Below are 140,522 nucleotides of genomic sequence, written 5' to 3'. Positions count from 1 at the left end.
TGACAAGAGGTTAAAAATGTTGGTAACAGGATGGATTTTTCATGCTGTGTCCTCAGATTTTGGGCGCAGATTGTGATTCCAAGAATCCAGATAGCTTAAATCACCTTTCCTGGACATCAGCGTAGAGAGTATTGAGTATTGCATAAACTCAAGCATATTCAGCATTAGAAGTATTTCTAGCAAGAGGAAAAGAAACTGGGGTGTTTCTGGAACCAGAAGAAAAATACAAAAAGTCCTTGTCCTTAGACTCTAATAAGACGTTTTAAAGAACAAAGAAACCTCTCTGTATTAATGAGCTATTCAAATTGCACTCACAAAAACTTAGAAGAAGGTGAACAGAAAGACATCAGATCTGAAAGGCTAATATTTATCTGGAAAAGCTACTGTTGACCAGAAATTGGGGTTACCAGGTGTTAATTTGCTGGCTACCTCACTTAATTGGAGAAACATTAGAAGGAACCAGATTGTGCTCAGACCTTTTTCTCAGTTCTTTAAAAAAAAATTCTAGTGCAAAATGATGGAAGGGAAATAAAAGTGGGGGGTGGGAGTGGGATGAAATGACATCTGTAGCATCCTGTATCATGTGCCAACACTATTCTCTTGACAGCTGTACTGATTTGGCGTTCAAGAGCTTACACCCCTCTCTGATTTCAGTATTTTATTAGTTAAGTTGCTGTCAAAGCTGCAATATTAATGTAGGAAGTAGCCCTACTTCCCTTGATTGTGACATGTAAGTAGTATTTTGGAAGGTGTGCAGAGACAGGTGTTTTTGTGACAAATGAATTTGGCTTGTGAATTAAAACATCACAGTCCCACATAATTGTTTTGTCACCAGACTAATTAAGCTAAGGGTTGTGCTTGTTGTGAAAGGGGACCGCTCACCTCTGCCATCTGTTGGGACTCTTCCTCTCCAGGTGACAACTGCCTGCTGGAAGAGGCTTTCTTTGCCTTCATCCCTGTTCTTGCCATGCTGCAGTTGGAGATGCCTGACCTTTTACAGCTCTGTTCCTGGATAAAGAGTAAAACTTCCCCGTTCCAGGCAGACACATATACAAGTATTGCAAATAGGGTTATGACTCAGCCTTTCCCCCGGGGACTCGGCGCTGGAGCGAAGGCGGAGCAGGGAACAACACAGAGCCACAGACCAAAAGTGCTTCGAATTTCCCATCCTTAAACCAACGTCCTTGTAATCTAACAGAGTTAAAAGATGAATCAACCCTGCAAAAATGCAGAGCTGCTCGTGATTTGTTGGAGGTACAGGGGAATGGCAGGAATAGTACAGGGACTGCGGTAATCTTTGGAGACATACCAGGCTCAGCATTAACAGACAGAGATCCGGTGCCAGAGACATCAAGCTTTCTAGAACAGAAGAGATGCCAAAGCTCTGTTTGGGTTAGAGGATACTGAAGGGAAAGCCTCAGGGGTAATGGATGCTTGCCCAGTGAGCATAACCCCTGTCCCCGCTGTAACCTTGTGCTGAAGAGAGACTTTGCATCTTCAGAAATATTTAAATGTCACATAAGCTTTTGGGGGTTTAAACTTTGCTCGCAGTAGATGGTGGATTTTGCTAATGGTCTTGGAGAAGGAATAGTATTTATCTCCTTGTTTAGTGTTAGAGAGATCAGACATACTTACCAGAAGACATATAAGGCAGGAAACAAATCTGAATGTGTGATAATGTCAGAGCTCTTTCCGTAGCTGATGTGAGGCTGGACTTAGTCAACTACTAATCAGCTGCAAGCTGGGAGAGTTACTGGAGGCTGGAAGATTCTTCTAGGAATCAATATGCTAAATATATCAAGGAAGATACATTACAGACAGGAACACTTCCCGTTGATTGCCTGTGTGCTGATGAGGCTTGCAGTGAGGTGGCCCCGTTCCCAGCTCAGTCATCTGTTGCCTGTGTAGTTCAGTCAGAGGTGATGCTGCCCTGGCTCCTGGCAAGCGGGTACACAAATGAGAGTGAAATGGCTTAAACTTGTTTCATGTCAGCCATCAAATAACCATTGGCATGGACCCCTAGATAAAGCCAGTCTGGAACAAAGCATTTTTGTGTAGAACACAAGAAAAAAAGGAATCCTGTGCTTTTTTAATGACCCAGTCTCCTGAACTTCATCCAGCTCCACCCTCAACAAAAAAAGAAAGACCAAGAGCTTTAATGCCTTCTGAGGACATGCATACGTCAGTTCAGGACAATTGAATAAACTCTTTTGAAGTCTGCATTCTTAACCTACCTCATGGCATCGTGTCAGAAACCAACACCATGGAGTTTGAATACTAAGCAAATATTCCAGAATAATTTAATCCTTAGGTGATATGCCTGGGAGGTTAACCTCCATGGAAGTACTACATTTAAAGTGTTGTACGTTGTGAAGGACACCAGGCAGTTCTGGCTTGACATCTTTGTGCTTTTGGTTTGAGACCATGCACAGGACCCATTGTTCCCCAGCCACCGTGGCCTTTGGGCCAGAATAGCTCCATGGAAGACCTTCCTGTTAGGAGTCCCTTGGTAGACAGCAAAGGAAAGCTGTCTGGCAACAAATCCTAGCAAGCAGAGCTAGTTTAACTGGTCAAGCTCTTTTTTTTTTTTTCCCCTTTTTTTAATTTCAGACAATTAAAGCAGTACCAGGCTTTAATTGTCTGAAAATACCAAATCATTGTAAGCAGAGCCAAGGGCTGAGGAAACAGATACCCAACTCCAGCAGTTCTAGGGTATATCCCTGGAACTGCTTTCCAAAAGTAAATAATAATTTCATCTGTAAAGCACAAGTCTGCTGCAAGTCAGTGATCAAGGTAAACTGTTCTGTTACCTGCTTTTCTTGGTGACAAGTCATTATGTGGCTGTTAGTTCTAAAGAGAATAGCACTGAGCACAGTCACACACGTTTTCCATTGATTGGTTGATAGGAAAAATTGATTGTATGTGTGCTGTACGGTGACTGTACATAGCTCTGTGTACAGCATCACGCTGGTTTCTCTCGCAATTTACCTATTCATCAAGTGTAAATAGCTGCTGTTTGCTGCAGCCGGGGCTGTGGGAATCAGTGAGTAAACCCTCTGTGGAATAAACCCCAGGCAGTTTGCAAACAGCCAGAGCTTCCAGCTCCTGGCTGAACTGAAGAATCACAAGTGTGAAACGCACTGCGAAAACATTTTTGCCGGTGAAATGTGTGTTGTCCTGGTGGGAAGAAGGGCTCAGAGAAATTGCTTCTCTGCAGTTCCGAGCGTGTGGGTGTCTGGTCCCCACGCAGTTTGCTAGAGATGCCTGCAGACTCTGCCTGCTGCGAAAGAGATTTTGCTCTTTAGGTACTCGAAAACTCTTGGGTGCTTTCTGCTGTAACACCAAATGTTCCACATAACCTGCCACGTGTATATCAAAATATGGAAAACTTAAGCCCTGCGATTTAAACATGTGCACTGTGCACACCAGAACACTGGGGAAACATTGCTGAGTTCAGGGGGATGGAGGAAAGGGGTTGGAGGCTCTTGAATGTCAGTTATTCCTGTGTTGGTTGATGTTGACTTTCTGCAGGTGTCTGAAAGCAAGCACTGAAGTTATGGAAAGCAATAGGTTAAAATCATGTTCTGTGGGTATGTTTCTTCTAAATCTGTTTGAATGTTTTGAGGTTTTAAGAGCTGGTGTCAGTTAAGGAGAAAAATGAATTTGTGGCGAAAGACTTGGAGTCAGGAGGATGAGGCTTGTTCCTGGCTCTGCAGTGCATTTCCCATGTGACTGTGAAAGTCACAAAATCCTTTTGTTGCAGTTTCCTATTCTTAGTGCAGGGATAGGAGTCTTTTTAGAGGCATGGTACCATTTTTACAATTAATGAAGCATTAATACCTTGCATCCAAGATCTCTGGTGGAAATTCTAGCACTGGTATCTGAAAAACAATTGCCAAAGTCAGCACAGATTTTAGGTTTCTTGAAGAGCCTGATTAATTTTGGTTACTTTGAGTAGCATGTTCAAAACAAAACCTGGGGGGAGTCTTTGGGTATTGCATATATTTCTCCCATTAGACTGATCTTCACTGTAAATGGCCTTTTGAGGTGGTTTTGAGGTGCTAGTTCAGCCTCATCTCCCTTTTAATATACTTGTAAAAAAATGCTTGTAAATGTGTTTATTTGCAATTCAACTGTGTTGCTCTTTTTCTCTGCTGAATTCATTTCCTTGGTGCTTTAAAGGACTTCATTGTACAGCACAGTTGTCACTGAGGATGGGAAATGTCACTCAGAGTAGAAGCTGATAGCAATAAAATTACTGTGTTCCTGTAGATTCACTTGAGTGCCAACTCCCATTTCTGACCTGTCACATAATTGGGACCCACCCTGACCTGTGTAGGTGGGTGACCACCAACACAGCTCATTACAGCTGTCAGGTTGCATTTTCTTGGTGGGGCTGTTATCGAAGGGAGGTAAATGTGTCCTGCAGTAGAGAAGCAGGAGGAGAGAATTCTTGCTCCTTTTCACCCTTTCTTTTCATTTTCTGCCATTACTCCCCATTTTCCTTGCTTTCTGCCTGTCATGTTATATACTGTTGGGGATAAGAATAAAATGGTTTTCATTCACAGCAGGGAGAAGGGAAGGATGCTTTGTCAAGATTAAATACTTGTGGAAGTAGAAGTATTAAATTTTGGGATTCAACAGGCCTGACACCTCAGCTTTGTACTTTGTTCCAATATCCTTTCTGTGTATTCAGAATGAATACTTGGAGGCATAGGAAGTCAGGCTGCCCATCTGCCAAATAAAGTTGAACATGCTATATCAAGAGGTACCTAGTTAATGGAAGGATTGCATTTCTTCAGGGTCTATAAAGCATTTAAAGGTCGTTGAACTAAAGACCATGGAAATGCAGCTGTTGCCAAGATGAATTGACTTGTGCTACAGGAACAATGAATCCGTTGAGGACCTCTGAAACCAAGGTTTTTGTTACAAATTTTGAATCACAGGAATACTAGGATGCGGTGGGGAAAAATGCAGAGGTTCACGAGGGAGGTGTGGAGTTTTCTCCCAATATAATTTCTTTTGTTTTGCCTCTCTGCTTACAGATTCTCACAAACACAAAGATAAACACAAAGACCGAGAACACCGGCACAAAGAGCACAAGAAGGACAAGGAAAAAGACCGGGAAAAGTCCAAGCACAGTAATAGGTGAGGAAAAAGTGGATGAAGTCTTCCTAGGCTAAAACACCATTGAATGTGCAGTCTTACAAGAATTACTCTGATAATAAATGAGTATGGAATTGCTACATTTTGAGTGTGGTTTTACAAGTGTAGGTGCTTTAAGCCCGATTTTTGTCATTGCTTGCATTTCCATGTGGGTGGCTGAAGCTCTGTATCTTGCAAATGTGAGCTGATACTAATGTATAAAAGATTATTGTAGGTTAGAGTTGTTAAAGGTGTAGAACACTACATCAGCCTCCCCTTCATGCAGATTGGTGGGTTTCGTTCGTAATCTTTTGTGTGCGGTTCCAGTGGTTTGTCAGAAATGTAGAGTTCTCTTCCCCCACTGCTTTAGCATAGTGAGACCCCCCCTGTGGCTACTAAGCCTTCTCCTAATTAGAAGTCTCTGGAAAGGTGTTTCCCCAGAATGATGGCGGTGTCCTTGCCTGCCACCACAGTGGCTGAATATCCCAGCTGTGTGAGGCAGCACTGGGAAGCTGCTGGGTGAGATGGATCCCAAAGGATTGTGTGCTGTTTTGTCCAGTGTGATTTATGCAACTACTGTGCCACTGGATGGGGAAGGTGTTTGATGCCAGTCACTTGCCAGGTTACCCACATTGATCTGATGGCCCTTGAGCTGCTGAATTCCTTGGTCCAGTTGCTCCCTAGCCTGAGCTGTGAGCTGCAGGAACCAGGATGTGGAGGTCTGTGTGATGATTTGGTGTGGTGGAGCAGGGGGCAAATACATCACAGCTAGGGTGTTACTCTGGGAAATTTTCCTTGTTGTAAGTCCTGACACACAAGTGTCATGGAGCCTAAATTGCCACCAAAACTTGGAAAAATGAGTCCCTGGAAGGAAAGATTCTGGTGTGACACTTGGTGAATGACAGATAGTGTTTATGCTGTGGGCAAGTGAGTGTACTAAGTAATTGCTGTGCAACTGTGATAGCACTGTCCAAAAAGGAACAAAAAAGTTTGTATTAACAATTATTTCTATTAAAAAGAAGCATGAAAAGGAGAGAGTCTGTGCAGAGAAGTGGGTTTGTTTTATTGGTCACACACTGATTTGAATTTTCTGTGATTTTATGAGAAGCTACACAAGCCTACTGTTCTATAATGTGTCTTCAATGTGGAGAAACCCCTAGGCCAAATAACTTGCATTTGCTGGCTCTCACAACAAGGATGAAATGCTTCAGACATGTTCTTTGCCTTTGTTCACACATCTATATTGCCTTGATTTCTATTTTTCATTTTCCTGATCATCATGCACCCTAAAACTGACTGCCTCACATGTCCAAATGTTCATTGCTTCGCTTGAAAAACCATTCTCCTGAAATCTTAGCAGAGCACATTCTTTTGTAAGGAGTAATGTGAGCACTGTCTTTAAACAACCAAATTCATTAATGCTTTGACTTCATTTGTGTAGGAGTTGGAAATGGTCAGCATGTTTTTAACTGGAGAAACTAATTATGGCTCATAACTTGTAGCTGACTTAGCAAACAATAAATACCAGAACAGTGGAAAGAAGGTAGAATGGCTGTGATGTTTTGAGGTGTAGCTCAGGAGGTGACATGCAATCATGCCTTATCTTGAAGTATTGCCTTCCTCCCTACCATGTTGTCTTGAAATCCCTCTGGGAAAGGTATCGTGTTTTCTAGGCACTGTGCCTAGTGCTCCCAGTTGTTTTCATGTCTCTGTCAAGTGCTTGTGTGTCCTGTGAGCACAGTATCTGCTGCATCCTGGGGTCCCAAAACAGGGTACCATGACTGAGTGCATGCATGTGCAGGGTGTTTGTTCAAGGCATTTTTGGGGAGAGATTACACAATAATGCTCTGCTCCTCAGGTTCCTTCACAAGGGAAGGCTTCACTCTCGCAGACTGAGTGCACCCTGCCTTTCTAAGCTGCCATCTTAAAAATGAATGTATTATAGTGCTGAATCTTGGGGTTGGGTTTTGGAGGTAGTTTTGTGGGAAGTTAACCTACATGAACATGACTGTGATCCTGTTGGGATCACTCCTTTAGGAGTGCTCCAGAATCTTCACTATCCCATTCATGCTCAGTCATGTACAGGGTACCTGGATACTTGCTGTGTAAAAACAGCAGACTTGTAGCAGAACTTCATAGGAATAGTTGAAATTTAAACATTTCTTCCCTAAATGCTTTGATTCAGCTGTCACCCTTGCAGTTCTGTAAATGTAAGTTGCTGTGAGAATGAGATTTTAGGTGACCATTGTTTGAAGGATAAAAAACCTGCCTGTTTGTACTGAAGTTTCTCCTTTGACAGTGAGAAACAAGTGAAAAAGAGCAATGAATCTAGTAGATATTAAAGAAAAATTCTCCAGGACACAAGAACAGAGTGGTTGGGTTTCAATGGTTTTTACCTGTATGAAGAATTTTTAAAGCACTCGATAAAAGCCTGTAAATTAATCCTTTGAAAAAGTTTATCTTAGATTTATCAAATTGCATGTAAATCTTCACAAAATCCATTCTGTATTTCAGAAAAGCTGCTGTGTTACTGCAAAAGCTGTGCTGTATCTTTGGTAGCTCTCAAAAGAGGTTGAATGGTACTTTAGCAGAAATCGAAGGCATTGTTTTCTGGGAGACTTGGATTGGTACGTCAGTGACATTTTATCTGTGGTGTGTGAAGAGCCCCTGATTGCATTCTGAGAAGCACAGTGCACACTGGGCACAGTTAAGAGCAGTGTGTGGTTGTATTTGAAGCAGATCGTTTTTATGTCTGTCTGTAATAGTTTGACAGTTTCATTTCCTGTCCTGTACTTAAAAAAGGCTTTTAAAATAAAACCTGCATCAAGAAGACAGAAAAACTCCAATGCAGGAGAATAAATGTTTCCTGTATCCAGACTTTGAAGGATCTAAACTGCCAAGATAAGTCTCTGAAATACCTAAAATAGACAATTTTGATTTCATATGACAGAAGTGTGTGGAATGGTATGTAGAACTTCTTAATTTTGGTTCTTGCTTTCTTCTTCTCCCACTCACAAGATGACACTTCTGTGTCTTAACCACTCATTTACAGCTGTAGTAAACTGAGAGAGAACATTTGTGTGCCTCAGACCTCCCCATCACCCCTCAAAGAAAGAAAATGCGAAGCCCAGTGAAGAACAGTCTGTATCAAGAAATAAATCCACATCACTATCCAACAAAGTGTGGTTTTTTTGCTCATTTTCTCAGACCCATACTTCCTGGTCTCCAAACAAGAATCTAATACACATCAATTAAATATAAATGTCAGTGGTTATAAAAATAAAATGAAACAAATCCCACGTGGCAATAGGTTTCTGATCTGTGGGAGTTGAGTGTTTCACACAAGTAGACCACATAAAATAATGGAATAACAGGTCCTTTGAAGCCAAGCCTTGTTAGAGAGCGGGTTGGAAGTGTTGGCAGTAACAGGTGTGCCTGTGCCAGCTGTCCTGGGCTCTCTGCAGGGAGAGCAGGCTGCCAGGAGCCTGAGGAGGGCAGGGCTGGCTGTGACAGGGGATGGGAGCAGAGAGGCTGCTCTGCAGCGCTGAGCCCTGCTGTCAGCTTGACGAGCACCGGAGCCGCAGGAAGAAAATCTTCTGTCAGATTGCATATTTCCTCCATTTACTAAATCTCTTGTGATCACAGCTTGGGATGAACCGAAGCTTGGAACACAGAAGGGATTCACGGACCTGATCTTCACTGGCATCTTCTAATTTTATGCTTTTGCTAGGAAAAACACAGATTCCGGGCATTTGCTAGCCATGGATGAAGATAAATTTCAGTTCCGATTTCTTGCACACCTCCTCTGGTTTATTATGTGATTCCGATCTGCTTTGAATGGTGTGTGTTGGGGGCAGGAAGAGGCAGGGATACCTGATGTAGGGGTAAAGAGAATTAAAAAAAAAAAACCATCACACTTGCTGTTTGCTAGGATGGGTGGGTTTGTTTTTCTACTCCATTTTAGTGCACAGTTCACCTTGAGCAGTTTTCTAATGTGACACTGCCTTGCAGTAGTGAAAATTTTTTGCTTTTTATTTAGTAGTCTACCTAATTCTCACATGTCCATGGAAAGCATGTGCTAAGCATGATCCTCATTTCAATGTGTGAATACCGTTCTCATTCCTTAAATTTTTATCAGCTGTTGATTAGTCCAGCTTTTTATCTTGTTCCTCTTGCTGAAGGCTTGATCTGTTATCTGTGAAAAGACTCCTTTCACCACTGGGAAGAATGGTTTCAGGTTGTTGTATTTCATTGCCAGAAACCCAGCAAAACCCTTGGGGCTCACGTGTTTATTCCCTGTAATTCTATATATGATAACCCTCTAACAGCATAATATCCTGCAAGCCAGCTGAAAACCTGTCCTTCCCTGGGGTGCTGTTGCTTTGGAAGTGCTCCCTGCACAGAAAGCTCTCCCTTGGTGTGCATTAGCCTGGATGTGATCACAGGTTTCCATTAATACTGTATTGCGTCAAACGAGACACGGGCTGTGTCACCTGTGCCCTGTCCCCATCGTGGTTTTAGGCTGCACTGAAATCACAACTCCCTGGTATTTTACGCTTCAGTTGTGCTGCAGCAGCTCCCGAGGAGGCACGGCTCCGATGGCAACCGGCGCTGGCACTCGCTAGTTGCAGATTCCCTGTCACGAGCTAATTACAGCAGAGAGAGGAAATAAGAGACACTTTAGAGAAAGCATCCTTCCCAGCTTGTGGTTTTGAAGCTGGAATGGAAAGGGCCTGGGAAGGGATTATTAACGTACATAAATGGCACCTGAAGAACGCAGTGTTAAATTACTGCGAAGCTGTTGCAGTTTGAAGGAGGAAGCTGTGATCTGCACATCTGCTGTTCTTTGGAAACACTTTCCACTTGTGACTTTCCCATGTGATCTCAGCCTGAGCAGCTGCTGCCAGGTGCCTGGGCTCCCTTCCTCTCCATCTCCTCCCTCCTGCAGGCATTCTCATCGGGAAATATATCCATGCTTACAAGGGAAATGGCTTCTTCTGATGTATTTTCTGCTTCATGTGCTTCAGCCTGAGCTCTCCACAGCCTTTGGCCACCCTTGTTTACACTAAAACTGTAAATGGAAGACAGTAAGCAAGCTGGCACAAAGGATGGAGTGCTTCAGGAGATGTGTGTACTCACCTGCCCTTTGTCTGAACTAAGCCAGTAGTATCATGATACACCTGTAGATGATGTAATCCCTTGTTCTGCCTGTGTTAATGTAATCTCCCACTGCACTTGGTTACCTTAGAAAAACACTAACACTGCAGGTTTGTCAGCATTAAACATCTTCAAGAGGCATAACTCTTGAGTTCTGTTGCAGTGATGCAACTGCAGTGGTTTTGCTGAGAAGGAAGACTTTACTTTGTCAGCAGGGCTAGATATGAGCAATTGTTATGATCCACTTGTCCTGTTTTCAGGCTAGCTTCCCCTGGAGCTTCCCTCTATCTTATGGGGGTTTTGCTGTCCTACTTCTGTGACTCCAAGCTGGCTTGTTGGCAGAGAGGTATGTGCAGGAAAGGTAACAAAGGATTCACAGAGCTCTGAACAATGAATTCAAGATAAAATTAGCAGTGTGCATGTGATCTTGAGACCATTTTGCTTGGTTTCTTTAAAGAAAAGTGAATTATTTTTCCAGTTTTGAATTGACCAGGAAGATAGGCTTCTGATCTTTAAATTGTTCCCAGTCCCACCTAATAATAGCTTTGGGATTGTCTGAAATAGCTTTCTGATAGAAGGCTGAAACTCCGTCTTCAGGGTAAGGATGGCATCCTGTTGCCTTCTCTTTTCTTTTGAGATTAGGGTGGTGGTTAAATTGTGTTCCCTGTAGGCTCACATGTGTATCTGAGCCAAGTGAAAGACCAAAGCAGCTCAGCTTGACTGCAGTTAATATGCGAGCTACTTGCTTTGCTTTGGGAGAAAAAAGAAGTTCCTTTTCTAAGGACTATTGCTTGAGGCCTTTGTTGTCAGCTCATTTCCAAGGGAGGTTTTCTGGGAGATGGAGATTTCCATTCCTCCAAGAGAAGAGGGGCATCAGCCTTCCTTGATGCACACGTCAGAAGTTCTGTGCTGACTGTAGAAGGGCTGGCAAGCAGGCTATTAAAAATAAGGGAAAGAAATTTATGCTCTCTTTTAACATTGGAGTGAAAAGTACACGATATCAGATTTTTATCTTGGGAATTCCTCCCAGTCACCAGGAGCAGCAGCAAGCAGGACCTCAGGGCCAAGCCACCAGTGCTGATCTTTGGAAAATGAAGCTGCAGAGTGAAACTGGAGACAGAGTTTCCTTAGGTTATCTGAGCCCACATTGCTTGGCTGAGAAATTTACTGCTTATTGCAGAGCAAAGGGGAAGGATAGTCTTATGATAAAAAAATTAAATTAAGACCAGCAACTAAGACTAAGTCAGGAAGTCAGACTTCTTGATTCTGGCTCTAATGCTGAAAAATCTGAGAAACTACACTGAAAAATTGAGATTAGATTTCATGACAGCTTTTCAATGCTGGCCACTTACTGTCATTCAAGAGGGATGTCATTTGAGCTTCTACTTGAACAAGCCTAAGTTTTTAGAGGTTTTAGCACTTTTTTTTATTCCAGCTGTAATCTGTAAGCATTCAGCACACACAAATATTGTCTCTGCCTCTCTAGACCAATGGGATTTTGTTTCTGTTTCAATCTTAGCTTTACTGATCTAGTTTGTCCTCCATTAGTTTGCTTTTAATCGTGCTTTGTGTGCATCCCAGGGCTCTTCCTGTCATGTACTGAAAGCTAGTTGCTTTTGGCTGGTAGTGAGATTGAGTATGGTGCTTTGGGAAACCAAATTGTTTCTCTTTTTTGGTATTTTGTGGGGTTTTTTCCTCACTGTTCCAAACTCCTAAGCAACAGCCACTGCCATGAACTTTACCTCAGTGCACTAACTCCAGTGGCTGCAGTGTGTACCATGTTTTAAAGATCCAAATTAATGTCTGAGTAAAACATGCTATTTCAGGTAGGATTTAAATATCAAATAAGAGCAAAAAAGAGTCAGAAAATAAATACAAGTAGACTTGCAAAGAACAAGATGGGTCTGAGCCTTGTGTGTTATGATTTTTTATATATATTTGAATTGTAGAATCACAGAATGGTTTGCGTTGAAAGGGACCTTAAGCCTCATCTCATTCCTTGAACACAGGGATGGGGCATCCACAACTTGAATTGATATAGGAAGGTTGAATATTGATTACTGATATTGAATGTTGTTGTTGTTATGAGTATTGGTTTAAATACATGCAGGTTGAGATACCTCTTAAATTGTCAACCTTCAATCTTTGGCAAATGGGATAGCTGGCATGCAGATACCAGAGCAAGATACCAAGTCAGACTTTCCAGACCTTCCTGAGTTTAAAAATTATTAGTAATGTGTGGGGTTTTTGCTTTCAGACAGTCAGTGAATCTGATTGGAGCAAAGGAAAATTAAATGGGTATCTTGAGCTTGGAATGCTGATGAATAAACAGAGTAAAGAAGCTGGGATGAGAGATCAGAGCAGGAGCAGCAGGCATGTTGTGGATTTCCAGGATCCAGTGTCAGGATGTTCCGTGTCTGTACTCACACGGCCTGAGCACACTGTGCATAACATGATCTGCTGGGTAAGAATAGTCTGCAGTTGTTGAGCCTGCTCACAGGCAACATGTGGTGCTGTGTGTCTAAGTACAAGCATTTCTAGAGTGCCTGTTGCCTTTTGATGTTCAGATAGGCCTTCATTGCTTTGTATGAAGAGGTTGCTAGAGAGTTAAAATGAAACTGGTTTCTCTGGCTGCTGATCTCTTGGTGTCACACAGCATGTGAATATACTGATTTCCTTCAGAGATGGATTTTCATGCTTTAGCTGCTTGAGCTTGGATGGCTGGTGTGTGTTTATTCAATTTATTCAATGTATACTTATTGGAGTGTTAACTATTCAAGCTACTCCGGGCTTGAATTATTTAGACCTTTCGCAGGTTCACATGCATTTGTCCATGCTGGTGTCTGCAGTTGTAAGCTGGGTGTGGGTTGGTGTATTTTGTGACTGTGATAGCCTTGCTCCTAATCACACACAGACTGTGGGAACTGGTTAATGTGCTGCTCGCTCTCTGTAGCCATCAACCTTTTTGCAGTCTGTTTCTGTGATAGAAAGAAATCTCAAAGAAACTGTAATTTTTAAAAATCATGTTCTTGTCCAGCGTTCCCAGCTTGTTTGTCAGGGCTGTGTTCACCCAGATTGGTTTGGGCTTGCACCTGAGTGTTGAAATAACTGAAATAAGGAAAGTGCCTTTTTCTAGTAAAGCTTTGTAGTGCATTTTGTAATCCCGAGGAGAAGCACAGTGTGTCCCAGAGAGCAGCAGTGATGGGAGTCAAGTGCTGAGAAGGGAGAGTGTGAGCAGCCAGCATGAGAAGGGCAGCTTGGTTAGTGCCTATCCTTGCTGATTTACACCATGCCTTTGACTTGCTAAAGCCCTGGGTGACCTCAGGGAGTCCACACAACCTTATAAGTGTGTATTGAAGGCCTGTAGAATTGCCAGGCTTGTTGCTTGGCTTCCACACCACTGCTGCTAATCCTTGTGGCCAGTTCTTGATGTTTCTATTCTGAGTCTCCTGAGAGTATTGCCTCACTTTTGGCTTCAAGGTTTGTCATTCCATGAGAAACCTCATTTTCATTTGAAAACAGCCATGTGTCTTTCTAGTTGATAAAAAGAACTTGAAAATGTGATACAAATTTATCCTGATGTCTCAGAAATCAGAAGTGGGTAGAAACAGAATAATAAAGGTTGATTTTCTTCTCCTTGTACACATTTTCTCCTGTGTTCTGACTAAAGATTCTAGGTATTTAAATTCTCAATACTGCTATTCATAACACCAGAGTAGTTACAGACCAGACTCTCACTTGGAAACACCTTTGTTGGGTTCTTGCCCCACAGGATGGGGCTGTTCCAGCAGAGCTGGGCTGGCTGTGGCGGCATCAACAGCTCCAGCTGAGGACTGCAGCATTATTCCTGCCTTTTCTGTTTGACTTTGCATAAACACAAGGACATCACATATCCTGTTTGCTCTGGTTTTCCCATCTGTTTGGGAATAATAGAGATCAGCGCTTTTCTCTTTAAGTTCCAGAGATGAGAGCTGCTACAATGACAAACTGTTGTCTGAGCAAAAGCTGACACGGGCATTGACGGGGCTGGCGGCTCTGTTCCAGTGACCTTGTATGTGGACTAGGAAAAAGAGGAAAAGCAGAGACAGTGGGAATTCATCCTAAAGTGATGAGCTTTAAGTGTAGCAGCTGTGGATTTCCTCAGCAATCCAGGCTGATGGGTTTCCTGAAGTGAAGGCTTGGCAACTGGGATTTTGTGGTATCCCTCCTGTTCTTCTTCCTCTCAAGGAGAATGGGTCATGCCTGACAGGAGGCTGTGGTGGATCTTCCTGTTAAAGTGATCCCTTATTTTTTAGGGTTTGTAATCATCAAAACCTGTGACTCTTTACCACTGGAAATTGTGTTAGTCAAATCTCCTTGTGTTCTCCTCTGCAAACACACTCTCTTGTCTTGCAGTGAGCACAAAGATTCCTCGGAAAAGAAACACAAAGACAAGGAGAAAACCAAACACAAAGATGGCAGCTCAGAGAAACACAAAGACAAACACAAAGATAAAGACAAGGAGAAGAGAAAGGAAGAGAAGGTGGGTGTCTCCTGTGGGAGAGACAAGAGGATGGTTCTGGCTTATAATACTGAATAGAACAAACTCAGTGGGTTAGATGTAGCTTGTACTTCTGAGTTTTTATCAACTTTGAGAGAATTATCCCAATGCTAACCGAGACACTTTTTTTTGTGGAGTGGTAGTTATGAACTCATAAGGGCTTTATCTGCAGGTATGTGAATAGAAACAGTTCCACCGTGGAGCTATGTCCACTGGCTCCACATTTTCTCCCCTTACATTTCACTTTGCCAAGCTTGAGTTCAGAGACAAGGGAGAAAAATCAGTCATCTCACATTCAGTCCATGCAAGAACAAACTATATACTTAATTCCAATTTGCTGAGGAAATTGGAGGGCCAAAAAGTACTGAATTGACTAAGAATTGCAGAAAATATTGCCTCTCTGTCATGTAGGTCACTAAGGACTACAGGAGATGGAGATAGTCACAGTTCCTTCTGCAAGTTAAATACTCTGGGTTGTATGTTGGAAAATGCTAATCAGCTCCTACTTTTTATGTTTTTCAGATGAAGTCATCTTCTGGTGACATAAAAATAAAGAAGGAAAAGGAAAATGGTTTCTCCAGGTAAGAAATCAGGTCTATGATTTGGAAAAAGCTGCAGTTTGACTTTTCATAGGTGCTCAGTGTTTGAATCCTCTCACTTGGTCTTGAGAAAAAATTGGGGCACTCTTAAGCCCTTCAGAAGATCTGTTCTTCTCAATTATGAGAATGGGTTGATCTGCTTACCCAGTAACTAGAGATGGGAGCTGTGGAATACCTGGTGTCTGCCTGCACATGCTGGGTTTGTCTAAGTACTCAGGAGCTGGATTCTGCTGAGGACAGACTGAACTATGGGAACACTGGTAGCTGGATTTGAAAGAGCCTGTGTTGTAAAATTGGAACTTGAACCCTGCAGACAGTCTGCTGGAGACAGGACCCAGCAAAGCCAGTCCAGATTGCCTCTGTGTCTCTCCTGTGTTGTGACTGCAGCCTGAAGCTTTGCAGAGGAGTGACAAGTGACGTGTAAAATTAGAAGTACCTTAGGAAATGCATAGATGTCCCACTCTAGTGCTAAATTCATGCTTATAATAGAACCTCCTGGACTTGAGTGTTGTATCACTCATTGCTAAGTAGTCTTATTAAAAATCTGAAGTAAGCAATTGATAGAAGAGTACTTTTTCTTAATAGTCAACCAAGATCTCTTGTGACTTGTTTACAATCCAGCCATTGGTTATTTTTAAGGTGCTAAATCGAGTCCACTGACTTACTGAAGGTGTGTGGTATGGTGGATGCATGCATCCATATCTGTTAGTCAGAATAGCACTTAGTTGATGAATTCTTTCAGTTTGTGAGCCCACTTAAAAATCAAAACAAACAAAATCTTTCCAGTCTCACCACGTTCTGTGGATACAGAGGAGATGGGAGAAGACACCTACCCATGCCTTTTAGGTATTCTTTGTTTGTTTTGAGTTTGCCCTTTTGACATGAGTTCTTCCATCTGTTTCATTTCCCTGCTCTTAGTTAAAAATGTAGAGGAAGGAGTGAGGCTTGGCGCAGGGCAGAGGCGCCATCTCCAGGCCCTTTGGGGAATACTCTGGAAGTGGAAGGCAGTGACATTCAGGTGTTTCATGGTGGAGCAGACAGTTCATAACTCTCTCTAGCCTCTGCTGTTCAGCAGAATGGCATGATGTGCTAATCTCACCAGGGATGTTGGATGCTCTCATATCAATATAACTGAATCCTCCTTAGGTCCAAGAGCATTTTTTCATGTGTTTGAGAAAAGACTGGAGGATCCATTGCATTTGTGCCTTCTTCAGGGCCAAGTGCTGGCTAAGAGTAAAGCAATTATTTTCTTTTTTTTTCCTGCAGAAATATTCTTTTACGAGTTCTGCAGAGAAAAATGTCCTCACTCACATGGTTTTGATTTTCTTCCTTAAGGCTTGGTACCATAAACAGCATTACAATGCAAGTCAAGGTTCAGCTTGGTCATACAGCTCCTTTCTTTTCACAGACTCATATTTTATTTCTTCCATTAAAAATCTTGTGCAATGTTTCAGTGTTAAAATAGTCAAAATTCCTAGTGACTTTACACACTGTAGTTCTGCATTTCTGCCTGAAAGGGAAAATATGTTAAGTGGGACAATTACCTTTTTTTCCATAGATGTTTTGCAACTGTCTCTGTGCTGCAGACTCGTGTCTTAGTCAATTCCAGGCAATGCAACAGAAATGGCTTCTAGAGGAGCTTGTTTGTATCTCCCCTGAGCTGCATCTTCCAGCACTGCAGTGGCTTTATAGCTGTGAAGGAGCAAACTGCTTGTTCTGCTTCATGGACACACTTGCAGCTCACATGAGACTCCCTAATGTCTCCTGCTGACTGTGGTCTACAAAGCTGAATGCTGCTTGTTTTAACTCCTACTTCATCTGATTGCAAAATCCCCATCTTGGCTTGGAAACTGAGTCAATTTGACATAGAAATTGTTGGTGGGACATGAATAAGGAAGGCCAAGATGGCCCAAGATGGCTTCAAAATGTAATTTTGGACTCTTTGAGACATCTTTTTCTTTATGAAGATCAGTGAAATGCTTCTCTGAAATATAGAAATAATGAGTTTGTCTGACAGAATAGTGTCTCTTGCACTCATGCTCTATTTTTTTTCTTTTTGCTAATGTGTTGGGACATTATGGCTGAAAACATTGAGCCTAACTTTGTGGTCTATTGAAAGGGACAGGATTGTTTGCTTCCTCCAGTTTGGACAGTGAAAAGAGACTGATCTGTTTAACTTTGCCAAATCTTTGTTTCCTTTTCTGGTTTTCACATGCCTCAATATTTAGTTGGCAAAATGTTCCAGGGAATAGCTTTCAAATCTTTGTTTAGTTGATAATCTTTTTCTATCTTAGAAGGCTCAGTAAGGATATTGAGTTGAAACTAAATAACATCCTGCATTTGAGTCCACACAGGCATTTCAGTTTTTAAGTATATTTGAAAGTGCTGGAAGCTACAGTTGTTTTTACTCAAAACAAAATGAACTTTGAGCCGTTGAAATTGAACTTGATGTTTCTTGAGAAATGGCAAATGTGTAGACATTGAATTACTCTCCTTACAGTCTGAGTATTCAGAAAATGACACATCTCAAGTCTTGCTGTCTTGTGATGGCAGCACATTTCATGGAAGACGTGCCCATTTTGCAGATGATTATTTCTGAACACTTAGCTGTTGCTGGTTTCCAAGAAACTTCATCTTTGAAAGTAGAACTGTGTTTCTTTGCTTCTTTTTGTAGTCCACCACGTATTAAAGATGAACCAGATGATGATGGGTTTTATGCATCTCCTAAAGAGGACTCCAAACCCCTGAAGAGACCTCGAGAGGATGATGAGTAAGTACCGTGGGTGCTGGTGACTTGGATGTTTGCCTTTAGTTTTAAAAGGAGAACATTGAGGGAGCAGGTGGAATTTCAAGTGATCAGCACAGACTTCTTGAGATGGGTACTGGAGGTCTGAGACCAGACTCTCTACGCTATTACAAGTTCTCTGAGCAGGGCAGGGATAGTATTTGTGCTGTGCAAGGCAAAATGCCACTACCTGCTTCTGCAGATGGTGCTGTGAGATGTTGCAGAACTAGTAAATAAAAAAAGAAAAACCCCAGAAGGCAGGTAGAGACTGATGAAGACTGTAAAACAGAAATGTGAGCACGTGAGGTATTAACATAGCTAAGTGGCTGCAGTGGTTTCTGTTGGGCAAGGAAATGACTGCACGAGAGGTAGAAAATGCACTGTCAGCCTGTTTGGAGGCAGGGGGAGGTTTCCCTGCACTGCCTGGCGTGGTTTGCCTGGAGTCTCAATGTGTCACAAGTTCTGCTGAGGGTTGTTGTCTCCAAGAGTAACACCAGTGGTGTTTTCCTGACACAAGAACCCACTGAATTAGAAGCTCAGTTTTATCTCACTGGGATCTGCCGCTGTGCCCATCCAGCTCTTCAGGGTCGTTTGTCCTTATTAGCAGTTAAAGGCTGGGAAGGGTTTCAGCATGGTGGCACTTCACCCCTACAGGTCTCATTTCCAAGAGACATGGGTGGAACATCTTTTGTGTAATCACTTGCTGCCTTCTGCTAGGTTTGTATGACTTCCCTCTCACATCTGCCATGGAAAGATTAAGAATTGGGGTGTTTCTGTACGTTAGGGAGTGTTTTGTCTGCATAGAGCTCATGAATAGTGACAGTAAGGTTGAGTGCCTATGGATGAGCGTCAAGGGGAGGGCTGGCAAGGCAGATAATCCTGCTGGGAGCCTTGTTCCAGACCACCCAACCAGGATGAAGAGGTGGATGAACTATGCTATGAGTGGCTGGCTGACGTTTCACCGCTGCCAGCTCTTGTTCTTGTGGGAGACTTTAACCTGCTGGACACCTACTGGAAATTCAACACAGCAGAGAGGAGGCAGGATGGGAGGTTCCTGGAGTGTGTGGAAAAGAACTTTCTGTCTCAGCTGGTAAGGACAGCTGTGGCCTTACAGGGGTAGTACCCTGCTGGACCTGCTGTCTACAAACAGAAGGGCAGGTGGGAGATGTTGTAGTTGGAGGCTGTTGTGGCATCAGTGGGCTGAGACCACCAGCATTGATGTTCAGCAAGACCAAGTGCCACTTTGACCACAACCCTCTGCAGTGCTCCAGGCTGGGGGCAGAGTTGCTGGAAAGTGCCCAGCAGAAAAGACCCTGGGGATGGTGGTCAGCAGCAGCTGAACATGAGGTGGTGAAGAAGGCCAATGGCACATGGCCTGTATCAGGAATAGTGCGGCCAGCAGGACCAGGGAGGTGATTCTGCCCCTTTACTGGGCACTGGTGAGGGCACCTCAAGTTCTGGGCCCCTCAATTCAGGAAGGACATGGAGGTGTGGGAGGAAGCCCAGAGGAAGGCTGCGGAGCTCAGGAAGGGTCTGGAGCACCAGTCCAATGAGGAGCAGCTGGGGGAGCTCAGCCTGGAGAAGAGAAAGCTCAGGGGTGACCTTATCACTCTCCAGAACTCCCTGACAGGAGGGTGCAGCCAGGTGGGGGTCAGGCTCTGCTCCCCTGCAACAAGGGGTGGGACAAGTGGAGATGGTCTAAATCTGCACCAGGGGAGGTTTAGGTTGGACATTAGGAGGAATTTCTTCACACAAAGGGTGATTAGACATTGAAATGGGCTGCCCAGGGAGGTGGTGGAGTCACTGTTCCTGGAGGTGTTTAAGGAAAGACTGGACATGGCACTCAGTGTCCTGGTCTGGTTGACAAGGTGGTGTTGAGTCATGGGTTGTCTGGATGATCTCAGAGGTCTTTTCCAACCTCACTGGAAATGAGGTTGTGTTTATGTAATTTGCCAGTACTCAATTTTGCTGTTGTTTGAACTAGTGGGGGGTGCAAAGAATGAGTCTTGTGGGCAAGATCCCAGACTGATGACTGGAAAGAGAGTTGGGATAGAACATGCCAATAAGGTTATACCCATTTATCCCATCCCGTGGAATCACTGAGTGGCTGCTAATGCTTTTGAAATGATTCTTCATTGAGGAAGATGTTTCAGCAGTGAAACTTGTGGAGAGGTATTGATAATAACATCTTGTAGGTTTTGTAGGCTGTTGTGCTGGATTGGGATTATTGAGTCTTCTGAAAGAGCAGGGTATAAGTTATATTCTTTAGAAATTAAGAATGCCATCTATGCTGCAAGCTTGTGCACATAAACTTTATATGTCTATGACTTCTTTTATTTCTACTGGAAAATGGATCAATTCCATCAGCAAGTGTTTTTGTTCTTAGTGCTGACTACAAACCCAAGAAAATCAAAACAGAAGACATCAAGAAAGCAAAGAAAAGGAAACAAGAGGAAGAAGAGGTAATGTGACAGACAAGTTTATTTTTATCATAAAGAAGAGCCAGGCTATTTGGTGTGGGATTATGCAGAGCAGGGTGAATCTGATTTTGTCTGGAACAGAGCTGTGTGTGGCAGATCCCCACTTAGGGTGCAGATATTAACTTATCTGAACTGTAATTTATAAAAAGTCAGGGAAACTTTTTTTCCAACCCTTAAAACAATGGGTGGAGAAGATGCCTCCAGGACATGAATTTCCAGGCTGTTCCAGGCAATTCACAGTCCTTCTGTTAAGGAGCTGACAGGGGGCAGGGGAGCCTTGCTCACAACATGTGGTAATTGCACAGATGATGTGGCAGGGTTCAGAGGCAGGGGAGATGAAAGAGATTAGATGCTAGAAGGAAGCTTAAAGCATTTAGATGGACCCTAGGTGGAAATTTCTTTGGAGAGGGACTTGGAAAAGGTTAGCCATAATTTGAGACTGACAAACTACACATCTAGCAAAGACACCCTTGTGATACACATGTTGCAGCACCTCTGGGCAATAGGGTTAATTCTTCCCTTCAAAGGAAGTGTCTCTATACTGAGCATGCAGCAGGATAATCCCAGAAGCCACCTGACTATGGTGGTTGTACTCTGCAGCATTTGCCAGACCAGACAGACCAGTGCAGGCCAGGGAGGAGGTTCTGTAGCACAGCAGTTCCCTTCCCATGGCCCAGACTTGCCCCTTATCAGGTGATAACTGGCTGTGTGCATTTAGCATGTCCCCAGTGTAAAGTAAAAGAACTTGGCTGAAAACTTGAGTATGACCATCAGCAGACTTTGACTTAATGGGATGATCTAAGAGCACATTTATGTGGTGAAGCCACAGGAATTCAGCTCTTATATACCCCAAGAGAGAGTCTTTTAACACATCTTTTCAGGGAAGGGGGGAAATACAGTAGCTTGTTCTAACAGGATCTTACTCATTTTGCAGGACAGCAAAGCAAAGAAAGTAAAGAGCAAAGATAAGAAAGTCCCTGAAGCTGACAAAAGAAAGAAGCCGAAAAAAGAAGAGGAGCAAAAATGGAAATGGTAACTATATATAGTCAGTGCTGTAGGCTCCCATCTGCACCTGGACTTGCCTGTACCTCCCATGCTGGCTGAATAAGCACATCTGGCTTTCTCTTCTGTTGATTCATGAGGATTTGTTCTGAATAATTGGCTTACTTTCTGGTAAGCTCTAAATAAATATCTCATTCACTGTGTTCATCCTCCGAAGTAGAAGTGATATCCCTAAAACAGGAAATAAGTGTTTTGTGGGGTTGTCTGGGTGGTTGGTTTTTTTTTTCCCTAGCTGTGTCATGTAGAAGCTGCCTGTAATGATCAGATACCAATATTCTTGTCCCCAGAAGCTGCTCTGTGCTGAAACTCTTCATAGCTGTATGAAAGCTTGTAGGCCTGGTGGTGTCAGCAGGAATATATTAATAGGTGCAGGTGGATTAAGGAATAAATTAATGTGTGCAGATGTGTTAAGCAGTATTCTAGTAGAACTTATCTGTGTTCCATGGAGGAACAGCATGAGTGAGTGTCAGCTGTGATTCTCAAAACTGCTCCTGCCTCTGGCACGGAAATGAAACTTGATCAACTTGATCAAGTGACCGGTTAGCTCAGCCTGTTTGACAAATGATTTCTGAAAATGAGTTTTAAATGAAAAACACTTTCTGTCTTGCCCAGGATCCTTAAGTAACATCACTGAAGTTGTACTTTCACCCACTCCTAAATTTTTTTAGAACCTTTTTTAAGTCTGACCTTTGTGGTTCATTTAGAAGACAGACCTGTGATGCATCAGTAGTGCTCTGTGTAAGAAACCTGCTGGATTTTTTTTTAACCCTCCACAGTAATTTAAGCTGTTATTTCTAGATTTGAGAGAGCTACCATTTTGTGTGTTTTGAAGTTTTGGCCTTAGTACTTCCCTCATTTTAGTGCATATGTACTTCTTGAAAGCATGTGTGTTTTCTGCCCACCTGTAATGTATTTTTATGACCTTTCAGGGATGTTTCCTTGATCTTTTCTCAGATCATTTGGCTGTTTTTAATAGATCTGTAGAATTGGGGAAAGTCTTTGCAGTCTTCTTCAATCCTTTCACGTTCAATCCTTTACTCCTTTATTGACACAATTACTGATTCATCCTTAAAAAGGAAAAAATCTCTTGTAGTGTTTATAGTTATTACATATTTCTCTTCAACTGTCACAACTTCCTCAGAACATCAGCACTTGCAAATCTTTTTCGTACTTGAATACTCCCTTTGAAACTTGGGTTTCCAGCTTCTCCCCAAAACTTCCCTTCTTCCTGAGCAATCCACTTTGTTCTCAAATCCTTTGACAGCATATTTAATGTGCTGTAACATTACCAAACTACAGGGACACAAAGCAATAGGAAGCTACAGAAGGTCTTTTTAAGCCTTAATGATCTGTTGTCATTTTGGCTTTGTCTCAGCTCCCCTTACTGGTTCTGTAACAATATTCTGTTACCCCAGCTCCCTTCTATTGTGGGTTGTATCCTTGAACAGCAGACCTTTACTGGAAAGCTGTGCTGTTCTCCCCTACTTACCTGGGCAGCACAGGCCCCTGTAGTGGTGTTAAACCCTGCAGTTTGTGCTTACTGCTGAGGAAAAGTGCCTTGGAAAGCATGTTGTGCAGAATTTGGCACGAGGTAGCTGCATCCTTCTGCTGATGTTCCTGTCATCCATCTGCAGCTTTGTATAGCCTGTCTCTGCTGGACAAGGTTTCATCTGCACTTCACTTGTTTCTCTTAAGGGCATTTTATGTTCCATCTGAGTCAATTTTCTGAGCGTCTGATACCTTTTTTTGGCTGCTTCCTCAAGTGCTTGCTGCCTTGAGCATTTTGATCCTCACTTGTGTGAATGCTTGATGCAGACATCCCCAAGGCACTGGCCTCATTCATCACCGTGTGCAGCTCTTGCAGAGGTCATTTTCACGCCCCAGCAGCGTGTGAAGAATGTGATCCAGAAGTGCACCTTAGGAGCACTTCTCCCACCTTGTGTTACAGCAAGTTCATTTCCTTGAAATAACATATCCCTGAGGTATGTTCTGGGTTTTATTCCCAATAATGTTCTCTCTTTTCATTCTACTTGAAAGATCTTCTCCAACTTTTCCTTTCTGAGCCACCCTGGCATATTTAGACAGGGTTGATGTGGGATTTAATTAAGAAGCCTATGTGACTGATGAGTTGTTGCTGGGATCAATGAGGCAGCATTCTCCCACAAAATCATGCGTACAACGTTGCTTTAGAACCAGAAACTGCCAAGGGCAGTGGTGCTGTAATGATTTTCCTGTTTGAAACTAAATGAGGATGAAAAATGAGCCACACTCAGGAGATTCACTTTTATCTTTTGTCTTAATGCTTATGTGTGATGTTTAGGAAGGTGGAGGTGGGATTCGGGATGGTTTGTGGTCTTTTGGGGGCACACTTTCTGGTAGTTTTGAGCTTAGAAACTACCCCATGAATCCCATGTTTCCTTGTAGCCTTCCCAGAAGGCACAATGTCCTTCTGCTATCTATTTAAACTGCTGCCTTTCTAATCCTGCTTTTACATGCATCCTTTGTAAAAGAACAGGAAGGGATAGAGGTACTGAATTTCTCACCAAGTAAATACCAGAGGAATAAATTTAAAAAAACAAGAATGACAAACCTGTCCTGAAAAGCAGTAACTACTGTGAATGATGCCCTTATTTTATTCTTACTGGAATAAAATTGCTCATTGTGAGAGAGAAGCTTATTCTGGCTGAGAGAGGTTTAGATTTATTTTGCTCAAAGGAGCTTCTGGGTGGAAGAATCTAGGCCTATGTTTGACAAAATATTTATATTTCTAGCTTCTAATTAATAAAAGAAAAACAAAACAAAACACAACAATCATTAGGAATGTAAATATTTAGAATCTGTGTCAATATTGGTTTCTTATATCAACATGGTTTACTCAAACCTTCTTTTCAGCCAGGGACTGAAGTCTGCCATGCAGTTCTGTATTGATAGCTGGGTTTGGGTGCTTTGCTGTTAAAGCTGTTGAATCTCATCAGAAGAAGTCAGGTCCAGTGGTGTGGTCAAAGATGGTGCCTTTCAAACTCCAGCTAGCTGCTGTGTTGCTGCTGTTCCTAAATTGTTGATGTTCAGACAGGAGTGAAGGATTTTGAGTGTCTTCTAGCAGAAACTCTTGTCTCTGTACAGTGTTTATCTTCCATGCTGTGACTTTTATCTTGGTAGAGATGAAGCAATCAGTCAGTGCATCACAGCTCCTGAGATGCAGGCAGTCCATGCTCATCTTTGCTCAGCTGCTGTGGCACCTGGAATGGGAATGCTGCTCCTTAGGGCTGACACCAGACAGAAGCTTAAACTCCTTTTTTTTTATTGTCATGGCTGCTCAACAAAGTTGTCCAGGCAATTCAGAGACTGAGTGCTGTGACAGGTTAATGGCCTTCCAGTTGATTGATCACTAAGGTGAAATAGCCTTTCCCAGCAGGGAATCCTGTGCCAGCAGCATGTAGCAGTAATGTTGTGGTAATCATGAAAGGAGCTTGGAGGGGAGGAGTGTGGAATCAGTGGCCTGGGCACTGGGAACTGGGGGGAGGATCCTGGCCTGGCAGGACCCTTTTCTCTGCAGATGAATTGCTGACCCTGTTCCCTTGGAATGTGGGATTGGTGGCGCCTGCCTTGCTGTGTTGTGATACCAAATGCATCACTTACAAAGCATTTTTATAGAGCATTTTTTATAGAGTGTCTTTAAGACAAACATGCAGTTTTCTGGTCTGCTCTGTTTTTCTTCAACTATGCTTTTCTTACCCGGAGAATTGGAATGAATTTAAAATGACAGAGGAGGTTTTAGTCTTTCTTGTCCAAGCAGGTTTGTTCTCATTTAGGTCATAAATGAGCATCTGTTTCTTTATCTCTGCCCTTAATGGCATATTGTCCACATCTGAAAGCAGCTGCATAATATACCACAATTGTTTGACTTTGCTGAGCAGGCATCCTGGACCTGATGTTGAATCACAGCTGAAACTAATTTGGCATGATCCTCACTGGTTTACCGGGTCCAAGTCTTATTTTCTTAAGATCTAAGCAATTTCAGCTGTGTGATTTTGTGAAAAGAGGAGCACATGAGAGGTGAGGAATAGGATGGCATCAGATAATCTGCAGCCCAAGGTGTTCTGCTTATGGTTATGACTGTGCTTTTGAAAAAAGAAAAAGCAGGAAAAAAAGGAATTAAATAGTGATAGTACATTGAGTACTTGTTGTTGGTCTGTACCTGACAAAGCAGTGATTTCTTGCTGGTTTTGCATACTCTCATACCCACACAATAATAAAATGAAGATTGGGAGCTAAAAATTGTATTGGTTCACATTTCTCTTTTGAAGGTGGGAAGAAGAGCGCTACCCTGAAGGCATCAAGTGGAAGTTCCTAGAGCACAAAGGTCCTGTATTTGCTCCACCGTATGAACCTCTGCCTGAAAATGTCAAGTTTTATTATGATGGTGAGTTAATCTGTGTTTCTACTTGCTAGGAAGAGAAATAAACATCTCAGGGTATTGATTGCAGTGTTCTTCTGGGCACTGAAGAGCTGAGGAGGTCGTTGTGTTTTAGTGGTTCACTTAAATCAGCTCCTCAGCAGCCAAGTGAGGTCTGTGGAAGGAAAGGAATTTACCTGAGCCTGCTGAATTCTGCTCACTGAAGTGACACAGGGATTATTGAACCTGCTCTCAGTCCCTTATGGGGGTGAATCTCTCAGGTTCCTTAGCAGAATGAGGGTGTCTGATGCCACAGAGTAGCAGTGACCAGTGGAGTATGTAATTGTAGCTGCCTCATCACTGGTCACCTTTAGGCTTGCTCTTGTTTTTTTTAACCTCAAGAACTGCAGCTTCCATCATCCATGGTGAAATTCATCATCATTTGGTGGCTTGAGTGAAATGAAAGACAATTGAATTTGGGTCCAGATGATTAGGATCTTGTAGGAATGAATGAGATGACCCTGGTCTCAAGGACACAGCCCTCTCATGTCATGGTCCCATTCCCTGACCACTGCCTGTGGTAGAACTAATTGGTGTGGGATTTAAGTATCCTGAGCTGCCTGGCTGGTAGAGGCTCATGTGGAAGGGATTATATGATGTGATGCCTGTTGGAGCCTGGACTTGATGACCTGTGTGTTTCCTTTCTGTGATCATGTTAAATGAAGGATCAAATTAACCCAGGATTGAATTAAGTGGGAGGCATTTGAATGGATGAAAATGTAATTTTTGGTGATGGGGACATCTGCACATGGAACTCTTCCAGAAGCAACGTGCTGTTTTTCATGTGACATGACACAGTGTTTTGAAATACTGAGGAATAGGTGGCATTACATTTTCAGCAGCAAAGTAGTGAAATAAATATGCTGTAGCCTATTAAAGGCCATCTCCAAGCAAGTAGCACAGTGATCAAGGATGTCTGCAGCCTTCTTTCTTAGGGTTTGATAAGAACTGATACAAAGTTGGAAATTGTTTTCCTGTGATCTCTCCTGTTGTCTAGAGAAGGGGAGGGGCAGATTGCGCTGTGCTATCCCTTGGTGCAGACAGCAATAAGCTCCTCGTCTCTCCAGCCATCTATTTCACAGAGCCTCTGCAGGGATTTCTGCAACCTCTGCCTCTGTCATCACAGAAATTCATCAATAAGCTCAACAGTCATGGGCTGGGCAGGGAAGGGGTCTGGCAAATAAAGACATCCCATAAGTCTTCCTTGAGAAACAAGGCAAAAAATCAGATGTCTGATTTACACAGCAGCTGCTGAGAGCCTCTGTCTGTGCTCACAAGGCATTGTCTCATTTCAAGATTATCCCAGGGTGATTTGTAGAGCCCAGTAATGAGGCTGTGGCTGGCCAGCAGCCGGCTCACACCGGAGGAATCTGTCCCTGGCCAAGGGATTCACTGCCTGCTTTCATCTCACATAAAAATGCTGGGGCTCTTGGAGGTGCCTGCAATACCGACTCAGGGAAGGAGCTTGAAATGCCAAAGCCATCCTTTTTCAGTGCCTGTGGGTTAACCAGTCACTGCTCATAGGCCAGAGGTGGCTCTGACTTGCACATTTTTCTGTAGAAGGGGCAAGGTAAGAGTGGTGATGGCAGTTGCAGTCGTGGCCATGGGGTTTCTTCTGTTTGTTAGGTCCCCTGGTTGCTCTCTGGTTTTCAGTTTTAAATCAGGTAACTAATATTCATGCCTCTGCAATACATCCTTTCTTTACCAGCTCTGTCACTAAGAGCCTTTTCAAACCTTTGTGAAAGAAAAAGGAAATTGTTTCCAGTGAAATATATTCTAAAGTGATTAGATAAAGGTGACTGAGCCTTCAGCTAGATGGGAAAAATATCAGACATTTTAGCCCCATAACATGTTACTAACTCGATAGCCTCTGTCAAGCTGAAATTACAGCCTGGAAAAACAGTTTCCCTTGCTGTCTCTCCCTTCCCCCATTTCCTGTTATAAGCAAACAAATGCTGTATTTTAGGTTACAGCTTAAAAATTGGCAGAGTTACTGTTGGTTTAATTTAATTGTGGAATATTCTCAGATCATTGGGAGGACGTTTTGCTAAGTCCTGTTTTACGAGGCTTTATAGATCTTAAGGCTTTTTAGCTGACTCCCATGCTTTAATTTTAGAGATGATGCAACTTTTGAAAATATGTAGTAAACCCAAAGCATGGTATTTTATTTTCCAAGAGCACAGATTGAACAGTTTCTTGTGTTCGCTTGCGTGCAGTAAAATGGTTGTTAAAATCTCCAGGTATTGACGGCCAAGCATTGTAAGTTTAGATATTTCTTGCAACTAAACTAGCAGGAGATGTGAGCTGCATGCAGAATCCTTCAGAGGGATCACTGGCACCCCACATTTTATCAGGAATGGAGTCAGGACCAAAAAATGCTCGATAGGAATGTTAGGTGTTGAATGCACAGCCTCGTTGCAGCAGCAGCCTCTTTCCCTTGTGCTTCTTTCTCCCCTTGCAGCAATTCCACTTCGTGCTGCAGTCATGCAGAGAAGCTGGAATGTGACCCCTCCATTCACTGACAGCTCAGTCTTTCTTAAAAATGACTGCCTTTTGAGCCTGCTTTGGAGAGGCAGGAGTGCATTCCCACAGCAGAGGGAACAATTAGCAGAACCCTGACACGTTTCCTTGCAACGAGGGAGAGTTCAATATTTGGCATCTCTTTCCAGCCTATTTGTAGAGTATCCAGAGGAAGGGCTCTTCCTGCTTACCAGTAGCGAAAGGCTGGAAGGGGTGTTCCAAGGTGGAGTCTGTCTGTGCATTAAAAAGGAATAAAGGGAGTGTTTTCCCCACATGTCTGAGTGCTGGAATATGAAATTTAATAAAATCCCTGCCTTTTTGACATCAAACAGCAGTGTCTCCCCAGGAGCACACCCAGCACAGGGGTGGCTCAGCAGAGGGTTTCCTGCAGCAGGCCTTTTCCCCTTCCTGCCCTGCAGCCCAGACCTGCCTCACATCAAATTGCTGTTGCTTTTTTTAATGTTTAGATTCCAGAGGAAATTTTTTTTCAAAATGTTTGTGGTGGAAGTCAAGCAATTGTGCTCCTCTGTTTCCTTTGTCCATTCAAGTTGCTGTATTATGTAACATTTTAAGACAAACTTCTCTGTAATAAAAATATCATCCTTTAGGGTAGTTACTAGTTACTGTGTTCTCTTTATGACTTTGATTCCTGTTTACCATTTTCTTTAAGAAGAAAACCTTTCTTTGTAGGTAAAGTCATGAAGCTGAGTACCAAAGCAGAAGAAGTTGCCACATTCTTTGCAAAAATGCTTGATCATGAGTACACTACAAAGGAGATCTTCAGGAAAAACTTCTTCAAGGACTGGAGAAAGGTATGCACATAGTCCTGGGCTGCAGTGACTGTGGGCATGGCCAGTGTCTCCTCAGCACTAACCAGAGGAAAGGGGCTGCTGTTCCATGCACAAGAAGGTTGGCTTGAGGCAAATAAAAGCTGCCTCAGACTGTAGCTGTGAAGTTTCCCATTTATCCTGTAGTTTCTACCATAAATGCCTTTCTAAATCAGCAAAGTCAGGTTCCTCTGTGGCAGCACCACGGGGTGTAGCTGACTTGCCTGTTAATGCCTTGTGTAAGAGCCAGATTTACTAGAAGGAAACCCCTTCCAAAGAGAGATGTTCACTTCAGTCATCAGCCATAACAGCAAGCCTTTAGGTAACTTTGGTGCAGTTTTCCTGGATATATTTCTGGGTTCTTCTCCCCATCCCGCAGCAGTCCCAGTCAGGGTGTGGGAGTTCTTTGGAAAGTGGTGCAGCATTGCCCAGTGCTTGTGGACATCAGAACCCTGCCAGGCTAATGCTCCTTGGGATCTGCTGCTTGTCCTTTCCTCTTTGACCTCAGCTGTAGTGAGCCTGAGCAAGAATTTGGGGATTCTTGGGCGGGGGGGGGAGGTTATTGTGAGAACCTGCCTGTTGTTCCTGTTTAGGCTGCCTGGAGTAGGGTAAGCTCTGCTATGCATGAAATCTGTGTGTGTGTAAACTTAAAGCACTGCTTTCTTTCTGCAAGGAAATGACCTCTGAAGAGAAGAGCACTATCACCAGCCTCAGCAAGTGTGACTTCACCCACATGAGCCAGTATTTCAAAGCTCAGTCAGAAGCTAGGAAACAGATGTCCAAGGAGGAGAAACAGGTACCAGTGGGAATTCTAGGAGGCTTCTTGGTTGTAAACATTTTTGTGCAGTCATTCCCCTTACTGTGCATACGTCAGTGTTTTTCACCAGCTTTCAGATTATTGCTTTCATGCGAGCTGTGCAGCTCAGGTAGGGCAGAGCACTGTGTTTACAGCTGAATCTTCATCCTGACTTGAAATGATATTGATAGGGCTGATCCTGCTTAGGGAAAGAAAGTTAAGTAAGTAACTGCTTAAGTAAAGTTAAGTAACTGCTTAAGTCAATAAAGAGAATCAGAGGTGCTGCCTCTGGGCTCATTGGTCCCTGGGAAATAATGAGCAGTGGATAGTCAGTTAAGGATGGCTTAGATCAGGATGGTGGAAAGGATACAGCAATGCCATTAATTAATAAATTGAGAGAAGAAATCTTAAATATCAAGTAATGCTGGTTTTTGAATAAAAAATAAACTTTATTATCCAGTAGCATGGCTACATGTCTCGTAGGTTAAGAATTAAATTAACTGCAATGAATGTTGGAAAGTGGGAACTTTGCCCAAGTTCTCAGCTTGATCTGCAATGCTGTAGTAGTTGTCCTTTGAATGAAGGGCCTGGCAGCTTGGAATTACAGCCTTTGGGATCAGAGGGATCCCATCAAAATGGAGAGCCCTTGTCTTCCTGCTGTTTCTGTTTGATAAATGTGGGTGAGCCTTTCTGTTCCTGTCCATGGTGGCTCTTAAAATGGAACAGAAGTCACTTTTTCTGTTTCTTAGCTGGTGCAGCAGTGCTGTCTGTGGGTCAGATGTTTTATTTTGAGCTGCAGTGTTTTTATTTTTCCTGCTATATAATTAGAGTTTAGGCACAGAAGTATGCAGTGAAATCTCAGCACATTCTTTCTTAGAAGACTGTGTTCTGCTTGTGAAACCATTTGCTGACACAGGCTTGACATGCAGCAGCCTGGAGACATTCCTTTGCCTGCTTTCTGATGCTGAGTTCAAACACTGAAGTCTTTTATACACAGAATTTTTATACATAAACAACAAGATAGGAAGTCCGGTGGATGTGAAATGCTCAGTATAAAATATAAAGTAGCAGTACTGTGTTGGGGGTACCCTTGAAGCTGAGATATATGGATAGAGATACACCCCTCTGTTGTGGCAAAATTGTAGCTGCCTTCACCAGCACTGATCTGTTTCCCTCAAATACAACTTTTCAGGGAATTTTCACACATTCTTTCCCTTTTCCACAGTTTGTGCTGTGTGCATTTTATGAGTGCTTTTCTGGCCAGTCTGATACACTTGCCATGATGGGGATTTGGTTTTTGGTTGATTCTTCAGCATTAGTGTGGTGCAAATATAAAAATGTTTCAAGTCTCAGCATACAAAGGTGCGTGTGGTGCTGTTTGTGCCGCATCATCTTTGCTTTTGGCTTTTCCCAGAAAATCAAAGAGGAGAACGAGCGGCTATTGAAGGAGTATGGTTACTGTGTGATGGACAACCACAAGGAGAGGATTGCCAACTTTAAGATTGAGCCCCCAGGTCTGTTCCGAGGTCGTGGGAACCATCCCAAAATGGGGATGTTGAAGAGGCGCATCATGCCCGAAGACATCATCATAAACTGCAGCAAGTGAGCACTGCATGCTTCACGCCTTGCCTTTGCTTTCTAGAGCTCATTTTTTAAAACCCTCTATAAGTTGATATTCAACCATGTAGAATTAGGGATGCAGCTTATCTTGTTCTCATATGGATAAGAAACTGAGTCATACAAGAAAAGACTGAGCAAGGCAATCATGGGTTTCATGTAGAACTTTTTCAACATATTTTCTTCTTCACGCCTACAGCTTACATCTGCCTAAACTGCCTTTCCTGCTAGTATTTCCAGAAAATAATTTTCTTATACATAGGTTGCCCTACCTTGTCTTTCATGATGTTGAAGGCTAAGGTTTGGTAGGCTTTTCCATTCTTTCTAGTCCTCATAAGTGTCCACACTATTACATACAGTGTTCACAAATCAAAACTGGTCCTAGCAATTACAGTATAATTCTTCAGCAGGTACATGTTAGTAGCAGTTACATTCCTAATCTTTGTTCAGTTTTATTTACTTGGTTTCCTGCTTGTGGAGATAATGCACTTCTGTTGCCTCAGTTTCTTTCCCTACACTTTCTTTGTGTAATGCTGTTATTACCTTCTCTGTTTTGATGCTGGTGGGATTTTCTTTAACTGGTTTTTATCATCTATTTTCTAATTCTCTGTAGGGATTCCAAAATCCCTGCCCCTCCACCAGGACACAAATGGAAGGAGGTTAGGCATGATAACAAGGTGACCTGGCTGGTGTCATGGACTGAGAACATCCAAGGCTCTATCAAATACATCATGTTGAACCCTAGCTCAAGAATTAAGGTAAAGATCCAGTTAAAAAAGCAAAAACAAAGCAATTTTCTTGTTCATATTTCCATGAAGCAAATGTAGCGCGTGTTTAGGAGAGAGGTAGGAGGTAAAGCTACCTGGCTGTTTCATCCTACAGTGGTTGAAAAACATAGGGAAGCTTCTCTGCTTCTGTTCCCCCTTGAAAAGAGAGGTAGAGTTACTGCCCAGGAACACAGGTGAAATTTGGAAAATGTCTCCTGAAAAGCATCATTTCACTTCTAGTAGCAATCCTTTAACCTGTGTAAACCTAAAAGGAAGCAATTTATCCAAGAGCGGTCTTGCTCTGGTGCATGTTTCACATGCATTTGGCCTTAAGTTTCCCTGCCTGGTGTTGTAGTGAAGTTTTAACCATGGGTTGTTAATTAGTTGTTTGTAAAATTAAAAACCCAGCCAGGCTCCTGGCTGAGAAGGCTGGTATGGAGCTCATGACTGAAGGAAAATAAACTCCTACTGTGGGAGCAAATACCCAGTCTGTGGATCAAGTCCATAAAAGCAAGAATTTAAGCTCCTTTCGTGAAGTCTTTTTTTGAGAGATTTTTTCCCTGGATTGGAAACAAGGAGTTTATCCTACAAATACAGGAGGAAAAATATCTCTATTCCTTGTGAATTCCTGCCCTTTTTGCTGTGTCTTGAATATATAATAATGATGATGAACTGTTGATGTTGCTTTTGCCTTTTATGGGTATTTAATTACACAGCTGAAAGAACATAAGTGCCATCTGAATAAAGCAAAGGAAACCATTTGTATTTTGAGAAGCAGGGAAGATGTGTCTTTTGTGTCTCTCTCTGGTTGCTTCCATGGAACTATTTAATATCATGGAAATCTGAATGACCTGCAGCTGTGTGGCAGCACAGTGTGAAGCTGAGCTGTGCAGCAGCATCATCTCAGTGCTCTGGTACAGCGAGACTGTTTGCCACACACGGGCTTGCAAAGCCTTGAGATGCAGGTTGGAGCTAGTCCTCTGCCTGCTCTGTAGTGCTGACTCTGTTCCAACTTCCCTGCAGGGTGAGAAGGACTGGCAGAAGTACGAGACAGCTCGGAGGTTGAAGAAGTGTGTAGATAAAATCCGGAATCAGTACCGAGAAGACTGGAAATCCAAAGAGATGAAAGTTCGGCAGAGGGCTGTGGCACTGTACTTCATTGATAAGGTGAGGCTCCTTCCTTGGCTCCTCCCTTCCTGTCCTGCTGGGAATACTTGGGAGTGCTGTGTGTTTGTCTTGAAGGCAGAATTGAGCCCAGTTACTAAGGTATCCTGAGACTTCCTGAGGTGGGCAGGCTCCTTTTTCTTCCCATTACCTGGAATCCAGAGCAATGAACTATTGTACTAAACACAGCTATTTCAGGCAGCATTGTTTAGTTCTGGCAAAACTCACAGCCTGGTTCCAGAATCACCCAGTTGGATTAGTGGGAAGTTTGTGTGGGTTTTTTGTCTCCAGCTGCTCCAGTTTTCCTGCTGGGAATTTCTGCTGGTTTGTCACCTCTTCAGCATGAGGTCACAGTTGTGAGGTTTTGTAATTATGCTAATTTTTCCACCACGGCATAAAGAAAACTGCAGTTGTGTTGATGCATTTAAGGCAACATAAAACCAGTTCCCAGAGAGCTGCTCCCTAGTAGCATATGGTGTCTTGACTAACTAAATTAACAGGTTTTGTTCAAAATGGTTTGATGTAAACCAGGGAACTTTGATGTGAATAATTGTGGTTTCATATGACCACTGAAGATTTCAAAAGTTAGAAATTGTTTCAGCCAGCACTGTTAAAATATGTGGTTTTATGCAGCCAAGTGTAGCATTTAGATAATACATTTATACAAGGCAATATTTATATAACCTGTATGCTATTTGAAATGTATTTAGTGTGCAGTGAATAGGTAGGATCATAGAAGATGAACAACTGAACCGTATGAATTGTTTCAAGTAGAGTTCACATGGAAGTCAATTGGATTTTTAAAAACTGCCACACTCTTTGAAATTAATTTCCGTTAGTCAGACCTGTCTCACAGTTTGAGTTACTTAATGAGCAAAAGTTGGTAAAGCATCCTGGCTTAAACTCTTTAAAAAAAAGGAGATACTCTCCTCTGGACCCTGCTGGTCCTAGGCCAGTATCTGAAGGTTTGCATCATCTCTTTATTCTGGGGACTGTTTGAATTCCTTACCTCTCTTGTCTTGATATAAATGTAGCTTGCCCTGAGAGCTGGTAATGAAAAAGAAGAAGGAGAGACAGCTGACACAGTGGGCTGCTGCTCTCTGAGAGTAGAGCACATCAAGCTGCATCCTGAGCTGGATGGGCAGGAATACGTGGTTGAGTTCGACTTCCTCGGGAAGGACTCCATCCGATACTACAACAAGGTCCCTGTGGAGAAGAGGGTAAGGCACCTGCACAAGCACATGCACACACTGAATAGCACAGAGGTGTGGTCAGCACAGTCTGCATGGCATTCAGGGGTTGCTTTACCACTGCTCAGATACCCAGCCAGAAAATAAGTCAGTGTGACATCCTTGTGGTGTGACACAGCCCAGCAGATGAGAAGTTCAGACATCTTGCAGCTCTTCCCTGTGGTCTCAGTGTGAAGAGTTGATGTACAGAACTGTAACAGCTGTCTTAGACAAGCTTCCTGGGTCTCATTCTCATCATCAGAGAAGTTGGTTTTGTCGCATATAGATGCTGGAGTTGCAGGCCCATGTGAAAAGTTCCAGCATAAATGGTTGTGAAATGCTGCTGGCACTGGCAGAGCAGCAGTTTGATTGGGACTTTGATAATAGACACCTCTGTTACAGTGGTTTGGGTCACGTTGGAGCTGAGCCCTCACAGATAGATCTTGATCTTGGCTGCTCCAGAGCCTATGGAGAAGGCCTATGATACCTACTGATACCTCTGGCCTATGAACTTGGGTGTCTGCCAGCCAAGACTTCTTATGCCATGTCAATTCTTCTGCTATCCACCAGTTTCAAATCTGCTGTGATTTGGGCCTCATTTCAGAATCAATCCCTATCCAGCAGTGTGAACCTGGAGGGCACTATCCAAAATGGGCTTTGCATCTGGCCCACAACTCTGTGGTCTGAGATACCCTGTGTGTAATGCTGTGGTCATTGTCATGACAGCCAGCAGTAAATGTTGGTGCCTTGAGGAGCAAAACTGAAAAAAAATTACACTACTGCTGTTCTGGAAATTAATGTGTGCTGGAATTCTTGGTTCCCTGAGTAGAGAAGAAAACATCTTTTTCTATTTAAGTTTATTGGTATCTCTTGGTATTTTTTCAGTTCTTAAAATGGGCAGTTGAGTATTGTGGAACTAGAAATCTTTGTATATTGGGTGTCTATAGAAGAATGTGTGTTCTTGAGAAGCTGGAGAATTGGAGCATGCAGAGCTGGGGTTTGTGGTCTCTGTTATAATCAAAGATGCTTTGATTATTCTCCCTACCCCAGTGAGACATGTTTGGGATGAATTGTATGAGACAATGCAGCAGGGTTGGTTTCTTGGAGCTTCAGTCCATGGGAAATGGCAGAGGGGTCTCCTGGGCACAAGTAATAATGGGAGAGTAAGGAAAAGGCAGTAGCTTTGGGGTCCCTTTCTCTGTTAGGCAGCTACCAGAGCAGTTAAGTCTCCTGACAGTAATTTTGATCCAAAGGATGATGAGGGCATCTTGTTGTTGGGGAGGAGCCCGCAGCACAAGCATTGCATGAGAGATGGGTCTTTGCCTGCTGGGAACTAACATCCAACATCATCACCATTCCCTGAAAGCAGTTTAATCGCTCCCTGGCAGTCCTGCTTTCATATAGCTTAGTACTGCCCAGTGCTGTCTGGTCTGTGTGCCTAACATTCCTGGTTTTCTTTTCCTGCAGGTGTTTAAGAATCTTCAGCTGTTCATGGAGAACAAGCAGCCTGAGGATGACCTCTTTGACCGCCTCAATGTAAGCACATAGTTCATAGTGAGGGTGGTGGAGCATCCTGAACAGGCTTGCTCTGCTCCAGCCAGTAACAGCTGCTCTGTTCCAAAAATGGTTTCAGTGGAAATTTTCTTCCAGAGCACCTCAGAGCAGTGAGAGTCTGTCTCAGTCTGGTGTCTGAATTGTCCGCTGTGCCCACAGGTTCCCAAAGCAATGGGCCTTGGTCCTGGTGAGCCTGCCTGGCTCTGACCTGGGGAGGTTTTTCAGAGTTCAGAGATGATGAAGGTGTGAGGTGACAGATTTTCACATGCCATCCCTGTCTGCACACTCGGCTCTGTGGGAGCACTGCGGTGGTCCAGGCATATTTATTGTTGCTGGAAACCAAAACCTCCACACCAAAAAAATCCTTTTTGGCCACTTGTGGTACTTGTTAACAATCTAATACTCGTTGGTTCTTTGTTCGCTTTTGCTGTGGTTTCAGTCATGCTGTGGCTATTCTGTTGTGGTCAGGTCTGAGTACACCAGGTCTCAGCCATGAGCTGCACATCTGTGTCAGCCACGAATCCAGAGTTTCACGAACACTGTGGTCATTCCTAGTGCTCACTGTCATCTCCTTTCTGCTTCTTTAGACCAGTATCTTAAATAAACACCTTCAAGACCTTATGGAGGGGCTGACAGCCAAGGTATTCCGTACTTACAATGCCTCCATCACGCTACAGCAGCAGCTCAAGGAGCTCACGAATCGTAAGTCTTGCCCCTGAAGCTGTGAGGGGAACAGATCTTACCCTGCAATACAGATCTGGCTTCCTTGGCTGAGCCACAAGCTGTGTATCTGTTCACCACTTCCTTGTAACAGTTCTCCCAGTGCAAATGTCAGGCAGCTGAGGTCTGACCAAAAATCTGCTGTCAGACAGTTTTTTAGGGTAGTTGAGCAGCTCAGCACTGGGGCAGAACAAAACTGACTTGTGAGCACACTGGGCTGTGCTTTGCAGGTTATGCCTGTCCTTAGCCAAACCTGTTTGCTTTCTGTTGGTTGTGAGGTGCTGTAGATGACAGGCAAGCAGGTGCATGTGTAACAGCCCCATGTTTCTTGGCTGCTCATGCGCAACCCCTGTGAGCAGTGCTGCCTTGCACTTTGCAGCTTTACCAAGTGGGCATATTGGACCTTTGAAGCCCAGCAGTGTCCTGGGCAGGGTGGTCCTGCTGTCCCCTGCTCTGGCTGTGCTTCTCCTCTGTTGAGTTGAGGTGGTGTCAGTGGTGATGAGGAACATCCAGAAGGAGTTAGGGGCTGGGATGGAAGTGGCCAGGCTTGGGACTGTAGTTGGAGTGCAGTGTTGAGACTGGACATAGGAGGGGAAGGTTGGTTCTGCAGTGGCTGTGGGACACTGGCTGTGGCACCACACCCTGGAGAACTCACTTGTTCACCACTCTCCTGTCCTTCACAGCGGATGACAACATCCCAGCAAAGATCCTCTCCTACAACCGTGCCAACAGAGCGGTGGCCATTCTGTGTAACCACCAGAGAGCTCCGCCCAAAACCTTCGAGAAGTCCATGATGAACCTGCAGAGCAAGGTACCTCCCTCTGCCCAGCTCTGAGGGCTCCAGGGGCTGCATCTCAGGAGTCAGCATTCCTTTCCCTTGGGGTGAAAGCAGGGCCTGCTTTTCCCTGGCAGGACTTGGTGGTGTGCATCAGATATGGGCCTGCTCAGAGAGGAGCAGTGAGCTGGAAGGGGCTTCTCTGAGTTGTCTTTTATCTGTAAAGAACAAGACCAGGCCCTTTTCCTGCCCATCATCCTATAGCTGTGTGTTCTGCTGCCTTTGAAACTTGAGAGCAGCAGTCTCTGGCTCTGATCTGTGTCCCCTAAAGAACCTGGAGTGGGCAGCCACCCTTGTGTGAATCCCAGGCCACTGTCAGTGGTACATAGTACATTATGCCCCTCTGACTTGACCTCTTCCTTTGCAGATTGTTTCTGATGAAGGCCATGAGGTCCAAAGGGGTTAGGTCTGTTCCTGGTCTGGTTTTAGAATAACCTTCACAATAAGGAGTTCTGGTTTGGCACTGCAGTGTCCCCTGCTTCCATAACACCTAACATGGCTGCCTTCACCCTAGATCCTAGAGCTTGGGGATGTTTAAGGGGAGTGGTTGAACAGGGGCTGCAAAATGCTGAATCTCCCTGAATCCCAAACTTGCTGAAGTAGAACTGCCTGAGGCATTAACACCTTGCAGTGTGTAGGATTTGGGGCTGATTCCTACTTGAGGGATCAAGGATCATCCTGCCATGTAGCCATCAGAGAGCTGGTAGTGGTGGGATGCAGTGAAGGCAGACAAGCTGCTAGGAGGAGTTTGTTGGCCAAGCCACACCAAGCCAATTCCTTGGCCTGCATGGTTGTAGCTGTGTGAGAAAGCTCCCAGACCAGCTTGTCTTTGGAAAATAGTGAGGCCCTGTTTTCTGAGGGGGATATCTCACCACACTTGGCTGTGCAGTGGCCAGTGGCCTGATTGCTCTGCAGGAGTGGATCTGACTGCTGATAGATTCTGAAGGTGGTCACAAAGTGACTCTCTGGGTCATGCTGCCCAGGGGTGACTGACACAGCTGTCAGCAGCTCGTTCTCAGTGCTGCCATCTGGTTTTGCCTCTCCTAGATTGATGCCAAGAAGGAGCAATTAGCTGATGCCAGGAGGGAACTGAAAAGCGCCAAAGCTGATGCCAAGGTCCGGAGGGATGAGAAGTCTAAAAAGTAAGGCTGGTGTTACTGGGCTGAGCAATGCTCCCAGAAGGGGCCCTTCACCCTGTATTCCACTTTCCTGGCCTGTGATTTGGGAAGGCTTTCTTTTGCCCTTTTCATTCTGTGCATGAAGAAATGGCCACCTTTGGGGTGGTCTGACCTACGGTTCCTGTTGTGGCCACTCGTGCCCAGCCCTCAGAGCTGAGCCAGTGCTCACCCACCCTGCTGCTGCCCAGGACCAATGTGCAGCATTGCTGCCTCCTGGGGAGCCTGGGCTCACACAATTAATTAATTAATTAATTGCAGAGGCACCTCCCTGAGTTCCACACTCCCCGTTGGAAGCCCATGGGGAGCTGAGATACAGGAGCTCTGGAAGCAGGATCACAGCATGACTTGCTGAGGGATAGATGGGCTGGTGTGGGAGTGGGTGTAGCATCAGAACAGTTCAGGCTGTTGCTTCCAACCCTTTAAAACAAAACTGCTGCTTAAGATTCCTGCTCTGCCTCTTGGAAAATGTCAGTTCTTAATTGCATGTGCTGAGTGTGTTATTGTCACCATCTGTGCTGACACAGCTGCCCTGTGTGGCTGGTGTCATTGCTTACCTTGAGCAGAGTCCCTCTGTGTTCCCACAGTGCTGACAGGGCATTAGGAATTCAGTGTTTTGTTCTTTGCCACCCAGGACAGTGGAGAGCAAGAAGAAAGCGGTGCAGAGGATCGAGGAGCAACTGATGAAGCTGGAGGTTCAGGCTACAGATAGGGAGGAGAACAAGCAGATTGCTTTGGGCACCTCCAAACTCAACTATCTGGATCCCAGGATCTCTGTTGCTTGGTAAGCCCCTGCCTGGGGTGTGCTGGGGTGACCCACCCCACTCCTTCACCTCTGTCCTGTCCCCCCACATAGCAACAAGGGCAGGTCTCTGGCCTTCCTTTATCCCTAACTCTAACAGCATCTCCTCTCCTGCAGGTGTAAGAAGTGGGGAATTCCTATAGAGAAGATTTATAACAAAACCCAACGAGAGAAATTTGCCTGGGCTATCGACATGGCAGAGGAAGACTATGAGTTTTAACCTGTTTTTATTGAGATGAATTTTATGGGAAAAGGGAGTAGCCTGGTTTTTAGGGAGATTGATAAACTGTGAGCCTTACTTGTCCTTGGATGCTGGGGAAGGGGGAGGAAAGGGGCAAGTGAGCATCAGATAAAACAGCCAACATCTTGCAGAAAGCATAACCTGGAAATATCTTAAAGGAGCTGAGCCAGTTGTCCTATGGACAACTTATTTAAAAATGTTTCAGAGATCCAAATTCTAGCTGTCTGGTTTGTGTGGTTTTTCTCTTGAGGCAGGGCAAGTGGATGGGGGATTTGTCAACCTTCCGCCAGGCAAATTCACCATCACACTGAGAGCGTGGGAATCTTTAGCTACTGTATACAAAATCCAATTATATTGGTGCGTTTTTACAGTTAGGGTTTTGCAATAACTTCTATATTTTAATAGAAAATGGACTCCTTAACCCCTGCCCTTCCCCTCCCCCTCCCGCCCCATTTCAGAATTTAACAAATAAACAAAATTTAAGGAACCCAACGCACCTGTTACAGCTGTCACTATAGTCATGGAAATACCCAAATCTTTTTCAATTTGTCACTTGAAACAGTCGTGGCATTGGAACATGAATTACAAATATCCACCACACTTGTTCAGAGCAAATCATGATGGGAAATCGGCCTCCTGACTTGAGTGTTCCTATTTTAAATGTGAATTTTTATTTCTTTTTAATTATTTTAAAATATTTAAACAGTTTTCTTTCTTTATGATCTTAAAGATCGTGTAGGTTTGGGGAGCGGGTGGGGGGAGGGGGCCGTGTGATGGAAAGATGTGTGTGGAATTTGAGGACAAGTGAAATTGGAAACAAATGACATTCCCATCACCCTTTGTTCTGAACACGCTCTGTACACTTCCAAGAATTATCTACTTTTTAGGTTTGTCAGACTGTTTTACCTTCCTCCCCCCCTTTTTTTCTAAGCCCCACTCCCCTCTTTTACTTGAAAGATTTTATTGTGTAAAAAGAAGTTTCACAGGTCAATAAATTTCGAGGGAAATGAGCATTGGTCCAAAAAGGAAAATAATCAAGATTTTAGGGCTTTTATTTTTTTCTTTTGTAATTGTGTAAAAAAATTTTAAAAATTAAAAAAGCAGAATTTTAATGTGAAACCTTTTTTTGCTATAATCATTAGTCTTAGAGGCATTGTTAGCGTAGTGTGTGTGCAAGACCATTTCCTGCAGCCTTTCCTCAACAAGTATCTTCTATTTTTATCATGAATTCCCTTTTAATCAACTGTAGGTTATTTAAAATAAATTCCTACAACTTAACTGAGTGTTGGTGTCTCTGTGTTCTTTCACCTCCAGCCCTGGATATGAGGCCCCTGTGGTCACTGGCTGGTGGGGACGGTGGGGTGCAATTCCTGTTCCCAGCCCCAGCAGGAATTCCCTGAAGGATGTGCCCATCCCTGCCTTGCTGGGATTGTGCTGCACCCTCTGTGGTGCCCACTGTGGCTTTCCATGCAGGCACAGCTCGCAGTTTGCTGTGTCCTGGCAGAAGCCCTGCCCAGGGCAGCAAAGAGCAGGAGCAGCGGATGCAGTGACCCCAGAGCTGCTCGTCCTGGTTTCTCTGCTGCCTTTTACTCAGCCCCAGCCCTATGCAGGGCAGAGCAGGATGGAGGGAGAGCAGCTCCTTCCCCTTCATGGCTGGGAAGGGCAGGAGGCTGGGCAAGGACAGGTGATGACAAGGGCAAGGGTGACGATGCCAAAGGTGAAGGCAAGGACAGGGTGATGAGCTGATGGATGCATTCTCCTCCCTGGCATCGGGAGCAGCCCTGGCCAGGTGTCCTTGGGGATTGTGGAGCAGACAGAGCTCTGGCTCCTCTGCAAGCACCTCCCCGTGACCCCAGAGCTGGGGAGGGCTCCCAGACCCCTGAGGGTGGTTGTGGGGTCAGGCTCAGCCAGCTGAGCAGGGCAGCCAGCCCTGAGCAGGGCTTCCTGCTGCTTGCTGCGATCTTCCAGGCACTTTGTTGTGGCTGCACAAACTTGGAGTTTGGCAGGAGCCGCCGTTTGCTCTCTGGGGCCTTTCCAAGGTGCAGCGGTGAAAATGCCAGAGGAGAGGGAAAGGGGCTCATTGTGCTCCCTGCCTGCCCGTGCCTGAACAATGCAGCCTGTAAAAATAAAGTTTCTATTTATACAGCCCTCCTTCCCGCCTGCAGACCTGGCCCAATTATCCCATTTCTTACAAATTCCAGTATCTTGCACCACTGAGCAGGGAATTGTGGAATGCAGTGGGAAGGGATGCTCTTCCACAGAGGGGGTCCCCCACCCCAGCATTGCTGCTGGCAGATCCACCTCCTCCCTGGGCATGGTGGGTTGCTCTGGCCAGGCTGGGAGATCTGCCTGGAAGTGCAAGGCCCGGCCGATGTCCAAGGCTGGAGCATCTTCTGCCTCTCTGTCAGCAAGATGGAGAAGGATGTTAGTGCAAAACCACCCTTGAAAATGCACCCAGCTCCTCGCAGCACTGGGGGAGCACGGGCTCTGTCCTGGGCAGGGGGCTGAGGAGAGTTTAATTGGTGGTTTTGCCTGTGGCACAGCAGGGTGAGGACCACACACCCCACACTTTCCATGGAGAATTCCCAGACCCCACTGACTCACTGTGCAAACAGAGAAATGGCCACAAACGTGCCACATCCTGTCTTGCATCCCTCCACTGCTGCAGCGCCTGTGCTCGCCTGCCCCAGTGCCACCACCCCCGCACCAGGGCCTGTGTTTGGCAGCCAGGGAAACTGAGGCAGCAGTGATGGGAGGGCACAAATGTAGCTTTGAACTGGATCTTGTGCAGCACAAGCCCATGGACAGGCCCTGGCGGCCAAGGGGAGGTGCAAAACCCTGCAGGATGCAGCCCCATCCCCCTTGAAGTCTTAAGGATTCCAGGGTTGAAAATTGAAACCAGGTGAATGCGATATTAAAAAAGCGTGTGCTCCCCGCGCAGCGCTGGGGAGCGGGGACAGGGAGCCCGGGGCTGCAGCGGGTTTCTCACCAGCTGCTGGCTGTCACCCAGAGGGAACAATACAATGCTCGAGGCAATGCCTGGAAGGGGCAGGGGCTGTGGGGGAGGCAGCCTGCGGGCACGGCTTTGCCCAGCTCCGCGGAGAGCGTGCGGCACGGGGCCGGCACCGCGCCAGCATCCGCAGCGGCTGCACAGCCCCGGGCGGCTCTGCTTTCCATCCCCGGCACAGCACTGCGCCGTGTCTGCCAACACCGGCCCGGGCAGCTCCGCGCCGCCTGCCCCCGGGGCCCTCCACATCCTGCTCCCCGCAGCACCACGGAAGCTCTTCCCCCCGCGGTGTTGTCTTTACCCAGCACAGAGCAGGCAGGAATGAATAAATAACCCGGAGAGGGGCATCTCTCCCAGGGACTGCGCCGCTTTGGTTGAGTATCCGGCACCTCCTCGGTGCGTGGTCGCCGGGGCAGGAGAGGGATGCATCCCTTCCCAGACACTGGTCAGAGGGATGCTGGCCTGCAGGGACCCCCTGCACTTGTCCCCGGATTTTGTTCCCCAGGCCTTGAGCACGCCCGGGGCTGTCCTTAAGCCAGAGGTCACCTGGCCATTGGCCTGTTCCTGGTGGGAGGATGCAGCTGCTCCACGAATCCTGCAGGATATGGGGGATGGCATCCCGTGCTTCAGAACTCTGAAGGGGGAGGTGCTGGGGCCACTCCGAGGGGAAAATCCCCCTTTTCCCTGAAGCGTTTGCAGGGGAAGATTGCAGAACCCGCAGGCTCCCACAGCCACATGATGAACACAGTCCAGGGAATTTCTTCAAAAGCAAAACAGGAACATAATGGAAGTTTTTGCTGCCCTGAGGGCTGGGGGTGATTGTTCACAGCCTGGCTGGTACAGGAGCTGGGACCACCAAGCGGGGCTGTCAGGCAGCAGGCACATAAAGGCTGTCAAATTAAACAGCAGAATTCCTTGGCATGCAGCATCTTACACACAGAGAGCTAATGCAAGGCTAAAAAAATGATCAAACTTAGAAAATAAAAACAAATCCATCGCAAACAGCTCATTGTAAACCACATCCTCCATGTGCTGGCCGCAGCCACCCCGAGCTCCGAGCTGAGGACACACCTTGCCGGGTGCTCTCCATCAGCAGGAACAGGCAGTGTTTGGGAACAAGGGAGTTACCTTTTCTGCTTCTTCGATGGCCACACTCCCTTCTCAGGTTTTGCCCTCAAAAACAAGGGTGTGCCCATAATGCTCAGCTATTTTAAGACCACTGGGAGCCGGCTGCTTCCTGCCGGTCCCAAGCAAGGCCATTACACAAGGCAGGATCCAGCTCCCCGGTGGCCAGGGCAGCTCACCCCGGAGAGAATGAGGCCCAGAGTGCTGTGCCAGCACCAAGCACAGCCTCCAGTAGCTCTGGCTCAGCTGAGCACATCCCCAGCATCCTTACAGTGCTGTCACACACTGCTCATTTCTATCAGGGCAGGTTTAGGCTCTCACCTTGCCTGTTTTTTACACCAGGCAGGATCCTAAACAACCTTATAGGGCTCCTACTGTGCACATGGTTGTGCTGGGGAATGTCCCTGTGGAGGCAGGTGGAGCAGTAGGACAGAGAGAGCTGCTCACATGTGGGATCCATTCAGGGATGGGCCCCTCACTTAGAAGATGATGCCCCTCCCAGTCCCAGCTGTGAGCTGGAGGGGGTGAGATAAGGGCTGCTGAGCACAGGCTGCCTTGCCATGGGCCTGTGGACACGTGTGTATTCACAGAATCATGAATTCGGAAAAAAGAAAAAAAATCAGAGGATCATTAAAGTTGGACAAGTCCTCTAAGATCATAAGGTCCAAGCAGTAACCCATATTTATACATTTATACATATAAATGGGACAGCCTGAGCACCCAGTGCGCCATGGGGTGCCCTGATGGAAAGGAGGGCATGGGGAAGAGGGTCAGTGGCACACAGAAAGGGAAATCACAGGCTTTAACCACATGAATGGAGCAAACTGCATTGAAACGCTTCACAATTCAGCCACTTATCCCCTCGCTAACCCTGCTTTTGTGTGGTCTCTAACCCTGTTTTTTAGTGGGGCTGGAGAGCAGCTGGAGAGTGTCCAGTGACCCCCAGCTCCCTACAGGTCGCCCAGGGGCGGGATGCCACAGGCCACCCGGCAAGCCCCATCCTGCTTTCCATGCCAGCACGGCTCCGGCTGGGATCTGTGCGGAGGAAACTACAGCAAACGCTGACCTGGCTTCAGCAAGAACCCACACCATGGTGTCAGTGGCAGCCATACGGAGGGGTCCCCAGGAAAAGCCACCGTGGGATGCAATGTGGGGACCCCACATGTGCCACGCCAGGATCCCACGCAAATCCTGCTGTGGGTGCCGGAGCCCTAAGGTATCCTGTGGTTTGTGTGACCCACGGGGAACCTGCGGGGTGCAGGGTGGTCCCGCAGGGGTGCCCTGGGGTGCAGAGTCCCCGGTCCCCCAGGCATGCCGTGCTGCGGAGGGTGGCGCAGCTCCCAGGCGTGCTGGGTGGTCTGTGGCGCTGGCATCCCGCACCACGCAAGGGGTCCCGCTGCCTCGCTGTGCGCGGACGCTCCGGCCCCCGAGCGGACAGCACCGGGTGTGTGTCCCCCCGCAGCCCCCGAGTCCGTGTCCCACCGAGCCCCAAGCACCGAATCCGTGTCCCCCGCCCCCCGAGCCCCGAGCCCCAAGCACCGAGTCCGTGCCCCCCCCCCCGAGCCCCAAGCACCGGGTCCGTGTCCCCCCTCCGGGCCCCTGCACCGAGTCCGTCCCCCCCCGAGCCCCAGCACCGGGTGCGGGTCCCCCCCGCGGACCCCCCGCGCTGCGCGCCCGCCCCCCGCGCCGGCAGCGCTGCGCTCCGCTCCGCCCCTTCCCCTCCCTCCTCCCTCCTCCTTCCTCGCTCCTCCTCCTCCTCCCTCTCCTCCTCCTCCTCCTCCTCCTCGGCTCCCCTCCCGCGGCGGCGGCGGCGCGGGGCGCGGCGGGGCTCGGGCGCTCCCGCTCCCGCTCCCCTTTGTTCGCCGCGCCGATGGCGGCCGGGCCGGGCGCCGGCCCCGGGGCGCCCAGCGAGGCGGAGGCGGCGCAGCTCTGCCGCAGCCTGGAGGTGGGCACCGTCATGACCCTCTTCTACTCCAAAAAGTCGCAGCGACCCGAGCGGAAAACTTTCCAGGTGAAGCTGGAGACGCGGCAGGTCACCTGGAGCCGCGGCTCCGAGAAGGTCGAGGGCGCCGGTGAGTGCGGGCAGGGGGCGCGGAGGGGCTGCGCTCCCGCGGGCGGGGCGGCGCGGCCGGAGCCCTCCGGGAGCCGCCGTTCGGGGAGCGCCGGGGCTCGCTGGCGAGGAAGGAGGAAGAAAATGAAAAATAACGAACCCCCAGGCTCGCCGTGCCCGGCTTCTCCCCGCGGGCAGCCGGGGGGGCGGAGAGGGGTCCGGGTCCCGGCGTGGGGCCGGCCCCGACCGCTCCGTGCGCGGGGGATGCGCGGGCCGGCACCGCCGCTGCCTCCGCCCAGCGCCGCCTCCCAACTTTCCGCATCCCTGCTCGGCACCAAACTTCCCCTGGGATAAACGAGGTGTTTTCCCGGGTGGTGCCTTGGCGAGCAGCACCTAAAGGCTGTCGGGAACCTCAGAAAGGAGGCAGGATTAGTGTGAGCCCTTTTGCGGTTGCACCTCGGAGCAACAGATGAGACCAAACGGAAAAGGTTAAACAGTAGGAAAACCAGCCCAAAATATTGTGCTGTGGTTCCGTCCTCTTCCCCGTTGCCCTATGAGGGTGATGGCACAGGGTCAGGTGAGCCCCAGCTTCCTGTGCTGGACGGGGACAAGGAGGACAGAGGAAAGGATGCGTAAGAAACCTGAGAGTAAGACCAGGTTTCTTATGCGGGGGCGTAAGGTGGGAAGGGGGTGAGATCTGGCATGATCTGCACTCTTAAACTTGGTGTTGGCTTCCCAGGTTTTCTTAAATTACCCTTCCTGCCCCCGTGTGCACCAGCACGAGGACAGGGTCTCTGTTCCGGGTGGGACATGAGGAAGAGGGGACGCGCATGAAGGCCAAGGGTGGGAGAGCGGGTGCTGGCCGTGGCACTGGCCTTCCCCATGCTGAGGGGTGTGACTGAGGCCCAGCAAGGCCAGGGAGGGCTTGTCATCTCTCCTGGCAAGTGCTGCTGGTCCAGGATGGAAAGGTGGGATGCTGATAGTGGCAGGGTCTTATATGAGGAAAGGGCATGGAGATGATGGCCACATCTCTGTGGCAGGTCCACAAAATGCCAGTTTGGGGCTTTGATTTGCCCTGACACCCTTCGAGTCCTCTACCTTCTGCCCTGTGGTGTCTGCAGGCAGATCTGGAGGGAGCCTTGGGCACCTTTAGCATCATGAGGATGTGAAGCTCCCCCATCTCCTTTCCAGAATGGCCTCTGGGAGCGATGAGGCAGTGTGAGAGGGAGGAGAGAGCAGCATTCTGTTGACCCTGGGCTTAAGTTGTTCTTAAACTCAGGCTGAGCAAACGGAGGTTTTGCTGGGGAGATTCTGGTCTGAGACAGAGCCCACAGACCACGTGTGCCCATGGGGGACAGAGGTCCCCCCTGGTGTCTGCGTGGGTGATTGTTCCTGGGGACAGACCTGGGTTTGTCCCTGTAACCTTTGGGGGAAATCTAGAGAAATCAGCTTCTATACCAGAACTGTGGGCCTAACAGTGATAAAGCCATGGCTGCAAGGAATTCTTGTGCTGTGCAGATATCCAACAGCAGTGAAAGCAAAGAGATTGTCCCAGGGATAGAGATGATTGTGTTTCTTTTAATGTCACAGAGGAAAATTCCTTGGGACTTCTCTACTGTGCCACAGGCAAGGTGTCTGTCTGGTGGCTTTGGGCTCTGGGTTCCCCACGTGTGCCTCCCAATGCTCCCACACCATGTGTGACCCTCCCAAGGGACCACGTGGGCCTTGCTGGACACAGGACATCAGGCTGAAGAGCTGCTGTATCTTCAGCCCCATCTCTCTGATGCTTTCCCCATGGCATCCTCTCTCACCAGAGCAACCCACCCTGTCCTCAGTCCCCTGCTCTGGTGTCACCCAGCACCCTGAGCTTGCAGGGCTGAGGAGCAGAGCTTTGCTTTAACACTTCCTGGGCAGAATTGTGGGGCTGCTCCAGCTGGAAATACCAGCCTGTGTACACAAATAGTGCCTGGGTTTCTAGGCAGGCAAGGCAAACCATGGGATCGATGGCCAGCAGTGCTGGGTTCTTGGCCAGCTTCCCTGTTTTTATCTGGATGTGCTTTCTGGGCACAAAGAGGATGCCTGGGAAAAGGCAGGTGTGTGACAGCTCCACTTCATGTGGCAAATACACCAAGGTATTCCCCTCCTGGCTGATCCCCTTGAGGTCAGCATGGCCGTGGTGAGAAGCAGAGGGTGAAGTGATCTGGAGCTGAGCTCATCACTTTCAGTGCAGGGTAGTGTCAGCCATGGGCAGGGACTGGTCCAGTTCTCCCCGTGAAGACAAGCCATGCCAGCACAGGGAGCAGTGGCTTTGGGCTGGCAGGAAAACTGGGTTTGGCTTTTGGTGGTGGTGCTGGTTTGGCCCTGGCTTGCACTATGAGGGGGTGGCCAGCTGTCAGGAGGTGAGATGTTCCTTCCCATCAGCATTTCCACCAAACAGTGTCTGGGGACTTACAGGTCTAAGATTGCTATGTTCATGGGTCAGTAATGGATGTTCTTGTGTTTCTTGAGAGATGGAGACCACCAGGGAGTTTTAGACCACCCTGGATACACATTAATTGTCTAAGTAGGAATGATTCTGGGGTTTTATGCATTTCAGAGCAGGTGAGCATCCACAGTATATCACGTATGGAGGAGGTTTTGGGCTCAGGGTGTGTCTGTGTGGATGGCCATGTCTTGGAGAGGTCTGTCTCCATGGACACCAGCTATGGAGGATCTGTGCTCCTTTCTTTGCTCCTGGTGGGTTGTGCAGAAGTGAGATGAGTATTTGTCCCAGGGAGGGCTGGGTGAGGATGGGTGACCTGGCTCCATGGCAGTCAGTGCTGTGAAGAGCACAGCCCCTGTGCTGCAGCTTGGGAAGCTCCTGTGGCATGGTGGGCAGTGCATGAAGGGACAGAGGTCAGCTGGCTCATCTGAGGTGGGCTAGAGCTGCAGTGTGCCAGGAGGAGAGGGCTCTGGGCACAGCCACGGCCATCATTCCTCAGTGTGGTGGTGCTCATTCTGGAGCTTTGCCATCACTGTCAGAGGTGTTGTGGAGCAGCTGCTGCCCTGGGATCTGTGGGGTCTGGTCTGTCAGTACTTCTGATCTCTGCTGAACTCTGCAGCAGGCTGCCAGTTCATTGCCTTAAAAACAATGTTTGGGTGGTGCTTGGCTTTCTGTGCAGACTGATGTGGAGCTTAGAGGGGAGCAGAGCCTGAGCAGGATGAAGGTCACCCCACTGCTGGAGAGAGCTCCAGGGAACCCCTGTGCTCTGTGCCTTTGGTGCCACGACAGCCTGGTGCTGTGGGTCGGAGTTCCCTCACTCTGCCATGCCCAGAGGAGATGTGCCACCTTTATTTCAAGTTACTGAAGCCAGCAGGGTCTGACTGGCCTCTGCAAGGAACTTTTGGCACTTAAGGATGAAGTTCTCTGTGTGCTTCAGCATCTCCTGAGAGCAGTGAGGTTGGACCAGGGGGCTGCTGGCTGTGTTGGTGTGGCACCTGGGGGCATGGCTCAGTGGGGACCTGGCAGTGGTTGGACTGGACGGTCTTGGAGGACTTTTCCTACCCTAATGATTCCCTGAAGGGTTGGGTGGCATGACCACACGTGCTGTAGGTGGACAGGTAGCCAGCTGGCCTCATTGGCCACCATGAACTGCCCAGCCTGCCTCCCCATGAGCCAGGAGGTGCTGGGGGATGGAGAGCAGAGAGCCCTTGCTGGTGTGACAGCCCTGTCCCGGCCCCTGCCTTGTGACCCTTGTGAGAGGGCATCAAGCCCCTGTGTGTGCCCCCTGTGTGTTCCCCGTGGGCAGCCTGGCTGGGCTCAGGCTCAGCAGGGCCTCCAGCCAGCTGGGCTGCCACATGAGAGCCTCTTCTCTTGGACAGGACCTGCTCTTCCTTGAGCTCTTCACTCCAGAGTGACGAGAATCTCCATGAGCTGAGGGCTGGGGAAGGGGGGGTGAGCTCCCCTGGGCAGGAAGCCTTTCCCTTCTCCTGTACTTCTTCAAAACTGTGCAAAATGCAATCCTGGTTTGTGCCAAAAAAAAAAAAAAGGCTTTTTTTTTCAATTAATTCTTGTTTTTATTCATAGGGTTCCAGCCAGGTTTAATTACCAACGCATTGCTTTCTTGCTAATAACTCTGCAGAGGGCCTGGCTGCTACAATAGGAAGAGTGCTAATAATTTTCTATTCTTTTTGTTAAGCACCCAGAGCAAAGTGTAGAGCTAATGCCTCAAGTCTGTTGTCTTTTATGCATTTATTTTCTTTTAAACTTCCTGTGTTAACTGATTCTTTATTTTTAATAAAAAAGGGTCTTGCATTCTTACCTTCTCATGCTGGGGGGGTTATAGGGCAGCTTCAAATTGAACTGTTCGCCTTGAAACACATCAGAAAATTCAGAGAGTTTGCTCAGAGAGTGAGCTGAAAATTTGGAGCAGATGTTTGTTTTATAGGGGAGAGAGAGGAGGAAAAAAAAACTACCTCACAAAAACCCTGGTTGCATTCTTGCTTTCAGTGAAATGAGTTCAGTCCCTTGGAGGTGGAGAAAAGCCATTGCCTGTGTAAAAGAAAAGAAATGAGCTGTAAAATATTAATGCAAAGTGGCTCTGAAGTGTGGCTCGTACTCGCCTCAGCCGTTTCAAGCACCAACCTCTTTCATTAGTCCACTGGGGCACAGCTTCTTTAATTATGTTTTTTTGGGGCCATTTGCTTAAGCTGAGGAGCTTGGAGCTATTAAGAAGCAAGTGAGCCAGAAATGGTTTTCAAGGCTAAAATGACTTCAGAGTGAGCTCCTCTTGGGGTGCAGGATGGCTTCTGCACTGGGGGTCCCCTCCTGCTCCTCCAGCCACGGATGCAGCCCCTGCAGGAATGGCAGGAATGGCAGGAGGGAGCTCCCCCTGAGGTGCCTGGAGCAGGGGGCTGCAGAGGGGCTGGGGTGGGAAGGGGAGAGCATGGCTTGTGGCTGTCGGGATGGTTGAAGCTTCCCCTGCTGACGCTCTGCCGTGGAGCTTTTGAGGACAGGTTTTTTGTGTCCCCCTTCCTGCCTGTGAGGGCATTTGTGCTGCACACAAAGCAAGTGAGCTCTGCTCTGCTTCACCTCCAAACAGAAACAGACTCTCCCCTCACTTCACATCCCTTTGGCATCCCATTTTTACTCTTGGTAGCGTCTTCCAGGAGGGGCAGGTTACAAAACCCCTCCCCATGCAGTAAGATGTGTTACCTCCTCCCTCCCTTGGCATCTCAAAAGCTTCTCTGCATCCTGGAGAGCAGCTGGAAGTTGGCTGGCTGGTGTTTTCCTCTAGAACCTGCACCACGTCACCCATCCATCTGGTTCTTTCCTCTTCCAGTCAGCCACGTGGAAGGAACTGGCTTATGGGGTTCAAGCCCACTAATCAGAACGTGCTGGAGAGGTTTTGCAAAGTGTTGGATTGATTATTTCTCACCAGCATCAAGGGGCTGAGTTTTCAGGGCTTGGCTTTCTCCTTGCCATGGCTGGACACCATGTGTGGCAGCAGGAGCACCTAAGTGAGCTGGGTCTGAACATCTGGCCTGGCAGAGCCTGTGCCAAGAGGTGCCATCCTCAGCTCCATCACCTCCCATCACCAGGGGCTGTTCCTGTTCTCTTGTGGGATTTTACACAGGACTTTGATGTGAGGAGCTGAGCCAGCCTGGGATCTCTCTGCTGCTCTCTTTGAGCTGCCTTGCCTGCACAGTGGGGATGGTCATCCCTATCCTTATCTCAAAGCTGGCTCCTTATCTGATGGCAGTGGCCGCCCTGGGAACACCCCCAGGACATGCTGACTGTCCCCCTGTCCCCTGTGAGCAGGCATGTGACCTCCTGCATATCTTACAGATTGCAGATAGGAGGAAAGGCTCTGCAGCCTTGAGTCGGTGCTGAAGTCCCCTGCCCTGAGCAGCCCTGAGCTCCCAGTCCCCAAGTGCTGTGTGTGGCAGGGCAGGCTTGGCCAGTGAGTTGCTCAGGAGAGCAGACTTTGTGTAAACTCTGTGTTCCTGGGAACCTGGGCACTGCTCTTTGGCTGGGACCTTCCCCTCCGGAGGGCACTGGGGCTGTTGTGTCCTTTTGGAACTGACCCACATCAGTGCTCTGTGATGGGCAGCCTGGCCAGGATGTAAAACGTGGGAACACTTGGAGCAGGAGCTCTCAGAACAGACCCTCTCCTGTGACTGCCTTACAGTTTTGGCTAGTGGCACACTTCTGCTGGAGTTGCAGCCTTATTGATAAGCTCAGCGTGTGGATGGCAACTTCAGAAGCTGCTGGAAGTGGAGCATGTTTGATTGTGTGTCCACTCTGCCAAAGTGGGATCCTGCTGGGCTTGGCTTGACAGACAGATTGTGCTGAGCATCCCCTCCAGGCCATGGGGCAGGCTGGCAGGAGCTGGGGATCTCTCTTGGAGATCAGCCTGTGGGTGCTGTCCTTGGGGATGTGGGTGCTGTCCCTGGGGATCAGCCTGTGAGTGCTGTCCTTGGGGATCAGCCCCTGGGTGCTGTCCCTGGGGGTCACCCTGTGAGTGCTGTCCCTGGGGTTCACCCTGTGAGTGCTGTCCCTGGGGATGTGAGTGCTGTCCCTGGATTTCAGCCCATGGGTGCTGTCCCTGGGGATGTGAGTGCTGTCCCTGGATTTCAGCCCTTGCACTGTCCTGCAGGGCTGTAGGAACACCCCAGCACCAGGCTGGGCTGTGCTCTGGCAGGTGAGGAGGGCAGCAGGGACAGTCTGTGCTCAGTGCTGGCTCAGCCAAGAGCTGGGCTGCTGGTGCAGGGCTCAGAGGGGTGTGACAGTGGCTCTGGAGCTGTGTGACCTGGCAGGGCTGCAGCCAGCCCCCGTGCTGTGTCCCTGCTCCCGAGCTGCTGCAGGTTTGGTGAGAGCCAGTGTAAAGCTCACAGCGAAGGAGGGTGTGGGGAGCCCAGGAAGAACTTGCAGCGTGTGGTGAGGAGGTGTGGGCCTTTGAGCACAGAAAACCCCAGCAGCTCTGAGCTGAAAAACCATTGGCTGCACCTTACCATGCAGTAGAAGGAAATGGGTGAAGTCAGTGGAGAAGAATTGTTACTTTTCTAGTCTTCTCTGAGGTTCAAGAGCAGTGGAAATCAGAACGTTTTGAAGCTCTTACAAAGCTTTTGAAAAGTTCTCCCCCACATCCTCCCTCTTTCCCCTTGGCCAAACAGGCTTGGTGAGGGGATGGTGGAAGATGATGCTGGACTAGAGCAACCAGAGGTGGTAGTGTTCAGGAACACATCATCACTGAATGATTCTGTGCAGGTGCTTTTATGGAAGAGCTCTGGGTGTCAGGGGTGCACAGACCCAAATCTGACTCTGACATGGTTCTGGACCAATCATGTTTTATATTCTATCGTTATATCACTTACATATTAATTATTAAACTCACATTGTTCCATTGTATACATTAATTTCATCCAAGCATGGATTTCTCAGGATCCTCCTCAAACCCCTAACATAGTTTCTCATGATTCTTTAAGCAGTAATTATATCTGACCACATCTAACAGTTATATCATTTATCATCTAACAGTTATATCATTTATCATCTAACAGTTATATCACATACTGACTACACAGCTGCAGTTTAACGTGATCTAGCCTAGGACCTACTAAGCCTCACTTTCTTTCTAACTCCCTGAATTTTCTATGATTTAAAAATCTTTTCCTATCAGAGGGATACCTGTCTGGAGAGGGATGGGAGGAGCCCTGGGTGTTCCACAGATGTACAGCAGCTGGATGGAGAGTGCTGTGTGGTGCTGACACCTGGGGATGCTCACAGGAACCTGGCAGGCTCCTCAGCTCACTTGGTGGTGGCTGCTGCTGCTGGTGTCCCCTGAGGGGTCAGTTCAGCATCCAGGGCTGTGTCCAGGGATGGTGCCTGGCTGATCTCATCTCATCTGTTCCTGCTCATCTGTTCCAGCAGTGTGGTTTTGCTGCTGGAGGTGTTACATCAGGCCCTGGTGGGAGGTGCCTTTCAGACCAGGGAGAGCCCTTGGGAAGGGACGTGGTGACAGCAGCCATTCCCAAAGGGACTCTGTAGTGCTGGAAAAAGCTGTTCTTCTAAATGGTTTTAATCTTTGAGTGTTCTTATTTTGAACAAAGTGCTGTTTTATGTGGAAAAAGCTTTTTCACATTGATTCCAATGAGAAACTTCCTCATTTCTGAGAATTTTCAGCCTTTCTGGAGATCCCCTAGCACTTGGAACTCTAGGGCAGGGCTGTCTGCTTCTGATCTGCTGAGCTCATCCCTCCTATCCCAGATGTCCTTATCTCTGAGCACCTGGCTGCCTGTTGACCTGAGCTTGTCATCTACTGAGCACCTTGATACACTGGGTGGCAGGAGGATCCAGGATTGTGGGGCGCCCTGAGCACCCAAACAGCCATGGGCTGATGTCTCTAGCAGAAGCTGGCCACACTAAAGCTGTACAAGTCAGCAGAGCTTTAGGATGCTGCCAGCCCATACTCTGAAGTCTCTGTGATTTTCAGACTGATTTTTAGCTCCATCTCTGCTGTCCCTGTGGTCTGGTGGCTCTCTAGCCTGATCTGGGCTCCTGAACTTGGCTGGCTGGAGAGCCATGGAAAGCCTTCCAGAATCTGGGATGGACCTCTCCCTTGTTTTCCTCTGCAGGTCCTCCCTTCTGTTTGTAAACATTTGAGGCTCTGAGGTTTTGGTCAGTCCCTTCTTGTGCTGCCCTAGGGTGCCCCAGAGTGTTCTGGCTGTCCAAGCCAAGCAAACCCTGGTGCTGGTTTAAAATCATCCCAGGGAAGGTCATGGTCCAGCACAGGATCTCCTGAGATGTGAGATGTTGTGCTGAGCTGTTTGCCCACTGGCCTTTAGGATGCAGTGGCCAAAAGCCACAGCAGAAGGGGCAGGACTGTGACTGACAGGTTGTGTTTTCTCCCCAGCCCATTACAAACACATTTATTTTCCTTTTCTTGGAATATGACTCTTTTTTTCCTGCCTTGACCTCTGGAATCCCAGAGCTGTGCTGCCTCGTGTTTGCAGCTCACCCCCAGCCTTTATCCATATGGGGGGGACTCCTGCCTTCCCAGTCCTGCTCCTTTGGGAAGTCACCTCCTGGCTGAAGCGTCTTAGGGACAAGGGATGCTGTCTGTGTGGTGTGTCCCCTGCACAGGCAGGACCCCAGTGCCTGGAGGGATGGCTGCAGGAGGGCCACTGTGCTCTGGGTGACACACAGAGCCCTGCTGTGGCTGCTCTGCTGCCTCCTGACTCTGCCAGCTGCTCCAGCTGTCCTGCTCTCCATCTCTGCTGGAGCTCCTCTGATTCCCTCTGGGGTATCCTGTGCTCCCCTCCTCCTGGGGTCCCGTGCAGGGCCCCATCCTGCTCCCTTGGAGCATCACCCTGTGGTAGGGCCACAGCAGCCAGGGCTGGAAATGGCCCCATCAAGGACAGCTGTCACTGCAGGCTTGGGCACAACAGCTGCCTGAGAGTCTTTTTCCTGTTTACTTGCTCCCAGAAGTGCTGATGGTGTGGTGATTAAAGGACATCCCCCTGCACGTGCCAGTGCATCCTTCATCCCTCCTCCTCCTCCTCCTCACCTGTGGTGGTGTAACCCTCAGCCCAGGTCAGGCTGGCTGTGGTGGGGGCTTGGCCATGCTGGGAGCAGGGAATGTCCAAGAGGACTTTCACCCCCTTGGCTGCCTGCCCTGGAGATCTGCACCCCATAAATCTGCTTCCCAGCTGGCAGGAGGTGGGGCAGGGGCTGGCTGGGTTTGTTTGCTGAGCATTTGGACACTGCCTGTCAAGGTCCTTCTTGTGTGAGGCTCACCAGAGCAGAACACAGAGCCTGCTGCCTCGTCCTCCAAGCTCCTGTGCTTGGATACCTGCCCTGAGACACCACTCACCCACCTCTGGCTCCTCTTGCCAGCATTCCAGGGCACTCTGGATTCCCTCCTCCTCTCCCGAGCTTGCAGTCCTTGTCCTGTTAATCCCTGCCAGCTCACAGCACTCCTCAGCTTCAGAAGAGCAAAGAGCTGCGTCCCTGATTCCAGAGCAGACCCCAAGCACTGCCAGGGCAGTGGGGAGTTGGCTCTGCTTGTCTCTGTGTCCCAGCAAAGCAGCAGAAATTGATTTTTATTGGTTTTTTTTCCCTCTTCTGTGTCTCACATGTCCTGTAGTGCCTTGTGTCAGCCTGTTCTCAAGGTCTTGCTGCTAGCTGGATTATTGTCCCTGTAACCTCCAGCAGCTCAGGCTCTGGGGCATGTTGTGAAGAGCTCTAGAGGTGAGGGAATGAAATTTTTGGAGCATTGATTGAGTCAGGTTTAATATGAACCGTGGAGCAGGTTGGAGTACAAACAGCAAGAGGTCTCCAGCTCTGGGGACCAAATAAATCCCAGGTGAGGTCATTATAAAAAAACCAGTCCCAAGTGGTTTCACACCACCACCATGACCTTGTGCTTCTCCCCCATAAGCTGAAAATGTTGTCCTGTGCCAGGGAGTGTGGCTTGGGCAGTGTGTGCTCAGTGCCTGGGCAGCTTCAGTTGATGGTGCTGTAAGGAGTGCCTTTGGCTGCTTATCCCCCAAAATCTTGCCTCGGCATTGGAAGGTGAAACCAGCCCAGGGGCTCCCATGGTGGTTAGGGCAGATAGGGCAAATCTGGGGGAAAGGGAAGAGGAGAGTCACTGTTTCCATTTCTAACCACCTTGGAACAGTTTTATTTCACCTGCAGCTGCTCTGGTAACTTTGTGTCTGGTTTGTGGTGGGGAGGAGAAGCGACTCAGGTGGGGAATCTGAGGAGGAGGTGACAGGAGGAGGTGACAGGAGGAGGTGTCTCCCTGCATTCAGTGGTTGAGATGCTCCAGCCTCTCTGCATTCAGTGGCACAGAGGGAGATGGAGGGGAGGGCACACATCTGGAAGTCACATCTGCTCTGGCTAATGCTCCGCCCTGCCAGTCTCAGAGCAGCTTTTGAGTTGAGCATGGGGCAGGAAGAGGCCAGGCTGTTGTGGTGACCTCGAGCAGCTCAGCAGCAGATGGGATCTTCATCCCATCCTTCTCTTCCCAGTGTTGCCCTCACACTGCAGAGTTCAAGCCCTGGTGGGGACAGGGACAAGCCACTTCCCTGCTGCCACTGAGGGTCCTGGCCAGCAGGCACCTCTGCTGTAAATCTGTCACTGAAACTTGACTGCATCGTCTGGAGGGGTGTGTGAAACCTGAGTCACAGCATCTGAGCATCACTGACATTTGCTGCCTCTGTGACAAATCTTTTCTGTCCTTTGGTTTTCACTCCTTGCCTTTGTGCCCTGTCCTGGGGACAATGTGTCCAACTCTTGTCTCCAGATGATTTGTGACAGGGCTTGACCCCTGGGCATGAAAGTTGGGAAGGCACTTTTGTTGAGTGCAGAAATCCCCAAAATGCTCCAAGGAGATCTTGCTGCTGTTGGACATTTGGGTCCCCAGATCCACCTCTGCCAGGCTCCCAGCTGTCAGGCTGTGAGCTCTGCATTCAGAGCTGCTGGATTGCCACCTCTGCCCCTCTGTCCTGCTTGGTTTCTGCCAATCTGCTTGGTCCCATCCCCTTCCCCTCGCTGGCACTGAGCACTCTGGCTGGCTGTGAGCCTGGGGACATCAGTGACCCTGAAAGGTCCAGGAGAGGGATGCAGAGATGTTGCACAGGTGGGTTCCCTGTTCAGCCCTTCCATGAAGGACACCTGCCCAGAGAGCAGCTCCCTTCAGCCTCTCACCCTCTTCCCTGCTGAGACACAGCCTGTATTGGTGCCTCATCAATCTGCCCCTGCCCACCTGGGGTCTCCTTGCAGCTGTAAGATCTCCCCTGGAGGGAGGAGGAGTGGCAGAGGCAGGAGCTGTGCTCACAGACCTTCATCTGGTTTATTCTACTCCCTGAAGGTCTTTGCATTTCTCACCCAGGCAGGGCTGGGGGGTTGGAACCTGCCATGCCATGCAGAGGGAAGGTCACCTTGGGGGTGGACTGTGGAGCCTTCCCTAGGCAGGCTGGCCAGGGCACCAGAGCTGAGCTTCCCCTTTCCACATGAGTCAGTGGAACTTTGTGCCTCTCAGACAGGGAAATGACTGAAGGGTCTCTCAGGCTGCCACCAGCCTGATCTCATCTGGGACAGGGACACCAGTGTCTCCAGAGCAGCATCTGTGCAAGCAAAAACTGGGGCTCTGCCTCTCTCTGGGGTGGGAATGTGCTCCCGTGTCCTGTGACAGTGCAACAAGTCCATGGCTCTCAGAGGTGCCAGCCTTGCACGTGGCACTGGGTACAACCAGCAGCCCTGGATGCCCAGCTTGGGATTTGGTACAAAACCCCACAGCTCCAGAAGACACAATTTCCATGGAGGACAAGAGGGAGCCCCAGCATTGCAGGGGGAGGACTGCTGGAGCCCTTGCCTGGCATTGCCATCTGCTGCCTGTCTCCTTGAGCTCCCCACCACTGGCTGGGAGGTAGCAGCATCCTGCTTTGCTCACTTGGAGGATCAGTTTTGGTTTTTTACACGTATTTTCTGGCAGCCGAGGGTGAGCAGGAGAGATGTGCTGATGATAAGAGGTCAGGCAGCTGCCAGCCCGCAGCTGCCTCTGGTTCTCACATCAAGAGGATGTTCAAGAGCTCTTGAAGGCCACCTGTGTGAGGCTGATCAGCAAGGCAGCCTGGGAAGAGGCCACCATGCCCTGCAGCAGCAGTGTCTGGGCAGGATCCTCTGCCTCCCTGCTCCAGCCCCTAACAGGGGAGATGTGTGGGCTGGAGGAGGGGAGGTCTCCTCCTCACATCCTCTCAGCAGCATCTCCTATCTCCCTGCACATCTCCTGCAGCTTCCTCTGCAGGTGATAAGGATTCTGGGGGGGTGAGCAGGGGAGGGAGGAATAGGAGCTCAGAAGCCACAGGCCATGTGACTGGGGGGCACAGCAGAGCTGGGGCAGGCAGAGCTGGGGCAGGAAGCCCCAGTGCCCACAGAGCAGCCAGCACCTCCCCGTGTGCCCTGTGTGGCTGCTGGGGCACGCTGCTGGCACTGCTGCCAGCATTGCCAGGTCCCCTCAGTCCACACTGAGTGACAGGATTGCTGAGAGCTGAGCCAGGATCTGAGTGGGGATCCAGGCTAGCCCCAGTCACCCTGGCTAGTCAGCATCTGCCTGCTGTCCCCTCTCCAGCCCACCGCATCCCCCCAGCATCTCCCATCTCATCTGCATGGATGTTGCTGGCACTGGGGTAGTGATATTGAGACTTCATAGCAAAATCCAGTGGCTTGGAGCAAAAAAAATCCAGTTTGTGATGCAGGTGAGACGAAGGACCTTGTTAGAGCAACCTGAGACACAGCTGAGCTGAGTCTGGAGGGGAAAACAGCTTTGCCTGCTTCTTTTCCTGAGGCACAGGTACCACCTGCCTGTTGTAGCAACAAGAGCAGTGGGACCCACTGATGCCCTGGGCACCAGGATGGCTCCCCCCTGGGACAACAGGGGAAGTGAGAGGATGTTTTATGTGGGTTTGAGTGCTTAACTGAAAGGGCTGAGTTGCCTTTTTTGTTGGTAGGGGGTGAGGGATGCTCTGGGGCACAGGGTGCTGCTGCACTGGTGGTTGTTGGCTCCGTGCATGCCTCAGCTGTGCTCCCTGCCCTCTGAAAAACCTGCTGAGGTCAAATGAGAGTCCTCAGCTGGTTTCTTGCTGTCCTGTCTGGATAAGCCATCTGCTCTAATGGCACTGGCTCATCCTCTGGAAACCTGATAGTGGATGCTGAGCAGTGAGGGGGATGCAGTAACCTCATCTGAGCAGGGATGTTCAATTCAGGGATGTTCAATTCACCATCACTCTGCCTGCTTTAGGCTGTGCATGAAGGGGAGCTTGTGGCCTTGAGAAGTTGAGCAGTTGTCACTCTGAGCACCAATACTGATGTGACCTGCACTCCTGATTGTTTGGGCTGAGTGCTTGGCTTCCTCTGAAGGGGAGGCAAGGGGCAGGACCACACTCAGTGTGCTAATTGTGGGTGTCACACACCTGTCCCAAGAGCCACCCTGATCCCTACCCCGTGCCAAACCCCAGCTCAGCTGGCTCTGCCTGATTCCAGCCTGCCAGGGCTGGGCAGGAGGAAGGGGCTGGGTGAGCAGCGAGGGGCAGCCACAGCTCCAGACAGAGAGGTGCTGAGGGCTCTGGCCCCCGGCCAGCCGAGCACTTAGAGCTTGCCCAGCCATTCCTGAGCTCACAGGGGACTCGTGCTGGGGTTTTGTTGTTCTTGCAGGCGGTGTTGGGTTGCAGCAGCAGAGCCAGGGGCAGTGCAGCTCGTGGGGGGAACACCCGGCTGGCGGGTGCCAGCAGGAGCAGGTGAGCCAGGATCCTCCTGCAGCTCCAAGTGTCCACTTCAGGGGGCTTCCACTGAAATATTTAAAGGGAGGTGGTGCTGCTTTACTCTCCACGCTGTTGCATAATAGATTTTTCTTGTATTTTACTCACATGCACATGTCTTTTTCCTCTTTCTCCCTGGGGGCTGCCTGACCCTGCAGTGCCCCTTCCAGTGATGGGAAGCCTGGGGATGACCACATGGCTGTGCTCAGTGGGATCCACAATGCTAAATAGCAGGAAGACTCTTTTTTTAACCTCTTTTTCTTGGCCAGAGTGAGTAGGCTGGAGGCTTTTCCGCTGCCCCCCGGGCAGGATCAGTCCATGTCAGCCAGCTGGGCTGGCAGTGACCCCCTGGCTCTCACTGCACCATTTCTCCCCAGGGAGACACAGACCCAGCAGTGCCTGTTGAGGGGGTGGGTGTTTGCTTGGAGGCTGCCCCTGATAAGCCCATCCTGGAAAGTGATCTGGCTAAATGCTCTTTTGGTCAGCTTTTTAAATTTTTTGTTTTGTTAAATTTAATCAGTTTTCCATCTTTCCAGAAATCCTCTGGAGGTGGTGATTTTGCAACCCTCAGAGCCTGTTCCAGGCTGTCCTTATCCTTGCACGTTACAACACCCTATCCATCAGCGGGTAAATGAGGCTTGGATGAAGTTTCAGTTTTAAATGACTTCAAGGGAGGATCTGGTTTTCATGTAACCAGAGGGTAATTTGGTGGGGTTTTTTCTTACATGGTGAGGGAGGTGGATCTGGGGTCAGCTTTTTCTTTCTGATGCAACCCACTCCTGCTGAAAGAGGGCTCTTTGCCCAGAAATGTGACTTTTTTTTTTTTTTTTTCAGCCCTGGAGACAAAGGGAAGGCCAGGCTGTTTCTTCTGGCAGTGGGCTGTGGGGAAGTTTGGGAGGTTGTGAAAGGCACAACTGTTTGTAGAGCCATGGGATGGCTCAGCGTGCACTGTGGGACCATGTGGGGAGCTCAGAGCATCTCTGGGCTGGATGGGCTTTGCTGCCTCCTTCCCAGAGCCTCTCCTGGCCGCTGGCTGCACACCCGCCCAGGAGGGCTGGAGAGGAGCCAGCCTGCTCCAGGCTGCAATCTCAGCCACTGCTCATCCACCCCTGGTGCTGCTGGCTCTGCTCTGGGGCATCCAGCTCTGCCAGGCTGCAGCAGGGCTCCTGCTCCATCAGAGAGCTTCCTCTGCCATCGCTGTGGGACCAGCTTCTTCCTCTCTTGCCCCATCCCAGGTGGGATAAGGACCAGTTTGTACACTCTGCCTCCCCTGTGGGAGAGGGCAGCTCGGGGAGGAGGAGATGTGGCTCACCTTGGTGGCAGAGGGCTTGCCCCAGGTCACCTGCCCAGGTGTGCTCCCTGTGGAGCTGGGACCCCCCAGGTGCTTCCCCCCATGTCTTTGCCCACATCCTCCTCAGTAAGCCTTTCCCAGCAAGGACATGAGCTGCAGCCCCATGGTGGGACACGTGGGTCACGTCACAGAGCCCATGCCACCACTGATGGGGAAACTGCTGGGCAGGGCAGGGCAGAGCCTGCACAGTGTCCATCCCTGCGACCCTGGGCTCCAGCAGGGCAGCCTGGGCTCAGGCAGAGCCTGCAGAGTGTCCATCCCTGTGACCCTGGGCTCCAGCAGGGCAGCCTGGGCTCAGCCCTTGCTGCGCCGTGGGGATGGTGCCATTCTGCTTGCTGTGCTTCCTGCTCAGAGCCACTTCCTTCCAGCTGCCTGGGGGCCAGCAAGGTGCTGGAGGCTGCAGGTGGGCGAGGCTGCTGTGCTCTGACGAGGGCTGCACAAACCAAGCCCAGCACAGCCTTCCCCAGCACACTCAGGCAGGTTTGGGAGGGTGAGAGAGAGGAGCAGGCAGCTGCAGGTCTGCGTGGGCTGGAGGTTCCTGCCCCATCCTCAGGGATCCTGCCCTTTGCCCTAGGAATTCCCTGCGTGCTTCTGTCCTTGATAAGCGCCTCACTTGCTCCGGGGCTGTCTCCACTGCGTGGATTTTAGGTATGCACTTTGTAACATCAGCTCTGCCTCGCTGGGTGGTAACCTGCTGGTGCTCTGTGCAGGGAGGGGTGAGCACAGGGCACAGCCACCTCTGCAGCGTCCCAAAGTACAGCCAAGATGCTTCCAGTGTGGTGCAAAGGCAGGGCAGGAATATTCCAGCACTTTGGTAGTTATTGCCTGGTAAATTATAATGAAAAACCCTCTGACACTGTTTTCCCCCACTGTGTTGGTAAAATCCTGCATCCTCCAAGGACAGGACTAGCCTTCAACCCCACTGTGCATGTTCTGGATGCAAAGACCCGAGCTGTGGTATGGGTTTTTATGGGCTAAAATAACCTGCTGTGTCACTAAGGATCTGAGCACATGGGTAAGGTTATGGCAGGGCATGCTAACATTTGAGCTGCCAGACAGCTCCTTTCCAAAGGGTAGATGATGCCTCAAAAAAGTCACATTCTTGCTTATTTTAGGAAGCTTGTCTGTCCTTGCTTTGCAGCCCCAAGGAGCTGGGTATTTCTATGCTCTTGTCACAGCTTGATGAGCTTTGGAGGGTTATTAGATTCACAGAATATCCTGAGTTGGGAGGGTCATGGAGTGCAGCTGCTGGCTCTGCACAGGACAGCCCCAAAATTCACAGAGTGGTCAGTCTGGATGTGTCCTGTGCCAGGCAGTGAGCAGGCTGCCACTGTCTCCAGGAGCACCCTCAGTGCTGCACAGGAGCAGGATCTAAGAGAGGATCCCACATTCTTTGTGCTTTGCAAGTCCTCCCAAAGTCAATCCCTGTGTCTGCCTTGCTGTGGGGTTTGGAGGGAGCATCATCTCTCCTGCTGCAGTTTAGTGCTGTGGGTGATGAGCAGGTCACATTTCTGTCTAGTTTTAAACTGCACTAAATAGAAATGAAAGGCGAGATGATCCACAGTGAGTGCAGTAAGTGGAGTTTAATTGGGATGAATTACATGCCAGGTTTGCACTAATCTCCATCCTGCATTGCTCAGAAGCATCATCTGCTTTGGAAACGTGACTCAGAAATGTTGTTATCTGATTCCCATGAGCATTTAAGAAACTATTTTTCCAGGAAGCAAAAATTCTTGGGTTTGGGTTGGGTTTTGTTGTTTTGGGTTTGTTTTTTGGTTTTGGGGGGTTTTTTTTGTTTTTGTTTTTTTTGCCTTGCTGCTGTTGTTTTCTCTTTGTTCTATGGCAATAGGAATCCTTTCCCAGAATTTCCTCTGGGGAGGGAGGCTGTGAGATCCCTTTTCAGTGTCTATTCAGCTCCTTCTCCTTGCTTAGTGCTAATGTTCCAGCATGCCCCTTCCTGGGGATCCCTGTGGGGGAGACATTCAGCCATTTTTGGGGAACACAGAGATAACTGGGGGGGTTCTGGCTGGGGAAACCTCCTCGGGAAGTAGCAAGAGGGGGCTGCCATCATGTGCTAGGTGCTAACACAGCTCTTCAGATGACTAAATCCACTTCATGTGTGTGGATCTGTAGGGGGATAGAATATAAGAAAATAAAGACAGTGTAGAAAGTAATCTTACCCCTAAGGAGTTGCAGCTGGGCCAATTAGCAAAGATCAGGAACAGGCCTGACTTTAACAGGCACAGCTGTGACCAGTGAGAAGAAGAGTGCTGTAAAAGAGTGGGGTGGCTGGGGGAGAAGGGAACTGGAGTCAGTGCTGTAAAAGAGTGGGGTGGCTGGGGGAGAAGGGAGCTGGAGTCAGTGCTGTAAAAGAGTGGGGTGGCTGGCTGAGAAGGGAACTGGAGTCAGTGCTGTAAAAGAGTGGGGTGGCTGGGGGAGAAGGGAGCTGGAGTCAGTGCTGTAAAAGAGTGGGGTGGCTGGGGGAGAAGGGAACTGGAGTCAGTTTGCTGCTTTGTGAAGAGGAAAGAGTCAGTGCTCTGAGGAGCTGCCCACGAGAAACACCAAGAAGGTGTGAAACCTTTGTGATAAGGAGACAACAGCATGGAACCCCTGCAATAAGATGACAACACCTGTGCCCTTCCTTCTCCAGTGCCGTGGGGATTCCGAGCTATTCACTGACTGTTGTCCCTTTCTCTCAGTGGATATCCGTGAGATCAAGGAGATCCGCCCAGGGAAGAACTCGCGTGACTTTGACCGCTACCAGGAGGATCCGTGCTTCCGCCCGGACCACTCGCACTGCTTCGTCGTCCTCTACGGCACAGAGTTCCGCCTGAAGACCCTCAGCCTGCAAGGTACAGCTCTGCTGGGCTTGTGCCAGTCGGGGTTGAGCCAGAGCTTCATCCTCACAGAGCCCAGACAGCTTGGCTGCTCGGGGACAAAGATAACTCCCAGCTCTCGGGAGCTGGAGGAGGAGGGAGTGGGACACGCAGGGGCTCGGGGTCCAGCCAGCCACATCCATCCCACAGGAGAGGAGCCAGCCAGAGCATCTGCACGGGGGGGAAATGTTACCAGAAAGGGGATGAAGCAAGGAATAGGGTATGTAAGGTGCTGGGGATAGTCCCAGGAGGTTTGGGTTGGTGATCAAGCCTGTGTGTCCTTTCTTCCCACTCCTGTACGTTTTCCACAGCCACTTCCGAGGATGAGGTCAATATGTGGATCAAGGGGCTGAACTGGCTGGTGGCAGACACTCTGAGGGCACCCACCCCCCTGCAGATTGAAAGGTGAGGAAAGCCTTTCCTTTTCCTGCACTTGTTTTATTTTTTCCCCCCTTCTGTCTGTTTTGACAGAAAAAAGTGAGCACAGTGACATCTCATTCCCTCTCTGAGCCGTGCTGATCCAGCACTTCTGCCTCTGCGCTCCAGAAGCTTCATCCTGCTGACCCCAGAGTCTGATCTCACACATCAGGGAGAAGGAGTTTTACCACAAATTGATATTTCTGTGTGTGCACAGCCTGTATTATGTGTAGCACTTCAGAGGCATTTTTAAAGCAGAACTTGTATGAAAATAGGGTAGGCTGCCTGTGAAGGGGGCAGAGCCGGGTTCTCCGGTGGGAAGGAGGGATGTGGGAGTGGATGGTGTGGCACTGAGCATCTTCCAGAGAGGGGTTGGAGCAGGGGCTGGTTGTTGAGGGGCTGAGTGTGTGCCTGTTTGTGCCTTCCCACCCAGGTGGCTCCGGAAGCAGTTCTACTCCCTGGACCGCAACCGGGAAGACAGGTGAGCAGGGAGGGACTGCAGCCGTGTTCAGGGAGGGTTTGGGCTGGAAGGCTTCACCTTTGACTTGAAACCTCAGCCTTTGGGTTTTTTTGTTGGCTTCTTTAGGCTTTTAATGCTCATTTTCGAGGAGCCTTTAATCCAAGTCCCTAACTTCCCTGGCTGATTTTTGCTGAATTAAAAAAAGCATAAAAAAGCTGTCTTGTTTTCCTGACCTATTTCTCAGCTGTTTAGACCCAGTGACACCTTGACAGCTTCCCCCTAGCTGGCACCACCCAAGGAAGCAGACATCAAAGAGCCAAGAGGCAGTTCAGGGCCCCCCATCAGGGCTGAACTGGGTTGTGTTTATTACTCTCCACCCTGTTTGTTCCATTCTCCTTTTCTGAGGCCTGTATGGATCATCCCACAGCTTGGCTTGTAGGGCCCTTGGGTGAGTGCTTAGTGTTGTCCTAGCAAGTAAAATGTCATGAGGAGGGAAGGGAAGGGAATTGGGTCATGATTCACCATGAGATAAGGGAGGGGACATTTCCCTGTTGGCGAGGTGAGTTCCACCGTGCTCTGCTCTCTGTCCCACTGCCATCCCCAGTTTTCCAGTCCCAGTTCTGCTCTTTCTGAGCTGCTGTTGTTTGCCTCCTTCCCTCCCTGGGACAGGCTTCTCCCCTGGCAGTGATGTTAACTGAGCCCATTAACCTTTCAGCATTGATCCCCGTGTTAATGTGCTCCCTCCCTGGGGGCACCAGCCCTGCCTCCAGCTGCCCCTTTTCCATGCTCTGATCTCCAGAGAGGGCTGGCTGCAGAACACTGGGGTCCAGAGCATCCTCTGCTTTGTCCTTTTGTGCCCCTCCCAGGACAGCCAGCCAGGGGATAAATTTGCCCTGTCCAGGAGCAGGGCAGGAGTGTGTTGCATGGGGCAGATCCTGCTGCACTGGATGTTTTTGCCTTGGCAGTGATTTATTCTGTGAGAGAGCACCACTGGGTGCATGGGGATTTTGTGGAGGGGGATAAATCCTCAGAGAAAAGGAAGAAATCTTCACAGAAAGGGAAGAAGAGGAGCTTTGATCTGTTGCAGCTGCTCTGCACAAGCCACACACCTTTTGAATCCAGGCTTGGGCTGTGGTGACTGGGCACAATATTTCCTAATTCTGCAATGGAGAGCACTGGGGCAGGGGTAGCTGTGTGGAGGTTTTGGAGGAAAAGTGGAAATAATTGGTCCATTTTTCCCTCTGGTTATGCAGTAAAACTGATGAAATGGCATGCCAGCAGTACAGAAGGAGATTGCATGTATAGATCTGTCTGCCCAAGGCAGATCAGCAGAGCTGACAGCCAGCCTGTTGCATCCCTGTTGTTTCTATTGATATCATCTTTCTATCAGCATTTAGAATTAAGGCAGCAAAATCCAATATATTCCTTACCTGTCACCCACAGGGAGAGGTTTCAGTGCAAAATTAGGAGAGCTGCTTCTCCAGCCCAGGCAGTGAGAGGAGCAAAACATCAACAGCAGGGATGTGGAAAGATTTGGAGTTTTCCCATTTTACAAACACTTTACGAGCATCCATGTGTTTTCTACAAGGTAGAGGCAACAGTTGTGTGACATACACATCTCCTGGATTAAATCTTGGCTCCTGTGAGGCATTCCAGCATTAAATTTAATGTCACTGAGCTCTTTGCTTTTGCTTCTCAGCCTGGAAGTGGGTTTTCAAAGGGAACAGTGAGTTGTGATTTTTTTTTAATTTTATTTTTTCTTTACAAAACCCCACTTGCACACCATCCTTGAGCCTTTCCAGAACAGGTAGGGTTTTTGCAGCTGCAGAAATCATCCCCAGCATTTGTGTACCCCATGGCTCTTGTGCTGGAGCCCTTTCTTCTCTCTGCCTTCCCTGTCTGGGGGCTGGGCTGTCCCTTGCAGCACCAGCAGATGGTGGCTGTTTCCACTGGCTGCTGGCCCTTTGGGTATTTGTTTTTCCAAGGGAGGTTAGGTGGAAAGAGGAGGATAACAGGATGCTGGGGTTTTTTTTCCTAATTGCTCTGGAGGAGACTGTTTCACCTCTGGCCAGGAGAGCTGCCCATGGCTGGGAGCAGCATTTACAGCCCTGAGGGCTGGCAGGGGAATGTTTCCATCCCCTGTGAGAGGGCTGGGCCTCTGGCCTGTTTGTCATGGCACCTTAAAAATTCTTCTGTAGAAAAAATTAGTTTATTTTGTTTTTACTTTCTAGTCTGAAAATACTACCAAGCTGTTTATCCAAGGTCTCCAGCACTCCAACATGATGAATAAGACACAATAAATAAAATCCTTCCATATCCTGTCCTCCTCCTGTGGCTGAGAGGGAAATGCTGGTCACAGCTTTGACAGGGCTTGCTCTTGTCACATCAGTGAGCAGTGCTGTGGTCCAGCACCTCCTGTGAAACAGCTCAGCATCACCAGAGCTGAGTGGCAGCTCCAGAGAGTCCCCAGGGATGGCTGCTGCTGGTTCTGCTCTTCCAGCCTCTCCTGCTCCTTTTCCATGAGATTTTTTGCAGCCTCATGCTCTCACCGAGGAGGGATTGCTGCTGGGCAGCCCTGTGTGTGTCCTGCTGGGGTCCATGACAGCTGTGACCTGCTGTGGTTCCTGACATGTGAGGACATCACTCCACACCTTTCCCTGTCACCCAGGACCCCGTGGCTGGGACCCCCTGCCCGGGGAGGGGGCACACAGCACCCTGCACGTGACTGTGGCTGCTGGGTGTGCTGGAGAGGGGAAGGGGCAGGATCTCCTCCCCAGAGCACTCACTGAGCCCCCAGGGTACCTTCCCCTGCCAGGGAGGTAGAGGGGCAGGGGAGGACTCGTGCTGTGTGTGTGTTGCTGACTGTACAGCGTGAGGGAAGGGGAGGCTGGGGCCATTGCCCAGCTTCTTTTTTCTTTTTCTGTCCTGCCAGTGAGTGGCAGGACACTGCAAAGCCCTTGGATGGCGGGGTGCTGGCCCTGGGCAGGGCACAGGAGCTGGGCCAGGTCCTGCTGTGGCTGTGTGTGTGGGTCCCCAGGGCTCTGAGGCCAGGAACAAGGGCTCTCTGTGTGCTGCTGGCTGCCCAGCCCTGGGCTCTGCAGCGCCTGACACCAGTGGGTTTCTCCCTCTCTCCATCCCTCCTCCTTCCTGTGGTGTTTGAGATCACCCTGCTCCCAGGGAAGAGTGTAAAAAAGATGTCACATGTGAATGCCAGCATGCCCCTGGGTTAAATCCCCTGTGCAGGGCATCTTCCCTGCTATTTTTATATTTGCACCCTGAAGCCATAAGGATTTCCAGACTTGCCCTATGCTTTGTGGGATGGGGGAGCATCCTGCAGGATCCTGTGTTCCCACGTGCTCAGTGGGGGACAGAAGCACCATCTGTGACTGCAGGGGTGGACTCCCAGGACTTGCTTTTAAGGCAGGAGCTGCCAGAAAATGATTGGACACAGACCCCTCAGCTTCTAAATCCTGCAGATGGGAGGCATCCTCGTTTTTCCTTGCTGCAGGGCTGGTGCCCCATGTGGGGACAGCTCCAGAACAGGCAAGGGCAGCCAAAACTCCTTCCTGCCTGTCTCTGCCTGCTGGGCTGTAGGATCCTGCTCAGGGTTGGCCCTGGAGCTTCCCCTGGTCTGGAAGCAGCACCTTTGGTGTGGAGGGCTTGGGGAAGCACAGCCACACCGGCTGCTCCCTGCCTGCAGCGTGTGGGGCTGGGGGAGCACAGCTGGGCACGACGTGGCAGTGCTGTGCCTGTGGCTGGGGATCTAAACTGGCTTTTTTCCTCTCCTTAAGATAAAATTAGCTGAGTCCTAACCACTTAAAAAGCCTGTCCTCCTCCAGCAGGCCAGGGAGTGGGTTTTGGAAGGGAGTGGGTCAGCCAGCATCCATGCTGGGGCACAGATACACGGAGAAATGCTTCTTCCTGGTCGTTCATTTAAAGCAGTGGGTGTTGCCTGTCAGCTGTGGCAGAGGGTGCTGGCCTCCCCCTGCTCCGTCAGGAGTTGTAGGAGCAGTGTTTGCAGTCCCCACTGACACACAGACACCTCTCTCTGCTCCCCACATCTCCCCCACCGTTCCTATCGTTCTGGGGTCCCTCATCCACCCTTGTACCACTGCTGATCCCTTTGGGCACGGCCTCTCTGTGCCTGTTCCAGCCCCAGGGTGGGACCCCCTCCCTCCCAGACTCCTGAACAGGTCTCCCTTCTTTCCCCTGCCGAGCCAGGATCTCTGCCAAGGATCTGAAGAACATGCTGTCCCAGGTCAACTACCGGGTCCCCAACATGAGGTTCCTGCGGGAGAGACTCACGGTGAGTGTGTGACCCCTGTGCTCTCCTCCTCTGCCGTCCATTGCCTGCCTTTGAGCCAAAACTGGTGGTGGTTCAACTCCCAGGGAGTGTTGGCATATTGCAGAGCCTCCCAGCCTTTCCTGGGAGGGCCCCCACCCACGGTGGTGACTGAAGAGGTGCCAGCTCCCACTGGGTGCCCCACCCTGGCCCATTTGTGGCCAGCACCCTCTCCTTACCCCACCCTGCCTCCCACACTCCCCTCCTTGTTCCTGGCTCCAGTCATGGGCTGGTGCTGGTGGGGCAGAGTGCAGAACAGCTACCAGGTCCTGCATCCTGGCCCTTGCACACCCTGCCAGCGAGTGATGCTCTGCCAGCTTCACCGCTGAGCTGGGCATGAAGGGTCATCTCATGGTGGCCAGCACAGAACTCCAAGGCCAGAGAGTGATGTATCCAAAGGAGAGCACACGCTTTGGGTCTTGCAGTTTCCAGACACTTCAGATGCTCTGGGCGAACAAAAAATCAAATTATCCTTTTGTAAGTGTTCAGTAAGGGGTGACACTTTATCAGTGTGTGGGTTGCCTTCGTGTGGGTGAGCTTGGGGAATTGTGAAACTCATTTTAGATGTGCCTGTGCCCTGGGCACTGCAGGGTCTCACTGGCCCCATCACAGACTCTGGCAGATTTGTTAAGACTGGAAGAGCCCTCTAAAACATTGAGTCCAGCCATTACCAGCACTGCCATCTCCACTAAATCATGTCCCCACATGCCACATCCACATGTTTTTTGAGCAGTTGCAGGGATGGTGACTCCACCACTGCCTGGGCAGCCTGTTCCAATGCCTGACCACTGTTTTCAGGAATTTTTCAAAATATCCAATCTAGCCCTCCCCTGGCACAACTTGAGGCCATTGTGCAGGAGGCAAAGCCTGAATGGGTTTTGGCCTTTTTCTCCTTCTTTCCCCAGGGATGCTGGTGGGAAGAGACATTCCTTAAGCCATGCAGAGTTACCTGTGGCCTCTGTAAAACCTCTGGGTTTGATTTGCTTTTCAGGATGTGGAGCAGAGGAACGGGGATATCACGTACGGGCAGTTTGCACAGCTCTACCGCAGCCTCATGTTCAGCGCCCAGAAAACAGTAAGAGCTGAATTCTCCAGGGGAGGAGAGGGAAGGGAGAAACCCTATTTGTTACTGGGCATTCCCACTTAATTGACTTTTAAACCCTGCTGCCCTCAGGGTGAGCTCTTCTCTGGAGAGTAAAGAAGCTACTGAGAGCAAACCTAATGCTTGTGCTTCTTCTTTTGCAGATGGATGTCCCGTTCCTGGAAAGGTGGATAATTCTCTGTTTTCTGGGGAAGGGGCTGCTTTCTTTTGCTCCATAACATGCTTTGGGATGAGGCATTATGCACTCCTCCTGCTCCTGTGCTGCCTGTGGCTCTGTGCTCTGAACAAGCATCACTGCTGTGGGTGCTTTAGCTCAGGGCAGGGAGGGCTCTGTCCCTCCCAGACATCCCAGTGGGATCCAACTCAGGTCATTTGGTTGATGTGAAGTGATCAGACCTCAAGCCATCTCCAGGGATTATGCTCATGGTGACTGCAGAGCCCTCCCCAGCCAGGCAGTGCCTCTGGTGCCATTGCCAGCTGTGCCCTTCCCTGCCCTCTGCTCACCTTGGCTGTGAGAGAAAGAGCTTGAATTTAGACACAGGAGCTAAAGAGTGAAAGGCTTACTGACTTGTCCAGGCAATTCCCAATGGTTTTCTCCCTTTTTTCCCTATAACCATAGAAATCCATCCCTCTCATGGTTTTTGCTGCCCTTCACCAGAGTTTCATGTTGCCATGCCCTTGTCAGTGTGACCCCTGTGCTGCTCCTGGAGTAGTCCCTGGTTCTGGGATGTGGACCTGTGTTTGCTCTCCTCAGCTCTCTGCTCATCCCACTCTGCTCCTTCAGTGCTGCACGTGCCAGGGAGGGGGCAGATGGCATCTCACAGGATGTGCTGCACTGGTGACTAAAGCCTCTCTCCCTCTGCTTGCCAGGGGTGCAGAAAGGCCTGAGCACTTCAGGGTGTCGCTGCTGGAGCTGCAGAAGTTTTTGCTGGAGTACCAGAGGGTGAGCTCAGCACGGGCAGTGGGGAGGGACAATGGGGTAGGCACTGGTGACATTTGGGGCCCAGTGCTCTGAGGGTAGCCTTGCTGTGGGCTCCTCTGCCTGACACAGCTCATCCTTCTGGAGCAGGAGGTGCTGGGGAGGGCAGACCTGAACTCAGCTGGGCACCATGGCCAGAAGAGGAGCCAGGAGATCTGGGAGGAGTGGGGGGTCCCAGGAGGCAGGAACTGATCAGTGGAGGTTGACCCAGTCCCTGTGACCTCAGCCAGTCACCAAAGGTTTGCTGCAGCCAAGAAGTCATGTCCATCCTGTTGCTCAGGAGGTGTCAGCAGTTCTTGAGGAGCAGCTGATGGATTCATCTGCTGATTCTTCAATTTAAAAGCAATCTTGGGTCACTCAGCAAGCACAGCATGCATGTGCAGACACACACAGGCACCAGCTGTGCATTTGTGGGCAGCACAGACCCCTTGGCTCTTGCCAGGTTCCTGTCTCATTGCTGGTCTCCTCCAGGAGGGCAGGGCTGGCTGGCAAAACCCTGCCATGGCTCATGGCTCCTGCTCTGCCCTGTCCCCTGCTGCCACCTCCCTGCCTGTGGTCTGCAGCCAGCAGGGAGTTACCAGTGGGGAGATGCAGTGTTTTGGTGGCTAATGAAAGAAATCCAGGGAGAGAGAGCCAGAGGAAGCTGGGTTGGCTTCTACTGCCGAAGGAGGAGGGATGGCAGATGTTGTTCAAAGGAGCTATTGGAGAGAAAAATGCACTGAGAAAACGAAGCCCACTCAGAAGCAGGGCAGATTTCCTCCTTGTGTGCTCTCCAGCACTTGTGCTGACAGTTGAGTTCCTGGCAGAGATGGTCTTGCATCAAAAACCACCTCCTTAATGGTTAGAGCTTTGAACTGGATGAGCTGCATGTGGTTTGCAGTAATACATTCTGAAATGGCTTCTTTTATGTCTCCCCTGGGCTTTGCAGGAGCTCTGGGCTGCAGATACCCTTCAGGTACAGGAATTCATGTTCAACTTCCTGAGAGACCCTTTGAGGGAGATTGATGAGCCTTATTTCTCCTTGGATGAAGTAAGACACCTTGAAGGTGGCGTGTGTGGGGTGGGGATGGCACCCCTGGTGTGATGTGTGCTGAGGTGTGGCAGCTCTGCTGTCTGTGCCTTTGCTGCAGGGTGGGGGTGCTGGAAGGGTCACAGCTCCTGGGAGATGGACGTGGTTGGCAGAGGGAATGACTCCTGGGCTGTCCTTTAGTGCTGAGTGTGTCCTTTAGTGTCCTTGAGTGTGTGCAGCTGGAGCACTCATCTGGAGGAGGAGAGGGGCTGCCTTTGGCTTAAGGCTGCCTTGGGGTGTGTAAGGATCTCTGCAAAGCAAAAAGAGCTGAATAAAGAATAAAAACAACTAGAGATGACCATGTCACTGGCACTCTGGACTATGCCAAGGTCCCTTGACCCACATGGCCTTAGTAAGCTATTGCCTGCCATGTGAGCTGCAAAATGAAATGCAGAGCCATTAATTTGTCCCTAGCTGGGTCAGAGGGTCTGGCACACAGGTACCTGGCAGAGCTCAGTGGGTAGGTGGCAGTGCCCAAGCTGTGGTCACTCAAGCACCCTGGCTCAGGTAGCTGGTGTGCTGTGGTCAGTCTGTGCTGGATGTCTGCTGGCACAGAATGGGAGATGTGTGTGAAGCTAAACCACAGCAGCTGGCTCCTCTGCATCATTAACACGTTTCTGTTTCTTCCTGAGCAGTTTCTCACCTTCCTGTTTTCCAAAGAGAACAGCATCTGGAACTCACAACTGGACATGGTGTGTCTGGAGAACATGAACAACCCTCTCTCCCATTACTGGATCTCCTCCTCACACAACACGTAAGGACAAGGGGAGGGCTCTCTCCACCCAGCTGCTCTCAGCACCCTTTTCTCATGCTAGGGTGGGAGTATTTTGCCCGATTCCACTGATGGGTCAAGCAGACTTTTCCAAACCAAGGCCAGTACATCAGAGACCTTGCTTTTGGTGTCCCACTCCTCCCTTGTGCCATTTAGCCATAAATGTGCTCAGGCACTGTCAGCAGCACAGATCTGCGCAGGCCTTCAGGTGCCTTCACGTCCTGAGCTGTTGCTCTGGTAATTTCTCACCATTAGCAATGTCATTCTCCAGAGCCTCTCAGGACAGATGTGATAAACCCTGTCAGGCTGAAATTGGCCATTTTCCGCTCTCTGCTGCTAGAATAATTTTGCAGGAACTGCTTTCTGTGCAGACAGGCTCTGTCTGTGCTCTGTGTTCATGCTAACCCAAATTTAAAGGACTGAGAGCCTAAGCCAGCTGAGCAGCCCTGAGGGCAGGCAGTGAGATCCTGTCTGCCTACAAGTGCTCAAGTCTAACCCTGCTCTCAGGCTGCAGGGGGCTCTTTGTGGCACCTGTGCTGATGTTGCTGTCTGAGGTTTGTCTCAGGAGCTGGGGCTGGACCTCGGAGTGCTGGCAGCTCCATGCAGCAGGGGCAGAGCTGAACCCCTCACCCGGGGAAAGGGGCAGCTGTGGAGAAGCACCACTCCTGCCACTCCCACGTGCCAGAGGCAGCTCCACAGTGTCCCAGCAGACACCTGTGCCCACAGTGGGCTTGTCCCTGTGCTGATGTGTTGTCTCACCTGGAAGGTACCTGACGGGGGATCAGTTCTCGAGCGAGTCCTCGCTGGAGGCGTACGCCCGCTGCCTGCGCATGGGCTGCCGCTGCATCGAACGTGAGTACCCACGCTGGCCCTCCTGCCCCATCACAGCAGCTGGTGCTGCTCAGGGAGGCTCTGCAAGGAAGGCAGGGCTGAAGGCTGGCCTGGCCAGTGGCACCATTAACAGCGTGATGTGCAGAAAGAGCTGAGGTTGTTTGCTTTGTGGGACTGGGCGGTCTGTGCCCAAGGTTTTGGTCCCACAGAAAGGTCAGGGCTTTCACTGATCACCTCGCTCCTTTATTGCCTTCCAGTACATTTCCCAGCAGCAGCTGGCTCAGCCCATCTCTTGTCCATGTCTTGCATCTGTTCCAGCCTTTGGGCTGAGTTTCTCCTGTGGGTCTCTTTCAGTGGATTGCTGGGATGGTCCTGATGGCATGCCAGTCATCTACCACGGACACACCTTGACCACCAAGATCAAGTTCTCTGATGTCTTGGTCACTATCAAGGAGCACGCCTTTGTCACCTCTGAGTGAGTACAGCAGGACTTCAGCTAGCAGGGCAGAGAGAGGGAAGAGCCAAAGTGAAGCTCACTTCATCCAGAGCTGCAGCACAAGGCCTGGATGTGGTGGGAAGGAAGCCTGTCATATCTGCCAGCCAAAGGGAGATTTTCCCAGAAAAATGTTATGGGAGGGAGGGCTTTGGGTAAACCCCAGTAGTTTGGCAGTCCTTCTCCACCCTGTGCACTCCTGAAAGGTAGCTACAGGCAGCACAGGTGGCTGTTGATGTGAGCTGCTCCTGGAGGGCACAGAGGCCAGGCTTTGAGACAGAGCTCAGAAGTCCTTGGTTCCATCCAGATCCCATGCTGGTTTTGATGGCTCTGCTCCTTCTCCCAGTTTCCCTGTCATTCTGTCCATCGAGGACCACTGCAGCATTGCTCAGCAGAGGAACATGGCTCAGAATTTCAAGAAGGTTTTTGGAGACATGCTGTTGACCAAACCAGTCGATATTTCTGCTGATGGCCTTCCATCTCCAAACCAGCTCAAGAGGAAGATTCTCATCAAGGTGAATTCCCTTGCCCAGCAAGGCTCCTAAGTGAGGGAGTGGGTGAGGGTTTGGGACTGAAGGCAGCTGCCTTTGGAAGGGGGTGGTTGGCAGTCTAGGGGTGAAAGTGGAGACCTGATGCTAAGAACAACTGGATACAAAAAAACCTCTTTCCCTTCAGAGAATCTGCTGGGAAGTGAGCTCAGCGGCCAGGTGCTGCCTTTCTTTGAGGGCATATGGGGGATGTTGGTATTTCTGCTTCAGGAACAGCCTTTTGAGAAGAAGGGGTGGGATTTCAGTGTCATTTGATGATCCCTGTGGCATGGGTCTTGTTTAATCTGGAAGACCCCACTGCAGCAGACCTGGGCTTTTAGGGCTGTTCACCAGGAAACCTGTGCTGGTTTTGGGTGCCTGACCCCCTCTCTCATCCCACAGCACAAGAAGCTGGCGGAGGGCAGCGCTTACGAGGAGCTGCCCACATCTGTGATGTACTCAGAGAATGACATCAGCAACTCCATCAAGAATGGGATCCTCTACCTGGAAGACCCCATCAATCACGTATGTGTGTGCCATGGTGCCCAGTCCCTGCTCTGGTGGCTCTGTCAGGTGCTGTGTGTGCTGGAAGGAAGGGCTGGTGCAAATGACTGAAGAGGCTCTCGGTCTGTCTGGGTTCTCAGGTGTCCCTGAAGGCTGGGGGAGTTTTATGCTGGCTCTCTCTGTGCTTTTCCCTAGGAATCTCCTGTGGGCCCTTGCTAGAGGCAGAAGGCTGAGCTAGAGGGAGCTCTGGGCCAAGGCACTGCAGCCTGTGATTTGTGCTGCAGGAATTTCTGGAGATGGCTGCGCTTCCAGCCTGCTCCTGCCAAGTGCCTGCACACCTGGCACACCTAAGCAAGGGTTTATCTTTGTAAAGCACTGAGTGTTCATCACCATGTGCATTTACTCACAGCCCACCTTCAGCAGCTTTACTCTGCTGAGGGTCTGTTTGGCAAAGCCACGTGCAAATGAAACAGGGTTTAAAAAAAAAAACATTTAAATGCAATGGTAAATCCACATAAACATCTCAGATATCTTCACCTCAGATGGCCCCGTTGCTGAGTCCATACAGATTGGTTTTTTGGTTTGTTTTTTTTTTTTTTTTTTTTGCATTGATTTGCTCTTCATTTGGTCACCTCTATCAAGTGTTGGAGTGTTTGCAGTGTGATTGGTCACATGGCTGAGTTTTTTGCTGCTGATAAATCCATGCCTCTGGGGGATCTGGGGGATGTCTTGGAAGCTCCTGTGACTCACTGGAATCAGTGTTGGTGGCTGTCCTTCACAAACCTGATTGTCCCTCCCTGTACTGGTCGGGAGGAGATGATCCCATGGCTGGGTGGTGGGCAGTCTGGTGCTTCTCCAGGGGTCTTTTTGCCAGAGTTCATCTCCTTGCAGGAGTGGAACCCACATTACTTTGTGCTGACCAGCAGCAAGATATATTACTCTGGGGAGACAACCAGTGACCAAGGAAACGAGGATGAGGAAGAGCAAAAGGAGGTGAGGGCTCTCCTGTGGGACTGTGAGTTGTTCCCTGAGGAAAGGACACGACTGCCCAAGGGGCTGAGCGTTGCCATTGCCAGCTGACTTCAGGGGGAGATCCTGTGCTGGGGAGGATGGGAGCTGCTTCAGGACCTCCCTGCTCCCAGCTGGAAGACCCCTGAGCAAAGCAGAATCCAGCACCTTGAGCCTGCCCTCAGTAACCCAAGGTGATGGCTTTTTGTTCCCCCTGCCAGGTGAGCAACAGCACTGAGCTGCACTCCACGGAGAAGTGGTTCCACGGGAAGCTGGGAGCGGGCCGTGACGGGCGGCACATCGCGGAGCGGCTGCTGACGGAATATTGCATCGAGACAGGGGCCCCTGATGGCTCCTTCCTCGTCAGGGAGAGCGAGACCTTCGTAGGGGACTACACCCTGTCCTTCTGGTGAGGGCCCCGCTGCTCTGTGTCACTCCAGGGTTGTTTTCTCTTGCCATGTTCTTCAGTGGTGGGCTCCCGTTCCTGCCTGCCCTGTGCGCAGTCTCTCCCCTGTTCCTGTGCCCCAGCATCATGCCAGCTCCCTGTCCCAGTGCAGACGGGTCAAGGGTCTGGGGATCCTGATGCAGTCACTCTCCTTTGGGGCAGGAATGCCGTGCCAGGCTGGAGCAGTGCCTGAGGCAGGTGTAAAATCTCCGTGGACAAGGCTGGCTTACCCTGTCCCTCCCTCCCCGTCCCGCAGGCGCAATGGGAAGGTGCAGCACTGCCGGATCCACTCGCGGCAGGACGCCGGCAGCCCCAAGTTCTTCCTGACGGACAACCTGGTGTTTGACAGCCTCTACGACCTCATCACCCACTACCAGGAGGTGCCTCTGAGGTGCAACGAGTTTGAGATGAGGCTGACAGAGCCAGTGCCACAGACCAATGCCCACGAGAGCAAAGAGTGAGTGCACGTGTGTGTCCACTGGGCAGCCGGGACACTGTAGGAAGCTCTCCCAGATCTCTCCTCAGCCATTCCTCCCTTGCTGGAGTTTTCTAGTCCCCACTTTCTCCCCACGGAGCTCTGTCACAGCAGCCATGCTGACCAGCTCTGTTGTTCATGGAGCTGATTGTCATGGAGGCTCAGTGCAGAGCACAGAGCTGCTGGGTTTGGTTGGGATGCTCTGACCCCAGCCACACCTCACCAAAGGCTCTGATCCTGCCTGCCCCATTGCAGTCTCTGTCTTCCTCTGGAGGATTCAAGGAGCCTTTTAGGGGCTGGAGGGGAAGGGGTGTGGGATGGGCTGGGTGTGTGTGAGCTGTGCACAGCCATGTCTCTCCTGCCAGGTGGTACCACGCCAACCTGACGCGGGCCCAAGCCGAGCACATGCTGATGCGGGTGCCCCGTGACGGAGCCTTCCTGGTGCGCAAGAGGAGCGAGCCCAGCTCCTACGCCATCTCCTTCAGGTGTGTCCCTGCAACAAGGGTGGTGGGTGCTGGAGGTGGAGCTGGGACACTGCAGTGTGTGAGAGAGCAGGACAGGTGCCATCAGCCAGCCTTGAGCCTTCCCAGAACTCCTCTTGCTCTGGGATGGCCCTTGAAAAAGTCCTTGAGATCCTGCTCTTCCTCCCATCTTCCAGTGGGAGATGGCTGTGCTCGGCCACCTCACCAGGGACACCTTTTCCTTGGTGTCTTTATTTTGGCAGAGACCTTCTCTTGCCAGGTGCCAAGTGGCTTCTCCCTGTGTTTCCTCCCTGCAGGGCAGAAGGGAAGATCAAGCACTGCCGGGTGCAGCAGGAGGGGCAGACTGTGCTGCTGGGCAACTCTGAGTTCGAGAGCCTGGTGGACTTGATCAGCTACTACGAGAAGCACCCGCTGTACCGCAAGATGAAGCTGCGCTACCCCATCAACGAGGAGACCCTGGAGAAGATCGGGACAGCGGTGAGTGCAGGAGCCACAGAATCATGGGCAGGTTGTTTTTGAGCTGGTGCCTTGAGGTGCTGGTGTGTGAGCCATCTCTGTGCTCTGCAGCCCACACCTCTTGGGGCTTCCTGACACTTGAGTGGAGTTTGGTGCTGCCCCTCTGAGCCAGGCTTGGGCTGCTGTTGGCTGTCTGCAGCATCATCTTTGGTCTTGTGCCTTCCTGGGGCACTCTCCCACCTACCCCAAGGCAGGGAGCCTTTTCCCTGCAGTCACTGCTGTAACCACTGTCCCTCTGCTTCCACAGGAGCCGGACTATGGAGCCCTGTACGAGGGACGCCATCCTGGGTTCTATGTGGAAGCCAACCCCATGCCCACCTTCAAGGTACACTCTCACTGTTTGGCACAAAACAAACTGCAGGGCTGGAGGGTTTAGCAAGGATCTTTTCGTTTTCTAAGAGCTGTATTAGTTTGCACATGCATTTCAAAACCATGGAGAGACAGTGGAGGTTGAACCTCCAGGTTCCCAGGCTGGGCTGCCTCTTGTTCTGAGCTCTCCAAACTAAGCCCCTCAGTGGCTCTTGGGACAGAGGAGAGTGCCTGTGTGGGGCCATACCAGACTTGTGAGCTCTGCTTTGGCATAAATGGGGGCCTTGATTTGCTCTGCAAGGTGCCACTAGGATCTGGCAGCCTCTGGCAGCAGGGCTGGGTGCTGCCTGCCTGCACATGATGTGCCTCACAGTCCCCAACAAACACATCTGTGGTGGGAGGGGATCTCTCATCCTGTGGGCTCGTGGTCCACATGTCCATTCCCTGCCAGCCTCATGGGACCCCTCCTCATTGCAGTGTGCAGTCAAAGCCCTGTTTGACTACAAGGCACAGAGGGAGGATGAGCTCACCTTCACCAAAAATGCCATCATCCAGAACGTGGAGAAACAGGAAGGAGGCTGGTGAGTTGGTCCTGAGCCTCCCTTTTCCCTAGGGGATATGGTCAAACCTTGCTGTCACCATCCACACAAAGGTGTGTCCACTCTAGGAGTGGGTCTGTCTGGGGATTACACATAAGCAGCACAGTTCCAAAGCCTCACAAACCCCAAAAATGGATGAGCTGCCTGTTCCCCTCACCCCCTCTCAGAATACTCTGGGGTCCCATGGTGGGTGCTGACATTGCCCCTTCCCTCCCTTCCAGGTGGAGAGGAGATTATGGTGGCAAAAAGCAGCTGTGGTTCCCTTCCAACTACGTAGAGGAAATTACTAGTCCCACGAGCCTGGAGCCAGAGCGGGAGGTGAGTATGGCCATGAGTGCAGCAAGGAGGGTTTGTGCCCCCTGAGCTGGGCTGCTCTGCCCACTGTGCCCAGCACCATCCTGCTGTGCTTCCTTCCCAGCAGCAGCTGGATGAGAACAGCCCCCTGGGAGACCTGCTTGGAGGGGTCCTGGACGTGCCCTCCTGCCAGATCGGTGAGTGCTACGGAGGGAGCATTGCAAAGGCCCCTTGAGGCTTTTAAGTGAGCTCAGCCCTCACTTATTGCTGCCTGGGCTCCATCTGTTGCCTCCACTGGCCAAAAATGGGAGTTTCCTGTAGCTGTTGCTGGAGTAGCAATGAGTCCCTGTGTCTGCCTCCTCTCGTGCTGCCTGTGCAGGGCTTGGCTCAGCACCTGCAGTGACCCTGTCCCCTGTCCCTGCAGCCATCCGCCCCGAGGGCAAGAACAACCGGCTCTTCGTGTTCTCCATCAGCATGTCCTCGGTGTCGCGGCTGTCCCTGGACGTGGCGGCCGACACGCACGAGGACCTGCTGGACTGGGTGAAGAAGATCCGGGAGGCAGCTCAGACAGCCGATGCCAGGGTGAGTCTGGGGAGCCCCTGGCAGGGCAGGAGGCATCTCCTGGCTGTCCAGCTGCTGGGTTTTCCAGGAGCTGGTGGGGGGTGATGGGGTGACAGCCTGTGCTGGCTGGCAGAGCAGTTGCAGAATTGGTAAAGCCAGAGCAATTTGGGCAATGTGGCAAGGGGTGGTGGCCACACGGCTTGAGAGGCTCAGGCTGGATATTTGGGAAAATTGGGCAACTGGGTGGGTGCTACAGCCTCAGGAAGTGGGAGGGGGTCTCCATCAGTGATGGGTGGCAAGGTCACAGATGCCTTGTGCTGGGAGCAGTGCCAGTCCTGCTCTGGGCAGGATGTAGGACCTACCCAGGCCCTACCTGTGTGATGTCCCCCACGCAGACCTGCCAGAGCTGCTGCTGGTCCCCACAGTGTGGGCAGGAGCCACACCAAGCAGTGAGGGTCAGCTTGTGAGCGGGGTCATTCATCACCACTGCTCCTACCTGGCCTGACACCTCTCTCACCCTCTCTTGGCAGCTCTCTGAAGGGAAGATGATGGAGAGGAGAAAGAAGATTGCCCTGGAGCTTTCAGAACTGGTGGTCTATTGTCGACCTGTGCCCTTTGATGAAGAGAGTAAGCATTTGCTGAGCTGGTGGCCATCACTGTGGCATTACAGACCCTGTGGTGTGCCCCAAGGGACTGCTTTGGCTAGATCTCAGCAGAGTCTAGGTGTCCAAATCCCCAGTTTACCTTGGAGCTCTGGGTTGCTCCAGAGGGTACAAGTTCCCTTCCCTATCCCTCTATTGCTGGGGTCTGTCAGCACACAGAGCAGCTGCTGAGGGAGTGGGGCAGGGGAGCATCGTGCCTGGTCAGTGGGAGCTGTGTTGGTGCTGTCAGTGGTGTTGGGCACCGGGCAGAGCAGGCGTGACACACTCAGTGGTGGCTGCGCCAGGGGTGAGAGGATGGCGTCAGGAAGGAGCTGGGGTGGTTGAGTGTCAGCGAAGGGAGCGTGCCCCTGGCTCACACAGCACTGTCCCCTCTCAGAGATCGGCACAGAGAGGGCCTGTTACCGGGATATGTCCTCCTTTCCCGAGACCAAGGCAGAAAAGTACGTCAACAAGATCAAGGGCAAGAAGTTCCTGCAGTACAACCGCCTGCAGCTGTCCCGCATCTACCCCAAGGGCCAGCGCCTCGACTCCTCCAACTACGACCCCCTGCCCATGTGGATCTGTGGCAGCCAGCTGGTGGCACTCAACTTCCAGACCCCAGGTGAGGGCAGCAGGCAGGGCCAGGGACGGTGGGCTGGCTCCTGGGGTGCACTGTGCCTCCTCTGAGCCGCCTGCTGAGCCCTGCTCCTGGCATATGGGGGCTGGGAGGGGCTCTGGGTCTTGGAAGGGCTCTGCGGGCAGTGAGACCCAGGTTAATGTGCTCCAGAGGGCTGGGCTGAGCCAAGGAGCTGCACTGAGGCTGGGGATTGTGCCAGTATGAGAACAAGATGGAATGGAGAGGAGGCAGGGGTGTGTTCTCCCAGGTCCCTGGTGGCAAGCAGGGCAGCCAGGGAAGGTGCCAAAGGGGGGATGGTGCTGCCCCAGGCTTGGGACACCAGCTGGCTGCATGGTCTGAGTCCAGCTGGCTGCTCTTCTTGCCTTTGCCCAGCTTCCATTCCTGCTCCTGCCGTGCAGTCCAGCCTTCCTCTCCCTGGCCTTTGCCAAACCCTGCTGTGAGCCTGCTCAGCTCAGCGACACACCAGCAAACAACCTGCCTCTTCTTTCCTGCTGGCTTTCTCATTCCTTCTGTGAATTCAAGCATCTCACAGGGGGTTTGGCAAATACTACAGGCAGCACACGGAAAGCTGAAAACAGGAGGAAAAGAGGGAGGTGACCCATAGAGCCCTGGGTAGTTGGGCAGATCATGCATGAGAGAGTCACCTCATGGCCCTGGCACGTGGGGACACATTGCTCAGCATTGCCAAGGGGTGAGCCAGCTCCTCTTGCCAAGGGCTTCCTAGGAAGCGTCAGTGATGGGGGTGATGATCCAGCTTGTGCACAGGGTATCCTTCATCTCCTGTCTCTCCTGCCTGTGCTCTAGACAAGCCCATGCAGATGAACCAGGCCTTGTTCATGTCCAGTGGCCAGTGTGGGTACGTCCTGCAGCCAACCAACATGAGGGATGACATCTTTGACCCCTTTGACAAGAGCACGTTGCGGGGCACAGAGCCACTCTCCATCTCCATTGAGGTCAGTACCCTCTCCTGGTGTGGGGGAATGCAGGCTCAGACCCCAGTGGGGTACCAGATTTGGGGTGAGAGAATGGTTTTTCTGGGCTCCTGGCTCTGCCTGCAGCTGCTCCTCACCAAGCCCCTTCAGCCCCTGTCCTGCAGCACAGACTGGGGGAGCCCTCGCTGTCCCCTGTGAAGGGCTTGTCCCCCTGTGAAGGAAGGGCTGCCACTTTGAGGGAAATTTGGGGGTTTGGAGAATCATAGAATTGTGGACTGGTTTGGATTAGAAGGGACCCTACAGGCCCCTCGCTGAAGAGGGGCACTCGTGGGTGCTGCTGAGGGTGCCTGGAGAGGAGCAGCAGGAGCATCCCTGGATGCTCCCCCCAGGACTCCTCCTGTCCGGGTCCCCGTGCCAGCAGGTGGCATCCACGAGCCGCAGAGGTGACATCCCTGTCCCCAGAGCCCGGCTGGGGCTGCATCCACAGGCTAACGACTCAAGAGCTGTGCCTTGTCCCCTCCTTGTCACTCAGTTGCTCCAGGCTCGATGTTTCCATTTCCCCTTGCTCGTGGTCCCTCTTGGGATGATGCTCGAGGTCAGGGCAAATTTTCTAGGCCATTTCTGCGTTGTGCTGCTGGTGATGATGATAAGAGGAGAGGGGCTGGGGGTGGGGGGTGCCAGAGGATGGGTTGTGGATGCTTGATGAGTTTTTTGTACTTCCCTAATGGTGCAACTGAGGCTGGATGGTTCCTGTGTCAGCTCTCAGAGCTGCACAGCAGAGGATCTGCAGGGACATGGGAGAGCTTGCCAGGCAGAGCTTTGGAGGGCTGTGCCAAACCAGCTGGTCATGTCTGGATCAGCGGCCTGTACAGGCATTCCCTGTGGTCTCAGAACCAAGCTATGGGTCAACAGTCTGCTTTGCCAGTCCCCTCAGCTCGTGAAGACCCTGGGGAGGGTGCAGTGGAGATCCTGCCTAGAGGTGCTCACAGCCTCTGCAGCCACCTCTGTTTTGGAGTGATCCCACCTAAAAAAGCCACAGCCCTTCTCTCTGAGGACATCCTATCATGTACCCTCTGCACCACTGACCACATGCCCACTGTCTCCCTAAAAATTCCCTATGTAGGGGGATAGAATATAAGAAAATAAAAAGATAGTGTAGAAAGTAGTCTTACCCCTAAGGAGTCGCAGCTGGGCCAATTAGCAAAAGTTAGGAACAGGCCTGACTTTAATAGGCACAGCTGTGACCAGTGAGAAGAAGAGTGCTGTAAAAGAGTGGGGTGGCTGGGGGAGAAGGGAACTGGAGTCAGTGCTGTAAAAGAGTGGGGTGGCTGGGGGAGAAGGGAACTGGAGTCAGTGCTGTAAAAGAGTGGGGTGGCTGGGGGAGAAGGGAACTGGAGTCAGTTTGCTGCTTTGTGAAGAAGAAAGTCAGTGCTCTGAGGAGCTGCCCACGAGAAAACACCAAGAAAGTGTGAAACCTTTGTGCTAAGGAGACAACAGCATGGAACCCCTGTGATAAGATGACAGCATCCTTCCCCCATTCTGTTTTCCAAGCTCCTCCTGCACCTCAGGATGCAGCTGCCCCTACCAAGTGTCAAGAGTCATTGTGCCATAGCCAGTCACTGTCGCCTTTAAGAGACAGGCTCAGCCTCTCGTTGTCTGGCAGAACTGCCTGCTGTCCCCACCAAAGCCAGCTTTCATGGATGGAGAAGCCATCTCGAGCCCAGCATGACTCAAAGCACATGATCCAGAGTTGGCAGCAGGTCCTTCCCCTGCAGCAGCAGCGTGCTGGAGCGACATATGGCCACGGGCAAGGGGAGCTGCCATTGCTCTCTCCTGCGAGGAGGCAGCTTGGCATCTGAGTGGAGCACAGCCTGTGCTGCAGGCACGAGGCAGAGCAGGGGTGGAGAGCAGCTCCTTTTCCTCCTCACACCGAGGCAGGAGGGCTGAGAAGTTTCAGCAAAGATGAGGGGGTCCAGGGTAGTGCTTCCAGCAGGGAACAGTGCTCGGCGGGAGCCCAGCTCCAGCTTGGCCAGCTGGGGGAAGATGCTGTGGCCCAGGCCTGGCTGTGCTGGCAGCAGTCAGGAACCTGGAGCAGTTCAGCTGGGTTTTTTTTGTGGCTTACAAGTCAAACTGTGGATCAAGAGCACTGTAGCAGCTTCCAGGGGTGGGAGCTGTTTCTCTCCGAGCTGCCGGCTGGGCTGGCTGTCAGTGCTGCTTCTCTCTCCAATTAGCAGAGCCAGGGTGATTTATTTGGGAAGAAAATGTCTTGGTATGCAAACACATTTTTTTCCCCTTTGTTCTTGTCTCTTACCAAGTCTCTCCTGCTCTCTGCTCAGGTCCTGGGGGCCCGGCACCTTCCCAAAAATGGCAGGGGAATCGTTTGTCCTTTCGTGGAGGTGGAGGTGTCTGGTGCTGAGTATGACAATGCCAAGCAGAAAACAGAGATCGTGGGTGAGTGAGGTGGGGTGGGGAAGGGAGGGGGCTGCACCAGCACTCCTGATCCTGGTGTGAGCCATGGGCTCTGCAGCAAAGCCTGGCACTGAGCTGGGAGCTGCCCTCGTGCTGCCCCCGAGCCCAGCATCTGCCATGGGGGCAGTGGAAGGACTCAGTGGGGCTGCCCACTGACAGCTGTGTTTTGTGAGCAGCTGACAACGGCCTGAACCCTCTCTGGACCCCGAAGCAGTTCCACTTTCAGGTCAGCAACCCTGACTTTGCCTTCCTCCGCTTCGTGGTGTATGAGGAGGACATGTTCAGCGACGAGAATTTCCTGGCTCAGGCCACCTTCCTGGTGAAAGGCTTGAAGACAGGTGAAGCACTTGGGACAGCAGGGAGGGGGTCATGGTGGTCCTCACCAGGTCACACTGCTAGCCAGGGAGATGCTGAGTTTCATGGGAGAGGGTTGGGCCCCAGGCTGGCTCAGCCTGTCCCCATGACAGGTCACATCCCCAGCCAGTTAAAGGAAGGCAGAGCCATTTGCTAACAGCCCTTGGGGCCACCTGCCACTTTGAGGGAAATTTGGGGGTTTGGAGATTCACAGAATCATAGACTGAATGAATTGGAATTGGTTTGGATTAGAAGGGACCCTAAAGACCATCTTGTTTCAGCCCCACTGCCATGGGCAGGGGCACCTTCCACTACCCCAGGCTGCTCTGAGCCCCATCCATCCTGACCTTGGACACTTCAGGGATGGGGCAGCCACAGCTTCTCTTGGCAGAAGAGAAAAAGGGTCTTGTGAAAGAAAAACCCCCTTGAGTTCTGTGCCAGGGCACTGCCACCTCACCTCCTGTGCAGCGAGTGACACCAGGGCTGTCTCTGCCGTAGGTTTCCGAGCTGTTCCCCTCAAGAACAACTACAGTGAGAACCTGGAGCTGGCTTCTCTGCTTGTCAAGATAGACATTTTCCCTTGCAAGGTGAGACTGGCTGCACACACGAGAAGGTGACGGTGCTGTAGGGCTGAGGAGCAGAGCCAGTGAGACCAGCCTGGCCCTGCCCACTCTCCTGCTCCAGCTGGGGCTGTGAGGCTCAGTGGTGCCTGGCCTGAGTGCCTGTGGATGGCTGCCTTCCCAGTGCTGCTCCATAGGAAAGCAAGCACTGGGTTTGCCTCCTGCAGCAGTCAGGGTGTTTCAGGCAGGGTCCTGCCTGCACTGGGTTTGACTTGCCTGGAAATCCCTTGAGCAAAAGCTGGAGAAGGCAGATTTGTCACAGTGCCTGTCTGTGCTCCAGGGACAGTGCAGCTCAGGATCGCAGAGCTGGCTGGCCTGGGGCTGTCCCTGTTGGCATAAACAGAGGGCAGGGCTCCTTCTGAGACAGATGGTTCTTTTATTTCTTCATTTAAAATGGTGGTGGTGGGAGCCAGCAATGGCTGTTAGAGCAGCTGCACATTGCAAACCCCAAGCTCCCATGAGCCCTGGACACCCTGCAGGGCAGCCAGGGTCCTGCACCACAACTACCCTTACAGCATATATGCTTTGAAATCACAAGCCCTTGACTACAGCATTTTTTTCCCTCATCCAAGCAGGAAAATGGTGAAATAAACCTCTTCAATGCTTCATCCCTACGGGAACGAGGAGGGGATGGCTCCAGCCAGCTGCTGGCAAGCAGGGGCAGAGAGGGCTCCTTTGAGTTGCGGTACCAGCAGCCTTTCGAGGATTTCCGTGTGGCCCCAGAGCAGCTCGCTGACCACTTTGAGAGCCGGGAGCGAAGGTGAGGCCAGCGCTCAGTCAGCTCTTCCCCTGCATTTAGTCTGGCTGGAGGCAATGAATTCAGCCTCCCCCTAACCCAAAGGGGCGCTGCAGCCTCGTTTGCTGCTTGCAAACACTAAATTTGCGCTGCAAGTTGTGCCAGTGCTTGTGGCAGTGACTGCTATGGGAGTAGGGTGGGACACCACAGCTGGTGCCATTATCCCCCATCATGGGCGATGTGGCTGAGCTCCTACTTTGCTTCAGAGGGCAGCTTGAGCCCCGGAGAGCGTTGTCCTTGGTCATGCCGTGGTGAGGCTGAGCTGTGTCCCCTCTGCGTGTCCCCTTGCAGGGTACTGCGGAGGACCCGGGTCAACGGGGACAACCGGCTGTAGCCCATCCCGGCGGGCGAAAGCACCTCCAGTGCTTGTGAATCTCACAGCACGCTGTGAACTGGTTTCTATGGAAACGGCACTGCTATGGCCTACTTTCAGGCAGCTTTTCCAGTTTCTCTGCTGAAGTGTGTTCAAGTGGAGAACTAAAAAAAAAAAATAAAAAAATATTGGAAATAAACCCCACCCCGAACCAGCCCCCAGCACCCACCAACCTTCACCACGGAGCCCTTAAGAAGCGCGTCGGTGCGGCCAGGCTCCCAGAGGCCAGAGACCAAACTATCTATAATCACGAGAAGAGACCTGAAAATTCCCCATCCAGCCTCTGCGTCACTGCTCTGCCTGTAATCCAGAGATCGTGTGCAGCTGCTGGAGCCTGTTTGCAGCCATCCTGTGCTGTGTCCGTTCCCAGAGCTCTGGGCCTGCAGTGGCTACAGCAGCACCTCTGTCTGTCCTGGTGATTCCACACCTGACCTGTATAGCCACTGCCGAAGGGTCCAGTAGTGAAATCTACATTTACAGGGCCTCTCTAGCTTTAAATGACAATAAAAGTGTCAGTATTATGTGTGCTGGCTCAGGTGTCTGGTGGTCTGTGCCCTGCAGAGCTGAGGTGCAGCCTGCACTGCTCCCTCCTTCCTTCTGGCTTTAGGGGAGGAAAAATAACCAAGAACAGCCCCAGGTTTTACACTGTTCACTCAAAAGGGTAAAAACAAAGTTATGTGCTCTAGCTGCCCATGCTGTTCTGAGGCAGACTGGGGACAGAACTCTGGCACGAAGAAGCACCTCTAGGGCAGAGGTGTCTGGGCACTCACTGATGGCCTTACCCCATGGAAAAGTTGTCATTCTTTTAAAATAAATGACGAGGTTGTGATGGAGCACTCCCAGCCCAGCAGCTGGAAGGCAGGCACAGCCATTCCTGGGCCCTCCTAAACCCCAATGCAAGCACCACTCAACTCATGTTTGATTTTTTACGCTCTTTATTTAGGAACAACCAAAAATGTCTGGTTTCATTTCAACAAACTGTACAAGCAAGCTCTTCCCCTTGCCCACCCTCACATCCACATATACAAAAGGAAGGGAAACTTGCCGTTCACTTCTCAGAAGTGGCATTGTTGCTACAGGGAGTTCTTGCCCTCAGAATAAGAGCAGGTAAAGTCCATAGCACGTACAAGCTACCCTAGCCCTAGTAATAGCTACAGCCCACAATCACAGGCAGCTTCTTTTTTTGTTTCCTCTTTAAAACCTTTACCAAAAGTAAAAACTATTTCCTGTTTCACACGATTGCCAAGGTGACCATTTAAAATTGTGGTCTTGAGAAAAAAAAACAAAAACAAAGTAACAACCCCCCTGGAACCCCCCACACCTCCCCGGTACAAAGACAGCTTTACACAGCAGAGCTCTCACCCTGCTCCCTCACTGCACCGGCCACCCTTATGAAAGGTCCCGTTGCAGCTACAATTACATTTTCCTTTGGATAAATCCAAGCAAAAATTCCAGGTCATTCAGCACCAGCATGATTTCTAAATAACAATAATTAAAAAAAAAAAAAAAAAAGAAAAAAAAGAGACCCCGTTAGGCTGACTTTGTGGTCTGCTGAGAAACAAAGTGATCAACACGCTGTTCCCAAAGTCTCTCTTTTAGTGCAATGTTAGTATGTGCAAGGGGAATCACAGCCACGTACCCATAACACCACCACGAGCCAGATGGGGCAGAGAGAAAGTGCAATTTTAGCTAGAAATTTTCTATGCCATGGATTCCTAGCCCAACCTTCACTAGCACCAGTAAGCAAGAATCCTCCTAACACCACCTTCCATCAGTACAGGGAAAAAGGGGCTTTAATTGTGTCATCAGAATATGCCAAACGTTAGCCACAAGAGCACTTGGGCCATAACAAGAAAACCCAAAATTAAAAAAAAAAAACAAAAAAATGCACTGCTTACATAACTGAGCTCCCTTGCTCTGCTTTAGTTTTCTGATGCCAATCCAACATTCCTGGCACACACAGTAAAACATACAGCAGAAATTAATTTCTCAATAAAAAGAAGAACAGGGATAGCCTGCAAGTGCCTTGTTCCCCTCCATGTGTTGTGTTGCCTAATCTTACCCTGCTGGTTTTGGGATCAGCTGAGAAGTGACACCAGAGCTTTACAGGTGAGCTGAATCACATCAGGACCAACTGGTTTGAGAGAGCAAAGCTAAAATGATCTGGGCAACAGGGAAAAGACATTTACAAGCATTTTGAATACTGTCACCCTAATGGGAATGTGTGGCATCCCATTCACTTTGTAATTTGTGCCCAAGTGCTGAAAATCATCTTTTTCTTCTGATTCCCAATGAGAAGCTTCTGATCAGTTTGCCTGTGTTATATCTGTAAGAGAGGGGCTGCAGGGAAAACAATATAACACTTCTGCAGGTGACCAAAATCTGTTGCTTTCCATTAAAAAAAAAATCCCCAAAACCCTAAATAAAAAAAATAGCCTACTACAACTTCCTTCTCTTAAACTGTCAGGGGACACATAACAAAAATTAACCCAGCAGGTATCTTCCAGCTCTGGTGAGCATCCTCCAGCCAGGTTAAGGATTACAGTTTCTCTGCCATCAGCTACTGCTCTTGCTGGTGGCTTCTCCTGGTGACCAACTCAGAGAAGGGACATGAAATCACACTAAGTACCTGCCAGCACCTGTGCCCATCCTCCCACCACGCTGCAGCATCACTCAGCTCTCAGGCAAGTGGAGATAGGAGCCTGTAGATCATTGTTTGTTTAGTGTTCTGCTAAAAAAAAGAAAAAAAAAATTCAAGGATGCTAATTACAGAGCTGAAAAATAAGGTACCCAAATGAAACATAGAACAATGTCTAGAAATCTCATGGCAGGGGCTGCTGACATCAATGAATAAAGAAACTCAGTTCCTTGCACCAGGAGAACCAGCAGCCCTTCCCATGAGCAAGCCAGGGCCAGCACAAATCAGGGTTTCGGGTTATTAAGCAATTGGATTGTGCCCTTAATCTAAGCAGCCTCAGAGACATAAGTAACAAGATTCACATGGATTAAAATTGATGGTTTCTGCTGTGCCTGCCAAGCCCAAGCTCAGGCACAGCGGATGGAGGTGGAGAATTCAATTTCCCTTCCTTACTGATGCTGGCTACATCACCTCGATCTTACACCCCTTTCAAGTCAAGATAGTCATCTTTGATTAGATGATGATAAATATTCACACACTGTGAAGAATTGTGGTGACACTTCCTCTTAACACCACAAGAGCTGCTGTTGGGACTGTCAAGCCACCTCTCAATTTTTCTTTTCAGTTTCAGATGCAAACACTTTTCCAATGTCCAGCACCAAAACCGAGTCTGTTTGGAGATGGCACCTGTTTCTCCTCCTCAGCAGAGAAACAGAAGACCACAGAGCTAAACCCTCAAAAATCTTCAGCTTATACTTTTATGGAGATTTCAAGTCAACTAAAAAATGCAGATAACAAGGAATGTAGGAGTTAGAAAGGGAACTCGATCATGTTTTGATTTCTTTTTTGTCCCTAAACCTTACCCTCCCCACACAAAGGCGTTTGCCAGCCCCGTTGCCATGTCCAAGGGGAGTCCGCATGGAACCACTTTTTAAAATTCCTCCGACCCAAAAGAAAGAAAACTCCTGCTGTGCTTGTATGAATGCATGGAGACAAAGCTCAAAAACCTCAGCAGCTTCCAACCCTCAAGGCTGGTTTTTCTGTGTACACCGGGAAATTCTCCCTCTAGCTCACAAGACTTCTTTTCAATTTTTCTGGAAAACTGGCTGAATACAATCCAAGTGCAAAATATTTCAGCTAGTGCATCAAAACATGGTTTGAAGGGACCAGTTCATACCACAGTCCTTAAGCATTCCTGTAGATGGAGCGGGGATCACTCTTCCAATCAGCCATAGGCCCTTAAGTGTACACCAAAAATCCCACAGAAAATCACCTTGAATGGGCAAACTACACTTCCAACGTATTTATATAGCAAGTAGTTAGTAAAAGTGTACATTTTTAATGTACATCATAATGCAATAAAGAATCAATGGCATATCTGAACTGTATATATGTGTAGTTAAATAAACCTGCATGTACACAGACACTACAGAGTAAATTGACCTACCTGTATTTGTTCTCTGAAGGTGACACTGTACATACATCCATATTCTCAGGCTGCACAACTCCCAGATCTGCTTTCAGCTCTAGAACCACCCAGATTCTGCCACCCTCTCTGATATTTTTGGGGTGCACAGGATTGCACCCATGAGGGTGAGACCCTGGGCCTGTCACCACTGGGCAGCTGTCCCTGCTCCCCAAAGAGGGACCCACAGGGATGCCACCAGCTGAGCCATCACTCACCAAGGTGAGATGGCTGCTGGTCGTGCCTCCAGCTGTGTCATGACCATCAGCAGTGCTCCCGAAGGCAAACTGAGGGAGCCTGGTGCCACACGGGCTGCTCCAGGTCAGAGCCACCCCTGCTCACAGCCAGGTGGGATGGCTGCCCTGGCTCTGGCATGCACAGTGCCAGTGACCACATCCAAGGCGTCACCCCGCTCTCTGTGGGGTGCAGGTCACCTCTGTGTGGAGCAGATGGTCACACTTGGCCATGGTGTCACACCAGGGAAGCCCTGTGAGCTCAGGCACAAGCACCCAGCACATGCCACCAGGCAAGGGGAAGCCTCTGCCAAAGCACTGAGCAGCCACAGCCCCTTCCTGCAGCTGAGCAAGGCGGCCTCTTGAAGAGGGGGTGAAGAAAGAATTGCAAAAGCAAGGGCAATTAAAGGTAGAAATCAGACACCATCTTTGGAAGAGGTTCTGAAAGAGCTTTTTTGTTTTTAAAACAGTTTTTTTGTACATCACTGGATCCGATCCTTTGGGGTTTGCTACCCACCCTCCTAATAAATATCATTTACCACCAACAATAAAGTCTCCCACATTAAAAAGCTCTCACTAAATAAAAACCTTCTACTGAAAAAGCTTGGCTGAGCTGGCTTGGCAAAAAATAGGGAGCTATGACTACTCTCCATAAATACATCAGCAGATAAACACCAAAAACTATTTAAGTTAAAGGACAATGTTGGCTCCAAAACAAACCAGGAATGTACCAGCCACAAATTAATTCAAACTAGAAATTTAAATACAGTTTCTAACCACTCAAAGGCAGTCAATTTCTGGACTAGCCTTCCAAGAGCAAAAGTGAAGGCAAAACATGGAACCAATTTGGAGTTGGGATTTGATTAGTTTGTGACAGAATGATCTGACACAGCATTTGGCTGGACTATTCAGCGCAAGAGTTTCCCCTCTAGACTTTGTTTTCTATTAGAAAAGAATATTTAAAGCAAAAATGTCCAAGCAGTTGCATCACACAGCAACCACACAAGACAACACACATTAAAAATGTACAGGTATCAGGCAGCAGACTGGATAACTGGGAAATTTATTTTGCTCTTTTTCCAGAACTACTGCACATGGCCTGGGGAAAAAAAAGGGGGAAAAATAAGAAAAGAAAAACAAAAAAGACTGGAACAAACACTTGAAATCACCAGCAGTGCTGCAGGAGGATCTGCCATGTAGGGCTGCAAGAAGGAAACTTCCTGATGGCAGCAGAGCCGCTGCCTTGGTGACAACAATGACTTGAACCACTCACAGCCACGCTGTGACTCTCTGCGTTTGTTCTCTGAAGAACAGACTGTTCTTTCCAAACAATGAAAAGGATTCCAGGTCAGGATGCAAAAATTATTATGTGCTAGTTCTCAGATATTAAAGAGAGACTTGGAGATTTAACAGCCTTTTACAGTCAGTCTCCAGGAGCACAGGGGAAAGTGTTCTAGCCAGCAAGGGACAAATGACACCAAACTCCATCTCCTGGGCTGCCTCAGTCTGGGAACCTGCTGCTTATCAGAGAGTATGCAATGCTCACTCTAACCTTATCTGGAGGGAAGAGAATCTCACCCAAATTCAAGATTGGCAATTTTCTTCTCAAATCCCTTCCCTTTCCTAATACACTCACACCTGTGTGCCCAAAGAGCCCTTCACTGCCAGGGCTTAAGGACCAGAAAGGGCAGAGAGGATATATGCAGCCATGCCAACCTTTAGAGAACAAACACCTTAATGGACAGATGAAAAAAAAAAAAGAAAGAAAAAAGAAACAAGTACTATGCCATGATAGTCCATATCTAAGCAATGACCTTGTTTACACAATGTCTGAGATTTGTTATGCTTGTATAGGCAGCTGTAGGCATCGGTATATGAATATGAAATCTGAAAGTCTGTCACTGGAAAGCAAACAGGAGCATCCTATTTCCTGGGTGTGAGCTGAGCCCCTGCCAGCTCCCAGCCATCTCCTTGGCTGGGCCACCAAGAGCTCAGCACCGAGAGCCCAGTTTGTGCATGTGCTGTCTCGTGTGCTGTGCCCAAAGGTCTCATGTATGGCAGTGCTTCATCACCACGTCCTGCTCCTCAGGCTTGGGTCAGGCCGGCCCATGGGTTTCTTAAAGATCACTAATTTCTTCTCAAGGGTAAGAGCGGATCCTCCAGGGCTGGTGGCTTGAGTTCAGTCTGTTTCTGAAAAAGAACACAGGTGTCAGAGATGCTCCTGGCCTGCTCCAGGTGGGGTGCTGGGTGGGGAGGAGGGGATGCAGGAGTGCTTCAGGATAGGCAAGATCAGGAGCCCTGATAAGAGTCAGCCTGCAAAGAAGGGCTAGCAACATTCAGAGGGGCCAGGAAACCCAAAATCCTTGAGGGATTAGAGTTGGCTTTGCACCCCTAAGGAGGGATGCACCTTTGCTAAGTGCCTCTGTGCCATGAGGGTTGGCAGAACCTTTACTCAGGGTGGCAGAAAGCCATGCTCAGAGGGCACTAGCAGGGGCACAGCCACCTCCCCAGAACAAAATCTGGTCCCCCACCAGTCCCCATACTCACCCTTCCCGTGCAAAGCACACACGATGTGCAGCAAAGGCAGGACCCATCCAGACCCATGCTCCACCTTCTCCAAATTAGATGGGAAGGGAAGCAAAGAATTTTACTCGATTTTTATAATTATTTTTTTAAGATCTGCAGCCATGGCAGAGGTGTGTGGGAAGCTCCAAAGCAAGGCAGTGGAACTGGAGAAGATCCCAGCTGGCCAGCAAGGAGCTGCATGTGTGGACCACCATGGGACAGGACCAGCACTTGGCCATCCCCATCTGGTGGGAGCCCTACCAGGCTGGAAGTAGCCCCCAGCTGCACTGCAGAAAAGCCCACAAAGGGCTTGGAAAGCACCTCTCCTCTCCACCACACACACACACACACAGACACATGCCTTCCAAAAGTGACTTCTGGAGACTCCATGTCCCCTCCTGCCTTTGCAGCCTCCACCTCCACCACCTAAGCCGTTCTCCACACGGAACAAGGATGCTCACCTCTGGAAAGCAGGCAGCAGGAGAGAGAAAGGCTGGCAGGGGTGTGTCTGCTGCTGGAGGTCAGGCAGGGACACGGAAGGAACCAGCGGCACAGGACAAACAGCCACGCCCCTTTTTCTCAAATAAATCAATAAATCCATGGGTCATCTTCTAAAATGACCAGACACTCCTAAAGTTTTACTCCAGCTTGAAATTAAGACAGGATTTGGTTTCTGAGCGGTGCCAGCACCCAATGACCAAGGCAGGAAAGGGCAGGCAGGAGTGGCGCTCATCCTGCCAGACCCTCCCCACTGCGCTTCCTTTATGCCTTTCCTTCAAAGAGAGCTCCTCACCACTTCCTCAGTCAAACCTCAAACGCTAAGCTCTTCACCGAACCTGCTTCCGAACCACGCGAGGCCCAGAGCCCCGTGCCACCCGCAGCCCTCCCGCCGAGGCAGGGGCCTTACCCAGCCCTGTGGCGGGCGGCGGCCCGGGGGCGTCGGGGCTCCCGGCGCTGCCCTCCTGGCCGCCCGGCTCCCACGCCTCGCTGCTCTCCGACGCCTCCGCGCCGGCTCCGCACGGCCCTTTCCGGCTGCCGGCCGCCTCGGGGCCGCAGCCCCTGCCCTCCTCCTCCGCCTTCACCGCAAACCACACCTTGAGCTGCTGGGCGCCGAGGCGGGCGCGCTCGCAGAGGCCGGGCACGTCCTCCTCCCGCAGCCCCTTGTGCTTCTCGTAGTAGTCCTCGAGCACCTCCCGGCCGGCGGGGCTGACCTCCACCAGCCCCGGGGGGAAGACCCCCCGCCGGTAGTTCTCATACCACTTCAGCTGCCCGTTCTTGTAGCCATAGCGGCTGTCCCCGAACCAGCGAATGACCTCGGCCCGCGGCAGGCCCGTCTGGGACACGATGGCATCATACTCCTGGTTCGTGGGGCGCTGGGTCTGCACGAACATTTGCTTCAGCAGATGCCGCTGCTGGGCCGTTTTTTTGAAGTTCAGTTTGGTTTTGGGAGGGGTGGGCGGCCGGCTGGAGCTGCCGTCCCCCTTTTCATTTGCGCCGGTCCCCGGTACCTCGTTTTTGCCGTTGGACTCGGTCACTCGCAGGTTTTTCAGGTTGATTTTGATGGGACTCACCTTCCGCTCCGCCGAGTTCGGGTTGCTGCCGGAGGCGTCGACTGAGCCGTTTTCACTCGTGGCCCTCTGCTCATCCGAGGAGTCTTCCCCTTCCCCGCCGCCATTCTCTGCCTCCTCATCCTCCTGTTGAGCCACCTCCTCCACTTTCTTATTCTCCTCCGCCACCTTCTTCTTCCTCCTCTCTGAGAACCAGCTGTCGATCTCCCTCCTTGTCATCTTCGTCTCCCCCCTCAGGCGGTTCACCTCTTCCTCCGCAGGAAGGGGATTTTGGGCAAAACTGCTCTCCAGAGCCTTCAGCTGCTCTGGCGCTCGCTCCTTGTACTTGGTCGGGGTGAAGTCGGGTGCCTGGTGCCACGACTGCCGCCGGGGTGGGTGGTGAGGGGCCGGCGTAGCCGCCACCGCCGCAGGGCTGAGCTCAGCTCCTTTGGGTGGGATGTCTAAGGTGATTTCGGGCAGGGAATCAAGAGCACTGTCTCCAGGGAAGACAGCCCGGCCGCCTCTCACATTCCTGTAGTGGTACCTCCTGTCGCTGAACCATTTCCGGATCTCCTTGGTGGACAAGCCCGTGATCTTTGTCAGCCGCTCGACCTCAGCCTGGCCAGGGAACTGGTTTCTGCAGAAGCTGCCTTTGAGGGCCGAGAGCTGCTCATGGGACTTCTTGTTTTTGTAGACATTGGGATCCAGGAAGGTCTGCGAGGAGATGGCAGGGCAGGCGGTGAGCAGGGACTGGGCGCTGTTCACCACCTTGACCCCGGACGTGTTGCTGGAGCTCACGGTGCTGTGCTGTGCTGCCGGCTGTGGCTTGGGGACAGAAGTCACTGCCAAGGTGAAAGAGGAGCTGGTGCCCTTCAACCCGTTTGCCATGATGGGCTGCGTCACCAGCAGCCCCCCTGTCCCCTCTGGCTGCCCCACCACGTGGCCCGGTAAAGTTGCCTGGATAAGATGGGGAACAGTCCCAGGATTTGCAACCAGGGGTGTGTTCAGCACTGTAATGGTGGGTTGTGGCACAGACTGGATAACAGTGTTGAACATCTTCTTCCTGGCATCTTCAATCTCCTCTGGTGACCAGCTAATGCCCTGCTTCAGCCTCTGGGCAGTGAACCAGATCTTCAGCTGCTCTTCTGGGTACTTGGTCACCACGGTCAAGTAGCAGAGCTCAGCTTTGGTGGGGTAGGGGAACTTGTTGAAAGAGTTTTTCAGGAAGCTGTTGGAATCCATGGCGGCATTGTATGTGGGAATGCTGCTCAGTGGGATCATCACCTTAGGAAGGGACTTGGATGTAGGGAGCTGCTGATGCAACGGGGGCTGCTGCTGCAGAGACACAAGTTGTGCAACACCTGCCTGCAGAACAGGCACGTTTCCTATGATAGAGCCATTCACTATGTGGGATGACTTTGATGAACTTGCAGTGGGCTGGCTGACTGGCACCGACCCATTTGGGAATGAATGCTCTCCATCCTTCACCTCTGACTCACCGCCCAACTGACTTGACACATTCTCCTTCAGCATGTGGATTTTTTTGGCCTCGGGTTTACCTTTCATTATCTTCATGATAGGGGTTTTGGTAATGATAATTTCAGACTGGCCATCTGCCCCTTCCTCAGGGACCTCTCCTGGCAGGTCATGGCTGCTGGTGGCCTCACAGAGACTTTGCTCCACGGTTGTACGACTGTCCTGCTTCACCACCCTCCAGACAAAGCCGGTCTCGCCGGCGTGCGACTCAGCGTTGTGGTGCGAGAGCCCTTCGTGGCTGTTGGCCAGGAAGCTGCACCCGACACACGCGAACGCGGGCTCTTTGCTGAACTCTGAGTGCTCAGAGTCCAAGTGCCCAAAGAACTGGTGAAGGTCTTGAGAGCCGAAGTCACAAGGCTTGCAGATGTAAGTGTCCCCGTCGGCGATGCCGCGGTGCCCGTTGGACAAAGCTCCGTTATTGCTGTTGCTGGCCCCAGCATCACTCGCTGCTGGCCCTTCTGCAGGAGCTTCTGGTTGTGTTCCTTCATGATCATCTTCTCCAGCATCCTGCTCGGTCTCCTGAAGCACCAGTGTTTTTACTGGTATCATGCAGGGAGTTGTGGATTTCCTTTTGCTAGCCATCACTGCAGTTGATCCAGAGGACTATTTTTCTTTCATTTAAATGAAATTCAAATTTAGAAAGCGCTATTGCAAGTGTTCTGTGGTCCAGATTCCAGCAAACTCATGATGTCCCGAGGAGTTGTTGACAAATGTTCATATTTGCCACTGAACCTGAGGATAAGGAGAGAGAGGAGGGGTTAGTTCCCTTGGTATTAGACAAAATCCAACTGCTCTGGTATTTAACTGCTTCACTCAATAAATAATTTTTCTTCTTTCATTGGAAAAATCTAACTTGATCTTGGATTTACTGTATTCTCACACCTAAACCTATGAAACTATCCATTTCAAACCAAACACACGAACGTGTCACTTTTACAGCCCACATCAAATTCTCATTTAAGGAGGAAAAACACTGAATTTTCCTCTCATTCTACCCTGTCAAGACCCGTCCTTGGTGTTTCAGCAGAGAGAGCACCCAGGTCCCAGCTCAGCCTCACACAGGAGGTGACACCAGGCAGGGTCACCTGGGAAAGATGCCTGCTTTCCATCACAAAAAAAGGATGAAAAATCCACATATTCCCCACAGAACATTTCGATTTCTTCAAAATCAGCATTTTCCATCCATCCTCTCAGGAAGTTTCTTGCCAGCTCAGAGCACTGTGCCTGTGCCAAGAGTCTCTGCAGACACCCAGAGCTGCTGCTGGGAGTGAGGAGGCTGCAGTATTTTAGCCCTTCTTGCTCAGCAAGCCTGCAAAGCATTTGGGAGATGCCCTTCCCATCCTGTGTACATTTCATTCCTGTTCCAACACCATCTGTGAGCCCTCGTCAGGAGCTGCAAGGCAAGGTAAAGCCCCAGAGCTCAAGAGCAGCATCACAATGTTCTTGGCTCCCAGGCTTCCCCTCCCACCTTCCCCTCTGCAGCTTTTGGCAGTCACACCACCCAGTGCACTGGGGTATTCCCTAACAAAGGGTAATTTCTCGTCAGTGCAAGCCATCTCGCTGGCCTTGGGCTAACCAGAGATTTGTTACATTTAAAACCAAAACCGAACAAAAATAAGCAAAACCCAACCAACCAACAAACTTTTTCCTTTTTTTCCTCCTCTGAAGCTACAGCAGACCCTGAAGTGCTCCAGCCCATGGAAGGTCAGGGCTGGCTGAGGCATCAGCCACAACCTTATTCCTGGCCTGATGGAGCTTTCCCACTTGCACAGCAAATGCTCTGTGCCTGAGATCATGACCCCAGGGCAGCAAAGCTGCTGTAGCTGGCACCAGGAGTCATCTGCCTGGTGACACCCCTTTGCCAACCTTTTCTGCAGCAACTCTGCTTTTTTTTTTTCTCTTCAACAGAGGGATAAAATGGTATTTTTCCAGACTGCAAGGTCACTTGGAAGCATATGGACACACTGATTCATATTACAAGGACTCCATGCCAGATTTCCCTGAGATTTACAGTAACAGCAACTGAGCTTTATAAAAACACTCATAAAAACTTGAACTTTAAAAAAAAAAAAAAAAAAAAAAAAAGACTTACCATCCTATGAGATGACTCACAGAGGTAATTCCTATCAGTTACAGCAGTTGTGCACCAGCAGCTTTCTCAGATCAGATATTTGGAGCTGATCTCATGCACTGAGAAATGCAGATCAGGCAAATGCCTTGTTGGTGCTTATGCAATACCTCCTGTGCTTAGTTTTGTTGGTAGTTTTTAGAACAGAGGAATGAAAGATCCTCATGCAAAAGAAAGAAAAAAAAAATTAAATGGAGGAAGTTCAATTTCAAATGACCTCCCTAACTTTATTAGATTTTTTTTTGTTCTGAAAGCTGACATCATTTTTTCCAAACGGGAGAGCCTGGATGGCTGGCTCTGGCCTCAGCAACTCTCAGGCACCGTTTGAAAGACTGACGGGAAAACGTAACTTCCCGTTAATGTGGGCTGATCTGAGATTACAAAACAGTCCTGTAAACAGTGTTAGTCATCACTGAACTTGGCATCAGAAAAGACTGCTTGCTATGCTAAGGCTTGGTGAAGAGCTACAAGTTATAACTTAAAAAAAAAAAAAATCTATAAATAAAACAGGTATTAAAGCTGTGAGCTGGATTTAGAGCGTGTGGATTGCACATCTCAATACCTGCTTTGTGCCACTCTCATCCCACCTTCTCGTGGTTGGTCCTGCCCTCTGCAGAGGGCCAGAGAGTTATTCATTAGCATTAGCAAGTGGAATATTTGGATGACTATGAATGGGCTGTGCTATTCAGAGGGGAACAGCATCCATTTGACACCAATCCCGAGATGCTCATTTTTGATGCTAAGTTAAATATTACACAGTCTAGCAGGCTGCGATGACCTTTCCAAGTCGAGTCAATTAGGGAAAAAGCAGTAAGATCAGCCTGAAGGCTACAAAATACAGCTTTAAAGGCTGAGAGGAGTTTCATGTCAGGGAAGCAATGGTAAAAGGGAATACTTATTTCATTTTATCCTGCAGCTTTAGCACAGAGAGAAGCTGCTGGGCCCTCTGCAACCTTTTTTCTTTCCAGCAAAATCCAGTCTCCATTACTGAGACAGCTCCAGTCCCTTACAGATCTGACCCAGTGTTTATGGAGTCTCCAGATATCAAAAAGATGATTTTTATCTGTCAACAGAGTAAATTTGATACAAAGCAACAGCGACACACAAAGACCCCCATTGTGCCACATTAACAAAGTGCCTCTCCCGAGCACTCTATCGCTATTATTTTGGGTAAGTGTGAATGGCCTGACCCACCTACAGAGAACCTAAAAGCTCTGCATTTCATTTACCAGTGCATTTCCATCAAACTCTGTGCTCTCTCCAACAACTTTCCTTAAAAATGCAATCAAAGCAGCCCCAGACACCACAGCTCTCCTGCGGGGCTCCAATATTAATGCCACCTGAGAACACAGATTGCAAATTTTAGCTGGAAGTGAATCACAGTGGCAATTTACTGGGGAAAAAAAAATTAATCAAGTGTACTGTTTGTCCATTTCATTTCCATGGAACAGTTGCATAACCACATGTTGGGAGTATGTTTTATTCACTGCTCACCTTTTGGAATGCACTTAAATACTTTAATACACCACTAATATATAACAGAATTGACAATGCTCTGATTTCTCCCTCATTAAAATAAGTGAGGCTGTTCTAAAGGATAGGGTAAATTAATAGCAGAAAAAGTAATCAATTGAAAAAGATCCTTACAACTGATTTCAGTGTATATATCACCACTGCAGATGCCTCAGACCCATCTGCACAGCCGTGAGTGAAGAACTCCATTTCCTATGCATTAGTTTTTGATTAACTGGAACAAAGAGACAAAGCTGAATGGAAGAGTTACCTGAAGCCAGGAAGACAAAGTTACTGTACTAAAATTCATGGTTCCTATTTAATTTATACCTGCTAATTTCATAGCACGGTAGCAAAGCAGGTCAAATCTCCAGTGCACCTAAACCATCCCTGCTGCTGGAAATTTGAGGGAAAACTGACTGAAACCAGAGTAAAACCAATTTTTTTTTCCCAGTGATGCTCACAGAAATGAAGGATAGAGGGAAAGGTGGCAGTTCCAGGTACAAAACCAATGTTCTGCAGAGCAGCTTTGCCTCTGCTGAGGGAAACAATGCCCAGACCAGTCACAGTGAGCTCTGCAATAGCAGAAAATTTACTTCTACAGAGATTAACAAAGGGAGGTTTCGAAATCTGCACTGCTGAGTATGAACTTTCAGCTTTTTCCAGCTTGGCTGGATATAACTGGTTTGGTTTTAAATGTTTCACTGAATTAACGAGTTAGGTTGTTAATGCAAAACATTCACTGCGTGCAGCGCCAAGGTCCCCAGTTAGCAGATTAATTTTTTGTGACCTTTTGCAAACCTCGCCTAGAAACAGCAACCAGAAAACCCACCAGGCAGCAGCACCAGGACACAGCAGCTCCAGTCCCTCTGCCTAGGCATGGGAATATAGGGACAGCTGCCCTCCCCTGCCCCCCAGCCCTGCCAGCTCCTCTGCCAACACTGACACCAGGGACAAAGCTCCATGGGGACACAAAGGATGGCTGCATGTTCTCTGGGCTCTGGTGCTCTGCTGAAGACGGAATGCTCTGTTAAAATAAAACTAAATTAATAAAAAATTCGATTTTTAAAAATCTGCACCAAAATAGAAGTAAAATAACAGTTTTCTCAACACTTCCAGTGCCTGCTAGGCAGGCAGACACGCTCCCCAGGTCAGAGACAAAGTTAATGTTTCTGTCTCATATGGAGCCAAGCACAATATTGGCACTTTAAATAAAAGTGGTTTGTTTTTAAGTTGAAGCCCTGCAGGCCCCAGCTGATAGCATCATATGAGGGGGGAAAGAGGAAGAAATCAAAGGAGGAAAAAAAGTTGATGTTTTTGAGTTTTTGTCTCTCCCCTTCAGGCTCTACCTCCAACCAGGGTCAGAAGATGCAGCACTGGCTCTGGGAGTTCCAGATGACTTCCCAATCACACTGTAATTAGCCAGGCCATTAAATAAATGATCCCTGTGGCCAGTACCATAGACCCTAGACCCAAACCTGAGGGCTGAGCCCCCTTCCCACCCCCACAAACATCCCTCTGTTTGACTGCATGACAGGCAGCCAGCTTGCCCTGGGAGCCAGCTCAGCAGCCTGGGACTGGGGGCATTTACCATGATGCTGGGGAAGGGAGGATAAACAGGTCCAGGTATTTGGGGTACAGGCCCTGCTGCCAGCCAGGGCAGTTCTGGGACTCTTCCTCTTTGGCTGGGCATTAACATTCCTTCTGCCTTTGCAGTCCATTCACAAGAAGTCATGTAGGAGTTTCACCAGTCTGAATTATTTATTGCTGAAGGATGCCCAGTGGGGGCTACTGCTAATCCATCCCAGGGACACACTGTGTGGATGGACATCTCAGCAAAGACCTCTCCAGGCCACATCCCTGTCATTCCAATACAGACAGACACAGCCAGCAGGGACAGATCATCTCTCCAGAGAAACTTCCAAGGTGTGGGAGGGACCTCTCTGCCAGCTGTGCCAGCATGGCTCTGTGAAGGAGAAGAAAAGGGCAAGATTTGGCAGGGCTGAGCTCCTCTGTTCCCACTCTGTGGTTGTGCATCTCAGCTAGCTGGAGTCCAGCATCCTTCCCGAGTAACTCTGCAAAGGCTGCAGCTGGGAGGAAGTCACAGCATGGGAACATCTCCAGCAGCCTAAAAATGCCAGCAGCAGAGCATCACCCTGGCTTCTGGCACACATCCCCATGCCATGCCCTTGCACCTGGAGGTAGTGTCTGCCACCCAAAACTTGGTTCATAGCCCACACCGAGGTCATGACACAATTCTTTTGGGGTTTAACCCCATTCAGGACTGCAAGTTCATCAATGAGCAGTTAGGGAGATTTTCCCCTCCAGAGCAGATCAGTACCACACAAACTCTGCAGGCACTCAAACTTTAACATGAACAAGCAGACCCACCAGCAATACAATAACCACAGCCCCAGAGAGGCCACACAGGCAAGAAAGGCTCTTCACATCTTATTATTTCGCGCTGCACGAATGTACAAACACACGCACAAACTTCAGCAGTTTTGAGCTTCAAGCAGCAGCACAGTCAACGTTTGTACTAAGGAACAATTTCTCTTTATGCCAACTGGTCAGGGTGCTTTGTAGCTTAAGCCTGGCTTTGAAACCACGGGTACAGTCTAAATGCAGTGGGAGCCGGTTGACCGAACAATCGTATTCATTCTCCATTCCTTGGCAGGCCTAGAGCAGAAAAGAGTCTTTTCCATTTAGACCAGTTAAACAGAGCTATTCATTAAAATTTCACCCTTCTCCAAAGTGCTGGACTTCTCCATTTAAAATCTGCCTTTAAGAGAAGCCCTCTCTCCTCTGCCCCACGGTGCTCCTCATCCCCCTGTCTCAAGTAGGTGCCCATTTCCGAGCTGTGTGTTTGGGTTGCTCTTGTGCTGTAACAGCAGCACCTCTCCTGTGTGGTGGTATCTGGGCAGAGTCTGCCTCAGCACTCAGGGACTAATGGCAATTATCTCTGCTATTTTTTTTTTCTTCCCCCAGACAAGCACAAAACTGAGCAAGATGGAAGGTTAGAAAGAGCCGGCTGAAACAGAACACGATTAGAGTATAAAAATAGGTCACTGGGATAATATAACCTTTAGACTATTGGCAATGTGCCCCCCTTAGAGACAAGCCTGTGTGCTATATTTCAGGAGAATGTGAGGAATAAAAAACAACCACAACAAAAACCATCAAAACAAAACCACTGATCATCCCTCAGAGCTTTGCATGCTTCTGTTTGAACATCACTAACATTAATTCACTCCTTTCCCTCTGCCTTCATCCATTTGATTGAGCACAAAATAAATGTTATGTAATCATACCATTAACATCTTCCAAAAAAGTAATAATCTCTTTTGGCACAGAGGCTTCATTACAGATTTGCTCCGCATTGCACTACCTTAGCAGGGTTCACAGTTCCAGCAATCCAGGGACCCACCTCCACAGCTTCAATCCTCGGATTTTGTCCATGCTGCAAAACATTCTCAGCATTCCCCCAAAGCAAAAGGCCCAGCAGACAGATAATCACATCTCAACAGAGCCAGCTCTAGGGTTAGCACTACCAGCAGAGGACACCAGACAGCATTAATGGAGCTTCAGGAAGTCCCTCAGCTCATCAGTATCTGGGTGTCCCATCACCTCACCCTCAGCTGGTGACTGCCAGCAGGCTGGTTTGTGCCTGAACAGGACAGTATGACCATGCTGTGTAAACACACTGGAGTTCCCATTTCAGCACCTTGTGCTTTCTCTAGGATGCTTTATCTTTGCTTGCATTGTCAGGGCTTTGTGATTTCATCTAAAACACAGGCATCTCACACAGCAATTATATCCTGCCACACCACCTTCAGATGTGCCACACGCCTTGTAATCCCACCCTTGGAGCTCATTGTCAAGCATCACCATTTCCATAGGACAAGCCCAGCTTTGGCAGATGCAGCCCTCCAGAATGTATGTGAAGATGAATTGGTTACACCTAAAATACACTTCTTTGTGTTTTTATTATCTGAAATTGCTGAACTGGCTCCAAGACAAAAATCTACTGGGGAGCTCAGAGCAATGAATAAGCACCAGAGGTAGATCTTCGTCCACATCAAATTTCCAACAAGGATACTTGAGACTTTTAAATCAGCAGGGAACGCTTGAGCTGCTGAGGAGCTCACAGGTGTGAGCACCCAATGGCAACAGAGCACGCACAGACAGTGCCACAGCCCCGCTGCGCTCTCGGTGCTGCTGCAGCCTGCCCCTTCCCAAGGAATCATCTTGGGGAAGCCTTGGAGCCCACCTTTCTGATGTATCCCTGCTCACAGCCCCACTGCCAGGCTTGCACATCACCTCCATATCGGCGACCTTAACCGAGGGTCCATCGCCCCAAATTCGGGAGCCACAGCTCTCATGCCAGTACGGCATTCACTGTTAAAAGAACACCAGTGTCAGCTTTTATACCAGCACCAAAACAATCCCACTGCAGACACAAACCCAAAAGCCTGTCACACAGGTTTCTCACCAAGCATCCAAGTCCCCTGTGGAATGAAGAACCTCTTGCTGAAGCCAGGCTGATCACCAGGCTGATCACCAGTTACCGAGCAGCTGCAAAAGGGACAGACCCGCAGCAATTCTAGGGAAGTAAAGAGTGCCCAGAGCTTTAAAACAAGATGTGGGTGGGAAGGACTAAACCAAGCTACTAAACAGTACCAGAGGCGCTGGAGCTGATCATCTGCAGCACAGCCTGATGACTACGAGTGCTGCAGCCCCTTCCCAGCTGAGCATTTTTTGATTACTTCATCCCCTGTGCCCTTTTGCAATATGCAGCTTCGAGAGCTGCGTTACATCCTGGCTCAGCCTCAGCTCCCATTCCTCCACTTACAGTTGCTATAACCAAAAAGAAAACTGCAGAATACTTCGTCTGAAAGGCAAAGAAACAGGGTTTGGCAGATTGGGATTGTGGATTATTTTTTTCCATCCCCATGCATTCTGCTTCAGAGTCATCCTTTCAGACGCTGCACGCAGCCGATGGCTTTTGCAGCTTATTGAGCCCGCTGGTTTATGGCAATGTTTTTCTGCTCACTGAACTGGCTCATTCTTTCAGCAGAACAAACTGTTCCACGTTGAGGCAGGAGTTGGCTGTGTTTTAACAAAGGATTTTTCCCTTCTGACAGTGTTTTGCAAAAGACCCAAAAAAAGGAGTTTGGAGCCAAGTTACAAAAGGTCAGGAGAGGCGAGTCAAGCACTGGGTGTAGTTCCTGTATGTCACAGCCAGACAAGGAAATGGGTGGGGAGAAGAGCAATGGCACTTCGAGCTGCAATAATATGTATAAAGTGATATTAATGAGGAATGGGCTTTTAAATGAGGATGGCAAGTATGCAGGCACCGTAATTTTGGCTGTACAACAGCAGGCTTGTTAGGTAGGCTGAGGCCTCTGCAATCATTTATCCATGTGAAGCATGCATTTGAGAGAGTTCAAGTAGCACTAGGAGTGAGAAAAAGGCAGTCTTATTTGCTTCCCCTCCCCAAGCTGATTTCAAGGAGCTACCGAATTCTCATCTCCCGTCAGCCAAATGAATATTCAAAAGGCTTTTGCCAAGCCAGCGCCAGTCAATCAGGGAAACAATGCTGCAGGGAAAAAAACACTGGGCTGAGTGAGAGACCTGTGTGAGACAGGCACCTTGTCCTCACCACAGCTCTGCTTTAGCATCCAAGCCTTTATTGTGGTGCATGGTGCTCCTGCCAGGGCTCTGCTCTGCCTGCTCCATCCCCTGCCACCCCACAGGACAGCAGGTCTACAGCAGAGCTGCTGGATGGAGGATGAGCATCCCAAACCAGGGTGCTGCAAGTGAAGATGATCCCAGGACTGTGGTCCCAGCAAGACAGCACTCCTGAGGCAGCTGGTGACAGCTCTTCCCTCTCTTCTGCTACAGGCTGGGACCACAAATGTTTCCTGCATGGGATGGGCAGGTTCCTGGTGAGGCCCCATTCCTTGCTCACCTGCAGCAGCTGATAGGAATTGGGTCTTTCTGCTCTGTGCACTGTACATGGACAAGCCAAGATGGACAACTCCGGCCTTGCAGATGTTGGGAGGAGGGAGCCAAGGGGATCTGCAGCAGTTGACAGCATGTCATGCCTAATACTCAAGCTTTTCCAGGCCTCAGAGGATCCCTGAATAGAAAGAAACCACCCACCACTGGAACACAGCCACTTTTGTGGCTGGAAGGGGCAGATGTTCAACCCCATACAACAATGCAACACAACAGTTGAGGCTGTAAGTGAAGAATGCTGCATCCACTTAAAACTGAAGAGGGAAATTAGGGACACCATCTAATTCTAGAATTACCATTTGGTCCTGATGCTTAAAGTCCACATACCTACTCTGCAAGAGTGGCACAGGGCTTCCTTCCATTGCCTTAAATAGGCAATATCCTGGGCTAAAGCACTGAACCACAAGGACTTCAGAAGCATATGGTCAGACTGGCAAGTGCTCAGCTCCTTCAGCTGGAACAGCAGTTCCTAAATAAGTTCAGTTCCTTTTTAGCACCTACATAAGTGACAGACTTCCAGAAGTCCCAATTGGACTGCACAGGACAGGCCCTGCTGGCATAGAGAAGGGCAGACCATTAAGAGAGCTCAGTATCTCTGACAGCCAAACCCTTTGCTGAGATGAGCCTGGGGAGAAGCTGAGTTTCAGAAATCCTGCTCACCACAGCCAGCATTAAATCCTTCACCACTCAGTTGCCAAGAAGAGCTTGGCATGGAGAACAACCATCCTTACCACCACACCCTCATTCAGTGACCCCCAAGACATCCCAGGGGACAACCTTCTCCCTTTCTCTGAAATACTCAACATGTCTAGGATTGATAGCAAGAGAAAAATGGATTTGAGACGTGATTTGAGATCTCTCTGGACAGAATCTGGGCATCTGGACCACGCACCTGCCACCCAGATGCAGTCCTGGCCATTTGCTCCCTGGTTAGAAACTGTATTTGTTCAAAACCATTTGTCAAGACACTCTGGACAGAACTCAGAGACACAGAACAAAGTTCAAAGGGTTATTTGTGATATGAACCATGCCAGTCAGGACTCTCCTTTTCCTCCAGCTGTTTAGTGACACTTGGAATGGAGTGGCCTTACTGGACAGTCAATTATTTTTTTAGTTGAAAACTCACCATCCTCTAGATCAGCTGTGAGCTGAAAGCATCCCAGTTATTTACTGCTGGAAGCGAAAGGAATTTCCTTACTCTCAGAAAACAGACATTTAAAATTAGTTTCAAGTTCAGTTGTGATAAACAAATCATATTCTCCTCCTTTCCCTCTCCTGTTTTGTTTTGGGTTTTTTTTATTTGGGGTTTTTTTTAGAGGGGGGAGGGGGGATTGGTTGTTTGGGTTTTTTTGTTTGTGGTTTGTTTTTTAAATCATGCCTGCTAGTCCAACCAACCTTTTCCTCAGTTGCTCTTTGCAACTCCTCATTTAAAAACTCATTCACAAGGAGGCAGGGGAACTACAGACATCTTCTGAGAAGAAACAGCAAAGCCAGATCCTTGATTTCATAGCTTTTCCTTTGACACTTGATTCCCTGAGAACCTCATTAAAAAGAAACAAACCACCATGTATTTAGGTTTTTTCCCACTTCCTGTGAAGAGCAAAAGGTTGGGAACTGGAATGGGGACTCAGAACTCCAAATCTCTGCTGACAACCAAGATGAGCCCACTCCACCTACCCTGCCCAAAAGCTGGGGATGCAAACAGCTCCCAGCAGATTGATGAGGACGACAAAAGTGTTTTAAATTGATATGACACTGCAACTAAAGGGTTTGGGGTTTTGAACTGAGTCCCACAAGCCTGAATTCATATGGATGTACTTTGTACCTTGTGGATCACAAGGCCTTGATACAAGGAGATTCTTTTAAAAAATTCAGGCACGCTGGGAGAACTGCCTCCTTGCCGTGTTTTAGCGAGTCTGCCCATGAACTGCCAGCAATTACTAAGTTTCCACTCTGTATTCAAAGCTCTATACAATGGAGTTTATTATTTTTAAGCCTTTCAGACATCAATGTAGCAAACTTAACGGAGCTATTTCAAAGATTAAGACACAAACACCACCATATTATTCAATTTAGCTCCAACACTGAACACTTATTTCTGTAAAGGATCACAGCTAATACATTGCCAACTGCCAGCAGAGACAAACACTTAAAGTGACACTGCAGCATGGTTTTATAAATCACATTTAAGATATAAGAAGAAGGAAATTATTATCATTATGCAAGTGCAGCCCGATTACCACCAACCGATAGCAAACCTATCTTCAGGTCCTTCAAAAGTCCATCCCTAGAAATGACAGCCCAAGGAAATCCTCACTTTCTGTGCATGCAGCTGGGTGTGAACCTACTAGTGCATCTCCAATACCTGTATTAGGTGATTTTTTAAAGTATTTTATACGTTCATAAGAGTGCAAAGAGACTTTGTTACCACCTCACCACCCCAGTTCACAGCAGGGGGGTCACTAATAGCTGCTCTATTTGCCAAATCAGACCTGCAGACAGGTGACAAAGGGGAGTGACGTGAGGAAATAAAGGATTTGTGCCTTTTTTCTACCCTTACAGTGCTCACAGGAGAGCTGACTACTGCATTTTGCCCTCCTGAAACCATCCCACCCTTCACAAACAATTGCATGAACTTAGGTTAGACTGGGTGCAGGAGTACCAGAAGGGAACATCCTTCATGGGAATGAGGGAATTAAATGAAATAAGAGTCAATAAAAATTAAAAAAAAAACAGTTTTCCATACAAAGACTGTCATTTCCTTAGAGCTGACTTAACCTGAAGCCTTTGGAGAAAACCCATCTGTTGCAAATTTAAAATTTCCCAGCCCTTCAAATGAACATGGAAAAGTTCTCATTGCAAAGTGTCCCATGAATAACGTAAATATTTCTGGTTTACACCAAAGGCATCACAGACTGTGTTACAACTTCAGCAAGTCAAAAATCAAGAACCCCTCCTGGCTTTTCAGAAAAAAATGAAGGGTTGTCTCATTACACCAGTCTAAAACATTCATTATCCTCATTAGGCTAAAGGGCACAGCAACATTATGAACTCTGTTTCACAGCACTAAGAAAACAGCAGGATAAAGTAAACTGCAGGAGTCAGCACGGGGGACAGTAAGGTGAAAACATCCATGCTGTGTCAGCAGGCAGCCTGCACACACAGGAATGGGGATGACTGACTGGTAATGCCATGATGGAGCATTTCATTTCTAGGCCAGCAGCCCAAATCACAGTCAGGTTAGGAGAACATGGTCCTCCAGGCACCTGCCCTCTTCTCTGGGCTAGGAGTGAACAGAGTTGGGAGCATCTTGATGTAGTGCACCAAAATGACAGCGTGTCACACTGGATCAGGCTCAGGAGAGCAGGAACTGCCTCCATGCACCAGCCACCACACAGGATTAAGGGAATAGAAGCTTCCCATGGCAGGGCAGCCAGAGGACAGTGCTCACAGACTGCAGGACTTGTGCCTCACCCTCTGTAGGACTCATCCCTGATCCCATCAAGAGCAGACAGGGCAGAAGAATCCCTCGAGAGCAACCCCCCTGTGATCAATTCCACATCAAGCTGCCTCCCCAGGGGCCAGAGCAGGCAGAGTGAGCAGCAGGGCTCCTCCAGGGAGCTCTCCATGGATCACTGCTGTAACACTGCCAGGCACAGCTGGGAGAGTGGCTGAAAGCACTGTCCAAAGCACTGCCACCATGTTTGGGGTCCTTCTGGACCATCTGTTTTTACATCAAAAACAAGCAGCAACCACAGGGGCAACACGCAAAATTCATGGCCAGCTGGTCCTATCTGCACCCTTCATCTTCTCCCCCCTTCTCAAATTTGGCACAAGTCTCATCATCACCTGCAAGTGCTGGTGAGTGCTGAGAAGCTGCCAGTGCAGGAGACACCCTCACTGTTTAAATGACTCAAGCTGCCATCCTGGGCAAGGTCCCAGGGGATATTCAGGGTACAGTCACTTGCCAACCCCCAGAGTACATCAGTTTTCTGAAATCATTCACCAGGGTTCAGCTCCATCAGGAAATTGCTGCCAGCCTCCTCCTTGTTGGCATCTTCCTGGCATCTTCCCCACATCCCTCCCTTCCTTGGTCAGTAGGTATTTCCATGGCATTTTAGAATTTCCCAAGAGACATGTGTAAAGCCTCTCCCCAGGGCTCCAAGATCCTCCAACAGACAGCCCTGAAGACTTTTAGAAATCACACATCCATGTGATCTTCCACACACATCAGTCTGGAGCTCACCCTCCCCCACAAAGCGGCTTGAACAACTAAAGTCTCACAACTTGGGAAAAAATCCACAGCCTCAAATGTTTGTTGGCCCAGCAGGAAGATCACACAAACCACAAAAGGGAAAAACAAGAGGGTTAGACAGCAGAAGTACTTAATGATACCACATCCTGTACATTGAATTCAATTTCTTCCCTTTCACTAGTGTCAGGGGTGCTGTTCTAGACAGTTTTACTCCTAGTTACAGGCAGAGTCTGAGGAACAGCCAGACCTACCTGTAGCCTGAGATTTACAACCCTGGTCTAGAAGCAGCCCCAGCCTGTTGCTGTGCCCTGGAGGCCACATGCTGCCCCAGCTGCCCAGCCTTGCAGCATCCCAGCAGGACAGTCAGCAACTCAGGATACCTTGAAGGAGAAGGGGGTTGGGGTTTTGGCTCTTGGGAAGAGAAGGATGGAGATGAAAGCAAAGCTTCTGTCCAAAATGGATGGATTTTTCCAGCTGCTGGGCCATGCCTCTTGCACAGGTGACAGAAATTTCATATGACATATTCACACCAAAGATGAAAGAGTGGCCACAATTCACCCTGCTGGTTCTCAACAGCCTGCACAGGCCACTTGGACCAGCTGTGTGACCAGAGGGAAAGACAGATAACAGTATTTTTAATATTTCTGGATAATCAGATATTCCCCAAGAGCATTTTCCCACCCACAACCACCACGAGCTCTGATTTTCGGCCACATCCCAAAGATGATCATTTCCATCCACCCACAGCATCCCACACCAGCTGGAGCTCACTCACTGCCACAGGGGTGGGGGTCTCAGGCTGGTGGCTGTCCCAGACCCACCCCTGGATATGGCAAAGGGCAGAGGGGCTGCATGCCCCCAGGACAAAGGAGGATCAGCATCACTCTGTCTCAACTCTGCTGTGCCTAAAACAGAGACAGCTCCCCCCAGGACAGCTGTCATGTGAGGGCTCCCCACAGCTCATCCCATGGGAATGGCAGGGAGCCTTCAGAGCAGCACACAGGAGACAGCCAGCCCCTTGTTCCCCCCAGATGTCTGCTATTCCAACCACGAGGTTTTAGCACATTTTAGGCATGCTGGAAAGCTTCTCCTGACATTTAGGGAGTGGGAAAAGGGGTGGTCAGTGCTGTTACCCTACACTGGGAAGGAGCAGGGAGAGATGAAATGATCTGCCCAAGGTCTGTTTGCACACTGCCATGGGGAGCAGGACCATGTGCCACCATCTCTATCCCCAAAGCCATCACCCCTCCTTAGCATTCACCCGGGTTCAAAGCAGAAAGGCAGCACAGGGGCACCAGAAACTTGCCCTGCCCAAACTGGCCATCAATTTAAAGCTCAAGAGCTGAGAGCAGTGCTAAAGAAGATTTACAGCTCAAGAAGCAACCACCTTGCTAGTGCAGTTATGCCAGGACCTAATGGAACATATTCTCTGGGTACCTGTAAAACCCTTTACATGGATCATCCTGTTCTGTTTTCCCCAGGAAAACAGAAAAGAGGCCCATGAGATGGTCATGCTTCCTAGTCCCTCCAGGTTCTTCACACAGCTGCTCTGGAAAAGGGTACAGACACCTTCCCACTGCCACAGCTCCTGGCTGGAAGGGAAATGCTGTCACCAGTGTGTTACAGAAAGGGAAATGAGGCACAAAGCAATTTTAAATAACTCGCCCAAGGTCACAGGAAGCTTATAGCAAAGTCAGTAATTAAACTCAGGACTTGTGAGTCCCCAGTCTAGTTATTTATCAGAATTCACTCTTTAATGGGTCACCTGTAGTCAGATACCCTCCTATTTTGAACTGAATTATACTGGCAAAGGGAATTAGTACAAGTTTTCCTTACAGCCCAACATGCTTAAAGGGCTGTTTTGGAAATAAAAGAAAACTTGCAGCGTGGAACTGACAACTCAGTGCTGCAGAGAGCCGAACCACCAAAGTGATTACAAGGCTCCAGATCAAGCTGGGAAATAAGCTGTTTTTCCTCTGCAGTGAATCACTTTGTTTTGAAGGGTGGCCTCCAGTCCACAGTTTGAAGGGTGGTGAGTAAGAACTCACCATTTCACCTTGGATTTGTGTCCTCTTTCACAAATACCTCTGAGGACACAGAATATTGCAGCCTTATCTCTGAGCCAGACATCCCAAAGCCTCTTCCTTTGCAGCAAGCCTCTCCTTGAACCTGACGTGCCCCCGGTTTGTGTTGGTACAAAACAATAGAACGGACTTTATCCAGACTTTCACAGGCCACAGGCACAGTTTTTTCCCTTCATAAAGAAAACCTGTTCAAGCACACCCCAGTCCCTTCACAGAGACTGGACACAGCTTTCACTGGAGCCTTGCACAGCCTCAGGGCACCCCTGCCAGACAGGGCTGGCTGAAGGCATCTCTGGAGCATCCAGCTGCTGCTCCTGGGGCTCTCCTGCTCTTGGAGCCCAGAGCCTTCCTGGGGCACTGCTCACCTCCCCAGAGGAACAGCAGCACCACTGCACATCCCAAGCCCCAGCACAGGGAGAAGCCAAACCCTCCTGATACACAGATGTGGTTTGTAACAGCGCAGACAATCAAACCACATCTGTGGATATCTGCAGTGCTCAGATCCCTTTCAGCTGATGACAAATAGTGGAAGTGTTGGGCAATAGGTTTGGAAAGGGACACGCAGGATGGAATTTGCTTTTCACAAAATACAATGTGAGGGGCAGGAGTCAAAACTGTTAGTTTGGGGCTAGCCAAGGAGTTTATGCATCCAATTTATGGCCTCATCTTTCTGAGTACAAGCAATTTAATTTGTCACACTGATATTGTATACATGTCCTGAGCAAATAGGTCAGTAAGAAGTAAGAGTAGAAAGGAGGAAGGAGGGAAAAGGATGCAAGGGCATCTGGAAAACTCCATCTGATCTGCAAGTTGGGAAACTTTGCAGTTACACATACTGATTGGGGAGACAGGAAAAGAGGAGGTAAGAGAGGCTTGCTCAGAGCTACAGCCCTGCCTGGGGACTGAGGGGCACTGCTCAGTGCCAGCCCCCAGCCATCACCTTCCTAGGGAGCACCAACACTACCAGCTTAACAGAGAGAAAAGGAAAAAAGAGAGAGAGCTTCACCTCTTCTAAGACTCTTACAGAAAGAAACCCCACATGCTACCAAATTACATGGACAGAGGACAATCCTGTTTTGCAAAGTCTTTGTGTGGGGAATTCTTTACTTTGAGCTTTGCTGCAGATTTGCAGGTGAACAAAACTCTCATGAAAAATTTACCTCTCAGGGTGAGGAAATGAAATCTCTTTCCCCCATCTGTTCACTGGCAGAGCAGAGGCTCTGGTTGGAAGGGCTGCATGAGTGGGATAACTCTGCCCCAGCCCTTTGTGCTTTAAGGCTACTCACCAGAAGTCCTTGCTGCACTCCACGCCACAGACCCCAGTGAGGAGCACATCCAGGGCTGCAGCTTCACACAGGGCACCCTGTGGAAAGCACCTCGTGTTGCTCCCACCATGGATCCTGTCTTCCCTGACACCATCAGATCAGGGTGAACCCCTCAGCCCTCTGCAAGAACCAGCTCAGCAGAAACACCTCCAGAGGGTTATTAGCAACAAGACCAAACTAGCAGCTGTGGGCCTGCAGATCCTTGGGCCCTGAACACAGGGCTGAAGAGGCGTGACATCAACTATGTCAAAAATTTGCTTGCTTTGAAATCCTACTCCTGCTTATTTATGTTACAGGAGTACCCAGAGGACTCAGCCAAGGCCTACAGAGCTGGGGCTGGAGAAGTGCATTTGCACATGTAATGGCCATAGAATCACAGAATGGTTTGCATTGGAAGGGACCTTAAAGATCATCTCAGTCCAGCCCTGCTGCCATGGCCAACCCACACCAGGCTGCACAAAGCCCCACATCTCCACAGAGAGCTCCTGCCCCATGGACAGCCACAAGCAGCTCAGAGTTTTCACTGGAAATAGCTCACAGCCAGGTTGGAGGTGAGGAGGTGCTGTGGCAGGGCAGGCTACAGGGAAGAGGCAGCACAAGGGCTGGGAAGGAAGGCAGCAGCCAGGCATCACGGCCAGGGGTGTCCCTGTGGCTCCTCCAGTGCTCCCACAGCACAGCTGAGCTCTGCCTCCAGCAGCCAAAACACCCTGCTGAAAATGCTGCACACAGAGCTCTGCAACCCCACAAGGCTGCAGAGAGGGCTGTTAACCTAAACAGACAGGTCTGAGATTGATTTGCAGGAAGGATGAAATCAAGAGGCAAAAATAACATTTCCAACACACCAGTGACATACCAAGCCCTTAATCCAAGGCACTATTTACAGGCCAAGAGCATTCCTTGCTGCTCTTACCTTCAGCTGCAAGGTCTGGGTCAGCAGCTGCCTTGGAGGAGCCTGTTTGAAGGTAACAGACAGCCCAGGGAGCAGCCAAGCCCAGAAACTGGGATTTGCAGGCAAAGATAAATAATTAAAGGGACAACTGAGCACAGCTCACTAGACTTTGCTTCACAATGCAAGCGCTGAACGTGGAAAACTCAAAACATTTCCTCCCCAAATGCATTAAATGCCCATTTTGCTATTTCAAAGTCTTCTACTTTCTCCAGCATCCAGATATTCAATTCCCAGATGCACTGCCAGGAATAGGGTCTTGTAAATAAAGTTTTACAAAAAAGGAAGGTTAACACACAACATATTTTTCCCATTACTTCAATACATCCTGCAAGCTCTGCAAGCTCGGTAAAGAAAGAATCTATTTAAAAATCTAGGGTGGGGAAGAATTAGCTCACCAAAACCATAAACAGATTTGCTTTGCACTTTCAGGCCAAGAGAAAAACAAGACAGGCCATGCACGTATTGATGCACACAATGGCACAATCATTTTAAAAACAAATGAATTGGGAGGGAGAGGACACCACAGGAGGGTGGGGGAAAAGGAGGAGCAGAGAGAAAGGAGCCAACTTCGGCAGCAAAGATCCTCAGCTTGGTTCTTAAAGCTCCCTGAGAAGATACTGAAAAGCCTTCGTGGGCCAGCACAGGACCAGGAGCTTGCAGGGAGGATGGCACACTGCTTCAAGGCCACAAGCCATGTCTGGGTGCTGGCCCTTCAGTAATGAACAATGTCTTTTTCTGCAGATGGAACACCAAGGAATCCTTCTTATTTACCCAGACACCTTCCACATGAGCCATCCACATCCATTATTGCTGTATTTCCATGGCAGATACCAAGGGATATTAAATTTAATGCCCTTCTCCCTACTCTCCCTCCTAAGGGACTGACTCTGTTTACAAAGGCAGAGTGAAGCTACCAAAGCTTCACCCTGTTCCTCCTGCAAAATTCCCTGTTTGTAACAGCCAGACAACCAGAGAGCCCCAATGTTCACTGCATTTGCACAATTACTGCCATAAGGTATTGAGGACCCACCTAGATGCAATTAAGGGAGGGAACTTCAAGGAGGACAGCTCTCAGGGGGCTGAGGGTGCACGTGGATCCCAGCACATCACATGCTTCAGCAGGGTGCTTTAGTTTATTCCTACCAGTTTAACAGGCTGCAGAACTGGAAGTGTGTCAGGAAAGCTGCAGCAAACAGCATCAGTCCAGTTACTGTACTCCCAACGCTGATTATTTAATAAAGTCTAGAAACAAGCAGTCTCCAGATGTGGCACAAGCTGGGTAGAAACCACTCCAGGGTTTGAAAATCCCCATTTTCACAGGGACACTGTCATTTATCACACAGCCATGAACTGGGTGAACAAATTCCCTGCCAGTCTGCTCACTAATGTTCAACCATGGAGCTTACTTTTTGTACAAATGAAATGGCTTGGCTCTGCTATGAGACCCAATTTCTTCTTCAAAAGCCTGGAACGGTGTAATGGAAAACTGGAATGTTATTTCCAAGCACACTTCTTCCATCCACAGAAGCCAAAGGGAAAAAGCATTGCTCTCCTGACCCTTCATCCACACCATGGGACAGATGGATATTTATTAAGTGATATGGAAATAAAATAAAGCAGCAACTAGCACACAGATAGAGGAGCCAGCCAGGAGAAAAGTACAAACAGACAGGCTATCTGAATTCTGCTTTGTTCAAGGAGTGACATCCAAAAGCAAAGAAAATAAAAATTTTCCCCTTCTCAGGGACACCTGGAAGCATAAGCCAAGCTTGATCTGACCACAGAGCAGCCCCTGCTCTCAAGGCAGCAGAGCAGGATCACTTTCTTCAGCCATCAGGCTCCAGCAGCCTGCCCAGGGATCTCTGTGACACACTGGGATACACCACGTTTCCCTGTCCAGGCTGCACAGGACAGAAGGTTTCACATCACACACAGCCCCCGAGGTGACAGCAGCGTCCTACCTGCTCAAGGGACCACGTCCTGAGCCTGTCGTTCTCCTGCCCCTCCTCTGTGCTCAGCCACATCTTTAAAGTGCCTGCAGTTGCCTCAGTAGCACCAGGATTCAGGGCTGGAAGAGAAGACATGACACCAAAAATTATTGCTGAACCCCTAAAGGAAAAGGCAGCCTTTGGTGAGCAAAGGCTAAAAGCAAAAATAAAACACTGATCAGTTTGAGGTGTCCACCCTGCCATCCTCCCACAGTACATCCCCACTGAAGCACCCTAAACACCCATATTTGGGGTTTTTTTCTCCCTCTCAATTAGTAAAGACATTATTTATCAGAAGTTACCCAAATATGCTGAATTAATCCCCAAGCCATGAACCCAGTGAAAGCAATTCCCCAGCTGCAGTGTGCTGGAAGCCAGTGACACTGCTGCCCAGCTCCCTGTGGACTTGGTCCATTACAGGGCTGGAAAACTCAACTGGCCAGAACATATTTAGAGGAGCAACTACAGCACCCTGACTGCCACTGCCACAGCAGCAGCTAAATATAACAAGCAGCTCTGCTCATAGCTGTGGCCTTCTTTTCTCCCCTTCATTTCCCCCCACTGCCAACCAATCCCTGTTCCCTCATTACTGGAGAAGCAGCAGAGCCAGCTCCATGTATTTCCTAATTTCTAAACTTTACTATCTAAAGAGATAAGCAGCCAAGTGGATTTCTGGGATTAAGTTCAGACCAGGGGGGAAAAGAGCATATTAAAAAACAAAGAGTCACCCTGGAAAAAGGTGAGCCAGAGCTTGGAACAAGGATGAAAACCAGGAAAACAGGAGGGCTGGAACTATGAGATCTTTAAGGTTCCTCCTGACCCAAACCATCCTGTGATTCTATGATTCTGTGAAGTGTCCCTGTGCCTCAGCCAGCTCCAGTCCCTAAATTCCCTGCCAGAGCCCCACTGATCTGCTGCTCAGGTTGGATCCTGCTGGCCACATGCTTTGCACACAACTGTTGCATTTCTTGGATTATATAAGTAAGTGGCACAGAAAGATTTCACCAAACAACTGGCACAGATGCGTTACAACTCAGGAAAGGGCTCCCCAAACCCACCCACCCAACATCCTGCAGACAAGAAATTTTTAATGTGGCTGTAATTTTACGGACCAAACTCAGCAGGACTAAAAAAAAAATTAAAAAAAAAGCAAAGCAAGTGAACAAGGGTAGAAGGACACAAAGGTTTTCCCTCACTAAGCACTCAGGTGTCCCAATGTTCCCTGCTGCAGAGCCACGCTTGGAGAAAGCTTTCCCCAGACCTGCAGTGCTGGCTGCTCAACGCTATTTGTTATAAATTATTTGCTGCAAGTTATTCTCCCAATTTAATTCACAGGAAAAGCAAAGCAAGCCCAGAACCAGGGGGAAGAAAAATCAGGAGGCCTAAGTCTGGCAAATCACAAGACTTGAGGAAACAAGAAAAAATGCTTTAAATGCCTGCTAGATGCCACAGTTTTTTCTTTTTTCCTCACTTTTCTTTTTTTTCCTCCCCTAAAATGAAGGGAAGGCTTACCCCTAACCAATTAGGTTCGAGCACACTTGGAAAGATCCCAGCGTTGAATGCCGAGACCTTGACACAACAGGTGACAAACTTTGCTGTGCCAGAAAAAAATCTAACATATAATAAGAAACAAATACTAGACTGCTGATGGAGTGGGTTTTTATTCCAGAAATTTGTGTAAATGTCCTATATTGATTTGCACAACCCCAGCACCTCCCAAACTGAGTGATAACAGCAAGGCCCCACTGCTTATCTGCCATTCCTCCTCCTGTAACAGTGCTGCTCCTCTCCCTCTGCCATGGTACATTTAATATCCTTCACACACTCCTTTAGGGATTCAGCATATGCCTAAGACTTCAGCAAACAAGATTTTGCATTCCTTGGAGTACCTAAATTAAAGGGTGACCTCGATCACAGCAGTCAGAACAGCTTCATGCTTCAAGAAATTAAAGGTGGCTTAAATAGAAACTTAAGCTGGAGGCAGAGATAAATCTGAGTCTTCCAAAACCTCGTTCTGAAATATGGAGTAAAGCCCCTGCAAATTTGGCACCATGAGCCATGATTACCCTGGCAGCTCCTCCTTGAATTCCCTGGAATTGCTGCTACAAGAAGAATAACACAGAGGGGGCTGGGGCGAGAGGGCAGGGACTGGGGTTTCCTCAGAGCAGAACATGCAAACAGCTCAGCTGCTTATCACTGAAACTGGAACAGCAACAAGGACAACCAAGGCATGCTTTTTTCCCTAACTTCTTTCAGATATTAAAATCCCAGCATCCAACAGCCAAGATACACTGAGGTCCTTCTGTCTCAGTTATTTGCAGTGTCTGCCAGAACCACAGCCATCATTACCATCCCACTGCTGTCCTTACAGCTTCCCAAGGCTTAACTGAGCAGCTCAAAACCTGCACACAGTTCCAGAATGGAGAATATCTTCCCCAAATAGCAAATTCAACACACACAGTGAGCCATCTTACTGTACCTGGAGGTTTAGCACTGCAATGTCTGAACAGCTGGACCAGTGGGCTCATGAAAGGGGAGAGGAAAACTCCAGCACCCTGTGTGAGATCCACTGAGGGACTGAACATTTAAAAATCAAACCCACTGCAAAGGCTCAAAAATAGAGATTATTCTGTTTTCCTTCTACCTGACAACCCCACCTTAGATTTAATTTTGCTAACAGCTATTAGCTCTCCTTTGGGATCTTAACAGATCTTCTTGCTCTCTTTTGGGATTTTTTTTTTTTTTTTTACATGACTGAAAAGGGAACTAGGCTGTCCCAGAATAAAGCCTCCTTGCAGAGCAAAGCCTGGTTCACCCTGAGACTCACACAAACAGACACAGAGCCCCAAGCCCACCTCTCTGTCCACACAGAGGTTGGGTTGAGGCAAAACAAAACAATACAGAAAAACACAAAAACAATTGCCCTGCCCACCAGTGTCCAAAGGGGATGCTTTGAGGGATGCTTCACCTTTTCTTGCAATTCTCAGAACTAGGAAACAGCTGAGCTGTGAAGGCACTTTGCAAGATCCCAGCTTTGGCAGAGATGGGCACCTTCCTGAGGTGTCCACATGGAGCTGAAGGAAACTTCTCAGACATGTGAGACCTTCTGACACTGCCCAGCAGAGACTGTCTGGCCCTGCAGCCTCTGCTGCTCGTGGAACACTGATTTTAAAAAGTTACCATTCCCAAGGTACAATTAAAGGACTGCCAAGTTACCATTCAGGATCTCTAAAGTGGCTGTTTCTATTTCTCCAGTATTTACAGAGCTGGGAACGCGACTTCACTGATATTTCTTTAAAGAGAAATAGCTGTACTAAAAGCAACATCATTTACTCCCTTCTCTGTCTCTTCCAACTCAAGTGAACCAGCATCCTGAAAAAGATCCTGAGAGAGACAAGTTGTACAATTTAATGTCCGTAACATTCAATTTCAGAACCAAAGAGCATAAAATATTTCTAGGCAACATCTGCTTTTGTAGGGAGGCATGCAAACTTACATTATGTTTAGACACTTCAATCTTTTTTAAGTGCCTGAAAATTTAAGCCACAGAACATAATTTCCCATCTCCTGCTTATTTTAGACCAAAACCAACCTTCTCCAGCCTCACCACTCCAGGCCAGGAGGGAAGGGAGCACAGGACAACTCCCACTGCAGGGGAATAAACTGCATCTTCCTCATGCATCAATGACCATCACGAAATACCAGAAAGATATTTCCAAGTTGTTTTAACCTCTGACAACTGATGCTCCACAAGCTCTTCAGACCATCAAATCCTGTGGTTACTTTCAGGCTCTTGTTATTTACTGCCTTAATCTTGCCCATTATTTAATCTGAATTTTTTTCTCTACAATTTTAGGGCTGTGACCTCTTGCTCTTCCCACTGTGTACACAGAGAGCAACCACCCCCTTCCCTTTCAGACATCTGAAGATGCTTTTCCTGCCTTGCTCTTCTCCCATCTAGAGCCTAACAGCTCAGGTTTGCTCAGACCAGGGATTTCTAGACTTCCAGTCAATCTCCTTACAACTCCCTGGATCTCCTCCAGCCAAACTCTTCTCTCACCTGCCAGAACCAGACAAGGACACTTTCCCCCATCCTTCTGCACTATACTGCTCCTGATGCTGATGTTTATTTTCAGCTGAGTTTTATGCCCAGCCCCCAAGAATTTACAAGCAGATCATGGTCCAATCTGTATCTACTGGAATAATTTTTTCCATTGTAAAAAGTAGGAATTATGGAATATTCCCATGACGCTAAAAATTCCTCTTGCAAAGTTTTAAAAATTACAAATCCTATTCAGGTTGGGTTTAAAAACAACCAAACAGGTGTATACAACATGGAGCACTGAAAGTCAGCAAATGATAGTCAGCTTCTCATCCAAGAAAAGGAAACAACAGACTCCCACTCCTCTCATTTTCACCTCACTGCCCAAAGGATGCTCTCAGAACCACACAAAGAGATAAATTTTATTATTATTTTAAAAAATTTACTATTATTAACTATTTAATTATTATTAATAAATTTAACTATTAATACATTTAACTATTATTAGATTAAATTATAATCTATTATTTGAGAGCAGTAATCATCACTTTGTTCCTTTTATTCGAGGCCTGATGGGGCTCATCTGTGTGATTTTCCAGTTGAGGAAACAGAAGAGCACTGGTTTCCCTTTCATGCAAAAATCCCAGGCCTACAGCAGGATGTGGGAAGCTGTGGCTCCATTCCTGCACTGCCTGGAGGTTTTGGCATCTTTAGCTTCAGCTCCTGCTGGGATATTCTGGGATAGGGAACTCTGTCAGTCCCCTGGGATCTGTTTCCCGTGCTGAATACCACATTTAAACTGTCAATACATTCAATAACATGGCTGAACAGTTCCTCTGCCCTTATCTCCAGCCCCTCCCAGCTGCAGTTACTGGTGCCATTCACAGTTTTGTGGGAGCAAAGAGACAACAAAAGCAAAAATAAGTTTTTTCCAAAAAACATTCCCTTTGACAGGCAGCCCTGCCATTAACTCAGGGATAAAAAAAGCCTGGGAGCCAGCAGTGACAATGCCATTATAATACAAATTATTAATACAAGGGACCTCATTGCTCTCAGCTTCCACATGCAGCTTGCCAAAAACCAAAGGTTCCTATTTTTTGGGGGTGGTACACAGACCTTGAAAACTCCACAGTTAGCAAAGAAAAAACCACACTGACAGTCTTTACACTGTCCATTATATCTTTTTAAGGTGACTTGTCATTTAAACTGTCAGCTTGAAATCTAATCATTTTAAAAAATGAATATAATATTATGTATTACACTCACAGGCTGCAACCACTGCCAAATTCCTCTGACAGTTTTTACAGGATTATAATCACATTCCTATTTGAATGTTTTATTCTCTTGCTCCTGTGCCAGAGAGATGGGAAGGAGAGTAAATGGCTACTTAAGAACAACGTATGATGGTCCAAACCAAAACTGGAAATGGAGCACAGAGCTGTGTCCCCCCTCCTCGGAGACTGGATGCTCAGCAGCCAGAACACTTTTGGACACTAGTGTGATTTGAAGGCCAGTTTTCCCATGAAAAATCCTTTTATTAAAGGAAAAGCACTGATAATTGTGAGCCAAACGTGGGAGGACAAGCTTTATGTTTGTGCCATTGAGGAATAGCAGGCTCTTGCAGAGACACAGCTCAACTCAACAGTGGCCACACAGGCACCATCAGTGGCACCCCAGCAGAGACAAGAGCTGAGCACACCAGAGCCCTGTCCCAGAGGCTGCACCTCCTCCACTACTACTCCATCTCCTGCTCAGAAACCCTCCTGCCCTTCTTCTCCTTAAATTCTGCTATTAAGATGGGCCAGCAGAACAGATCCCTCTTCCCTGTTTGCTCTCCACACCACGAACGAGGCCAGCCTGAGCAAAGTGCCAGCTGGGTCCCAATGCCAGCTCCTGCAGGGACCTGGCTGGGGCTCAGCCTGGGGACAGTTACACAAAACAAAGATTCTGGCATTCCTTAGCTGAACCTAAATGTCTTTTTTTTTTTTTTGTCCCCCCCCCCACCAAAAATGCCTGGAGCGTAACAGTGCTTGCTTGTACAAAGAGGACAGACAAAATTGTCTAGAAATGGAAGCAAAACTCGATTCACCCAAATTAATGGGCAAATTTTAGAACATGAAAAATGTTGGGTTTTCTTCTTTTTTGTCTGCAAGCTCCTTTTTTCTTTTTTTTCCCTTTTTTCTTTTTTTTTTTTTTTTTTGCAGGACAGTGTTCCCTTACAAAAGCATTCTTCTGAAAGCACTTCTCCCGTGAAGCTCCCCTCCAACAGCTACTGTTACAAATCTGTGATAAAAGATGTATTCAGCAGGGTTTGGCACACAAATAGCACCCAAACGGGCACTGCCAAAGCCTTGCAATTTTATCACGAGCTCCAAAATACTTGGAGAGAGAAAAGATGCTCTTGCAGGGAGTTGCAGGGAGCATCAGCATAAGAGAAGCTCCATGTCCTGGCGTCATGAGGACCTCAGGTTGATCAGGATGGGGAAAAAATGCACAATTCTGGAGAAAATCTCTCAAGTAGGAGGGCAAAGTGATCCAGATTTTCAAGAAGTGATGGCCAAGCAGAAGGAACCTTTGATGAATTATCACTTGATTTGATCCATCCTCAGGATTTTGCAGTGTCCCACTGGTGACTACTTTTTGGAGGGAACTTCCCAGACCTCTCCAAGAGTTTCTGGACCAACAGAAAGCTGTCCAAAGCTATCCCTTAGCATCAGACCAGCCATCTCACAAACCTCCAGCTTAGGCTTGCAAGAGAAATATAAATAAAGCCCCACACCAACTCAGCAAGGTCCATCAAAACCTGGGGGACACACAGATGGGGGATGAGCCACGGTGGCACAGAGCAGTGGCTCTGCTGAACCCAAACATGAGTGTGTAACACCTACAGGGCACCTCTGCAGGACAGACAGACACACACCCAACACAAGCACAGCTCCTCTGTCCTGCTGCTCCTCCCTTTGTGCCAGAAACAACTCGTGGCCAAGCTGGACCCATGGCGACACGGGGGAAAAGAAACATCTCAGCAATTAATAGACTTCAGCTGGAATCTCCCGGGAGACAGTATTAAAATGAAGGAGGAAAGAAACAAATAAACAGAGGAGAAAAGAACCAACCTAGCAGCGTCTGCCATGCCAACTCCTATAGCCAAAAGTCAAGCCCGGGACCCCATGGAACTGTCCCCAGTCTGGGATACTGGGAAACAACCAGGCTAATGCATCTCCCTACCACTCTCTGCCCAAGAATTCCCATTTTTCAGCTTTTCTCCACAACCACAAAGCTCTGGAGGTTTTGTTTCCCTTTAAGAAGGCGAGGTTTTCACTGAAGTCTCTGGTTCTGAGTGCTGGGCTGTAATCCAAGAGCCCCAAGAGGCAGACATCAGGAGGCAGCAATGGGCTGCAGGCACTGGCCACCAGCCGACCCCTTTCCAACCAGCTCAGCTGGGGTGTGGATTTGGGAATCCACACTGCTGCAGGCAGGAAGCAGTTCCCAAAATGCAGAATTTAACCCCAAAACTGCATGGTGAAGCAGCGAGCACAACTCTCTAACACATCATAAATACATCACTGTACCAAGCTCACCAAGTCCAGCTCTGAATCTGGTTCACACATAAGACACAGAAAATATAAATGTTCTCCCTGGTTTCAGTGCAATTATCCCAAGCTGATCCAAAGAACCTACAAAGTCACTAAGCTATAATTAGAGGTTTATTAGAAAAGGTGTTTGGGATGCCTGTCAGCACTGAAGGACACTCTGTATTTAAGGTACCCTTAACATACACAGTGGCAGTGGGCCATTTTTTGAGCTTACATTAAACAAAAAAGCCAACTTGTTTACTCACCTCAAATAACTTTTCTCAGTCTCTATTTGATTTTTTTTTCAAATCCCTGACTTGATTAATTGCATTTTAAAAAGGCAAAAAGCAAAAGCCATCAGTGAGGTGGTTTAAAACTTACATTTTTATCCATAACTCATAACATGATTGCCAGCTAAATCTTGCTTTTCACAAAAATCCAAACAAACTGGGTGCAGAACGTGCACATTCACTCACTGGTTATTGTAGGGTTGTTTGCATTAGCTTTTCAAAAAAAAAAAAAAAAATCAAGTGTGGAGGGGAAATGGAACAATGTGATTCTTCTTTGAGACAGTCTCTAACATTAGGAAAACATGCCAAGAAAATCCCACAGTGCTCCACTTGCAGACCTTCCCACAGTACACCAAGCTCGAATTGATAAAATAAATTCTGTTTCAAAGCACATAGGCTGGCCTGGGTTCAAATAGTTTTTTAAAATAATATATGGCAATAATAACATATACCAGCATATCCTGAGGCTTTGGGAGGGAGAGGACCCGAGTGCCACACACCAGAGATGCTCTGTGGGACCTGCTCTCCCTCCTGGCTGTCACGGCCTGGCTCTACAATGGAAACAGGGAGCACATGGAATCACCAGCTCCATACCAGAATGAACATTCTTCATTAATTAAAAGGTAGTTCCATCACACACTCCAGGATTTCTCACCACTGCAGCACAGCGTGGACCCACCTCTTGTACGTCTAGGGTTTCAGCAGACCATCCCTGTTTAAACCTACATGCACCAAGCTCGATCATAACTTCACAAATGTTCCTAAAATTGAGTTTAAACTGGAATGAAAAAGCATCTCTAAAGTGATGCTCTGGTCCAACAGCTGGTAGCAGCATCACCTGTGCTTTGCTGTTGGAAAACAAGCCCTGAGGGGGAGGTGGCCATGGCCACGAGGGAAAAACATCATTAGGAGATAAAATCATCTCTGCTAATCCTGACTGTGAACTCAGGTGCATAATTAGACCAGCTGCCAGGTACAGCTCTGCAGAGGTGACCTTTCCTTGTGCTGTCTGGATGTGACACCACAGAGGTATCAAGGCTGAGAGAGCATTTCTACCTCCTCCAAACACCACCCACCTTTGGGGCAGAACCAGCCAAAAAATAGCAGGAGAGGAAGGCAGAGCAGAGCAGGGCTGCAGATCCCTGTGCCAAGAGGGTGTGCAGCTCCTGGATGCTCTGAAACCACCCCTTCCCAAACACCAATTTCCATCTCTCTCTTCAAAGCACAAGAACAAAATATTTGGGAGCTGGATGGATGCACATAAACATATTTCACTACTAATGACCATATTTCTCTACTACTCCAGTGGACTTGTTTTTGCATCTTGCAGCAAAGCACAACTGCAAGGGAATGTTTTCCTCTACTAGAAGACTATTTACTGTTAGACACCTACATAAAATTATGGATATTTGACTTGCAGTTCTATTTCTCTTCTCAAAAAAGCAGGTGAAATTGAGCTACTCGGTTGTAAAATTAGCAATACTTTGTTGCTAATTCAGCTCCAAGAACCTCCCTCAGCTCTTTTTTCTAATCACATGCAGAACAGCTACACTGCACATACCATTTTTCGCTACATTGAGCTTGACGAAAATTTAAGATTTCCTCCCCACCCCTTGTTTTTAATGGGAGATGTGATTATTGAAATTAATTCGAAAAACAGTCAGCATTCACCAATCAGCTCAGCAGTTTGGGTTTTCTTCATCTGCTGGTTACATGCTAATTATTGTACTGGTGAGATTATTTCCCATTCACATTTGGAATTTACAACCCAGTAGGGAATTGATTAAATTAGAAGAAAAATAGAAAAAAATAAAGAAAGAAATCAATGACATTTTACATTCAACATGGGGTTTTTTTTTTCCATTTTGTTCCCAGCCTCATGCCTACAATGCCCTGACAGACTCAGCCCCAGCAGAGCAGATGCACAAGGCATTTCCCAGCATTAAGGACTGGAACAGAAATGAAATCCACAGAGCAGATATTTTGGGAAGGTGATGCAACCCTCCCATGTTCATCAGCACCTCTGTTGTTCCCCCATCCTCCACTGCCTCACAGCAACCAAACCCTTTTCCACTTGGCTGACATTTGCAATTAGGAAGGGAAATCTCCCCACATGTGGGAAATGAGCCCCCATTTCCAAGGCCAAGGCTCCAGCAGTGCTGAAATGCCCACACAGAGGCAGGAATGATGTCCCCTGACCCTGAGCAGCTCTGGGGGACTGGGGTGGCTTCATCCTCACATCAGGAGAGCACAAGGGACAGAGCAACCCCAGCCCAACAACACCCAGCAGCACAGACCACCTTATCCTGCTCTCAGGTCTGCCTTATGGAAACCCTTTTTTCAGAGATACTCAGCAGAGAGATCCCAAATTTCACTTCTGCATCTCAAATACTGCTTACCATCTCATTTCACCTGGACAGGCACAACAATATTGTCAACAGCAGGGCTTTGAGCACACAAGGGATGCAGTGTTTGCCTGTCAATGCTGTTTATTTGTGGTTACCCCTAAAAGCAGGGGCTGCTCCTCACCCCCACCCTCTCCTTTCCAGCCATCCCCTTGAAAACGACAAAAAAAAAAAAAAAAGCCAAATAAACAATCAGAACCTATCCTAGGTGTCAGAGAAGATCAAAGTAGGAGTACCAAGGCTTTAAAATTCCTTTAAACACCCCGATCTCCTGCTTGCCACAAACTGCTCAGCACCCACAAGCTGCTCAGAGACCTAAATCCTGTTTTACAAGGAAAACAATGTCCTGCAACGCCAAAGGGAAACAAGGGAAACACACAGGTGAGTCCACAGCGGAAAATAAAACTGAAAAAACACATCTAAAGAACTGACAAAGAAAAAGAAAGATGCCAGGAACATCAGGAGAGCATAGAGTAGCAAAAGGAGCTTGGAAAAGGCTTAGGAGCAGGTGGACACACACAGTGACTGCTCACAGGAGAGGGGTTTTGTAAAATTAACCCCCAGTACACCAACTCAAATGATACCTCCTCCAGAGAGCCTTCATTTCTAGTGCTCTAATCAGCAGTACTGTGTTCCCAGGGCCAAATTTCCAACCTCCAGAAATTATGCTGGCACATGGCAGAGCAGCCACAGCTCAGCACTGGCTGGCAGAGCAGGACAACACCACACCACCAAAGCAGACAGGACAACAGAGAGAAAACAACTAAAAACAAAGGACCTGCAAACCTGCAGCAGTTCTACATCATCCTCAGTCTCTGTCTTTCCTGCCTGGAAAGCAACATGGAGATGTCAGACACTGGAGCAGGGAGTGCTGGCTGCCATTTAAAACATCTGCTGCACTTCCCAGTGCATGCAGGGCTGGGGGAGCGAAGCCCAACAGGTGGATTATGATCTTAATTAAATATTCACATTGTTTGCTTGCTCACAGCCCAGACCACAGCCTGCCTCCCCTGTGCCAGCACAGCTGAAGGGGTCTGTACTTGGATTTTTGGGTTTAAGTCAGCTCTGCATCGATAAAACAGAGACACTCCCCTTCTGTTAAATATTTTCTGACGTGGAAATGATTCCTAGCAAAGAAAGAAAGAGCAGGATACATTTCAGAAAGGGGAGCTGCTTTTACATCCTGTTTAACAAATCAAAGCACAGCACACAGCAGGCTTGCACAGGTCAGGCTGATCTGTCTCCAAGGGCCACCCCACACCCAGGAAACAATGTAAGAACCAATTAACCTTTAATGCAAAGTGTAAACACCTGTCTTAGCAGGGCTGTGAAAAATGACATCACATTCACCCCTTCAAGGTCTCCAAAGCCACCTGCTCAAGGTGTTGCTTGAGAGGGGACCACCTCTGCAAGGCTGCAGGTTGTAAGAGAAAGCCCAGTGCTTTCCATCATTGGAAGCTGGAATGATCCTTGTGCTTCCCATGCCCCAAGGCAGGACCTGGAGGCACCAGGAGGGTCTCCAGCCAGTGCAGCCTGCCCTGAGTACAAGCACCAGGAGCCAGGAGTCCATTTGGATCCTTCCCACAGAGACTCAAGACTTGGGTTCATTAAATATGCTACACATCAAAAAGCATCCAAGAGCAGCCCATCTCAAACATCCTCCTGCACAAAGTATACTCCAAGCACTCCAGTGCACTCCAGCACAGACCCTTGCTACCCTACACTGAGGACATGTGGAGATGAAGAGCTCTAAGATCAAGCATCCAAGACTTCAAGCCTAATTTTGGTCCTCTTAACTAAACTCTTACCATTTTAAGGGCAGGCAAGAAGTTTCAATCCCTCTTTAAAGACAGATACGAAGTGATCCCTGATTATCTGGGGAAGATGGGAGCTCCACCAGACAGCAGGGCACAAGCTTTTGGCAGTAACTGCACTCTCCAGCTGTGGGATGACCCAAGCATTGGACTTACTTTCCAAAAGGACACCAGCAATACCATGGCTGAGGCTTTAGGACAGGAAAGCAAGACACCAGAATGGCCATTTTGTTGAGCTTTGCTGTATTCTGGGAGTTTTGTTTTTAAATTCATTGCAGCAGCTGGCCCACCACTGACCTGAAACTCCTTTGGAAAACAAAAATATCCTCACAGCAGAGAAGCATCTGGATGTAAAGAAAAGTGTCACAGCTTCCAATTTACAGCACTGCAATTGTAGAGCACAAGCCCACAGAAGATGCACAGACTTCCAGATGGAGAGAGGGACAGGACTGATTACATACAATTATTAATGTGTGTCCCTACACCACTGGAAAAAAAAGAACTGAATGTGCTTAGGAAGAAACAAAGCAGTGAAAAATAAAATGACTACCCATTCAAGTATTTGTGCAACACTGGCATGACACCTTAGGGAAATAAATATTTGCTTGACCTATTTCCAAAAGAGAAGTTTTTTATAAGTCCCATGAAAACCTCTTTATTTACTGAGGCATGAGAGCAGAGCATTTGCAAGCATCCCGCACACCAAGCCATGTTCCAGGAGCAACTGACTCCCTTCTTCCTCCCAGAGGAGCAAACTGATGCCTTTACACCACTGGGACAAAATCAGCCTGGAAACAACATCGAGGCACGAGAAGAAGAGTTAAACAACACCAACACAAATAGCAGAGAGCCCCCCTGGAAGCCCCTTTCTACTGATCCATCTGCCTGTTGCTCAGTGAATTTTTGAGTGCTCACACTTTAAACCTGTGCCACCAATGCTCTTCATTGAGGAGCCAGGCACCAGAGCTCATTCCCCACCCTATTCCTGACATGGCTCTCAAGCATCTCTGTATTAAAATTAAAATTACATTAAAAAAAGAAAAAGCCATTCCCCTTTCCTCCAAGCAGCCCAGCAGCAAAGCAGGCAGGGAAGCCCCATCACCCAGACTGAATTTTCTGAGCATTACTGGGCGGGAGTGTGGGTGGAGCTATAATGGAAACTTTTGCAACCTCAACACCATGTTATTTTATTTCATTTTTTTCCCCAAGCAGATGCTAAAACACATGAGGGACCTGGCTGGAACAGCAAGGGCAGCACTCGCCTGCAGTAGGAGGAACCTTATAGATGTCATGACTGCAACTGGACACAGTTTAGAAGGCTCATTGTCCAATTTTTCTATTTCTAATAATAAAAAAAAAAGGTAGGAATAAGAGGTGAAGAGCGCACAGATAAAGGGAGCCCACTTAAATGTCCCCTTATTGTGCCTGTAGAAGAAGAAGAGGGCATCCTCACAGTGCCCCTCTGAATGGGGAGAGGAAAGAGAAACCACAAAACCTTTGAAGCACATGAGAGCATCCTCCACGTGGAGATGAGCCACGGCTGCCATGGCTGTGACTGCTCTGGTGACAGCCCAGCCCCTGCCTGGGCTCTGCTCTTGTGCCATGTGTCATCACCAGCTCCTGAGCTCCACCACAGTCCACCCCAACCAGGCCTTCCCAAGCACTTCAGCAAGCTCGCCCCATTTGCATTTTAAGCATTGTTATTTAGCACATTTGTCAAGAGAAAAAAAACAGAGAAAAAGCAAACAAACAAAGGAGGGGAGAAGTACAAGACTTCTTCCTTTTTAATTAGAAGCATCACCCCACTCCTACTTAACAAAGCAGAAGAGCCATCACAGCTGCCAGAAGGAGAGAGGCTGCTGACCTTCACCACAAAGACCATCAGGCACTAGCAAGCAGGATCTTCTCCAAAACAGCCTCCATAGCAGGACTAGACTCCTGGACTAGACTCCACCTGGAGCAGGTGTTTTAGTAACTGACATAATCCTCCTATCTCTTATGTAGTTAATGCAAAGAGACAGACAACTCAGCATGATCCTGTGTCTGCATGGGGCAAATCACCCTTAGGATGAGCAGGGTGGGAGAACCTGGACCTGGCTCTGGGCTCCTGCAATCCCAACAAAATCCCTCTATTCCAGGGTGACCCCAGCCCCCTGCAAGAAAGAGGGTGATGATAATTTACATTAGCTGTAAGCAAACCAAGGACTCCATGGGGTAACCTCCCTCATGCTTTTTTACATGCAAATCAGGTGGAAAACCAGAAAGGAATAATAATATCAGGCAAGGGAAGCAAGGGACCCATTGCAGCAAAGTGGGCAGCAACAAGCCAGCCCTGTGGGGGTTAACTTGCACAAGCTGGGGGGGCTGAGCAGGATGGGGGGAGATGTCTGCTCCCACCTTCTGCCTTTTGCTTGCACGGGTTTCTACAAACTCCCAGTTGTTCGTCTCCATTCCCAACAGTTTTCAAGGGGAGCTGATACCCTGTCTGCCATCAGCCCAGTCCCTGGAGGGGATGAATGTGATCAGGTCTTGCAGGGCTCATCACAGCCCAGATACTGCCCCACATTCAGGAATAGCAAGAGATACACCTGTGTGACAGCCTGGCACAAAGCAGTGGGATCCAGGTGCCCAGAAACCTGGAGGAGGTGCCGTGGGACCAAGGCACAGCCGTGCCCTGCAGACAGCGCTGCCTCCAGACCTGTCCCATCACACAGGCAGGGAAAGGCTGGACAAGGGATGGACACAGGCCTGTGTCCCAGGGCTGGACTGCAAACCCAAGGTGCAGACAATCCCAGGAGCCACAAGATGAGCTGTTTTTACATAGTAGCACCATAGAAACCAAAGCGGAGGGAAAAGCTGGCATACACCAGGGGACAGCCTTTTTGGAGAGGAGGAGCAAGAGGGAGGTCTAAATAGAAGGAAAACCCTGCAGAGCAAGGAGACACACTTATATAAAGAAGAACTGGAGCCACACTGCTGTTGAAATCTCCCCACACTGACAACCCAGATGGTTCTCAGTACCAGCCTGGCTCACCTGCTCCAGGCTGTCAGCACCGCCTGCATCCATCCCTGTGCCTCCCTAATGAAAGGCAGCAGTCCCCATGGGGCTGGTTTCACTTGGCTTTACAACAAGGAATTTATTGATAGGGATGTGCTCCCACGAGTGACTTCAGGGCTTCAAGTTACTACAGCTTTTCTACAGTAGCAAGAATTGCGGAGGCTGAGCCCTGTCAGAAAAACCTATGCTAAACCCCAACCCATCTATAATATAAGTAACACCAGCTACAGATTAGGCTGTATCTGAAGCAAATCAGATCCAACAGCCTCCTCTTTCCCACCCCCAAAGGTGGGTCAGGACTCCAGAACTGTGTGGGCATCCGTGTGCTGAGAGTTACTGGTATGCACTAAGAGGAAACAATAAACAGACTGGAACAGTCTGCTCCCTCTTCTCAGCTATGTTGTAAAATACATCAAGGTCACAGACCCAACCTAGTTAATAGAATTTATCATTAAATTGCTGTTTTCTTTTACGGTAAATAAAATGCATCTGAGCATCTGGGTGGTTTTCCCTTCCTCTTCATCTCTTAAAGAGAGATTAGTTTAGAATAAGCTGTTCCAGATAATGAAGTAAACTTCTGGCTTCCTAACCATGGAGAAGTGCTCCTCAGGACACTATGATCCTTGCTTGGGGACTGCAGCCAGAGTAGGTGGTCAGGCAGAAGAGCAGGGAAACCCTCCCTGTTCAACTGGAGCCACCCCAGAGCACTGTGCAGAGAGAAATCCCATGGCTGGGCAGAGTTCATGCCTTTAGTGGGCAGAAATGGGAAAAATCAGATCAAGAAAGGCTTGTATATGAAGTTTTCTAGGTACTTCACATGGCCTTACAAGACACATCACCTACCACTCCCCCAAAAGTTTCCCATCAGGTAATCAGACTAGCAGAGAACTCCTTTGAAAAACCGTATTGTCTGAGATTTGGGGATGTAGACAAAGACAAAGCGTGCCCTGAGCAGCAAGATGGGGCCACTTCTCACACGGGCCAGCGTGCCAAGCCAATGTGACACCCAAGCGGCACAAGCCCAGTCTCCACCTTGGACCCACATCCCATCCCAAGGGACATCTCTGCTCTCCTAACCCACCTCTCGCAGCGCAGAGGCCTCGTTCTGCTGGCACCTGGCCACACGCCCGGCTGCCACCGCGGGAGCCCTGGCTAGGAGCTGGCATAGCCCGGGCAGGACTTTACCCCAGCAGCTCGAGAGGGTGACTTTAAACGACTGTCCCCAGCCAGGCAAGAAAAGCACCGAAAGGGAAATCTGGGGTTTAGTCCCGGCTCCGCCGCAGATTTCCTGTGCGGCCTCGGGCTCGGCACTTAGCGGCCGCTCAGCTTTGCTACCTGTGAACAGAGAGATGCCGTCTGCTCACAGCCCGGTTTGTCCCAAGCACCGGCACTTTAAACCTGGCACTGCCGCAACACCAAGAGCCCCAAAAATCCCCACTGTGACCAACCCTCCAAGCCCCAGCTGCGACACGAGTGGGGTCTGCTGCCCCGCTGCCCATAGAGCGAGCAGCCAACGAGGACTAGAAAAAAACCACTTTTCTTCCTCTAAAAACCCAGACTAAAAAAAAAAATAACCCAGACCACGCCGGGGGAGAGGGGCTCCGAGCCGCCCCACGCAGCCGAGTGGGTCCCGGGCTGCCCCAGGCAGCCGGGCGCTCACGCAAAGCTCCCACAGCGGCGGGACCCGATTTTTAACTGGGTTTATTTCAATTTTAATTTCTAGCGAGCCCTCGGCAGCGCGGCCCCGCCGCTCCCCGGCCAGCGGCAGGGCAGGGCTGGGCGCACCGGGGCGGCGGCGGAGCGGGGGGGTCCACGCGTGTTCCGACCCTCGAGTGGGCGCCCCGCACGGGGACGGCGGGGGGCGTGCGACCGCCTCGGCCCCGCTGCCCCGCACCTGCCGGGGCTCTGCGCTACCGGAGGCAGCGGGTGCGGGCGGGAGCGAAGCGCGGGGCGTGGGACCCTCCCCGCCGCGCCGGGCTCTGGGCACTCACCCGCGGCAGGTCCGTGGCGGCTCGGCGGGGCTCGGTGCGGGGCGGTCCGGTCCGGTGCGGTCCGGCGGAGGCCCCGGCCCCGAGCGCGGGGCGGGCGGCGCAGCGGGGCGGGCGGGCGCCGCCGAGCGCAGGCATCGGCGGGGGGAGCGCGGGGCGGGCGGGCGCGACACACACCGGCATCAGCCGGGCTCCATCGCCGGGCGGGGGGGCGCTGACGTCACCGCAGCCGGCCGGAGCGCGCGTGCGCGCGGGGACACCCGGGTGGGTCGGGGCAGTCCCGGGACCGGCTTCGGGACCGGGGTCTGGGATCTGGACCGGGATCGGGCACTGGGACCGGGATCGGGACAGGGCACCCGGACTGGGATCTGGACCGGGACAGGGCACCGGGGCGTGCGGCGAGCGCCTGCACCGGGGCTTTGCCCCCGAGTGCTCGCAGTAGCCCCCCGAGCGCCCGCGGGGTGCGCGGAGCGGGGAGCAGCCCCGAGCACGGGAGGGAAGGTGATGAGGAGCGTGCGGCCACCGTCGCGGCCGGGCACGGCGCGGTGCACGCCGGCCCCCGCTGTCCCCGCCGCTCTGCCGCTCCCCGCACGGAGCTGAACCGGCCCGGCGGCGCGGGGCTCCGGTGGAACCGGAGGAGGGCGATGAGTCCGGTCGGCCCGCCGTCTCCATCAGCGCTGTCAAGGACCGCGGGCGGCTCGGGGCGGGCAGCCCTGCACGGTGTCCGAGGCGGCGGACCCGGAATAGATGGCTGAGTGGCTGGAAGCCCCCAGCCCCTTCCTTTACCGGCCGCTGTCTCCCGGGCAGGTGGGACTGTCCCACCCGGTGAGGGACGGAGCCTGCTGTGGGGGGCTCAGGAGTCCAGCCACGGGGTGAGCCGGACCCCAGAGCTGCTGTCCGGCCCCCCGGCACTCCCCAGACTGGAGAAGTGCTTGGGGTGCCCAAACCGCCGCACCCCAAGACTTTGGCAGCGTCACTCCCAGGCTGCTGTGAGCAGGTCAGGAATCGAACCAAGCACCAACTATTTCCTTTAAATAAAGTCTGTCTTGGAAAGATCTTGTCTTGAAATCAGACACCAGCTTTGGACAAAAGATAAAAGATTTTCCAGTTGCCTAAATGTGCGCATTATCTCACTTTTCCTGGATTCGGAGCTGATGGTCAGACTCTGCTCACAATTACATTGATGTAAATATATCACTTATCTAAAGCGATTGGCTTTAGAGTTTATGTCCTGGCTGGATTGTTGGGAGTTGGGACACAAAAGCTGAGGGCTCTCAGTTCAGAGACTTCATTTTTCAGGACCATGTTTTGATCAGGGCTGTCAGCTCTCCCAGTTTGAGGGTATTGCTGGATTTCTCTGCAAGCCCTGGCTCTTGGAGCCACACAACTGTGTGGGAATTGCAGCTTTCTGGGTTTTTTTTTTAATAAGTAAGCTTGAACTCTTTGTGTTTACAGAGGAAATATGAACTTCCAACAGGTCAGAAACTAAGAGCCAAATCAGCAGAGCATGTTTTTAAACCAGAATGGATGGTTTCAACCAGTCCTGCTGCTGTAATTCAGCTTTTTCAATGCTTGCAATTGGGGACTGAGGATGGCATTTCCTCCTCTTCAGGCAAAGTGGCTTTCCCACCCACTCCATCGCATGCCAGGCCAGTCTGACTTGATCTTTCTGGGAATGGGACTGAAAAAACAAAACCACCAACACTGTTTTCCTGTTGTGTTCCTGACTCCAGGGCTGGTATCCAGAACAGCTGGACTTTCAGGAGTTGTCCCTATGCCTGAGGGAGTAGGACACCTGAGCCTCACTCCCTGTGGCTTTCCCAGGACGGGAATTTGACCCCATCCAGCTGTGCTGACTTAGTGTTTCTGCCTTTCCTCTCATCCTGTTTTGCTGAATCACTCCTTTCACAAGCCTCTGGAGCTCTTTGTTGATCCAGGAGAGGAAATGGGAGCCCCAGCGCAGTCAGCTGAGGGTCAGGAAGCTCTGCCAACCTTTCTGAAGCTCCCCCTCCTCTTAAATTGCTGATTCTCCCTGCTGGGAGAAGGGGCCATGATAATGAGAAAGCCCTTTCACATCCCAGTGTCTGGCAGGGATTCCCTGGAAGATCACAGCAGAGGAATGTCAGTCAGGGATGAAAACCCTGCCAGCAGCAGACAGCTGCTCCTGGGAGCTGCCTGGCACAAGGACCCTGGGCCTGATGGGTTGATTGACTGCTGTCACCCAGCCCCACGGCTCTGGCCATCCCTCACCAGACCTGTGGTGCCTGCAGCATCCTGCTTAGTGCACAGCATTCAGGAAAAGGTATCCTTACAGCTGTGTCTCAGCCTGCCTGGCTGCTGCCTGGATTTTGCCAGCATCTCAGGAAACCCCCTGAGCCATCACTCAGAGCAGCTGTGGCACAGCTGGAGATCTGCTGCAGGAACATGGGGGCAGAAGCAAAGGTTGGTGTGTCAGAAACCAGGAGTACAGATTGGTGGGGAAAACCAGCTGGGCAAGGAGCCTTGGAGGTAAGTGATGGGGTCTGTACTTCTGCAGGGTGCCCAAGTGCCAGGAGTTCATTCCTGTGTCCAGAGGGTGGGGGCTTGGAGCCACAGTAAGGCTGAGCTGCCTGCTTGCTCCTGCTGGCATTTTGTTCCTTCTCCATGTTCATCTGTGGGTGCACTCAGCTGGCTGAGGAAGAAATGGTGTCCTGTGCTCAGATGTCCTTTGTTGAATGTCCTCTGCAGCATTTTTTACCAGTTACCAGGCATTTGCATCAAAATCTGCATCCAAACATGTCCTGGCTTTTGTGTTCCAGCCCTGGGGTTTGTGTTACACCCTCAAGGCTTGCAGGATGTAACCCCCTGCCATGAGTGAGACCCATTCCAGTGGAATCAGCAAGCACCAGTCTAAGGACAACACCTGAAATGTCACACCCAAGGTGCCTTGATGGAGGTTCCAGCAGATTCCTCCTCTGCTGGGCAGAAGTCCTCAGTAACCTGGCCATGGGCTGTGGGGTTTGGTGGCAGCTGCCTGCCCTGCAGTGCCAGCCCACCCTCCTCAGGGACTGCAGCCATGCTGGGCCATCCACAATAGCTGCTTTCAGTCCAATTTCACTGAGGGGCACAGCTCTCAGAAGACTAAGCAGCCGGAAAATAAGCTTCATTCCTCAGCAGATTTGCCACAGCCTTCAGGAAAGTTCCCGTGTTGGGACTGGGATCTTGTGCCCAGGCCATGCTTGGCACTGGACAGGCACAGGGGGAATGTCTGTGTCTCCAGCTGCCATCAGCATAACTGAGGAAAGTCAGGCACTGGGTGCTAAGAAGGCTTGCTTGGGAATGAGCTGTGGCATTTCTGCATATCAACCCATCATCTGGGACCAACAAGCTTTAGATCCTTCTTCTCAGGGTCTAAAGATGCCCTAAGCAGCACCCTTGATGTTTGGTGCTTCCCTGCCCTCACAGCACGTCAGCTCCATGAGTGATGTGTTGGAGAGCCTGCATCTTTGAAGTGCCACCGCTCAATCCCCATCACTCCAAAACCCAGCAGAGAAGCTGCTGGGGAATCGCCAACACAGAAGTCAGGCAAATACAGGACAAAGCCCACACCACCCACATCCCTGCCCTGGAGTTATAGTATGGTGCGAGTCAATGCACTTTTTGGGAGCCACAAAAAAGCCCCACCACCTTGGTTTCTCACCTGAAGCTATTCCCACATCACTTCCCCACTGCTCTCAGGCTCCCTGAGATCTGGAGAACATCAATTTTCCAAAAGTGTCTGCTTTATGAGCTCTCCTTTCACCATGCCCTTTTCCCATCCCCATGGAGACGACGCAGGGCAGAGCACCCCTGGGGTTTGGCCACCCTTTATGTCTCATTAAGGCTTCAGGGTGTCCTTGCAGTTCGGGGTGTTGGAGAAGGAAGGGTCTCCATGGGCACAAGGCAGCTGTGCCGGGGCTGCAGGAGCAAAGCGGCTGTTGGACGAGCCGGTGCCAGCCCCGAGGCAGCGCCGGCCGGCCGGGGCCCTCAGAGGCCCGGCGGCAGGCAGGGTGCGCAGCCCGGGGCTGCTCGGAGACGGGCCCTCCCCTCGCTCAGGTGGGAGGAAGGAAGCAGCAGGGAGAGGAGGAGCTGAGGGTGAGTGCTCCTGTCGGGACTGAGCACCCCGGGGTTTAGTTTTGCCCCGAAGTCGAGGAGGTAGTGAGGCTCAGCAGCTGCCCAGGTAATGGAGAAGGCCCTGCTGGATTGCAGCGTGCGATGGATGGGAGCGCGGCTGTGGCTGTGGATGTGGTGCTGCTGGGAGGGTGGCCCAGGAGCAAAGCAGACTGGTCAGCAAAGCACCTGGTTTATTTTGGGCGGCTCTGGAGGTTAATATGGGCTGTCGGCAGGGGAGGGCTGTCCCCTTCATCCTCCACAAGAGCTGCATGGCGGAGGGCTGTGGTCCTGGCAGGTTTGGGGACTGAGGGCTGCAGATGCCCCATTCCTCTAGAGGGTTTACTTATTGAATATGATTTGAAGACCACTTCTCTTGCCCTATCTGCCTATTAATGTCTCTCCAGACCATAACCTACCCTTCATCTCCCTGACGGGCCTGCTCCATCCATGGTGGGGCTGAGGCCTGCAGGGAAAGGCCTCTTTCTCTGCATTCCCTGCCTTCCTCCAGCCATCCCAGGTGAGGCCCACAGGGAATTAAATTCACTGAGCTGAAAACTGTACTACAGCCATGCAGTCCCCAGCAATGAGATGCTTGGGGAGTGGGCAGCTGCCCACTGAGGCAAGGGGGGACAGTGGCTCTGCAGAGGGGACATGGCCCCGGTACTTGTTTTGCTGTGGCTGCAGTGTTGCGTTGAGCTCTTGTGCCCTGCGTTCACCATGAAGCTGGTGCTCAGTGCATCATGTCTGGGGATAATTTCCAAGCCCACCCCAAAGCCTATGGGATT

At 49.5% G+C, this 140,522-nt stretch overlaps 3 protein-coding genes across 11 annotated transcripts in view; 2 read left to right on the top strand and 1 right to left on the bottom strand.

Annotated features, from left to right (window-relative positions):
• Positions 1-41,753, top strand: part of TOP1 (DNA topoisomerase I) — a 65,616-nt gene extending 23,863 nt beyond the window's left edge. For 2 of the 4 annotated variants that reach the window (XM_084218103.1, XM_084218106.1), the window contains 19 exons: positions 5,046-5,148; positions 14,698-14,824; positions 15,365-15,423; positions 18,116-18,211; positions 20,613-20,688; positions 21,641-21,738; positions 26,076-26,191; positions 29,435-29,556; positions 30,245-30,367; positions 31,782-31,969; positions 32,598-32,742; positions 33,775-33,918; positions 34,950-35,135; positions 36,612-36,680; positions 37,286-37,400; positions 38,102-38,229; positions 39,301-39,395; positions 40,063-40,212; positions 40,348-41,753. In XM_084218103.1, the coding sequence (XP_084074229.1) occupies positions 5,046-5,148; positions 14,698-14,824; positions 15,365-15,423; positions 18,116-18,211; positions 20,613-20,688; positions 21,641-21,738; positions 26,076-26,191; positions 29,435-29,556; positions 30,245-30,367; positions 31,782-31,969; positions 32,598-32,742; positions 33,775-33,918; positions 34,950-35,135; positions 36,612-36,680; positions 37,286-37,400; positions 38,102-38,229; positions 39,301-39,395; positions 40,063-40,212; positions 40,348-40,450 (2,243 nt within the window). In that variant the 3' untranslated portion in view covers positions 40,451-41,753. The other 2 variants (XM_084218104.1, XM_084218105.1) reach the window with 2 other exon arrangements.
• A 4,651-nt stretch (positions 41,754-46,404) lies between these two features.
• Positions 46,405-88,684, top strand: PLCG1 (phospholipase C gamma 1). 4 transcript variants are annotated; one of them, XM_084217899.1, is made up of 32 exons: positions 46,405-46,675; positions 65,005-65,157; positions 65,493-65,586; positions 66,032-66,079; positions 70,280-70,364; positions 71,392-71,475; positions 71,646-71,668; positions 72,373-72,445; positions 73,410-73,511; positions 74,186-74,304; positions 75,089-75,174; positions 75,508-75,628; positions 75,993-76,161; positions 76,576-76,698; positions 77,569-77,670; positions 77,907-78,094; positions 78,387-78,587; positions 78,971-79,090; positions 79,384-79,564; positions 79,851-79,928; positions 80,390-80,493; positions 80,733-80,829; positions 80,933-81,002; positions 81,230-81,387; positions 81,897-81,993; positions 82,405-82,629; positions 83,449-83,597; positions 85,913-86,027; positions 86,222-86,383; positions 86,898-86,986; positions 87,595-87,779; positions 88,107-88,684. In XM_084217899.1, exons 1-32 carry the CDS (start codon positions 46,474-46,476, stop codon positions 88,147-88,149), a joined length of 3,846 nt encoding a protein of 1,281 aa, XP_084074025.1. In that variant the 5' UTR covers positions 46,405-46,473; the 3' UTR covers positions 88,150-88,684. The 4 variants fall into 4 exon arrangements, with proteins under 4 accessions (XP_084074025.1, XP_084074023.1, XP_084074024.1 ...); XM_084217897.1 differs by having other exon boundaries at positions 87,592-87,779; XM_084217898.1 differs by having other exon boundaries at positions 80,930-81,002.
• Positions 88,685-89,174: 490 nt separating this feature from the next.
• On the bottom strand, positions 89,175-118,439 carry ZHX3 (zinc fingers and homeoboxes 3). Of its 3 annotated transcripts, none has more exons than XM_084218099.1 (3): positions 118,408-118,439; positions 95,997-98,904; positions 89,175-94,714 (listed from the first exon to the last, which is right to left on the bottom strand). In XM_084218099.1, exons 2-3 carry the CDS (start codon positions 98,752-98,754, stop codon positions 94,704-94,706), a joined length of 2,769 nt encoding a protein of 922 aa, XP_084074225.1. In that variant the 5' UTR covers positions 98,755-98,904; positions 118,408-118,439; the 3' UTR covers positions 89,175-94,703. The 3 variants fall into 3 exon arrangements, with proteins under 3 accessions (XP_084074225.1, XP_084074226.1, XP_084074224.1); XM_084218100.1 differs by having other exon boundaries at positions 89,175-94,708; positions 96,184-98,904; XM_084218098.1 differs by lacking the exon at positions 89,175-94,714 and having other exon boundaries at positions 95,575-98,904.
• Between the last annotated feature and the right edge of the window lie 22,083 nt (positions 118,440-140,522).

This window comes from Fringilla coelebs, assembly GCF_963513975.1.
Source record: "Fringilla coelebs genome assembly, chromosome: 18".
Taxonomy (NCBI): domain Eukaryota; kingdom Metazoa; phylum Chordata; class Aves; order Passeriformes; family Fringillidae; genus Fringilla; species Fringilla coelebs.
The sequence above is the reverse complement of the archived record's forward strand: the minus strand, read 5'-3'. Positions and strand labels throughout refer to the sequence as shown.

Excerpts from the sequence above, each read along its gene's own strand:
- PLCG1 (XM_084217896.1), top strand. The coding sequence starts at position 46,474 with ATGGCGGCCGGGCCGGGCGCCGGCCCCGGGGCGCCCAGCGAGGCGGAG. Across the intron at positions 74,305-75,088 it reads ATCTCCTCCTCACACAACAC|GTACCTGACGGGGGATCAGT; the intron begins GTAAGGACAAGG and ends CTCACCTGGAAG. Across the intron at positions 87,780-88,106 it reads TTTGAGAGCCGGGAGCGAAG|GGTACTGCGGAGGACCCGGG; the intron begins GTGAGGCCAGCG and ends GTCCCCTTGCAG.
- ZHX3 (XM_084218098.1), bottom strand. The coding sequence starts at position 98,754 with ATGGCTAGCAAAAGGAAATCCACAACTCCCTGCATGATACCAGTAAAA.